The sequence below is a fragment of the Podarcis bocagei genome (genome assembly GCF_964188305.1).
Source record: "Podarcis bocagei genome assembly, chromosome: 1".
Taxonomy (NCBI): domain Eukaryota; kingdom Metazoa; phylum Chordata; class Lepidosauria; order Squamata; family Lacertidae; genus Podarcis; species Podarcis bocagei.
In genome coordinates, this window is record NC_138125.1 from 62,234,622 (window position 1) to 62,337,063 (window position 102,442).

General features: G+C 41.1%; 1 protein-coding gene across 1 annotated transcript; it reads left to right on the top strand.

Annotated features, from left to right (window-relative positions):
• Positions 1-41,183: 41,183 nt before the first annotated feature.
• PRMT3 (protein arginine methyltransferase 3) lies at positions 41,184-101,344 on the top strand. Its single transcript, XM_081165162.1, has 16 exons — positions 41,184-41,329; positions 41,418-41,550; positions 42,718-42,800; positions 43,843-43,892; positions 45,241-45,343; positions 45,661-45,814; positions 49,231-49,360; positions 56,948-57,013; positions 60,976-61,097; positions 62,771-62,870; positions 68,986-69,064; positions 77,925-78,112; positions 82,205-82,291; positions 91,612-91,662; positions 91,840-91,927; positions 100,921-101,344. Exons 1-16 carry the CDS (start codon positions 41,302-41,304, stop codon positions 101,028-101,030), a joined length of 1,572 nt encoding a protein of 523 aa, XP_081021288.1. The 5' UTR covers positions 41,184-41,301; the 3' UTR covers positions 101,031-101,344.
• The last annotated feature ends 1,098 nt before the right edge of the window (positions 101,345-102,442 follow it).

The following is a 102,442-nucleotide window of genomic DNA, read 5'->3' on the forward strand; positions in this document are numbered from 1 at the left end:
CTTGATGGAAAAGATTTCAAATCTCACACTGTAAGCAGTGGCTTTATGCATGTCTTTGGCTTTATGCTCATAGTTTTGAGTCCTTTCAGCCTCAGGCTCTAATCATGTAGTGGAGAATATCTATGGAATTGTAATGGAGAATTCCACAGAATGACTGAGGACACAAATACAAGAAATTATCTTTATCATGGAACATGTAAACTTACCACTGTTCCATCAAATGAATATGCCATAACAAAGATGGAAGAAAGGAACATGCAAATGTACATCAAATTGCAGGAATCTTAAATACAATGCATTTGAATATAAGAAGACTGCAGTCCTAGACAGAGGGCCATCTTGGTAGTGGCGCCCTCCCTGTGGACCACCCTCCCTTCAGATGTCAAGAAAATAAACAACTATCTGACTTTTAGAAGACATCTGAAGGGCATCACTGTATCAGTGATTTTTGATGTTTTAGTATGTTCTGATATGTGCTGTGAGCCGCCCAGAGTGGCTGGGGAAACCTAGCCAGATGGGAGGGGTATAATAATAATAGTAATAGTAATTGTTGTTGAAATGAGCTACAGACAAATCCTAAATCTGTACCACCCACTTCTTCAGACTCAAGTTTCATGATAACATGCTCAATCCTCGATGCTTCAGCCTGAGCCTGCACTGTGGGTCAGTTTGGTCTGTACTGTTCCTCTGTGATGTGAAATAGGCCTGGTGTCTGCAAGCAGCTGCTGGGGCCTCAGTGTCCAGGAAGCAGCTACTGCTACACTGGCATCTACCCTGGGTATCCTTCTCCAAGAAGATTAGGGCCACCATTTTAATTTCAAACAGTCTTTCAGCACACATCAGCATAAGGGGCATTGTAGAAAATTAACATGGCAGCTCAAAATTGCTTGACACTGATCACAGCCCTGCGGTTGCCTGCAGCCACCAGCTAAACCCATGAGAGCCCAGTGATGCAGGACAGGGCCAACCAGAGGGCACTTTACCAAGCTGGTTTCACAAATCTGGAGCTGGTAATGGTGGGAAAGCAGACCTTCACAAACATGTGTCATGCATTGCAATAACTCTAAGAGAACTCAGTATCAGATGCACCAGTTTTGTTTATTGAAAATATCTGATGAAAAAGAAATGCCAATTATTTAAAAAGAGCTTACTTAGGATCACAGCCGTTGTTTTTTAGCAGGATTAGTTGAAAATACTGAACATTGCAAGTGACATTTGTGTGGCAGATGTCTGTAAACTAATGGATGGTTCCCATGTACACCACCATCTCTCATTGCTTGATTACTCGGTGGTTCTCAGTTGAATGAACTAAAGTATTGTTCTTAAGCTGATATGAAATCTGAATTTGATCTGTGACAAGTTTTTAACATACGTCCAGACCCTAGGTGGGCAGTGGCAGTGGGGGTTGGAATAAGGAAAGGGGAGGACGAAGAATACGGTGCTTTCACTCATGGAATAGTTCATATTATTTATTTCATAAAATTTATGCACTGACTGATTGTAAAACAACAACAACATTCAAAGCAGTCCAAGACAGAGGTTGAGAAGAGCGAGAGGGAGAGGTTGCATTAACTAGTATTCAGTTATACTATTTCAATATTGAGTGTCATCTTTAATACAAGCTTTGAGACTATAAATGAAGTGGCAGTGCAAAGCATAAACCCTAGAAGAATAAGCACACCTTTCTTACCAGATGCACCTCCTAAACCCACCCCTTCTGTGTCATATTGGAGGTGCATCAATGGGTGCTGATGCCAAGCCTCCATGACTGTGGGATGCTGATCTCATTAATTCCGGATTTTCACACTCCTGCCTTCGAAGGATCTTCCAGCCACAATGTTGGTAAGGATACATTTTATTTGATTACCTAGATTCAAATCCCCAACCATAGACAGACACTAAGTGACAACCATGTTTCCTACTATTCAAACATGCAAGAGGGTGGGGACATAGGACTGTACTTTTCCTTAGCTCTTGATCCAGAGCCCCACATATATTCCAGTCAGCTTTTAAGTGTTAAAAATAAGAAATCTAGTAACTCAAACAGTGTGTGAATCTGCTACCTTCATTAAAATGAGTACAGCTGTCTTAGTAAATGAGAAAGCTCCAGGTATGCATATGGGGTGGATGGATACTTAGGTCTGTAATGTATTATCAATTGTCATAAATATTTTAATGTTATTAGCTACATTTGTAGCTTGTGGTGTACATGGTTCTCTGCCTCCACACATATAGTGGAAAAGCATAATCCAGCATTTGAGGGAAATCAAATAAGTGTTTTTATCATTCACGCTAGATTTAGGATCATTAGGAAGGAAAATACATTAACAGTTATCTGTGCTGTGCAAGAAGTCAGCACAGTAATATTAAAAGAAACTTTGCTTTTTAATTTATAAAATCTAAAATAATTTGATAAAGATCAAGTGACAACATTTCTCTTGTTTTCTTTCTGTGTAACTACACTGTCATCTTCACTGTGCCTTAGGAAGACTATTTTGTTTTGTTTTACTGAGATATAAACTCTACAATTCCTTTCAAAATTCTTTTCAATCTCCATAAGAATTGCGACTTCTGCAAGTAACATCTGCTCAGAGCAACGAGTCAATATTGTGGAAAAGTTCAAAGAATGAAGATCATTAGTAGTGTCAGCTTTACAAGCAGAAGGTAATGGCGTTAAAGTGAGCAAGGATAATACCCACAAACAGTGGCTTCATTAACCAGTGATTTATCATGATGAAAGACCTGTTTAACCTTTTGATCTCCACATGCTTTCTGATTTTAACAAAAATCCCTATTATTTTGTGTTGTCAAGTGATAATTTGTGGATTGTTAAAGGGTTGTATTGAATTATTCTGAAAGCAATTTATGCACATTTTAATTTGCAATGGGATAATCAGAAAACTATATATTAAAATGTATTCAGTAAGTATTATTGGTTTCATTTTTTAAAAAATCTCATTTTGGCCACTACGACAAGTGAAACTGGTGTCCAATTAAATTTATCAGTCTGATGAAATTATAGGGGGATATGTTGATAGTGTATACTATTGTAATAGTCAGCCTAGCTTTAAGCGCAAACCCTGAGAGCCACAATTAAGTTTTTACCATATAATAGTTCAGCTTTCCTTCTTCCATGCTTAACTATAGTTCAGTTTGATGAGAAGCAACTGCTGCAAGCGTTAGGCCCTAGCACTCCCCCCGGTCCTCTGGTGCAGTCACAAGGAGGAGTTTGAAATATTTCCTTCTGGTTTAGATTAACCACAGCTTGTTGCCTCTAAGAAAAGCTGTGATTCATTTTACGTATGGTTCCTTTGAAACAAGCCAGCTTCAAACTATTGGTTATGAAGCTGAGTTGTTTAAACCAACCATTGGTTAACATTAACCAGAGTTTAGGGTTCAGAGCTGCTGAGCACCAACACCCTGCACATTGACCTATCCCTCCTTCCTGACCCCCCCCCCCATTTCCCCCCATGCTGTGGCAGCATGGGCATAGTGAGGCTTTTCAGGGTCTTACACTTGGCGATGTTTCACTCTGACAAAGGACCATAGGGACCATAGGAACCTTCCAGGGCATGGCATTGTGGGTGAGGTGGCCCTGAAGAGTGCTTGGCTGCTGCTTTGCAACAGCACTAGAAAACGCAATCAAATACTGCTTAACTACCGTTTACTGTTTCACTACAGTTCAACTTTAAGCAATATTTTCCACAGCAAAGTGGCAGTGGCATAGGCACTCTCCAGGGCCAGCCCTTCTAATACACCTTGCTCCGAGGAAGGATCTCAGAGCCTGGTGTGTGTCACCGAGTTCCACTGGAGCGCTCTGTAGAGGCACTACTGACCATTTTGCTGAAGTGGCAAAGCAGTGGTAGTACTCCTAACACTGCCCTTTCCAGCGGCAGACATCACAGTGTGGCTAATAGATAGACCAACTCTGCAGATGGCACTCTAAACCAGGCATAAGCAAACTTGGCTCTCCAGGTATTTTGGGACTACAAATCCCATCATCCCTGACCACTGGTCCTGTTAGCTAGGGATGATGGGAGTTGTAGTCCCAAGAAATCTGGAGGGCCGAGTTCGCCTATGCCTGCTATAAACTGTGTCTAACCAGAATGGCCATGGCCACCCAGGAAGAGTACGGGACTGCCTGAGGCTTGCTGTGACTTGTTCTCGTCACACTAAACTATGATTTAGTGTGGTATCCGAATGTGGCCACTCTTTTCTGTCTTTTCTTTCTCTTCATTTTAAAACAAAATCAAGAAATGATATATGCGAAATGTTAAAAGCAGGGTTTGTCAGAATGCTGGGATTTTCTTTTCTTGAGACTTACCAGTATCAGAAAGTATAGGTCCTAAACCAAATTCCTCATGAATGACAGTACTGTGTGTTCCGGGAATCAGTCATTTGTTTATGATGTCTCTAAATTGCAATCACTGGTAAATAATGTAAGTAAGTATCTACCTAAAAGGGGCTGGCCCCTGAGATTGGCAGACATTATAACATTTCTAAATTAACCAGGTCTGGTATGACTATTTACCTTTGCTCCTTTAGATTTTAAAGTTTTAGCTTCAATTTTTGTCACTTGGTGGTGTTCAGTTTCATTTTGTTTGTTTATGGCAACTGCTCTGGGGGCCCTTGTTATGGCCAACAATCAGTATAAAATTATCTTTATAACAATACCAGATGGTATGATAGAGTAGAGATGTTCACCTGATCTCTGGGACATTGAGTTGCTGCTGTTTATGCTATTGATTGATTGATTGATTTTATTACATTTATACACCACTTTTTCCTCAGTGAAGCTCAGAGTGGTGTATATGGTTCTCTGCTCCATGATTTATCCTGACAACAACTTTGTGAGGTACATTAGGCTGAGAGAGAGTGACTGGCCCAGGACACCCACTGAGCTTCATGGCTGAGTGGGCATTTGAACCTGGTCTATTGGGAGGGATAAGGCCATGGTGCGGTTGGTGTGGTACAAACACATTAGCAGAGCCAGTCCAGTGCTCTTGCCCATGTGTTTGCACCATGTTGCCCTCCCTGTCTCCATGTCCCTCCCCCTCCCAGAAAGCAGACCATCCACCCCATGATGCCATCTGCTACTGCTGTAGAAATAACAAAATGAAAAATGGTATCACAAAAATTAATTCAAAACTGGGAAACTGCAGTCTTGCTCTGGATATAATGCACTGTCCAAACATTCACACCATTCTGAACTGAACAGCCTACACATTCTCTTGTCATGGCTGGCTTTTGGAATCTCTACTTTGCAAACTCACAGGTGATATTTAGGAAGACAAGACACGCACTCCAACCATGGGCATGACGGAACACATTTAATTACTTATGACTAGGTCCCCCCCCCCTTCTAAATAACAGCTAGGTATACATGTGTCCTGGATATAGATCATGGCATGTGAGAAGGGGACTTTAACACTTCCCCACTATTGTTCCAAGAAAAATCCCTTCACCTAAAGGTGCTATTCACCCTGGGAGAGGAACACTACCAGAAGCTTCCCTCCAGGAATGAAGAACAGCTTTAGGTCTTTGGGGGATTTTCAAGACATGGGGAGAATAAGGACCCTCCCCACACACTTGGTTCCAGTCCTGATCAGCTCCCCTTCCCCATGCAACCCAGACACTTGTATTTTCGTATCATCTAACTTGGCCCTGTTTAGGTGCTGTTCTACTGGGCTTCTTGGAGAGATCTTTCCCAACAGCTGGAGGTGCCAGAAATTGAACCTCTAAGCATGTGTTCTATATGATCCCACCAGAAAAGTATCAGCAGTTTTCCAAGCAAAACACTTCCTCCAATTCCTTATCCTTAGCAGTCATTGAAAGAGAATAAATGTTATTAGCATGGGTCTCTTTCTTAATCTTCTCTCAGACTATGCCACAGATGTTTGATTGTTGCCTCATTAAAAAAGAAGAATGAAAGAGAACAGGGTTGTAGCTTAAACAAGAATAATACTTCTGTTTGCCCCTTGTCTGTGATGATATCACTGATGCGCATTGGAATCTGTCTCTCCCATTCATGCCATTCGAAATATTTTAAAATTATATATGTGTGCGTTTGAGCTGACTACTCAAACAGCACTCTGTGCAGTGTGCTGCTTCATGGTGTATTCACAGAGCCTTTTAATATATTTCGTGAACATCAGCAAGGCTACCATCTTCCCTGAATCAACCCTTGATTATTTCATGTACCCTTTCTTTTTCTTTTCTTCTCTGATTTCCCCTTACCAATGCTAGAAAACATATCTTGTTGATTAAAAAACAACAACCAGTGAAGGAGGTTTCCCTTTGCAGCAAGGCTGCTACCATATAATTCTATTGTTTTTTTTCATCATCTTGAAAGGCTCTGCAGAAAAGCACCAGATAATGCTGCAAAGAGATTTTAAATGCATGTTGTTGTTTTTACAGTAATGCAGTATCAGTAAAACAAGGTTATGAAATAAACAGCTATCTACACACACGTTCAATTCACTCAGTCTTGAGGCCAGCTTTTGACGCTGCCTCCTCCTTCTCCTTCGCTCTCCCCCCTCCTCTGCAGCCTAACAAAAGCTTCTCCACAAAAGAAATTCTTCCTGGTCTGTAAAACAGTTGTGTAAAACTTGAACTGTAAAAGCCACAGTTGACTGCGTTAATGCAGAACAGTTGGGAGGGTGGGGAAATCAGTGGCAGGTTGGGGCAGGCTACAGCAGTGGTGTCCCTATTCTGCTGAGGGGCTACTTAGTCACACCACCTGCTCCCCCTATTATTTCAAAGGCAAACCAGTCATGGCAATATGGACAGACGGGTGTTTAGCTTCAATACCATAGACACAGGACACCAGACGGTTCGAGGGGAAGTTAAGAAAAGATAAATTAAGTGATCAATAAAGATAAGGGGAGCAGTAAAGTGGTAGGGACAGATCAGACAAAACAAGGGGGGACGACGTGAGTTTAATAATGCAAACAGTAGCTGAATTCAGCTTTCCAAATCCATATTATATTTAACAGAACTATTTCTTTCTCCCACTGATTACTTCTGTTCTTCTATAATGATAACTGTGAAGCAAGCGTGGAAACAGACAAATGTGTGATTCTTACCAGACTGCTCAGTTGGCAGGCGTAAAGGGGAGAATCGTATGTTTGGAGCCAGCTAGCTTAGCTCCCGAGTCCCAATAAATACAAATGTTTCAGTGTGGAGAAGTGGAGTTGAGGTTTTGATAAAGAAGGGCGTTTGCCTTTAGAGCACCAGTGAACTGCAGAATTTGCAGGCTCCTGAAATTCATCTAATTATGTACACTGCCTATATGTGTGCAATGTCAGACCCTCCAAGTGTCCCTATTTTCCAGGGATGTCCCTGATTTGGAGAAGCTGTCCCAGTTTCTGATTTGAACCCAGAATGTTCCACTTTTTTTAGGACGTCCCTATTTTCATCGGAAAAATGTTAGTGGGTATATGGTAGGATGTCCCTATTTTCATTGGAGAAATGTTGGAAGGTATGGAGTTATTTGACTCCTGAGCCATCTGAAGGCAATCCTGTATAGGAAATGATTTTTTTTAATGTTTAATGTCTTTTTATGTTTTTATATATGTTGGAAGCTGCCCAGAGTGGCTGCGGCAACCCAGTAAAATGTGTGGGGTATAAACAGTAAAATTATCATTATGGAATGGGACGTCCCTATTTTCATCGGAGAAATGTTGGAGGGTGTGCAATATTATGTTTTATAAGTGTAGACCTAAAATTATATGAATTTTTAGGAGTGCAAGTATCTTAGATGTACTTATAGAAAAGGAAGGAGGTGGACTTTATCTCACACAGGCTATGTATACAGAACAAGAGGAACCTTTTTCATTTCAAGGGCAACCTTCGGGTGGCTGCATGCCAATGGTGGTTGGAGCCCAGAAGTAAAAAGTGAGTGCCGCAATATCTGCGACTCGCATGACATTTGTACAGTAGGCTACATCCCAGACACTTAAAAGTCAGAAATTTCTACACACACAGCTCTCTGTCTAGCTAAGTGACAGGCATTATCACACTTCAAGGACACATTCCAGCCAGGCAAAAACAAGGCGGGGATAGAGCAGGCAGGGAAAGGGGTGGGGCCTGTGGAGAGTATAGAGGGCCACATTTAGGCCCCGGGCCTGACGTTCTTTTCCCTTGATGTATAAGGTCTAGACAAGCCTACCCAGATGCTTAGAAAGTTGAAGTAATTTTAACCTGTTTTAGTGTTTTAAATTTTATATGTTTAAAAGTACTGTTGCAAATTGTTCTTGATTTTATTCTTTTATCTACACTGTACTGGATGCTCCCTCAACACTCTATAACAGATTTTGGTCGTGTGTGTGTAGGTGGCTGCAGTGGGACAGCAGAATCTCCCAAAATCCTCTGCTCTCCTCTTACATTAATGAAGGCATCTGCTGGATCAAGAGCCATTACGTGGCACTGGATTTTGCCAAGAAAACCAGGATAGCTGATTTGCTTGGGCTGAAAAGTATCTTTTTATCTAGAGGATCTATACAGAAACAACTACATTTCTGATAATAAAAGAAGATGTAATACTATGCTCTAGATTAAATTGCCATTACTAGGTAGAATGCATATTAATAAAGCAGAGGCTTTGTCTAAAGCCACTTTATATTTCTAAGATCCTGTTAGACAAAACATTAAATGAGTGGCAAAATGTAATTTCTTAATTTGTCTGGAATAACAGAAAAGCAAGGGTGGCATTTAAACAGGCCAGAGTGGATAGAAGAGGGATGGAATTGGAACTGGAATTCCTAGGCTAGAATCTCATTACCGTGTAAGCAAGACAAAATGGGTGTTACAAGAAATTCGTTGTTGTTGTTTATTACCTTCCCTTTACTATGAGGTCCAGCTTAATAAAATCTCACTGAAAACTCTAGGGTTTATTTAAATAAGAGAATGTTTGGATCTTGAATTTGATCTAGTAAGCAGGAGTTCTAAGATCTGCTCCTCACTCACAGAGGAGGAAACCATTGCCAAACAAAGAAACAAAAACACCTGATCCTGAAGGTGGGGGGGGGGGAGGAGGGAAATCAACAAAAAATCTCTACCCCTACCCCATCAAATCAAATACATTCCATGACTAGAAGCAACACTTCCATTCATGGAAGGCTAACTTAGCACCCAAGTCACTGTTTGGGACCAACAGTTAGGGAAAAATTGTAGCTGGGAACACTGCATTGGTTTAAATGCTGATGGTCTTATCCCAGCATATGATGAAATTATTGTGTAAATCACCACATTTTCTCACAACATTTACAACTAGGAGTTGTTTTTTTCATATGCAAAGTGACTAACCATATTGGGCAGAGCACTCCTCTGAAGATCTTTGGAGAAGAGGTGACCAGCTACCTAAGCCTTGTGTCATAAACTACTGACCTCTGTTTCATGTGCACAATTGTAGTTTCTCAGGGAAAATGCTACCCACTGGCTTTTCTGGGGCAGGAGAAGTAGAAGAGGGCTTCCTGTTTCAATGGTACTTTGCCTGAGCAACAAGGTCTTCCTGAGCTCTGGTGTATCTTGGGTCATCTCTCTTGGCTTTTCCTCTCATCCTGCCTTCTGGTTTGTTCTCTGTTTGCTCTTCAGACTTCTGATCCCAGCTCCTGACTCACTCCACTTTTAATGCTCTATCTGATGGTGGCAGGAGACAACTTTTTATTTTCTCTATACTTTAGTTATCCCTGCGCTATCAGGAGTTCAGCCTACAGTCCAGCAGAACCCTGGCAGAGACACATGCCCAACTGGCATGTTCTCTCCCTCCTGTCAATCATTCGGATGCTTCATAACCTTTCTTCAGCCCGAACATCACAGCGACCAATGCCAACAGACACCGGCACACTTAGGGATCCGCAGTCTTCGCAACATGTGTGACAGACCTCCACAACTCAGCATTTTGGCTAATCTACTTTATTTACATATAAACACACACAGAGCACTGCAACATGGATCCCTCTCTCTCTAGCATCAGACAGCAAAAAGAAAAAGAACAAAGGACAATAGTCCCACATCATGGAACACAGTAACACAAACATCCTTCCCACTCTGTGGAGTCAAAACATATAACGTCATGTGAAAGACAACAATCCTATGACTGCAATCACGGATCAGGAATTCTAACAGTCCTCCCTGCCCTGCAAATTGATCACAATTGGGGAAAATTAACTAGGCCTGCTGCATGCTGCAATGGTTTTGCTGAGTCCCAGGGGAATGAGAGGGCTTTGGATCCTGTGGTTCAAGCTCTCCCCATTATGTCACTTTTCATCCCCTACTGACAGTAGAGTAGCAAGGGTGAAAGAGGCTGCGGTCCCACTGTATTGAGGAGGCCTCTGGTGGTAGACCTCCTTCTCCAAGCACAGTCCTCCTTCTCTGACCATGGAAATGGAGTCCTGCAATCTCCTATGGCCCCTAAGCCACCCTTCTTGGAGTCTTAGTCCTCTGAAGGACTAAACTGAATGGAAAAAAAATATTCAAAGGGAAAAGGGAATTTCGTTGGTGTTTTTTCTTATAAGTCACAACCCAACATCTTTGTGAAAAGTAAGCCTTCAAATTAGTGTTTCATTTCTAAACTAAAGACGGCACAGCTCAGGAGGTCTACTGAGGAATCCGTACCCTAATTTTAGATGTACCGAAGGATTGGTTATGGTGACTAATTGGAAAGGCAGTCTGTATGTATTCTAAGTTAATAATCCTATGCACACTTTCCAAGAGAGGAAGTCCTGAACACACTGCGATTTAGCTCCAAATAAAGATGCAAAGGATTGTGTTGTAAAGCACTGGGGGGGGGGGGTTTCTTACTACTTTACATGTCCTAGGGTTAGGGTTTGTCATAGCTGAATAGCTAAGCTCTGGGGAACCCTGTCTCAAAGTAAGCCCAAAGCAAATTGCACTCTTCACACCCATGTGATCTATGAACTGGTCTGTTGATTGTCAAGGCCAATTCCTGCAAGCTATTGACAGCTCTGAACTCAATATTCACTTCATCTGCAGAATTTGGATCAATCCCTACGTGCATTGTTCAGCTTATCAATTTACAGAACCCAATTTAGTAATTGCCTGAATAAATCCTCTAGTGTAATAAATCTGAGAAATTGTCATTCATAGCTCAGCAATAAAACTGTTTGCTTTGATGAGATATTATACAATTCTAACTCTGAGTAAGGCATGGTACATTAGCATTAGTACATCAGCTTAATGGGCATGTAGAGTCATAAAATGAATCAAACAAACAACGGGGGCATTAGAATGTGTTAGGGAATTTGCCACAGTGCAGCCATAACATGATTCATTGAGCAGATTTCTTTTAAAGCTTATTAGCGTCTTGGTAGAACAAGGATTTATACAAGTATTTATTTAACTGCCAAGAGGGTGAGAAGCAGTCTTCCAATGTAGCATAATAATTATCACTACAGTGATATTACAACAGAAACAGACAAACTGAGTGATAACACAGCTTAATCTCACATCGGAGTTTATTGTGTCCTTTGTGAGACGACTTATTAATGTATTGTTGCAGGAATAGCATAGGTCAGTGGCATCAGTCAGCAGCAAGCCTAAAAACGGCTTCCCTGTGGGGTGGAAGGGAATTATATTTTTACACAGCTGCCAATGATAGTGTTTGACTCCCAGCATATTACTACTGAGGAAGGAAAATGTATGGAGAAACTGGCCAATCTGTTCAATGGAATTAGTACCCTACAAGGCAACTATAGTGACATGCTTGGATTTAGGCTTGGATTTTGTGCATGGTAGCAACACAAAAATAAACCAACAAAACACCCCAGACTAGGGGTTCCTAAACTGTGGTTCATGGACCACCAGTAGTCCACAAATATAATTCAGGTGGTCCATTGAGTGTATGTGTAGAACACTTATATTCTGAATTAGATGGAATTCAAATTGTACATAAGAAAAGAAGCAATAAAAATACAATTAAAAAACCACACAGCATCAAGCACAGCACATTACAATTGCTACAAGAGGCAGAAAAATAATTAAGTGGTCTTTCAAGATCCCGGGCCATTTTCACGTGGTCCAATGGGGGAAAAACGTTTGGGAATCACATAGAATGAAGAGCTGGCTAGTTCACACGAGGTATTGTTTGGGGCTCACATGCTGATTTTAGGGTTGCCATATTTCAAAAAGTGAAAATCCAGACACAAAAGTTGTTGAACTTTATTGGCAAAAAAATTGAGGTTTTTGAGCTATTTTTAAGGGAAATTGCCAAAACCTCCGACATGGTTTGTCATACGTCTGGATTAACCCAGATATTTTTGCCCAGACACTGCTTCTGACTGCAGTATTCTGGCTATGCCCAGGAAATTCTGGACATATGGCAACCCTAGATTCATACTGTCCCTACAAGGACAAGGCTACAGTACTGTCTCTATTTATATCTGCAGAGGGCATTGAGAAAATTGTGGAGTCTTCAACATGGCAATCTTCCTCACATAATATGTAGCGATGAGCCAATGGAAAAAAATCTGCATTACAGGATGGGACTAAAGATTCTGAGTGGGTTTTTATGGACAAATCCATATTAATCCTTAAAAATCCACACAGAATCGTTTAACATAAATATTAAGGTGGGGAAACACAAGGTGACCTAGGTTGTGAGTCCAAAGGCTGCTTGTCGTTCTTCTTTTTGTTGGTTTTTAAAATTTCAGCCACCTAAAACAAGCTAGCCAGTAGTACCACTGCACCCCATAAACTTCCCTGGGAGTGACAGGTCTTGATAGTCAAGGAAAATTTTATGTACACTTTATGTATTCTATTTTCAAGACCTCCTTAAGAGTCTCAGGCAAAATCAAACATTAAGCATGGTGTCAAATGGCTGCAGCTTCCGGCACCATCTTGTGAGATGTCTGTGAGAACTTGCCAGAACCTGGAAGCTTCACCCACTTCTCCTTGCTTTGGAAGTCGTGGCAGGTGGGCAGGGCACACACACACCCCTCCACAGGAGAAATGGCAGCAGAGGCAAGTTATTGTGAGAGCACCACAAGATCTCATAAGGTCTCATCAAAAGCCACTGCTGCTCCTCACTTCTCCGGGGGCAGTGACAGTATTGTCTGATACTCCACTGCAGCCCCTACGGACATAGCCTTCCCGTAGTTATTCATGACTGGTACAATCCAGACTTGATCGCTGCTGTAGGCTGTCTGCGGATTTGCCCTTCCAACTATTCAGAAACTTCTGGTAGTTCAGAATATGGCAGTCAGATTATTGAGTGGCAGTGATTGCTGGCTAGGACCAGTGGGAGTTGTCACCCACAACATATGGAGGGCAGCACGTTAGCTAACTCTGTGCTAGCTCCTGTTCTAAACACACATATAACCAGAATAAAAGCCATTGAACTCGGGGGCAAGGGTCCAAACCAAAGTATTGGATACTAAACACACAGCTGAGGGCAAACAACACATTTAAAACACATCCAATGCACATTTACAGCACACAACTTCTCCCCAAAAGTTATGATAACTGTAGTTTTTTAAGGATGCAGGGAATTTGTAACTTTCTGAAGGGGAAACTGTGGTTCCCAGGATTCTTAAGGGGAAATCATGTGCTTTAAATGTCTGTTGGATGTGCTTTAAATGTATGGCGTGGGGGGGGGGGAATGAACAACATTGAAAGTAGGATAAAGTGTATAAAGTTTAAAACATTTTTCTTGCTTTTTCTTGGGGTTTATTTAAACTTATCTTTAGCTATAAAAGGCAGAAAATGAAGTAGTATTCCTAGTGCAATGCAGGCTTTGGGTTTTCTGACTGACCAAGTTTTGCTATCAACATTACTGGAGTTGTATTGTTGATTGTAAGGGGGAAACAATGTTGTAATTTTTCCAATCATTAAGTCTTACAGCTGTACAAATAGCATAGGAATGTGTATTCTTTTCCCTCTTGGCCTTAAAATTATGCATGCCCAGCAAATGCTCGTAACAATTGCTTCTTAAGTCACTGAAATTTAAAACCATTCAGTTTCCCTGTAAAGAGCTCCCGGCGCCTTTTGATGTGAAACTTGGATAAGCTTAAATGTGGAGAACTAATAAAATAATAAAAAGACCCCAGAGGTGTTTATAGATTTCAATTATCTCTTGCTTTTCTATCCCAGGCCTGGACTAGGTCGGAATGTGTTGCTCTCTCAAGTACTACTTGAGTCTAGGCTGCATTTTTATGCTGGCTGGTTTCACATTCTCCTAGGCTGCTTCTTTGTAGCTGAATCGCCTTAGTGGGGTTAGTGTACAGAGGTGCTAAGGACTCCCCTAGACAAAGCAGGCATGCTTCACAAAAGCAAAGGAGCAAAAGGAAACAAAATTGAATCTCTAGCACCCAGCTCCTGAGCAAACAGACAAAACTAATGGATCCCCTCTTGCTCCTCCCATCCAATTACTGTGATCCAGTAGAGAGAATATGGCAACATCAGTTCACACAAATTCTAATGCTCTTAATCCCTTCCATACATATAAACCTCACATTCACCAACATTACTTCATTACCAAGCCACCCAGGCAGACTGAGTGTCGGAATGGACCCACCAGCTGCAAAAACCTGCCTCCTTCAGGTTTTAATCAGCTAATGAGGGATATGCAAATGACAAGCTTATGGGATTATGGCTTGTCTAACAGCAGTCCTCCCCACAGTGATACAGTACTAATACAGGTGTTAGTAAACTGGTTATTCGGCCCCAACTAATTTAGATCCATTCATGCTGCGATTGTGCTTGAGGCCTTGTCATTTGTACCAATGTTTGCAGGCCCAGTGGGAGCTCTGTTAGTACTGTGGTGGGTCCGACATGAACTCCTGGTTGTCAGATATGATGTTAATAAATCCTATTGGTTTGGTATTTATGATGTTTCTTTATGGCCCCCTGCCTCCTTTGCTTTGCCTGAAGCAGTCCATGGGAAATAGCCATGGATCAGTCAAAGGGGAATTTAATTAAATGTTACTTACCATTTATATGGACTTTTCACATACTTCGTTGGGTAAAGGGTGAACCTTAGCAATAACTCATTTAACCTCCATTTTCTCTTGGCCACAAGGAGCCAGTTCTCAGTTGTCTGAGAAGGGGAATATAGTTAAAGTGGCAGCACTAAGGAGAAGAAATGTAGAGCAGCATTGGGTTAAAGAGGAATAACTAATTTAAAAAATGAGCAGCACTTTTGTAATACAACTTGGGCTGTTGATTTCAATTGCAGAGCACAGCTATCATTCATTTTGTTTCCTTAAAAAAGCTGGTGGCTGTTTAAAAAATGACAACACTGGGAAATCATTGTGGAAAACACAAAAAATTAGATGTCAGAGGAAGAAATCTAGAAAGGCATACAATATAGAATGAAAGTATGAACTGTTGTCCTTCAAGTCTCATATATCACAACTTGGACAAAATAGACTGAGGTGAAGGAGGGATGTTTGATGATCAGTAGGCTAACTGCTTAAGTCTGCAACCCTCAGTGTAAGTCCACTGAAACATTAGCCTGTTGAAATATTTGTTCATTTGCTTATTTTTTAAGGATTACTTAAACCCTGCACTTCAACCATAGAGGTCTTTAGAATCTTTTTCTCTCAAGCAATGATGACCTGGACCAGAATCAATCAAATTTGGATTACTAGTGGGATGGCTCCAAAGATTAAGAAAATAGAAATCTGTCCAAAGACTTGCTCCGACCATAACGCTGTGAAGATGGAAATGAAACTTACAACAACTGGTCGATTTAGATGGAGGATGAATGACACCCTGTTTCGAGATGAGGAGATCCACATGAAGGCCCAAAAAACTTTAAAGGACTATTTTGAAATAAACTTAAAGGCCGATGTGGAAAAAAGAGTGATCTGGGACGCAAGTAAAGCTGTGATGCGAGGATTTTTGATTCAACAAAATTCAATAAAAAAGAGAAAGCAGAATGAGAAGAAGGAAAAGATCTTGGAAAAGATAAAAGAAGGAGAGAAAAAATTAAGATCAAAACCAAAGTCCCAGGAAATTTTGAGAGAGATTAAGTTATACCAAACACAATATATGGAATTGATGAATCAAGAGATCGAGTGGAAGATAAAGCAAATGAGACAAAAGACATTTGAATCTGCAGACAAATGTGGTAAGCTTCTGGCTTGGCAATTGAAGAAAAGACAGAAACTAAATACAGTTACAAATCTAGAAGTGGATGGAAAGAATATAACTAAACCCAATGAGATTAGAAACTGTTTCCTGAGTTATTTTAAAAAATTATACTCACAAGGATCACAGAATGAAAAGGGCATAGATGAATTCCTTAAAAAATGTGGATTACAAAAAATCTCTCATCAAAGCAAGGTGGATCTAAACCAGAGAATAACAGAACAAGAGATAGAGGGTGCCATCCAGAACATGCAACTGGGCAAATCTCCAGGACCAGACGGATTGACTTCCAGATATTATAAAGCTTTAAAGGAGTGGCTGATACAACCGTTAAAGGAAGTCTGTAATGAGATCCTAGAAGGGAAAAAGGCACCAGAGTCGTGGAAAGAGGCGTATATTACACTCATACCAAAGACAGAGACTGAAAAGACTCAACTTAAGAACTACCGCCCAATATCACTACTTAATGTGGATTATAAAATTTTTGCAGACATTTTGGCAAAAAGATTGAAAAGAGTTTTGATGGAAAAGATTCATAAGGACCAAGCAGGCTTTCTCCCAAAAAGGCATTTATCAGATAATGTGAGGAATATAATTGACATTTTGGAGTTATTGGAGGTGAATATAAACACTAAAGCAGTTTTGATTTTTGTGGACGCGGAGAAAGCCTTTGACAATATTTCTTGGAGTTTTATGAAAAAGAATCTTCATGGGATGGGGGTAGGCCAAGGATTTGAGAATGGTATGGGTGCGATATATTCTGAACAAAAAGCCAAGCTGATTGTAAATAATGTAGTAACTGAAGAATTTAAGATAGAAAAAGGGACACGACAAGGGTGCCCAATTTCCCCATTGCTTTTTATATCAGTCCTGGAGGTTTTGCTAAACATGATTAGAGATGACCAGCAAGTTAAAGGTGTACAGGACGGGGCAAAACACTATGAGTTAAGAGCGTTCGCAGATGACTTGGTACTTACTTTACAAGAGCCAGATACTAGTACAAAAAGGGTGTTGGAAATAATTCAAGAATTTGGCCAGGTGGCTGGATTTAAATTGAATAAACAAAAGACTAAAGTTTTGGGGAAAAACTTAACAGTTATGGAGAGGGAGAAATTCCAGAATGAAACAGGTTTGACAGTGGCTAAGAAGGTGAAATACCTAGGGGTTTATTTGACATCTAAAAATCTGAATTTGTATAAAGATAATTATGAAAAATGTTGGTTAGAAATTAAAAAAGATTTAGAGATATGGTCAAAGTTGAAATTGTCAATGTTAGGCCGAATTGCAGTTATTAAGATGAATGTATTGCCTAGAATGTTATTTTTATTTCAAACTTTGCAAATCCTTGACAAGATGGATTGTTTCAAGAGGTGGCAGAAAGACATTTCGAAATTTGTCTGGCAGGGCAAAAAGCCCAGAATAAAATTTAAAATATTGACAGACGCAAAAGAAAGAGGGGGATTTGCCCTGCCGGATCTAAAATTGTATTACGAAGCAGCAGTGTTTTGCTGGCTGAAAGAGTGGATGCTCCTCGAGAATACAGACATTTTGGACTTGGAAGGTTTTAATAATGCATTTGGTTGGCATGCATATTTATGGTATGACAAAATTAAGGTGCATAGGGCCTTTAAAAATCATATTGTCAGAAAAGCATTGTTTAATGTTTGGATAAGATATAAAGATTTGTTGGAAAATAAAACCCCTAGATGGTTGTCACCCTTGGAGGCTAAAGCATTGAAAAAGCTCAATATGGAGGCCGGATGGCCAAAGTATTGGGAAATTTTGGAACAAGAAGGAGATAAATTGAAGTTACAGAGTCATGAGAAATTGAAAACCAAGGTACGAGATTGGCTCCATTATTATCAAATAATGGAGGGGTATAAACAAGATAAGAAAATCGGCTTCCAGGTGGAGAAATCAAAATTAGAAACTGAACTACTAGAACCCAATACTAAGAATCTATCAAGAATGTATAGTTTGTTGCTGAAGTGGAACACACAAGATGAAACAGTTAAATCAGCTATGATTAAGTGGGCACAGGACATTGGTCATAACATTATGTTTGCTGACTGGGAACGGTTGTGGAACACCGGAATAAAATTCACGGCATGTAATGCCTTAAAGGAAAATATTATGAAACTGATTTATAGGTGGTACATGACCCCAGTCAAACTAGCAAAGATTTACCATTTGCCTGACAATAAGTGTTGGAAATGTAAAGAATCTGAAGGTACCTTTTATCACCTTTGGTGGACGTGCCCAAAGATTAAGGCCTTCTGGGAAATGATATATAATGAAATGAAAAAGGTACTTAAATGTACTTTCCCTAAGAAACCAGAGGCCTTCCTCTTGGGCATTGTCGGCCAATTGGTGTCAAAGAAAGACAGAACTTTTTTTATGTATGCTACTACAGCAGCAAGAATTCTCATCGCAAAGTATTGGAAGGCACAAGAGCTACCCACTCTGGAAGAATGGCAGATGAAAGTGATGGACTATATGACACTGGCTGAGATGACTGGCAGAATCCGCGACCAGGGGAAGGAGACGACGGAAGAAGATTGGAAGAAATTTAAAATTTATCTTAAGGACTATTATAAACTTGATGAATGTTAAAATGTCAAGGCTTTGAGAATGAAAGGGCTACAGCGATATAAGAATAGATTGAAGGAAAGAATAGTAAGACATATTCTTGACAGAATCATTAGAAGTTGCTTAAAAAATTTGGACATTGGGATGCAGAAAGGGGAGGTATGGGGGAGTCCGAGAAACAAGGTCTATGAAAATAAGGTTATGAAATTATATGTGTTTGTATGTCTTTTTATATGTTTGTATTGTTTTAAAAATGCTGTAAAACCAATAAAAATCTATATAAAAAAAATAGAATCAATAAAAATAAAAAAGCAATTACAAAAAAGACTTTTCCATCATTAAAAATAAAAGTAGCATCAAGAAAACCAGCACAAATTACAGATTAAACAGAATAAGTAAAGAAACAGCAGATATCAAACTAGAAAAGGGTACTCATATTAGTGCAACACTTTTTCATATCTGATATTGGAAACAGCTGATAATCCCCTACAAACAGGCAAAAAACTGAGGTAATTTGCTGGTACATACAATTAATACATGTAACAGTATAGATGACTCTCAGAAGGATTCATGGTTGAAATCTATGGTGAGGAGAGGTAAAAACACAAGGGTATGTGAACAAGCAAATTTGTATATTTTATAAAATAGAATACTTGGTCCCTTCAAATGTTAATCACTTAAAGGCCTCCACCCTATCACAGGGACAGTGAAGCATCACCTCTATCGCTAACTGAGTGGCTCCTAGCTATGTCCCAACCAATGTCCACATATTGAATGTGGACATCTAACAAGAAGAAGCCTATGTATGTGGACCACTATCAGAGACGGAACTCTTTGTTCATAACTGGGAAAATTAGTACTTCACATTATTTTCCAGTGCAGCAAATAATTCCAATGAAAACCATAGAACCTTTGATTCTGCAGTTGCAGGACACCTCAATACATCCAAATGCTGACTTCGAACGCTGTTGCTGATTTTGTTTCATTGAACTCAAGAGGAATTATTTCCAAGTAGGCATGCATAAGATGCACCATCAGGCATCTAACTTGCTTAGGTATAGTTGAGAAGAACAGTTGTTATTGTTGTAGAAAGTAAAAAGTATGTGTTCTAAGCTACAGTTTAAGCAATGAGTTGAAACAGCAGAAAGGGAGAGTTACCTTTAGAAAACCTTGAGGTCCAATCAGACAACTAGCATACTTATTGTATGCCTTTCCCTAACAGAATCCCACATGCTGGTATAAAAGGTCAAAGGTTAACTACTGGCTAACTCTGAGGGCAAGGTATTATTCAAAATTAGCTCCTTAAAACATTTGCTGGAGGACTTATCTGTTAGCCTTGTTTGGAGTCGGTATGTTTGCCAACAGGGAAAGTATTTAGAAAGGGTAGGGGATGGGAGGACTTTGTAGAAGAGCATTCTACAGTCTCTCATCACTGTAACAACTGAAAGGCACCAGTAGTTTGGGATCTTCTTCCTAAAAAACAAACAAACAAAAACCACCACAGCAGTGCAATCCTAGACATGCCAACTCAGAAATGAATTCCATTAGGTTCAATGAAACTTGCTCCCAGGTAAGTTCATATACAGTTGCAGTCTTAAGGAGTAGGATTCCCTGTAAACAAAGTTTTAAAGGAAGTTTTCAGTTCTGCTTAATATTTTATGGGCTTTAATAAAATAAGGGGTGGAAGGCACCTTCCATTAATAAAATGAGGAACTGAGAAGCAAGACCCAGAGCCGACAGGGATGCTGCACCCTGGCTGTGAGGGACCATTGCTGCCCAAGAGTCTGAACAACTAAAGGGATGTCATGTAGGCAGTAGGGTCTTGCCCAATAGCCTTACGCTTGGCTATTAAGCTTGGCTATAGAAGCCAGATCAAGGAAATGGGCTTCCTACCAGTTACCATGAATTGGAATTGGGCACCCCAGCTGGAGTACTTAACTTTACCCTATTAGTCTTTATGTTTCTTGCATACCTGCAAATGGTAACCAGACTACACTAATTAGCTTTTTTGTAAGCTTATTGTGCAATTTATGCTTTAGTATGCTTTATGCAGCTTAGTCCTGTGCTTTATGCTATGAGCTGACTATGCGCATATTGTGCTAATTCCTGCTGTATATGAAAAAAAAGTGTGTGAATAAAGCCGAAGACATTTTGCCGTCTGAGGCAAACTATAGAATGCACCCCACTACCATGCCTCACTCCTTCAAAAAAACAGGGCTTGTCACATGCACCCAAGCACATGGGAAGAAAAGTCAGTGGCATCCTACTATGCATGCACTTACTTGGCTTATTTATTTGTCGTTTAGGACATGGGTAGGCAAACTAAGGCCTGGGGGCCGGATCTGGCCCAATCACCTTTTAAATCCGGCCCACGGACGGTCTGGAAATCAGCGTATTTTTGTTAAATTCCTGCTCCATGATTGCAGTCATGGGATTGTTGTCTTTCACATGATGATATATGTTTTGACTCCACAAAGTGGGAAGTGATGGAGACAGGATGTTTGTGTTACTGTGTTCCGTGAAGTGGGACTATTGTCCTTTGTTCTTTTTCTTTTGCTGTCTGATGCTAGAGAGAGAGGGAACCATGTTGCAGTGCTCCATGTGTGTTTATATGTAAATAAAGTAGATTAGCAAAAATGCTGAGTTGCTGAGGTCTGTCATGCAAGTTGCGAAGACTCTGCGGATCCCTAAGTGTGCCGGTGTCTGTTGGCATCGGTCGCTGTGATGTTCGGGCTGAAGAAAGCTTTTGAAGCTCCCGAAGGATCGACCAGCGGGGAGAGGACATGCCAGTCATGCATGTGTCTCTGCCAGGGTCCTACTCAAGTGTAGGCTGAGATCCTAATAGTTTTTACATGAGTAGAATGTGTCCTTTATTTGAAATGCATCTCTGGGTTATTTGTGGGGCATAAGAATTCATTCTTTTTTTTTTCTTTCAAAATATAGTCTGGACCCCCACAAGGTCTGAGGGACAGTGGACTGACGCCCTGCTGAAAAAGTTTGCTGACCCCTGGTTTAGGAGAATGCACCACCAGCTCCACACACACACACACACCCATAGCCAAAAATGCCCTCTCGGTTTACTGACCTAAATGCAATGCACTACACAATTGTGAGAAAGGGAGGGCAAGCGAGCACAAAAGCAAGACTAAGACACACAAAGCGAAGCTGTTCACCTCCACTCCATACATTCTGAGCAAGAGTAACAGCAAAAAGTGGGGAAACCTGCTTATTTCCCCCTCTTTCTGGAACGTGTCACTTCCTTCACGTCTTTAAACCCCTAAGGAGAACCAAGACTGCAACCACACATTTACCACTAGGTTTCTTTGGATGTAAATCCCTGCCCCCCAGTGAGTGCAGCCAAACTTGGAAGCAAAACTCACTTTCTAAACAAATTCATACAGCACAAATAGCCCTCAGGAACTGCTTAGCCCCACATCTCTAGCCCATTTGCAAAGAGCGCTGCTTTGTTTTCCTGGCAGCAGCAGAGGTGGTGTATGTGTGTGATGGGGCAGAGAACTGGAGAAGAAACATAAAGGGAAGCCCAAGTGGAATCTCTGCAGCACTCCTCCAAGGTACTGTGGAAAATTAAGAATGTTGCCTGATAGGTGCCTACTCCTGCCATTAGGGAAGAGAGGCAGAACCAAGGGCACTTTGTCAAGGGCTCTCTCAGACCTGGAGCCAGCTCTGACTAGGCCTCAAAAACATCCTCTAGTGCAGCATGAGTAGCTACTTTTCAAGGAACAAAGGTGAGAAAGCCAGTGTGTGCACGCATTCACTTGTGTGAGCCTAAATGGGGTCTTTGGACTGGAGCCACAGAGTGCCAGTCAGGAATGCTTTTAACGTAACGTTGTAAGCATATGAAAAGTTTTGGAATTCTAACCTAAGCAGTCAGTGAAGTCTCTGAACAGAGGATAATAGGCAGCTTTTAAAAGGCAAACAGGATTCGAGGACTGACTAAACAGAGATAAATTGATCTGATCTTAACAAATAATTTAAGCTTTTCATCCTTCTTCTATTTGCTATTATATTTTGCTTCCTAGAAAACAATTTCTATGGCACCAAGAGATCCTCTAAAGTACTTATTTCTGAAGAATCAAAACAAAGGTAGAACATAGAAAATTGAGTTTTAAAAAGTACACTTGAGGTTGGGATATACAAACCAACGCGCAAATGTTTCTTACTAGTGAACATTGGGATAGGGTTGTTCATACATAAGTAATATATATTTGGGATCAGTGTTATGTCCTATACTTCACATGAGCAGCACACAGCATAATTAGGAAAGACCTGTCAAATTTTTGATTTATTGATCTTGCTGTCAGCTGCATGACAACAATTCCTTACTCCTGGTCACATATTAAACTGGTGAATAAACGAAACACTAAGGCTGCAATCTTTTGCTCACTTACATGGAAGTAAGTTGTGTTTAATTTAGGGGGATGTACTTCTGTGTAAACATGCTTAGGATTGTGCTGTAAACTTTACTCAGTTTGCTGCTTCCAGAATGTACCTTCTTTTCCCCAAATTTTGAAATAAAATATGCTTAGATTTGCTTTTTAATGTTTTACAGTCATTTTCATGGGTTTAACAACTATAACCAACCATCTTTCAGTCAGGGACAGGAGTGAGAATATAGAATTACACTTGCTCTATTGGGGGGGAGGGGAGAATCCAAAAATCTCTTTCAAAGTGACACATCATTATAAAGAAAAGTATAACTATTCAGCCTAATCCTCAGCATCATCACTCAGAAGGAAATCCCAATTAGTTAAATGAAATTTGCTCTGCAGTAAGTGTGCTTATGATTGCAGCCTTACCTAAAAATGACTCCAAAAAATCCACTAGTTCAGGAGCCTCTTTAATTTGCCAAAATGAATAAATCAGGGTGTTTGCTTTTTACAGAATCCGATCTCTGCCAATCACCATAAAAACACGAATAGGAGGATTTCTAATATTTTTTCAGTAACGAACAATTCTTCAACCTTTATATACACTGCCTTGTCAAAGCCAAATTACTATGTTAAGTAAGCAAATATATATCCATGTAATATTTTATAGTTTATTAATATCCCATGGTCTCTAGTGCACCTTTGGTCGTTATCTGGAGGAAGATGGGTTTGAAATGAAAGGAAATAAATAAAAAATATCCAAATGGAAATACTGTTGCTCCTCAGAACGAACAGTTAAATAACAATTTATGCCATGTGCAGGAGTTGTAAACCGTCTCTCATTTCTCCCCACCTCTCTCCATAAACAAGAAGCTGGAAAATCTCTTCTCCCAATTCCCTTCTCTAAGTCCTAAGCTACTCAAATTGGGCATTTGTGACTACCTTCTAAGAAGATTATCAAGCCAGATGACCTCAAACAGCAGTGGCACCAATTAGCCACCATTCAATATTAATAAACAGTATGATGATAACAAATAAAAAGATTGATTCTTCAGATGCAGGAATCATTTTAATTAATTTAATCCTTGCTGAAAGATCAGCTGTGCACAGTGCTGCTTGCCAGCGGGCGCCATTTGTCCCTACCTCTCCCCATCACCTCAAGCCAGCGAATATGATCAGTAGCCAGCACTTAGGGAACAATAAGAAACAGATTGTACTGTCAGGCTTCATTAAAGATCATCATTAGTATTCCAATTTGGAAACAGTCAATCTATCCCAACCTTTTAGCCATTCTTTGGGGTTGCTTTTGTGGAGTTTGGTTCAGCTGCTGAACGTAAAAGGTGGCGGGGGCGGGGAATACCACCAGCCCGAGATTTAGAGAGAAGGATGGATCTCCTTGATGCCTGTCAGTCAAAAGCTTAAAGGTAAAACTCTGGGGATAGAAATATTATGCAAGTGTTTTTTAAACGATATCATGTGCAGCTGCTTGTCACTGTGAGAGATTGTACGGGCAATGAAATTTTTCTTAAACAAACCCTTAATGATTACGTGTGGGACTGGAATTGACATGGGCGATGCTTTCTTTTATTCCACTGCTGAGTTCTTTCAGGGCTGGAGAGCCTGAGATGGGCTGTGTGTATTTCATTTTGGTCTCGCAGCAATTGGCATTTTGAGCAAACTGTTAGAGGCAAAGAGAGAGAGCACAACTTGTGGTCTGAGGCAGTGCATGAAAAATGGGATGGGAAACCCTGATCCCATCGAAGATCTGTGGAGGGAGCTGAAGGTTTGAGTAGCTACACATCAGCCTCGAAATCTTACTGACTTGGAGAGGATCTGCAAAGAGGAGTGGGACAAAATACCTCCTGAGATGTGTGCAAACCTGGTGGCCACTGACAAGAAACATCTGACCTCTGTAACTGCCAACAAGGGTTTTGCCACCACGTACTAAGTCATCTTTTGCAAAAGGATCAAATACTTCTTTCACTCATTATAATTCACATCAATTTCTGACTTTTGTCTTCTGGGTTTCGGGGGGGGGGGTTCCTGTTGTTATTCTGTCTCTCACAGCTACAATAAACCTACCATTAAAATTATGGACTGGTCATTTCTTCGTCAGAGGGCAAACGGGCAAATTTAGAAGGGGATCAAATACTTTTCTCCCTCACTGTAACTATTCTCAAGTACAACAATAAATATTAGATGAAAGGTAAATACTGGAAGCAAAGATGGTATTTTACTGCAATCTTGAGCTGTGTGCACCCCAAATATCTAAATTAAGGTGGCAATGCTAAACATACTTACTTTGAACACAGACTTCTGAGTAAACATCCATAAGATTGTGCTGTAAGGGTAACACTCTGGGAAGCGAATGAAGGTTTGTTTCCTCCATGATTCACAAATTAGACCAGGGCAAGGTGGAGAAAATGTGTTGGATACAAATGGGACAAGTTAGTTAGATCCCATTGATTTCACTGAAAATTTAGTGCAACAATCTTAGCCTTGATGCAACCCAATATTAGGCATAAACCCACTTTTTATTCTTAAAAAAGAGAAATGTACCGTATATGTATTAGTGGGACTCAGAGAAATACCAGTGGAATAAATTCTGGAAGTGCTATTCTGTGAACTGTTATAGAAGATCTATTGAAAGACTTAGTGCAAGTGTGCATCACAAAATGTTTTGTGAGAGATTGTGCAAGGTCTTATACTAACAGAAGACCACCACTGGATTTTCGTTTTCTTCCCTCGAGCAAGGAACCTGCAGTAATTCAGCAAGAGTCTTTCTGCTCATGGAAGATATGTTCCGCTTACAGGACAGATCTGGAGTCAACCCATATATAGTCCATATGTAAACACACACACAAGTATGCAAAACATACTTGTCATTACCACTTTACAATTTGATTTTAATATTTTCACTGTTGTGCTAACATTATTGTAAGTTGTCTTGGAAATGTTAACAGAATGCATTTTAAATGAATCTGTAATATCAATACAGTGGTGCCTCGCAAGACGAATGCCTCGCAAGACGGAAAACCCGCTAGACGAAAGGGTTTTCCATTTTTGAGCTGCTTCACAAGACGAATTTCCCTATGGGCTTGCTTCGCAAGACGTTTTCGTCCCCCCTTTTTCTAAGCCGCTAAGCCGCTAATAGCCTTTTAGCCGCTAAGCCTTTAATAGCCGCTAAGCCGCTAATAGCGCTAATCCGCTAAGCCGCTAATAGGGTTGCTTCGCAAGACAAAAAAACCGCTATACGAAGAGACTCACGGAACGGATTATTTTTGTCTTGCGAGGCACCACTGTATTATTATTATTATTAAAATATATAAGCAGTTTAAGCAGCTTTCTTCTTATTATTTTTTATCTTTCACTATTTGCATTGATAACTGACTTTGAATATAAGGAGATCATTGCTTAGTTTAAAGGCACTTGTGATGAAAATTAACCTGAGTTGGAAAAGTTGTTCTATATTTGAATTCTGGAAGGAGCTCCAGCTCATAGCTGTCAACATTTCCATTTTTTAAAGGGAAAGTCCCTTATTCCGAATAGGATTCCTCGCAAGAAAAGGGAAAAGTTGACAGCTATGCTCCAGCTGATGATAGCCAGCTGTAGGGCCAAAGCTGGATAAGGCCTCACTGAAATCTGAATTATATCATCTGCAGTAGAAGTAATCTCTCTCTCTGGCTCAATTAAGGAGGTGCATGTCAACACAAATCTGGATTTTGCCTAGCTGCATAGCCTTTGGACCATTACTGTTGGGGAGAACCAAGGGTAGGACCTTCTACTTGCTCATCAATTCCAAGCTCTTCTTGATACAGTGGTACCTTGGTTTAATCCATTCTGGAAGTCCATTCTTAAACCAAAGCGTTCTTAAACCAATGTGTGCTTTGCCATAGCAGCAGGGGACTCAATTTACACTCAACAGGAAGCGGAACATGTTCTGCTTCCAAGGCAAAGTTCACAAACCAAAACACCTGCTTCCGGGTTTGCAGCGTTCTTAATCCAAATTGTTCATAAACTAAGCTGTTCTTTAACCAGCTTACAGTTACGGAAAAGGAGCAATGTGGCAGTGAGCTGCAGCTGGCTGGAAAGCAAAACATGGTGGGAATGTTGGGACTGTACCGTGGGAACAAAGGGACAGTCTATTCACAATGCTGAGCACCGGATTTAGCTCAGAGTGTAATTTGACCTGTACAGGAAGTACAGGAGGTGGAGTTTGTCTCTCTGCTGTTGGAGTTTGAAGAGAGCAGACGCGTTTCTCTGTAATGCTGCAAAGACAGAAATAAAGGCATGTAAATACATTTCTGTCTATCTCTTTCCCCTCCCTGGGGGAACAGGGAGCAAGGAAGAGTGGTGTGTTCTTCTCACGCTTGATGAGGATCACCGATCGTGACCTGGCCTGGATCCTGCTCGGGAATGCAGACAGGGAGGTCAACAGGAGATCAAGCCGGGTGCCTGGAGAGTGGCCAGTTTCTCCTGAAGGCTTGAAAATCTCAACAGGTACCACTGTATTTTAATTCTTCTTTGATTTTCTGACATGGATGGGAATATGTCTGGGTGGTAGGCTCACTGACTTAACAGTGTCAACAATGTAAAGTTTAAATTGCTTTTTTTTTTTAAAAAAAAAAAGCTTTTCAATTCCTTGACACATTTTCCTTCATGAGTTTAGAGGGTTTGAGTCGTCTGTCAACAGTCTGCTTAGGCTAGAGCATTCTGGAATCCTGGTCTGGATAAAGGAATCGATCTGCCATAGACATTACAACAGGGATGTTCAGCTACAAAAGAGGACTGATTTTCTTCCATTGACTTCTGTGAAAAACACGCTTGTTTGCAAATAAACATGACTGGGATCAGACTATGTGGCTAATAAACACAATTAGCCACATTGCCTGAACCTAGGTATGTTTATTGCAATACTTTCTTCTTTCTTCTTTCTTTGGCTATCACTCCTAGCCGAGTAAAATTGTCTTCCATAAACATGGTTTTAACAATGAGTCCGTGACTGTGGAGGCCAATTCTGGACCCACACGTCCTTCCACAGTGGGGACATTGGTTCCCGGGTAGAAGTTGATCATGGTGTGGATTTACCAAGTGTGCCTTCCTCTTAGCACGTTTCTCCCTTGCGTTCTGAGTTCGAGTGTCTTCAATGTCCATGACACCTTTGGTAAAGGCTGTTCTCCAACTGGAGCGCTCAGCCAGTGGTTCCCAGTTGTCAGTGTTATACTACTTTTTTTTTATAGATTTGCCTTGAGACAGTCTTTAAACCTCTTTTGTTGACCACCAGCATTACGCTTTCCATTTTTAAGTTCACAATAGAGCAGTTGCTTTGGAAGATGATAATCAGGCATCCGCACATGACTAGTCCAATGAAGTTGATGTTGAAGAATCATTGCTTCAATACTGGTGATCTTTGCTTCATCCAGTACACTGATATTAGTTTGCCTGACTTCCCAAGTGATGTGTAAGATTTTTTGGAGACACTGTTGATGGAATCTTTCGAGAAGTTATTGCAATTAGCCCCACTGGCTTCAATGGTACTTAAGTTGCAGTCCTATGCACACTTACCTGGGATGCACATAAGTTCCACTGAAGACTCTCTTCCAAGTAAACGTGCATAGAATTGCACTGTTACTTCTTAATATGTTCACATAACTTTGAAGTCAAACTCAGACTACTTCTTCATTACTTGCTATATGAAAAGGGTTTCATTAGGAGGCAGGAATTCTGCACAGCTACTCAGAAAGTTCATTTAAGTAAAAAAAAGGGGGGGATATAAATTTTCCTGTGTGTGAAATTGTGCTTTTCTGCCCTTCTAAGAGACGTTTTAAATTTTTGTTTTTGTAAAAAGCAGCAGGGATGCATTGGGAAGATCAGACAAAAGATCAGCAGAACATTACTGAGCTGAAAAGACAATGTAAAGTTTCAAGTCAGTAATTTCAAGATGCCTTATATGCAATACTTTTTTCTCTTTAGAAAAGGTTTGTCAGTTTCACTCAATGTAACTAAGACTGGTGCCCTAATCCTAAATACGTTTACTCAGAAGTAAGTACCATTGGTTCGGTGGGACTTACTTTTGAGTTGGAGCAATGAAGGCTGTATTCTGAGACTTTTCTGAGAAAGAGTCCTTCCAGTTATAGTTGAAAATATATTTTCTCAGGTTAGGACCGCACTGCCCTCTTGTGCTTCTAATTGGAAATTGCAGGCAAACAATACTAAAGTGGGGTGCTACCGTTTAAGAAACGCGGAACTGCATCTGACTAAATTCTACTCAGAGCTCAGCAGACCCATTAAAATTCAGTAAGTTATGTCCAATAATTTTAGCTGGACTGCTGTGAGTATGCCTAATGTTGGACACAACCCATGGCTTTGGAGCAGAGGGTGGTTCAAGACTGAAGTTCATTGTCGAATCTGTGCTGCTCACGCAAGTATGTTTTTCATGGCATGCACATGATGACATCATCATCAAAACATCAGCTTGTATTTTTTTAAACATATAAATATGCAATAAGTGGGACACAAGTGGCGCTGTGGGTTAAACCACAGAGCCTAGGACTTGCCGATCAGAAGGTCGGCGGTTCGAATCCCCACGATGGGGTGAGCTCCCGTTGCTCGGTCCCAGCTCCTGCCAACCTAGCCGTTTGAAAGCACGTCAAAGTGCAAGTAGATAAATAGGTACCGCTCCGGCGGGAAGGTAAACGGCGTTTCTGTGTGCTGCTCTGGCTCGCTAGAAGCGGCTTAGTCATGCTGGCCACATGACCTGGAAGCTGTCTGCGGACAAATGCCGGCTCCCTCAGCCAATAAAGCGAGATGAGCACCGCAACCCCAAAATCGGTCATGACTGGACCTAATGGTCAGGGGTCCCTTTACCTTTATGCAATAAATAAAAATAATCAATGACACTTCCACAGTCATTGCTGGTGAGGAAGCTGATTTTTTTGGCCATGGATGCTTTAGTTGAGATTCCTGCATTGCAGGGAGTTGGGCTAGATGACCCTCAGGGTCCCTTCCAACTCTAGAATTCTATGATTCTATGGTGGGCTGCTTGTCGTGTATTTAGTAATGTTTTTGTGGGTGGTCTCTATTGCTAAACCCCTACCTGCATTTGCTCCTCACCTGAGCAGAAGATGGCCATTTCCCCCTCCTGGCAGCTCAATAAATATGAGCATATCTATTTCCACCAATTCCTGCATGCTGAAGGCATATCAGAATCTCAGCAAATCAGTTTGGAAGAACTGCGCTCTCAAGATTTCCCCACAGTACATGCAAGAGATTACCTTGAAGGTGGTAATTACAGTACGTAGATCAAGGTGTTTGTGTTTTTTAAAAAATAATAATAATTAGGAAACTTGTGCAAGGCCTTTTTATTACTCTTGTGCCAGTCTTATACAAGTAAATATTCCTATTACACAAGAATTCAGTTTTTTAAAAATAAAAATGGACTTGGATATGTGCATGCATGCCCAGAATGGAAATAGAGAGAGTGAAGGAAGAATGGCCGAGGGAAAGGACAAAAGAACATAATGCAGACACTTTTCATCAAGTTCTGCCCACTGGTGTTTACAGCAAGCAGTAGAAGATCAACAACTATCCATGACTGGACAAAAAAAAGGAATGGGGAGAAGCTAATGTGCCAAATGTGCACACAGAAAAATCAGAGCAGAATGACCCATTTGTGTTTTTAGGCCCCCATCTGGAAGCACCCACACAATGCTAAGATTCTAAGTAGAGAGGTGCTGCGACTGAAGCCATGCCAGGAATCTTAAATATGATGAAACAGACTGTGGCACAGGCTTAGATTCTATTCCAGCTACTCATCTCTAGAGTTGAAACAATTCTGGAATAAAGCCCCAGGTTCCTGAACACTGGAACAAATTAAGTCTTTGGGATATCCATCCTTGTAACAGGAGCACGATCTTTGGAAAGCAATCTATTTCTATTTGGTCGGGTTTTTTGTGGTTGCTGAATGAATCATTCCTAAATTTCAGAGAACTAAAAAGGGTCTTCCTCTTAAATCATGAGCAAGACTCTACAAGAGAAGTATTAGGATCCAAGTAATTCAAGAGCTTTATAGGTTATTTGCAACACCTTGAATTCAGACAGGAAGCACATTGGAAGCCAGTACAGTGGTACCTCGGTTTATGAACTTAATCTGTTCTGGAAGTCCGTTCTTAAACCGAAACAGTTCTTTGGACCGGGGCACGCTTTCCCTAATTGAGGCCTCCTGCTGCTGGTGCTCTTCCACTGTTCAGCTTCTGTTCTTAGGTCAAGGTAAAGTTTGCTAACCGGAACACTACTTCCAGTTTTGTGGAGTTCTTAAACCGACTAATTCGTAAACAGGGCTGTTCTTAAACCGAGGTACCACTGTACAGTTCTTTCAGAGCAGGTTTAGTATGGTACCAACCAGTGACTCCTCTCAAGGACAGAGTAAGGATGGGGAAGAAGTTTGATACACAGGCATTGTCCTGGCCACCCCACTCAGAATGTCTGCCTCTGAAGAAGGATCCCGGCAGCCCTTTTTGAAAAAGGTGACACAAGGAGGGAGGAGGTAGAGAAGCTGCTGGTAGTGCTGACACTGCTAATGTGATGGTGAGGCACATGGCCAATGGAGCTCATTTCGTTGAGGGAGCTGAGCTCGTTTCAATCCAGCGCCTCATGGGCCCGGACCCAATGCAGCTTGTTCCTCCCTCTGCTTTTCAACATCACAGTGTATCACTATATTGTTTGGCTGGTGATACATCGCAATGTTGAAAAGCTGATATTTCCCAGCCCTAGTCCTTTTCAAAATATTATATAAGACTGTGGTCCTATACACATTAATTTGGATCTTAAGCTGCTTCTGTGTGGTGACTAGAATTGGGGGCAACATCCACTACATGAGAATCTTATGTCAAATTCCCAACAAAATGGATCTGGGTGTCATCTGCGTAACGGTGGCACTATGTTACAAAAACAAGTTCAGGTATCTTAATTTCTTATTTTTCCCAACGCAAACACAACTTTTCTGTTAGAGCAATTTTTTAAATGTGAAATCAACATATTAACTTTATTTGACCTATTTACACCTATTGCTATCCATGGAAGTGCAGGTCAATTCTGTGTCCAGGGCAGCTGTCTACCAGCTCCACTTGCTACACTGGCTGAGACCCTACCTGCCCACAGATTGTTTCACCAGAGTGGCGCATGCTCTGGTTATCTCCCGCTTGGACAACTGCAGTGTGCTCTATGTGGGTCTACCTTAGAAGGTGACCCGGAAACTGCAACTAATCCAGAATGAGACAGCTAGAATGGTGACTGGGAGTGGCCGCCTGGACCATATAACACTGGTCCTAAAGGGTATTCATTGGCTCCTAGTATATTTTCAAGCACAATTCAAAGTGCTGGTGCTGACCTTTAAAGCCCTAAATGACCTCAGTTCAGTATACCTGAAGGAACATCACTACCATCACTCAGCCCAGACACTGAGCTCCTCCAAGGGTCTCCTGTTGGTTCCCTCACTGCAAGAAGCAAAGTAACAGGGAACCAAGCAGAGGGCCTTCTCGGTAGTGGCACCCTCCCTGTGGAATGCCCTCCCTTCAGATGTCAAGGAGATAAAGAATTACACAACTTTTAGAAGACATCGAAAGGCAGCCCTGTATTGGAAAGTTTTTAATGTTTGATGCTTTATTATGTTTTATATATTCTGTAAGCCACCCAAAGTGGCTAGGGACACCCAGCCAGATGGGTGGGCTAGAAATAATAAAATTGTTGTTGTCGTCGCTGCTGCTGCTGCTGCTGCTGGTTGGCTTGAAAACCAGTTGTGTCTTGTGCGGCTCTAACTGCTTTGCATTTAACATGTGCCTCAGAGAAAGAATGGAAAGAGCTGGGACTGGCCACAAATTGCAGGGAAGTGTGCCTAAAAGAAGCTGCAAGTGGATAAGTTGCATCTCTACTAGGAGTACTCATAGCACTGGGTAGATACCCATATTCCCATAAGACCACAGACTTGAACAAAGATTATTTGGGCTGCAATTCAAACCTCCCGCTACCCACTGCTAGTGGAGCTTCGTGGAATAGAGGGGTCACCACCACTTCTGCAGTCCTGCTGTGAACAGTGACCAGGGAAGAAAGTTGAGTGCAGTAAGAGTGTAGCACCAACCAGGCCTAATGCTGTCACACAACAGCAGTGACACCAGCTTGAGATCCAAAGGAACCTGGGCTCACTCAGCCCTGCCTCCAGAATGCCCCGTGTTTGGGCTTTCCACTGTCTACCAAGAAGCTCAGTGGGTGGAAGCAGGAGTGTCACACTGATGAGAAGCCAGCCTAGCAGAGAGAGCTATGTGGAAGGACATCTCCACCCAGTTCAACCCCCCTCCAGTCCAGGACAAGGGGGTTTGGATTTCTCTACCTGGCTGCAATCCAAGACTCACTTGTTTCAGAGAAAGCGCCAATGAAGTCAATGGGAGTTACTTCTGAGCAGACAGGATTGCACCACTGGCACAAGTATCTGGCCTAAACTAGTTTTGGATTATATCCTGTTTGGTTATACAGCTTCCTGTTACAATGTACATGAGCTCAGGTTTTATGCACTGCTTAACTTTGCCTTAGTGTTTCTCCTTCTAACATTGAAAAAGAACTATTGTAGTAGCCAGATAATTTGCTGCCCCTGAAAACTGCCCTGAAGTAAGAAACATGAAATTGCCTCATACTACCCAGCTCATCATGTTTCTAAAAGGTTTTGGACCCTTCCAACCCACTCCAAACTCTACCTGGAGACCTTTTGTTTTCAGAGCATCCACCACTGAGCTATGGACCAACCCTGGCCATTGATGATGCCGTTATTCTAAATCTCTTTTTTTACATAATTTACCCTGTGACATTGAAGAGTTCTGGAGTAATCTCTCATGTTCACCTTGTTCCATTTATTGGTTTGTGCATTGGTTAAGTATAGCCAATATTTGAATATAGTTGATGTTTGAGTTCACTGTTTCTAACTATGTATTTTTTACACCTCCACATATAAAACTTGTTTTCAAAATGAATCTATAGTATAACAGACTTGCCATTTGCATTAATGGTAAGGATCATTTTGATGCTTCAGACCCCTTTAAGATAAATATGGAACTTTTCTCCAATTAGAAAGCCTTGCAAATAGAATCCTACTGTGCTGGCACTTGAAAAGATGGCGAGTTTGTATCAAAAGCCCTCCTTGCATTTGTTAAATCTTTGCTCCCATATCATGATATTCTATCTTCAAAGAAGTTACTTTTTCTGGTGCTCATTGGCAAAATGCAGCAATAAAGGGCAGCCTACCTTTCGTATTTGAAGCTTTCCTTTCCAGCTACAATGATCTGGGCATCACATGGTGAGGAAAGAGAACAGAGGAAATAAACCAGCAGAAATTTAGCATCTTAAAAGAACAAATGTTTATAATCAGTTTGAGTGCTCAGTGGATTTGTGAAATTGTTTGGGATTAACAGGCTATTGATAGCTCATAAAACAATATTTAGCTTTGTCTGGGGAACAGCAGTGGAGAAAGGTGTGGGCACCTTGTCAAACGGGACCCATTGAGGAAGGATGATGGGTTAAGTGTGAGGGTCGACGTGGCAGCGTGGGTGCCCATTCTTCAAGGAGAGCTTGTCAGTTGTTAGTAAGACTAATGAAAAGAAGGACGCCAGCATCTGATGGCTGGGGTAGTATTGATGCAAGTTAGCTGACTAATCAGATTGAAAAAGTCCCATGGTATTTATGTCACTTTAATTTGCCTCAAACAATTGAAGACGACAGCACTCTATTAAGGAAGGCTTGATCCAGAACTAAAGCTAAATAAATTAGGGTCTCAGTTTAATCAAATTATCCTTTTACTGGCCTTGGATTAACTCAGAAAGACAGCGTCGGTCTAGGGACTTTTGATTGGCTGGCTAATTTTTAAGAAGCCAATATGAAGAATGAGAGATTTTACACACAACTACTACATATAATACTTCAAACAGTCCCCTCCTTTTTCTTTTAAAAACTGAAAATAATGCATGTGTAAAGAGAATTAGTATTTTTGTAAGGAAGAGAGAGGCTTCAGCTTTTTCTAAAGTATAATTTGCTTGAATTAATTCAATTTAGTTGAATTAAATAAGCTTAAACTATAGCTTTCCCCACTTTTTGTAAGGAGCTGTTACTTTCCCATTAACGCAACAGGAATTCATCAAAGCAATATAAAATGTATCCAGACTGCCACAATCCCAAGACTGTAACAAAAGTCTGGTGAAACTTTCTCTTATCTTTACAGAAGGCTCTTTTACAGTTAAAGTGTAGTATGATTAAGAAAACAAAAAGTAAAGTAACCACAAGAGATCGAAACTAAATGTTGTCGGTGTTTTCATAGTTCCTTTTACTGTAAGTTTTGCTTTAAGATGATCAATTCATTCTGGGTTTTAAGAGCCATGCTTGCTAGATACTACAGTGACAGTGCAATCCTATACATCTCTAGTCAGAACTACGCTCCACTGAGATCCATGGGTCTTGCACTCATTAAAATTTATATAGGGTTGCATTTCAATCCATCATTTATATAGAGTTCTCTACCTGAGATATTCTTTCTATACCCATATGCCTATATAACACACTACAATATTCAGGAGATAGGGAAGAAAAGTCTCAAAGTAGCAATTAAATGTTAGATGTAAATTGCTCCACAGTCAACCCCAGGCAATGGATAGCACCTATAATTAGACATTAAAACTAACTCAAAATGCTAAAACAAGTTAATAATTTCACACCTCCAAACATATATATTACACCATGAATATGAATTTGTAATAATATAGCAAACAACAAAACATTTGGCACAACTAATCAACTGCAAAAGAGAACCCAATCAATCTACACAAATCAACAGGCAGACAATTAACACTTGTCTTCCCAGCACTACAGGACCAGTATCCACTAGGAACTTGATTATCACTGTTGTAACTGGTGCTGCACTCCCGCCCCCAGCAAGTAATGGAAGAAAAATTATTGGCTAGCAGGGGTGAGTGACATTTCAGAATAGGATCCAGGCACCTTCTCTGTTCTTCCTTCAACCTGTCCCTTCCCAAAGAGATGGGAGTGCAATGTACTCAAATGCACACAACTATCGTGATTCTCCCATTTCCTCTCTGTGATTAATATGAACTCTGTGCTGGTTTGAAATGTAGGTAAATTCCTAGAAGGTACCGGTAATTGTGTATAGGGTGTTAGGGGAGGGGTAGTACGTCTAGCAGGGGACATGCCATGCTCCTTCTGAGGTAGTTTGTCCACCTTTGGTCCCCACCCTGCACTCAGCTCTCACCCGTGACTCCTAGAAGCTGTCGGCATGCAACAGCGGCCATCCTGAGAACAGTTTTGACTGGTCAGTTAAACCAAGTGAAAGTAGCTGATGGGTCTCAAACCCTTGGTGCGTTAGGGACTTCCCCTGCATGTGAAGACAGGCTCCAGAGGATTGAGAGGATGAGACCAATAGTGGACCCAACAGTCAAGAAGGCGGTTTCTGCACATGCTGTAGAGAGGAAAGTGAGGGGCAGATGGGACTCGTCAACCTGGGAAGGTAGCCCATCTAAGAGAAGGAAGTTGCTATAAAATTATGGACATTGGGATGCAGAAAGGGGGGGTATGGGGAAGTCCCAGAAAAGAGGTTTATGAAAATATGTTAGGAAATTATACGTGTATGTTTGTCTTTTTAAGTGTTTGTTTGTTCTCTAAAATTTTGTAAAACCAATAAAAATTTTATAAAAAAAAAAAAGAGAGAAGGAAAACTCTGATCCTATACCTCTGCTGCTTTCTGGGATATCTTTGGGAGAAGAAAAGGCTACAGAGTAAACCCTACAAAAATCTGGAGTGAACTCCCTAAGATGGTTGGATGGCGTCTTGAACACCTCCTTTCTGCAACTCCTGAAGCCTAGCTGGTGCCAAACGTATTGCTCTGCTTTCCTTTGGACCATACCAGCGAGGTTGAGAGTGGGATCTTAGCAGCCCAGAACCTCCATATCCACTGCCCAGGCTTGCACCCAGGGAGGTCACTTCAGTACTGCGAACACAGTGGTTTGGCTTCACCCCTGGAGAGGTACTCCATTGTCTCTTGAGACATAAGGATACCATCAGCAACAAACCCTGTGATGACAATGGCAGGATAATCACATTCTTGCATGCTTGCAACACAATCCTCAACTGGACAGGCCACCACTTTCAGCAATAGGGGTCGCTGTTTGGTAGTACCCAATTGGTTAGCTGTCAGATTCTAGAGCCCCCTATTGGTGGCTCTTAGGTAATTCCAAAAATACAGAGTCCGTTAAAAAAACACAGTATTCATCCATAAAGCAGTAACATAAATCTCCATTGCTACATATTGGGTATTTCAGCAGTTGAACATACAGCTTTATGGCCATGCTGCAGTGTAGTGCATATACGACTGTGAATAAAAGGTGGCTGGGCTCATCGTCCCGGGGTTTGGGGTGGGTGACAAAACTGATTTCCCATAAGTGCCCCCCTTTATTTCCATTACAAGTCCTTGAGTCTGTACTCTGAATAGTGACACCAGGGACCTAGAAGGTGCAGGGATTGTCAGTCCAACCCCTGTACAGACTCATCAGGGCTGACCTTAAGGCAATTGGAACAACTGGGCCAAATTGGGCCCTGTGGGCCACTCCTAAGAGACCCCCCACACTAGGGCAATCTAGATGGATTTTATTTATATCTATGAGATTTTGCAGACTTTGGCTGTGAACTGGGGCCCTATAAAAAAAACTAAAGTTGGGCCCCACTTCTTCAAATTGGGCCTCCACTGGCTAGCCCTGAGTCTCACAGTTGCTGGGCCTGAGTTTCCCTGTCCTTGCATGAAGTCTTGGGTTTCCAATTTTGGGAGAGGGGAGACTGCGGCACTGGGGAGATGGCAGGCTGGCAAGGCCCCCTAGATTTAGAGGCCCAAGTTGCCCCCTGCCCTCGCATGAAGTATTGGGTCTGCAATTTTGGGAGAGGGGAGGTTGCCTGCTAGGGAGTGGGCAGGCTGGCGGGCCCCCCTAGATTTAGAGGCCCTAGGATTCAGCCTACTTAGCCTATACATAAATCTGGCACTGGCTATATCCTATACAGGAACAGGGCCGTCTTAACCGCTGGCACTAGGGGTGCACAGCACCAGGGTGCCAGGCTTTGAGGGACACCAGGCCGAGAGTCTGAAGCCGAGCGTTGGATTCTGGGGAAGAGCCACCGACAGTCGAGCGGAGCAGAGCCCGTCGGAGCGTTGCAGGCTCTTCTGCTGCAGGCGGCTCTTCCCCGGACTCTAACGCTCGCCCCCAAACTCACACCAAGCCACAGCAGCAGAAGAGCCCATGGTGCTCCAACAGACTCGGATCCGCTCGGCTGTTGGCTCTTGCCCCAGCTGCATGGCAGCTAACTGTTTTGGTGCCACGTCCAGAGCCCCGTGTAATGTTGTGGTGGGATCCGCTGCACACCGACAGCACCAAAGGCAGCAACAAAACCCAACGAATAGGAGCACACGGATCCTGTCCAGAGATGTTGCCTCCGATGCCGCTTGCATTCCCCATCGTTCTGCACTGGCACCCCACGTTGGACGGTGCTGGGAGTGTGCGCCGACAGCAGAAAAGCTAGCAAAGGAACCCGCAGCTTGGCGCATGCAACAGGATGCGTCGCACAGTGGCCATGATGTTACACGGCGCTACGTGTAATGTGTGCGCAGCCAAAACAATTAACTGCCATGTGGGGGGGGGAGGCAGTGGGCAGACAGCACAGCGACTGTGTGTGCTGCCCGACATTTTGTGTCCCCCCCCCCAGCATGGAACCGCACCCTTCGTACGACCCTGTGCGTGGGGTGCTGGCACCCCTTTTGGTTGGCACTGTGAGTCCCTGTGTCCCACAACCGTTCTAAAGGTAAACAACTATTTTCTTTTTAAAAAGCCAACGACTTTGGGGTCCCCCTCCCCTAAAGAAAGGTCAACAACTCTGGGCAACCTAGGGGCGCCGGATGGATCTTTGCACCCCGGCGCTGCATATGCTTAAGACAGTCCTGTGAATGAGCTCAGTAGAAGGCAGTTCTCTCCTCCTGTTCTAGAGTGTCTCCTTCTTTCCTCTTTACAGACTGTAGTTTCAAGGATGGGACTGGGGCAATGACAAGAAGATCGTCACCTTCACTTGAGTTGACTGTGTGCTATAAGCCTGGTCTCATACTGCTGGGTCTTCCATTTTAGAGTGTACATTCAAGAAGGGGAGGGGAGGGAAAGTGCCCTGGTGCAGGAATTCCTTTCCTCTTCTTAGATGGCATTTTTGAGGGACGGGCAAAGACAGTGCCATCCTGTTTCGTCACCCAATATGAATGGGAAGGTGCCGCCCCAACTCAAGCATCCCTTTTTACATATATAAATTTTTATTTTATTTTACAAATATAGAATTATAACAATCCAAATTACATATCCCTATTTAGAGATTTCTCCAAATCTCTGGACTTCCCACCTTCCCCTCCATGGATCCTACTGTCCACCTTCTCAACTGCATAATATTTCATAGTCTATATTTCATATCTTTCCATATTATCCATAATATTCGCTACATTACAAGTGTTATTAAAATCCTTACAGTGATCTCCTAGATAAATTATAATTTTTTCCCATTCTTCATTGAAGTTTGGTTCTTCTTGGTTTCTGAGCCTTCTGGTCAGTTTTGTCATTTTGGCATAGTCCAGGGGTCTGCGACCCGTGGCTCCGGAGCCGCATGTGGCTCTTTTACACCTTTGCCGCGGCTCCGGGGCGGATACTAGCAAGGGGAGGAGGCGCATTGTGCGCCCCGACACTCCCCACTGTGGCGGGCGCTGTACTGGCTGTGACGTCGCATGGGGGCGGTGCGTGCGTTAGTCATGCACCGTGCAGACGTCACCTTCCCGCCCGCCCGCTACATTGTAAGGGGCATGTACGCTGGTCACTGCATTGAAAGGGGGCATGTACGCTGGTCACTGTTTTGAAGGGGAGTGAAGAACACACACACACACAAAAAGGTAACTTGTTAATTTAACATTTATTTCTATGAGGAGTAATTCTGAGGGGTCAAACAAAGAAATAATTTTTAAAAAGTGACAAAAAAGTTATTTTTATAATGACGAGTTTTGTGGCTCCCAGTTGTTTTTTTCTTCGGAAACGGGTCCAAGTGGCTCTTTTTGTCTTAAAGGTTGCAGACCCCTGGCATAGTCCAACAGCTTGGTTTGCCACGCCTCTCTGGTAGGGACTTTGTCTTCTTTCCATCTCTGGCCTAGTAGCATCCGCATTGCTGTTGTCACATACATGCAAAGTCTTTTCTGTTCCTTTGGAATGTCGGTACCTACAATTCCTAATAAAAGGCTTCTGGGTTTGTTTGTTTTTACAAAAGTTATTTTAAACATTTTCTTTCAATTCATTATGTTTCTAGTTTTGCTGTGCGCCACAAACCAATCATAAAACACCAAAAAAAGTCACACGAACCAGCACTGCAGAGTAACACCGATTAACCATAGCTGTCAACGTTTCCCATTTTTTAAGGGAAATTCCCTTATTTCGAATAGGATTCCGCGCAAGAAAAGGGAAAAGTTGACACCTGTGTTATTAACAGCAACAGAAAACCCTAAGGTATTTGTTTCTGCCACACAGTTTTAAAATGAAGTCGTAGTATATTTATATAGAGTATATAAGGGGTTTTTGGGGGGTCATGTTTACCAGTCGAAAAGCCGACGTCGTTCATTGGACGAGCTCTTTCAAGCCGCTGTTTGCGGTTCAATGTTATTTAACCGCAAGCTAGTTAAAGGCTTGGAGCGGGGAAATTGTTTATTAAACCGCTAAATTTTAGATATTTATGCGTGAGATTGGCCGCCTCAGGCCTTCCTTTCAACGGTCATCTCTCTCGTCGTGGACTTAAACCATGGAAACAACCCCCTCCGCTGACCGCCTGACTTCATAATCCTCAAGAGTTAGGGATGCAGGGCAGTTTATCCGAGCCTCCCCTCAAATCCCACCGCGGGTACAAAAATAAAGCAAACACTCGCGCACTTATCAAGTTTGGCTCACTAGGCCCGCCGTAGACTCCCCCTTTCCTCCCCCCGCTTCGCACACGCCCCGCCTTCTAGGTGCCGGAAGCGCCAACCCGGAAGTTTGGGTGCTCTCTGTAGCCGCACGTGCTCCAGTCCGCCTCGCCGGGAAGAGGGGCGGAGTTCCAAGGACCCTCCCGGCCGACCATGAGCTCCCGGGCAGCTGTGGTGATTGGTAGGTTCCTTCTTTCCTCCGTCCGAAGGTCCCGGCGGGGCTGAACCTCCAAGCCCCGCGGCTCATCCCTCTTCTCGTTTCCTCGCAGGCGAGATGCAGGCAGGGGATGGTCCGGACAGCGAGCCTTGCTCGTCTGACGACGGCGGCGGCAGCGACGGCGCCTGGGAGGAAGACGACGAGTCGAAGGCGCCCGCGCTGGCCTCGTGCCTCTTCTGCGACAGGTTCGGTTCCGTTTGCCTCTTGCCCCCGGGTCGGAGGGGAGTCTCCGCCTCTCCACCCCGACAAGCCTCTCAGCTCTTGCTTTGATCTCAGCAGTGGCTCCAGCAGCTCTACATCTTTTTCTCATTCCCCCTCCCCCGCAGGAGCTTCCAACAACAGTAATTATATAGGTTACGGAGCAAGCTGCCCTTGCTCGGACCATTGGCCCATCCAGCTTTGTCTGCTTTGATCGGCAGTAGTTCTCCAGGGTTTCGTGCAGGAGTCGTTCCCCCAGCCCTGCCTGGAGATCCATTGGGTGGAATCCGGGATCTTGTGCATGCAAAGCAGGTGCTCTGCCAAGAAGTGACATCCCTTGCAAATCCGAATGAATACCTGTAGTTGTTAAACTTGCAAGGAAGAAGTCTTATCAAAGCAAGACGTCGTCTTACAAAACACCTTCAGCTCCCGGAGATATAATAGATGTCAAAGCATCCTGTTGTATTTTTTAAGCCGCCCCCCTTTTTTTAGTAGAGAGGTGCTGGTGCTGTCTAAGTCAATACAAAAGAATCCAAGGAGTGCAAAGATCTAAGTTTTATACTTGTTGCTATAATGTAGATGGGGGGCTGAAGTTGTTGGGGATGATGGGAGTTACACTGCAGTAACATCTGAAGGGGCACAGGTACCTCCATCCCTGATGTAAAGGCAAACTGGTCAGCTTCTCTGTTCACTTTCGTGGTAACTGCCAGCATTATAACTCTAATGACTTCCACAAAGTTGGATGGGTTTGTGCAGGGGAATAGCTGTTTAACAGTAAAAATGGAAATAATGATTACTCTGGGAAGGGTTTGTCAAGCAAGAAAGGAGCACAGGCAGCAGCCACCTGCTGAACTGTATCGTTCTTAAATGCCACTAGTTTCCATCCATCTCTCCTTGTTTTTTTCCTATTAATTTTTGAAGTTTTTACTGCAATACAATAATATGTTTCCAGTTTCTATTCAGCATTTATTATTCACTTTTATACTCCTGGGCTCAATCTACTGATAATTGTCCAAACCACTATCTACGCAGCTAGATTTCCCCCCAGTTTTCGGGAGCTTGTAGTTTGTTTTCTGTTGCTGTCAAAGTCGTATTTAAAAAGCTTAACATAACATTTGGACAATTTCTACAACATTTGAATTGTGTTTTCCAAGATTTTTCAGTTCAGCTGAAGATACTTTTTGCCATTGTACATCAGATCATGGGTTCAATATTGGAAATCTGGCTCATAAACACAGTAAGTTTATTTTGTGTTTTGCTGCAAGTTTACATTTTACAAATTGATGAATGGGTCTTAACCTGTGAAATAAAACCCAGATTTCAGAGCACTGGGAAACGATTTTACATATACAGTGGTACCTCAGGTTAAGTACTTAATTCATTCCTGAGGTCCGTACTTAAGCTGAAACTGTTCTTAACCTGAACCACCACTTTAGCTAATGGGGCCTCCTGCTGCTGCTGCGCCGCCGGAGCACGATTTCTGTTCTCATCCTGAAGCAAAATTCTTAACCTGAAGCACTATTTTTGGGTTAGCGGAGTCTGTAACCTGAAGCGTATGTAACCCGAGGTACCACTGTACTTTAAGTGTCCTTAGTTAAACTGTTTTAAGTGCTTGAATGAATGTCTTACTGTTTTCTGTTTCAGTATGATTGAAATAATTCTATCCAGTGAAGCAGAAAGAGAGAATAAGGGAAGCTGAATAGCATTATTTGAAGCATCTTAATCTAAATAAAAGATTGGTTCATTAGCACTACAGTATAAGTTGCCAAACACAGAAACATGCAAAATCTACCATGTTGGGTGTGACAAGCAAGATTGTTGGTGTTAGACATTCAGCAGATCTTGGAGGCTAAAGATGAGCAGTCTACAGTTCCATGTACACAAATGGGTTTGTCATCAAGTCTATGTGGATTAGCTCTGTATACATACTGGAACTTTTGAGCCTGAGAGAGATGTCTGGATCTGGACTACAAGAAAATTGCTTAATACTATTGTAAATGGTATCTGTGAGCTATGAAATACCTTTTGTGTGGTGGCAAACTGCCTGCTATTACAACAGAAAAACACTCAAATGTATTGTAAGTGTGAGCCAGTAAGAGAGACTTGGCAGTCTTCTATAGGGTGATATTAAAAAAAGTCTAGAGGTCATAATATGGAATAAAATAGTTCAGCAGAAAGAAACAACCATGTTTGAATTCCAGTGGTAAATAGATTAAAATGTTGACCGACTTTTCAGCTTGACCAAACACACTACTTCTGTTTTCCTCTCTCTTTTCTAGGACTCGATTTCTATGGTTACATCAAGCTAGTGAACTTTATTAGGCTGGAAGTAAGTTACCGAGTATTATCTGACTAAAGTTAAGTTATACTATGCTATGTCTCTTCAAGGGGACGCGGGTGGCACTGTGGGTTAAACCACAGAGCCTAGGACTTGCCGATCAGAAGGTCGGCGGTTCGAATCCCCGTGACTGGGTGAGCTCCCGTTGCTCGGTCCCTGCTCCTGCCAACCTAGCAGTTTGAAAGCACGTCAAAGTGCAAGTAGATAAATAGGTACCACTCCGGCGGGAAGGTAAGCGGCGTTTCCTTGCACTGCTCTGTTTCACCAGAAACGGCTTAGTCATGCTGGCCACATGACCCGGAAGCTGTACGCCGGCTCCCTTGGCCAATAAAGCGAGATGAGCGCCGCAACCCCATGGCTAGACCTAATGGTCTGGGGTCCCTTTACCTTTATGTCTCTTCAAAGCCATGCTAGTCAGCATTGGTTTAAAGTTTAGTAATAGGTTTATGAGGAAACGGTGCACTTTTTTCTAAACATGCTATTACTATCCATTGTTTCCATATTTACAATTTGTCTAGTTAAATTTGTATATGTAAAATATATTAAGGCTCCAGATTTGGGTATGGTAAGATGGGCTGTGGGAAGAGAGAAAGGGTCTGTTAAGCTGTAGAATGTACGGCAAATGTGTATCATATATACTGTTTTTTGTCATTTTATGCTACTGGTAGGGCTTGAATACAGTTTTAAGAACCCTCAGGGACAGCAGATTCTGATGTCAGTTTCCACAAATCCCCTTATTCCTGCTGTAGTTCTTCCCTCACCAAAATGGGGGGCACCATTTTGGGATCCACCTCAGGTGGGTGCCAAAATGGATTGTGCTGGTCTAGCGTACAAATAGCAAGAAAGATTCAGCATTTTGGAACACTACAGTTACTTGCCCAAGCTTTCAGTTAATACTTGTTAGAGTTAAGGTTTGATACAAGACTTTTTCATTATTTTCCTTCTGCGGTGACTACAGTGGTGCCCCGCAAGACGAATGCTTCGCAAGACGAAAAACCCGCTAGACAAAAGGGTTTTCCGTTTTTTGATGCGCTTCGCAAGATGAATTTCCCTATGGGCTTGCTTCGCAAAATGGAAAAGTCTTGCGAGTCTTGCGATTTTTTTCGCTTTCCCCCCCTTTTTCTAAGCCGCTAATAGCCTTTTAGCCGCTAAGCCTTTGATAGCCGCTAAGCCGCTAATAGGGTTGCTTCGCAAGACGAAAAAACCGCTAGACGAAGAGACTCGCGGAACGGATTAATTTCGTCTTGCGAGGCACCACTGTATAAGGATATTTTTACAACATTAAGTATAGTTTAAACATGTTAAGAACGTTTTACAGAATATTCATTTTTTATTTCAGAAACCAACTGTAGAGTATTTTAGTTCTATCAATACCCCATTTCCTTGGGAGGAAGAAAAATATCTGAAGCCTGTCCTGGAAGATGACCTCTTACTCCAGTTTGGTAGGGTTCTTTTTAATTTTAAATGTGTATACTTACAGATGATGAAAATGTGCAACTTTATATACTGATGGTTTAAAGGGCGGATATATTCTAGGCCAAGAGAAACCTCTCATATCTTCAGATGAACACAGATGGCATTCTGTGTTTAGATTGAGCACCTTAGAGGAAAGATGGGATATAAATAGACTTACAAAATGTAGTAATAAATATAGCCTTATTGGCGTACAGAACAAGTCATGCAGTTATTTGGATCCCAAACACTCAGTAACTCTTAATATTTGCCCACTGTGTGATAAATTCTCTTGGTTCATTTCCAGATATAGAAGATCTCCTTGACTCCACTGACATCTTTTGTTCTAATGGACTAACTGAGACTTCGTCTCCCATTGAGCGTTTGAAACATGCAGAGCACAAAGCAGAGCTGGCAGAAGCAGCATTGGCCAGAGCCCAAGAAGATCTTCAAAAAATGAGGTATGGCCAGAGAGCCTTTTACTCTAGTATCTATTAGACTGAAGCATCTTTTAGTGCTTAGGCCACTAGAAACTCAGCAGGATGATGCTTCATCTGAATGGATTAGAAAGAGGTTAGTACGTTCCTTATGAAATTCGGATATATGTGTTGACAGAGAAACCGAGTCTCTGGCTAAGTTGTTGAGAAGCAGGCTTCTGCAAACAAATACTGTAGTACAGCTGCCATTCCTATTCCACAGTGTAGGGATGTCACAGACATGACAGTTCCTGCAGTACTCTTTCTATTTTGAAAGTTAAAAATTCTTATAAATGGGGGATTTGGAAGTAACGTTCGGCGCTTACTGTTAGAGAAGAAGAAGAAGAAGAAGAGTGAAATTTAAAATAAAATATAAATAAATAAATGGGGGATTTGCACATCATGTTTCCTGAGGTGTTATGTGGAGGGGAAAGATGCATTTTACTTTATTTTTAGTTTTAAAAAGATCTACCTCTCCTGTTTATCCAAGGGAGAGCCAAGGCAGCCAAGATAAAGTAGAAGAAATGGAGCAACAGGTATAATCCCTAAAAGCCGATTCAGCAAAATTAACACAAGTAGGGAAATACCTTTTTTGTAGAAAAAGACCAGGCCTTCACCCGCTGCCTGAAGCAGTATAGTGATGGGGCCTGATGGATTTCCTTGGCAAGGTGTTCCATAGGGTAGAAGCCACAACAGTCCCTACCTTTAGCTGACCTACCAGCCTTGTCTTCCAAGTTTGAGGGATTTGCAGCGGGACCCCAGATGGCAATTGGAACATGCGGGAAAGAACATACAGTAGAAGGCAGTTCCCAAGTTGTTACGGGGTTTAAATATTTAGACCAGTGCTTTTAACTAAGCCTATAGAAATGGCATGATAGAATCAAAACACCTAGCTCATGCCAGCATTTTGACTTTTGTGATTTTGCAGTAATTGAAGTGTCCAAATGCTTTTTCAAGAATAGCCCCGCATAGACTGTCAGAATTACATGTGTCTAAACTGCCGGTCACTAGAGCATGAACCATGAAGGCAAAGCCTGTTTTGTCTGGAAGGACTGTGCCTGGCACAGCAGCCAAAGCTTGAAAAAGGACACCCTTAGTAAACAACTCCATGTGCAACAAATGTGAGATCTGGATTGAGGAATACCTCCCTATCTTCCAAATATGCATACCTGGTCATTCAGAGAAAAAACTTCATGCAGAATTGGCTGTGAACTCAGTGCTGAGTCACACAGTCAACCTACAAATAGTTCTGTTTTGTCTGCATTAAGTTTCAACTTCTTTGCAGCCTATCCAGTCCTTCAGAGTTACAGCACAATTCAGCCTTGCAGCTCCTTCCCTAGGATCAGATGAAAATGAGAGGGCGAGTTGGGTATATGCTGAGGACTTTGCAACCCAAATCTCTGGATTTGTAACACCAGGCCCACCAGACAGATTCCTTACTCTACTGGCAAACTGGAGTCCAAGTCAAAATGGATCTGAACAATTTTATCTCCAAAGTTCTTCACAAACAGATCCCAGTGGGCTTCCATGGCTTCTTGTAACTTTCTGAGGACCATGATGTGAAAGGCTCTGTTAGATGGCACTGTGCAACATCAGCCAGGCACCATAAACATAGCTCGTCAGTCAGCCAAGGAACTTTTGGGAATCATTGGGGGGGGGGGGAGGCCTTAGGAGCGCCTGCATTAATCCGTGAAGCACAGAAGTGATCAGGCCATCAGCAGAATGGCCAGCTATAATCCCTCAGAGGCATCAGAAATCCCTTTCAATCCATCAGTCTCTAGGGGTTGACCATTTTAATTGGCCTCCCACCTCTGTGGTTAACCGGATTCTAAACCAGCATGTCTGCTTTACACCACTGGAAGAAGCTGTTTAAAAACGTTCTACTTGAAACTCCAAAATTAAGTGTTTTGATGAGGTATTTCCTAGTGAAAGGTGTAGTTGCTGTTCCTACAATCCATGGTTTCAATTCATAATGCACTGATCACAGCTACTCTAGTCTCTTCTTCAACTTATTGCCCCCTTCTCTTGCAAAAAACCTGGAACTTAATGGAGAAATTAATTCTACAAAGTAATTATATTCACCAACACAGAGGAATTGTTGGAGATTTAGAGCTCCACTGGCAGACTTTATACACATATATAGGAAATATCTGATCATTTAGAACACATCCCAGAATCTAATCAGGAAAAGTAGTAGATATTTATTATTTCCACAACCTAAAAAAGTTCTATTAGGCATTGATTTGGAAGTGGTAGCAGATCTTCTCACTGCTTTCAGATTTGTTCAGCAAATAAATTTGGGGGGCAAGGGGAGTATTGCCACATCAGGTTCAGAATGGCTTTACAGAATCTGGACTGCTGCAGTAATGTCTAAACGTATTATAGAAAAATGAACAATGAAAAAGCAAATAAGCATTTAGAGTGATGGACTGTCCATCCCTAAAATGTGGACCTTCTCTCTCTCTACAAAGAGTGAGGTCCATGGATGGTGAATGAGATTCACTTTTACATGCCTTCACGTGGTGGGCATGGAAATGGCCACCATACTGTAATTAGTTCTCCAGTGGTGGTGACAGCAAAAAGGTGTTTTGGAGTAGATCAGGGGGGCATTGGGGACCCCAAGCCCTCCCGTGTTCTTTGGATCCAAAGACCTCGGGCAACATTCTCTTGGGGTGGGGGTATGCCAGTCCAGCCCCCTTGCCATCATCTGTCGTAGCTGCATAAAATCAGCAGGGCTTTGAATTTGGCACTTTTTCTGCCACAGATCCTTTGTCCCCTGCTGCTGTAGGATTGCGCTGTTAAAGTGAGTGAGCTGTTCTTCCAGCTGCATACTACAGTCGCTTTGAAAACATGCTACTTTTTATGGCTGCCTTTTCTTTTCCCATAGCCGATTGCTTGTCCTTGAAAGATCATTTTCTGTTTTATTGCTAATTATTTTCAATTATACGTAATAAGGACATCTTGTACTATACCATTTGGGTAATTGGGGGATCTGTATCCCTGGCTTCTCCGCTTGTTTGCCTGCCTTTTAAGAACACCTTCAAAAGTGCGTCCTCCTTGGTATAGTTGTGGCTTTTAAGGTTAACGATAGCATCTACTTTAAATGGTTTGATGTGGAAGGCTTTTTATCTTGAAGGTATCTTGTGAAAATAGCAAGTCAGGATTCCAAATCATGAGTTCTAGGGAATCTGAAATGTGGAAAAATACTGAGGCTAGCATGCAAAGAGAATTTTGTACGCTGCAGCGTCTTGCACAGCAGCCAGCAGGGGGAGCTTCAGCATGCTTCAGATCCACGATAGCCCCGTGAAACTTGCATGCTTTCTCTCTTCACACACCCTCCCCGCATTCCTTTTTATGGTCTCCTTAACGTGTCTCAAGGGTATGTTCCAAATTGATTACAGACAATTTGCCCAGGATTTCGTGATGAACACAGAAGTCAGAAGTGGCGCCATTGCGGACCTAAAAGAGGATGAGGAAGATGTTTACTTCAGCTCATATGGCCACTACGGGATCCATGAAGAGATGATAAAGGTCAGCAAACCAGTAGATGCATGTCTTTCTCGCCATAAAGATGGAAGCCATGGGGGTTTGTCCATAAGTACACTGCAGCATAGTTAGCTGCATTTTTAACCCTGACTGTACTTCCTGGTTGTTGCTCTGTTCAAAGCAAAGGTAAAAAATAAAATTAAAAACTCACAATGAAAGCATGAAGGGGGGAACACTACGGAAGAATAAGCATCCAGGCTCCAGATGCAAAGGGGCATGCACAGTCTAGCCTTCCTTTACACTGTCCAGAAAGCCAGTCGTAAAGGTTTGTGGATTCCCTGCAGAGGGATGCAGTGCAGCACCAAAACAATTTGGCCAGGAATGAAAACAGTCAACTCTGTTTATCTCCATAATGGAAGATACTTTGGATATAATTACTTTTGGCTCATTTGGATATGGTAGGTCCTTGTGGCTATAAAAGTAGATGGTTGAAACGGAAAGATGAAAGTACTGATGGCCTGAAATGTACTTTGTTCATGAGAACAATCCATAACTTTGTCAGAAATGTTTTTCTTCAAGAGATTAAAAAAAATACCCTGTGTGTGTGTTATGCTACCCCGTTATCAGAATTTTATTTCGTGGGGGTTTTACAATAAGATACAACAACATATCTATTCTCTATAATTGTAATATAGAAAAATCCACGTAGGATTAGGCAGCAGGTGAAACTTGTGGGACGTAATCCCCTGAGACCAGTCAAGTACAACATTCCTTGTTTTCCTAGAGTGGACATAGAATCATAGAATAGAATCATAGAATCATAGAGTTGGAAGAGACCACAAGGGCCATCGAGTCCAACCCCCTGCCAAGCAGGAAACACCATCAGAGCACTCCTGACATATGGTTGTCAAGCCTCTGCTTAAAGACCTCCAAAGAAGGAGACTCCACCACACTCCTTGGCAGCAAATTCCACTGCCGAACAGCTCTTACTGTCAGGAAGTTCTTCCTAATGTTTAGGTGGAATCTTCTTTCTTGTAGTTTGGATCCATTGCTCCGTGTCCGCTTCTCTGGAGCAGCAGAAAACAACCTTTCTCCCTCCTCTATGTGACATCCTTTTATATATTTGAACATGGCTATCATATCACCCCTTAACCTCCTCTTCTCCAGGCTAAACATGCCCAGCTCCCTTAGCCGTTCCTCATAAGGCATCGTTTCCAGGCCTTTGACCATTTTGGTTGCCCTCCTCTGGACACGTTCCAGTTTGTCAGTGTCCTTCTTGAATTGTGGTGCCCAGAACTGGACACAGTACTCCAGGTGAGGTCTGACCAGAGCAGAATACAGTGGCACTATTACTTCCCTTGATCTAGATGCTATACTCCTATTGATGCAGCCCAGAATTGCATTGGCTTTTTTAGCTGCCGCGTCACACTGTTGGCTCATGTCAAGTTTGTGGTCAACCAAGACTCCTAGATCCTTTTCACATGTACTGCTCTCAAGCCAGGTGTCACCCATCTTGTATTTGTGCCTCTCATTTTTTTTGCCCAGGTGCAATACTTTACATTTCTCCCTGTTAAAATTCATCTTGTTTGTTTTGGCCCAGTTCTCTAATCTGTCAAGGTCGTTTTGAAGTGTGATCCTGTCCTCAGGGGTGTTAGCCACCCCTCCCAGTTTGGTGTCATCTGCAAATTTGATCAGGATGCCCTTGAGTCCATCATCCAAGTCGTTGATAAAGATGTTGAATAAGACCGGGCCCATGACAGAACCCTGTGGCACCCCACTAGTCACTTTTCTCCAGGATGAAGAGGAACCATTGATGAGCACTCTTTGGGTTCGGTCAGTCAGCCAGTTACAAATCCACTGAGTCGTAGCATAGTCAAGACCGCATTTTACCAGTTTCTTTACAAGAATATCATGGGGCACCTTGTCAAATGCCTTGCTGAAATCAAGGTAGGCTACATGCACTGCGTTCCCTTCATCTACCAGGCTTGTAATTCTGTCAAAAAACGAGATCAGGTTAGTCTGACATGACTTATTTTTCAGAAATCCATGCTGACTATTGGTGATCACAGCATTCCTTTCTAGGTGCACACAGACTGTTTGCTTAATGATCTGCTCCAGAATCTTCCCTGGTATTGATGTCAGACTGACTGGGCGGTAATTATTTGGGTCCTCTCTTTTCCCCTTTTTGAAAATAGGGACAACATTTGCCCTCCTCCAGTCTGCCGGGACTTCGCCTGTTCTCCAGGAATTCTCAAAGATGACTGCCAGTGGTTCTGAGATCACATCTGCCAGTTCTTTTAATACTCTTGGATGCAGTTCATCTGGCCCTGGAGACTTGAATACATCTAAACTGGCCAAGTATTCTTGTACTATCTCCTTAGTTATTCTGGGCTGTGTTTCCTTTGCTGAATCATTTGCTCCAAATTCTTCAGGTCGGGCATTGTTTTCCTTATCGGAGAAGACTGAGGCAAAGAAGGCATTGAGGAGTTCAGCCCTTTCTGTGTCCCCTGTTTGCATTTCACCATCTTCTCCTCTGAGTGACCCCACTGTTTCTTTGTTCTTCCTTTTGCTACGAACATACCCATAGAAGCCTTTTTTGTTGCTTTTAACCTCTCTAGCAAGCCTGAGTTCATTCTGTGTTTTAGCTCTTCTGACTTTGTGTCTACATGTGCTGGCTATTTGTTTGAATTCCTCTTTGGTGGTTTCCCCCCTTTTCCATTTTTTGACATGCAAGGGAATTTTTCGTGCAGCCAGTCGAAACTTCCTATTCCTCCCGGCCTGGAGCACCCTTCCTTGCATGTGACTAGTGGGTGGCTGTGACCTTTCCAGACCTGGTAAAAGGCCAAGGCATGCTGCCAATCTCTCTCTTCTTTACCATCTTCCTTTTGTCCTGCAAACTTCCTGGACTGCTAACTGCAGTCATTAGGTCAACCCACATATGGGGTAAACCTCTTTGTATATGCTTGTAACTTTAAGCCTACCTTCAGGGATCACACTGTGCTCTGCCTGATCGTGAGTAAATTTTCTTTTTATTGCTTATGAACAAGACTGTGGTGTCTTTTTTCTTTTAGGAGGGATTCAAGGGCTCTTACCAGGAAATTAGAACACATTTCAATCTGGACAAGCCAGATTGAATTGCGTATTGTCTTAAGAAACTCGCGTGAGTTTGCAACTAGGGGAATTCACTCTGCTAAGTAAAGGAACTTGCCTATGCAAGTTAGGAAGGATATTAATAAGCAATATATCCTCTCCTGCCGCCCTGAACATTCCCACAAAACTGAAAGCACTTAACATGCTAGGTTCTGTTAAGTCACTGGAACTCTAGAGTCTGATCTATGTTATTCTTTGCTCTTATACTACTCAGTTGTTACAATGGAAAATATTCCACCTCTTCCTTCTGGGTCTTGTAGATCCCTGCTTACACAGTTCATTTATGTGCAGGGCCTATTGTAGGTTTAGATCTTCAATATATACGAAAAAGATTGGGGTAGTGGAACCTGTCACTCTCTAGGTGCTGTTGAACTCAATCTTCCATCACTCCCAGTCAACATTGCCCATGGTCAGGGGTGATGAGGAGTGCAGAGCAGCAACATCTGGAGGACCCAGGTTCCCGGCTTATTATTATTGTAGATCAGGGAATGCTTGAAGGCAAGTTAGCATGGGATCAACATTCCAGAAGTCTGAGCTGAGGTTGTCATCAGTATCTGGATGACATGCAGCTCTTTTGCATCTGTCAGTTCCAAGACAGTGAAAGAAGCCCTGAGCAGATGTTTCGGGCACCTTGGAGACAGATGGTGGTAAACAAATGTACAAGACAAAGACACCGTGGGTCAAGAAATCTGCTGATCTGGGTGGTAGAACAGAAGTGATCCTGGACAGGCTTGCGGTCCTCCTAAAGGGCTAACTTACATAACCTGGAAGGCTATCGGATAGACCACCTGTACTCACATACCTGCCCAAGCCTTAAGGCTGGCATCAGAGGCCCCAATATCAGATCCATCGGTGAGAGCTGCTAGGCTGTCCCTTCAACTCTGAAATATCCTTCCTGAGAAACATGTTCAGTACCCTTACTTGCAAGTCTTTGGAAGAGCTCTGAAGTCCTACAGTGGTACCTCAGGTTAAGAACTTAATTCATTCCGGAGGTCCGTTCTTAACCGTAAACTGTTCTTAACCTGAGGTACCACTTTAGCTAATGGGGCCTGCTGCTGTGCTGCTGCAGTGCGATTTCTGTTCTCATCCTGAAGCAAAGTTCTTAACCCAAGGTACTATTTCTGGGTTAGCGGAGTCTGTAACCTGAAGTGTCTGTAACCTGAGGTACCACTGTATTTATTACAGTCTGCATATACATAACTTTATGTTGCCATCTTTTAAAAACTGTTCAGTTTGGTGTTGAAGTATTAATCTGTTGGTTTATCTAATGGTTATTTTTGCTACTTCCGTTTTGTTTATTATGTTTTAGTGTTTTGTAATCTTACTGGATTTTTTTAAAAATTGACTATATATAATACCTCAAGAACCGCCTCTCCCCATATAAACCTGCCTAAACTCTGTGTTCATCCTCTGAGGCCGTTCTTCATGTGCCTCCTCCATGTGAGGTCCAATAACACGGGAACTGGCCTTTTCTGCAGTGCTCCCCATTTTTTGAATGCTGTTCCCAGGGAGGTTCGCCTGGTACTTTCATGATATATCGTTATGTGCCAGGCGAAAATGTTCCTCCTTGACCAGGCCTTTGGCTGATTAATATTCTACAGTCTTTTTACATGTGTGTGGGAAGGGGAAGTTATTGTTTTTGTTTTAATTACTTGTGTTTTTATCTTGTGAAAAACCCTGAGATCTTTTGATAAAATGCAGTATATAAATCTAATAAATAATATGTAAACCACCTTACAAAGATGACTTAGCCTGAAAGGCGATTCAAAATATCCATTCTATATAGCCCTTTATAAAGCTTCTGAGGACTGAGCGTAAGACCTTTTTCATGCAAAGCATGTGGTCTGCCATTGAGCTACAGCCTTTCATGTGCAATTAAGGGGTGATTAAGCTCCACATGGTCTCAGATGTGTTAATTTAGATGTGTTAACTCAGTGTTAATTTTTTATATATATCTTGGAGGGGAAAGCAGGATTAAATGTTTATACATGCCTTTTCCATTGTTTGGGAGGGCGGACTTGTTAACACTGGATTTGTCAGACTATCGTTTATATGTTTGAAATGGAAAATATTGCTTATGTTTTAAGCACTTCCCTATTTGTTCTGCACAAGGACCCAGGTTTCCCAGTTTTTTTGCTGTTGCAGCATTGCAAATAGTCTGTTTTTCTACTTGAATTTGGGCTTTAACATATATAATGGATTCCCTGTCTTTCCCCCTCCCGCTTTTTACTGTGTAGGAATATTATTCCTTCACAGAAGTAGAGGGGGCAGTGGTTGATAGAGGGGGGAAAGAGGAGTTAACAGTGCCCCAAAATAAATGACTAGAGGTTTCATGGGCAGCCGTGCATGTAGTGAAGACAGCAGTTGGAAATCTATTGATTAAGTTCAGGTAGCAAAAAGTAGTGAGGGTGGAAGTCTGAGAGATTCACAGTTGACTGCTCTTGTGACAGACAAAGAGAATTTTAATCTTAGGCAGTCTCACGTAATAGAGTGTCCAAGTAGTGGACGCAAATAAGTAAATAGCTCCTAATCCTCAAAAATGAGCATTAAAAGAGACCCAAATGAATCACTTCACTTCAGATGTTTGCAGTAAGCAATACAGAAATGCTCTGTTTTGTTTTGTTTATAACTTGCACCTTCCACCCAAGTTGAATCCTCAAGATGTCTTACAATCAGTGATACGAAACAATAATTAAACAACAATTTGAAATTGGCAAGGACCATAACTAAGTGGCATAGCTTAGTTATGGGACTGTTTGCACACAGTACCTGGCTTCTGCAGGTTGGACTGGGGAAATGTCTTACCCGGTCCTTGGGGAGCTGCTGCCAGGCAGCATAGACTCTTGAACTAGATTGCCTTATACCAGGTCAGGCAACTGGTCAGTTTTCCAGCAATAGTATAAAGTACATAGCATCAAGAACACCACAATGGGCTATAAAATGCACATTCAACCAAGGTTCTTTTTACTTGCTATCTGCATATGCCCAGTGAGATAGATATCATAGGGCAGTAAGTTCCATAAACCTTGCACTGCTGATGGGAAGGACCAGTCCCACGTTTCCATTCTCTGCATTTCACATGGCACAGAGATGCATAGCATGGCCTTTCCTGATGGCTGCAGCTCTTGACAGCACCTGGGTTCATGCAAGAGGTGGTCCTTTTAGATATCTAAAAGGTTGGGAACCTGTGGCTCTCCAGATGTTGCGGAACTACAACTTCCATGAGCTCTAGCAACCCTGGCCAATGGTCAGTGATGATGGGAGTTGTAGTTCAGCAACTTTTGGAAGGACAAGAGTTCTCCACACCTGCCATAGAAGATTTGTAACCTAAAGGTTGCTTGTTTTTTCAATATGTTAAAATCTTTATAAACAACCATTTCATGTTGCATTCTCAAATTCTTATTTATAAATTTACAGAAGCTTACAGATATAGTAGTCTAGCTGTAGTTGTTATTTTGCTTTTACAAACTCAAGCTCTGGAATATTGGTTGCTGCAGAGAATTGTACTTTCAGCGTTTTAGCATTGCATCCAGTGCTGCAGTGTCCAATTTGTATGCAAGCAAAGGTTCTTGCCTTTTTTTAGCTGTTCTCTGCGCACTTTATACTCCCTTCTCTTCTTTTTTTGACCGCTGTCATAAGGAGCTAAAAATAAAAACCTTTGCTTGGCTGATTGGTTCTCTAGCCATTTGCAGGGATAGTAAAGCATATGGCTCGCTGGCAGTCTTTCTCCCTGCCTACGCATATTAAAAGGAGTGATGTTAGTTGGTTGCAGAGACAAGCTACATAGCCAGATCACGTACCGATGTACTACATCAATTCAGGCGCGCGAACTGGAAAAACACCAGTATATCTCTAGTCACGCTGAGTGGGCACTGGAGGCTTTTTCTGAGCTTGGCATTTTGTAGAGTGACTTGCACAGCTTCTGAGATTCACTTGGCTATGTACCTTTCTTGGTTTATATGCATTTGCTGAAAATAAGATTTCTCCTAGAACAGCATGCTTTGCTACCTAGAGCTGACCAGTGGCCTTATTTACAAATAGAAGCCGTATATTACTTTTCTCGTTTAATATGACTTCAATCATTCATACCCCAGGTACTAATATTCAATAAGATTTGTGTTGGACTGCACTCAAGAAGCAATGTGGGGGAAGATATATATGGACCATACATTAAATATTTCCTTACGAGTAAAAGGGACGGGTTATATCTTGGTACAACAAAACTTCAGTATTTCATTTATACCCACTAACTTTGCCAATGTTGTCATAACAGGGTAGACATGAATTTGCTATTTCCTGATTTATTTATTTTTTTAAAAAGGACCGTTAAACATGTCTCTGCTTAGAAAATTCCAAAACTTGGTTTGTTTGTTTTTTATAAATGGAATACGGTAGGGGACATTGGAAAGGTGACAAAAGCATTTTATTCTACTGTAGTAAACTGTATGTGTGCTCTGAACACATCTTTTTTATTTTAAATAGGATAAAGTACGCACAGAAAGCTATCGTGACTTCATATATCAAAACGCTCACATCTTTAGAGATAAGGTAAGTGGGCCAGCTTTAAAGCTCTTAATGTTCTTGCGGTATGGGACTCTCTGCGGTAATAAAAACCTCTTGGATTGCATTCTTTCTAGAATTGGGAGACTGATGCTTTGACAGGGCTTTGATTCAATGTACTTGGGTTCTATTACACAGAGAGTATTATTATACTGCTGGAGGGTGCAGAACACTGATAAGAGAAATTGCTGATCAGCATTGTCATTGTTCAGTGTGCTGTTTTTGAGTGTTCATTAATTATGATGGCATCGTTTTGTTAAACCTTTCCTCGTCTACTGTTCTTTAAGTGGCATCTGAAATAGGCCACATATACACTTATTTACAGTAATTCAAGGTAATTTCTAACCTGTATCTTGCATGATAAAGGCGTCATGGCCATCCCTAAGGAATTGGGTTCTGGAAATAGTTCAGATTCCATTGTTTTCTTACGACTGATACCCACATAAATTAGGCTTTCCTGGGCAGTGTATAAAAATCCATTGTTGCTGTTATCTGTCTTTGCTGGGGACTGTATTCTGCTGTTATATGGTGCTACCAAGGAACAAGGATAAGTGCATGAAAGAGAAGAATGCTCTAAATACGTGGCACAATCTGTTCCCCCTAAACACATACAGCAGGGACCCACTGCTGGGCCTTTTCCATTGTCTCCTTCATTGGCCCTTGGCAGAGCATATATAATGTCAGTGACATGCCCTCAATGAAATGCCTGTCCATATATTCCATACAGACACATATTGGCACTACACTTCTATGCCCCGGTTAAAATACGTTAAAGAACAGATTCCTGGATTCCTGATTTTTTTTTTCTTCCCATAATGCAAGTTAATTTATTTGGGAACATTTCAACAACATATTTATTCTGCGTTCACAGTTTTTGCCTGGCCTTGTTAAGCAACCAGAGTCCTTGGATGGGGAGCAGTTTGTTGTCCTCAGTCTTGTGCTTTGCCTCTTTGAGAAGTCCACTCCTGTCCTCTGCCTCGGAGCTGGAGAGGGAGCAAGGTTCATCCTCATAGTTGTGTGGATTTCTAGTGACAATCTCATGTTTCCTTCTCCAACTGCAAGCATTTTAATTTTGCCAATGTTGTAAAATTGGCAGAAGGAAGTAAGCAGACCAGTTCCAACAGCCACCCATTCTTCTTTATCTGCCACTTCCATAATTTTAAAAAAATATACTGAGTAAGTCTGAATATATTTCAGGTGAATTAAGAAACATAGAAGTAGCAGTGGCAGCTATCTTGGGGCTGACCAAAGGTGTGAATAACAGCTTGCCTACCCATTGGTTTAAGGACTGTCCTTTTGGGGGGGGGAGGGGGTTGAGAGAGGTTTTTTTGATACCTGTCAGAACAAAAACCTGGAACACCAGTTTCTCTGTCAAGACCCTGTTGATGTTTTGTCACTGACCCTACATAAATAATGATTAACATTACCATACAGTGGTGCCTCGCAAGATGAAAAGAATCCGTTCTGTGATTCTCTTCGTCTAGCGGTTTTTTTCGTCTTGCGGAGCAAGCCCATTGAAGGATTAGCGCTATTAGAGGCTTTTAGCGGCTTATCTGCTGATCGGATCAGCTGATAAGCGGCTTAGCGGCTTAGAAAAAGGGGGGAAGGGGGAAAAAACCAGCAGGAACTCGCAATACATTGTCGTCTTGCAAAGCAAGCCCATAGGAGATTCGTTTTGCGAAGCACCTCCAAAACGGAAAACTCTTTCGTCTAGCGAGTTTTCCGTCTTGCGAGGCATTCGTCTTGCGGGGCACCACTGTATTTGAGGGTAGCCTTGCATTCAGAAATGTGAGGCTAAATGTTCAGGGATTTCATGCATTTAATAGGATGAAATTGAATGTAATTTTGAACTTTTCAACAACAAACTTCTCCCCAAAGCCAGTCTTTATATACTTGACTGACAGATGACAAGGTGAAATGGGTTGCTTTACCTTTTACATGGTGATGCATCCAGTTGCAGTATCATTCTCATGATTCTTGATGCAGTGTATCATCAGCTACCATTAGCTGTTGTAAAAAAACATAAAGGATTGAATGAGATACCGTGCTATACAGCGTTACCTCAGGTTAAGAACTTAATTTGTTCCGGAGGTCCGTTCTTAACCTGAAACTGTTCTTAACCTGAGGTACCACTTTAGCTAATGAGGCCTCCCGCTGCCGCTGCGCCACCGGAGCACGATTTCTGTTCTCATCCTGAAGCAAAGTTCTTAACCTGAGGTACTATTTCTGGGTTAGTGGAAGCTGTAACCTCAAGCGTATGTAACCCGAGGTACCACTGTATATTGATACATGTTGCATTTATATTTATAATGGAGTGTGTAAAGAACAAAGCAGTATATAAGCAGGAAGATAAACTAGCCAGACAGTTAAGAGTGCTGCAGTCATAATACCTAACCTAAATATCTAGGTACTTCTTCAGATCTTTAATCTACACTTGGAAGTTCACTGCTGTAAGCAAACTGCTGCTTTATGCCTAACCCAAATGATCTTCCTCTCTGATTTTTTGTGATTATTTAAAAAAACAAAAACAAAACACCTCATCATAGCGTTTGCTATTCAGCTTGGAAATCTCTCTGGTGAAAAAAATCACTGAAGGGTCTATAATGAAAAAAAGCTGACAGGCCTTTAATTACAGACCTGTAAATGGCACCACTGGAATACAGTCAGAGCCCTCCATCAGATGTTGGCAGTCTGAATAATTATCTGGTGGCTGAACACTTGTGTGTCCGGTTATCTGGGCATCTGTCTTGTATTCCCCCCCCCCCCATGCTCGCCAGCTCAACTTGTTTTCAAATGAATATAGGTGGGTGTTCTGTGGGAGGAATTTAGTGTTGCACTCTTCTAATCGTTTCATCAGCGCAAGCATTTCTCCTTTGCCAGTCAGAACAATCCTCCCTCTCCTACATGTTATTCTGGGGGTTCTTCTGGCTCTCCAGAGCATATTTGGGGGAGGCACATGGGAGGGAGTAAACCCCATTGCACTACCAGGAGCCCTTACACTGGTTTCTCCTAATGTGCCAGGTTAGTTGAATTTAGGCCTGTGTATGGACATGCACATACATATGTATTATACACAGTCATGTTAACTCAGTATTGGACCACATATTCTACATAGATGGCTTGAATTTATCATAGGAATGATATGCTTTATTGTACTGTCCCAGTATGTTGGACAAGTAACATTCTTACCTAGCTGCACTGTGGTGCTGGTATTGCTGATTTTGAATGTTTTGGAATTGCAACGAGATTTCAGAGGCACCATAAGTATATTATTTGCCTGGGGGTTGTGTGGGTTCAACCTGTGAGACATTGAGATGTGTTTTTTGAATATTGTTTAATGCCAAGTTGTTCAGATTTCTCAGTATAGCTTGCGACCTGTTTCAATAGCTGCATGTGACCTGTGTGGCAGGAAGTGAAGAACCTGTAGATGTCTGAATGTTGCGAGACTAAAATTCCCATTATCCCTGACTGCTGTCCATGCTGGTTGGGGCTGATGGGAGTTGGGAGTCCACTTGGACGAGTACAGGTTCTCTATATCTGCTATGAGGTGTACAGTGGATGCTCGGGTTGCGAACGTGATCCGGACAGGAGGCACGTTCACAACCCGCAGCTCACGTCTGCGCACGTGCAGGTCACAATTCGGCGCTTCTGCACATGCGCAAAGCACGATTTAGTGCTTCTGCGCGTGCGCCAAAACCCGGAAGTAACCCATTCCGGTACTTCCGGGTTTGACGCGGTGCGCAACCCAAAACTACACAATCTGGAGCGTCTGTAACTCAAGGTATGACTGTATTCTTTGCTCTCCTGAGAATTTAATCCATTGTATTTCTTATTTACTTTTTACTGGAAACTTGCACACTTTCACAAATCGGATTTGGGGCTCCATTATAATGGCTTTGTAGCATCGCCAAGTATTGTCACACTAATTCTTTCTTTCTTTTTTCTGTTAGATTGTCCTGGATGTTGGTTGTGGAACTGGAATCCTTTCCATGTTTGCTGCCAAAGCAGGGGCAAAGAAGGTGATAGGAGTAGACCAGTCTGAAATTATCTATCAAGCTATGGACATTATTAGGTAAGAGAATTTTAGAAACTTGAATTCCCTGCGTTAATATTCTTCACTATGTACGCACCCATTTTTGGGTGCCCATCTGCATTTAAGAGTGTAGCACTTTATATTTTTAAGTAACACTAATTGTCCCCTGTACATTGCTTGGCTTACTGGCAAGGGATGCTGTTGCGTAGTTCACTTTCTGTACTGTCAGCAAAGCCTTTCTTTAAATTCACCACTAAGTCATGGGCGGCAAATTATGGGATCCAGGGACATGGCCCAATGTTTAGGTGCCTCTAGCGCTCACTCTAGTGCCTTTCCTCACTTAATGAGGAAAGGAAAACAACATTTGCACCTAAAGTGGCAAAACAGCTGCCTTTCACAACATTGCAATTAGATTTCAACCCTGTTTTTTATATTGCTTGTATTCTATACCCACTTTGGGATATTGTAAAGACCTTGGCAAATAAGCTCATATATGGACATCTGATTGCATGTATTTCTAGCTCTTAAGGTGCAAGATGTAGAAAGTACTACTATTGCAGTTAAGGCAATTAATTTTTTCAGATCCTGTTCAAATTGGTGGGTTTGAGCACGTTACATGATGTGTGCAATACCTCTATCATGGAACTGCAGTTTTTACAAAGAGCAGTTATCTAGGCTTATCCTTTTTCTGAGGTGCTGCAGGCAGCTGTTGCATTAAGAAACTGCCATTTGGACTAATTTTTTATTCCTTCATTACGGAGTACAGGAAGACCTTGCTACACTTTGTATCTGAGATAATTATGAAAATACCTGTCAGCGCAACAGTTTTGGAGTTGTTTGATTTGCATGCCATGGTAGGGGCAAAAGTGGGATTAAAAGAACTAATCTTATGACAGTGATGAATGATTTCTAGGAGTACCCAGTGAACAGTTGCTCTAAGGTTACATCTGCTGATCGTAAAATTGTTTCATTTGTCTCTAATTCACATTAAAACAATTTGTAAGAGTCTTGTTACAGACTTTCAGAGTAGCTGTCACAGCCACCCATTTTGAATACATAGTATGCATTCAGAAGATCTTATCTTGGCTTAAGTTGAGATATATGAGTGCACCTTCCATGCCCCCATTGAATCACCACACTTTCCCTATTGTGTTCGTGAGTGAACAAGCCCAGAAGTATTCAATCCATACTGGGAAACTATGGTTAATGGCTTCAGAGCAAGCCATGATATGAAGCCATTGTTAAATTGTTTTCATATCCTGGCTTGTTCCAGGGCTGTTGGCCATGATTTTCTTGTTCAAACTGAGGATTTCCTGGAATGTCTGCCTAAGCTGAGAAGTGATTGGCAGTGAAGGTTGGTCAATCCCCATTGATCAGTAATCAGTCACCAGAGGCCAAAGTGCCTTGAGTGCCGCCATGAATGTACTTTAATTTACACGGAGGGCAGAGACTGGGTTCATAGTTTTGCATGTACAGTCCCCCTAGGTGCTGTATCATTGTTCACTTCTGTGATGCCCTGTGTCATTGGCTATGTGTAAAATAAATCATTTTGATATCTCACGTGGTAAAAAGTCCATTGCTAAATTCCTGAGCATCATCACTGCCGTTTTCCCCCCTTATCGTTCTTTTGTGGGTCTGTTAGGGTAATGCTATTGGAGCACTTGTGAATCTTGACCAGAAGGCGTGTAACATTCTCAACGTTGTGCTTGCAGACTCAATGGACTGGGAGATACTATTTCTTTGATCAAAGGAAGAATTGAAGAAGTTGATTTGCCCGTTGACAAAGTGGATGTTGTCATATCCGAGTGGATGGTGAGTGCACAAATATGTTCTCTTAGATTTTATCAGCAATACTTGATCTGATTTTAGTGAACTTTGTCACTGTGCGTTTAAATTATATATATTGTCAGATGTTTTGGCATTATGTCTGGATATGCCAAGGGGAGGGCATTACTGTGGAGGCAGTAATGCTTCTGAATGCCAGGAGGCAAGAGTACTCTTCTGCTCTTCTCCTGCCTGGTCACTGTGAAATTAGGATGCAGGACCAGATAAGCCACTGGCTTCATCCAGCAAAATAGTCTTATGTTCTTAATGAACAGCCAATATTTTAATTGTCTGTTCATATGTGTTCAGCTTGTACTTATACAAATTAGCCTGAGAAGCTGATGCAAATTATGCGTGATTTTGTGTGTGTAAACAATCCAGGAAGTGTGGCTTTGTGGACCCACACACAAATTCATGTTCTAGAGCTTTCTATTAACATGACATGCTGCATTTCCATAACACAATGGGTAATGCAGTGTAAAAGGAACACTAGAAACCAGGACAGAAGCGCTGTGATTGGGGTGAGATCGATACCAAATTGCATCATAGTTGTTTCATATAACTTTCTTGTTTGAACAGCCTGATAATTATAATTGTGATGGCGTATACATCTGGAAAAACTTCTCAGAAATAGAAATAGTTGGTGAGTGTTAGAAAAGAAGTCTTGCTATTTTTATAGATATATTTGGGCATCAGATCAGCTTCTCTAATGGTATTTCAGCATGGAAATTTGAGACTTGCATAAAGCCAAATATCCTTGGAAAAATAGAGAGACTTGTGGTAGCAGGCAATGTTCTGATCCATTTATTTGAGGAAGATGCTCCTTCAAAACAGTGGAATGAAGTGGTGCATCATAATGAAAAGGTCAGAAGTATTTTTTTTGGGGGGGGGGTGGAGAAGATCTACTTGCTTCCTTCTTCAAACTTAAAAGTGAATGAATGAATAATCACTTGCCAGCAAATGTATTTATGTTTCTTGGATGGCTAGCAGCCCTGTGATGATAAATATTGTAGGCTGATTCCATTTTTCATACCATACATAATTTATGGAAGTCTAATAAAAACGTACGTGACCTACTTTAAAACCTAACATCTTTTGAAGACACTGTTGATATACTCCACAGTGTCTTCAAAAGATGTTAGGTTTTAGAGCTTTCCTGAAGAAATTTAGGGAATAAGGCTGCTTTTTGAACATAAGATTCTGTGTCGTAACAACATTAGACTGGAATAGACACCTGCCTATGTATTTGATTATTAACTGTTTCACTTCTGTGCTATTCTAGCTTTTCTGTTTTACTTAAATACTCCCGTCGCGCACTTGTACCTGAATACAAATCCTTTGTTTGCTGGCGAGATCTCAGTGATTGTGTTCAGATGTACTGCTAAATGTTGGTTTAGCGCTATCCTCCTCTCTAGTTCATGCGCTCTCTCTTCCCTCATGGCTGAGAGGAGAAGTTTGGAAGCTTTTGCTATTACTTTTAGCTAACTACAGCCTGTTACCTCCAAACCAGAAAACGTTGTTTAACACTGTGATTGGTCTCATAACCCATGGTTTGAAGCAGGCTTCTTCAGAAATTGACCACAGTTGGTTTTGAACTTTGTTTTCTGGTTTGAAGGAAGCAACAAGCCATAGCTAAGCAAAATCAGAACTTTTCCAAACTGTACTGGCAAGAGTGCAGGAACCTTGAAAGGAAGAAAGACTTGCATAGCACTAAACTATGGTATAGTTTTTTTGTCTATCTTAGTGCTAACAGAGGTATTTTAATTATCTTAAGTTGCTTGTACTGTATGTGAGAATCTATACAACATGAACTTTTTTTGGATGAAATCCTTTCCACAATTATTTGGGAATTAGTCCTGTTGGAAATAGGACTTTTTACACGAAAAGGATTGTACTGTTAAGCAGCTATGTTAGCAAATGAACAATAATGTTAAAAATCTGCTGCTTTTAGAATACACGGCAACAATACTGTTAGGAAAACAGATATGAAATAATTGGGGCTAATATTGTAGCAATAGTTTCAAAGGCTTTATTCGTGCACTAGAATGGCATTTAGGAGTGCTTAGAAGCATGTGTCAGTGTTTACACACAATGCGTATATTTTTGTGCTAGTTGGAAGCTAAGAAATGTGTCTTGGGTATCGTTCATATTGCAGGAGCAGTGGACTATATATCTTAGGTGAGCAGGCTTTGTGAACAAGGCTGCTTTGTATGCAGTCAGAATTGTGCTTCTGTTCCCTCGAGGTACAGAATTTTAAGAGGTAATGCTGTTTTACAGTAATTAGGGTAATTCTACATTCAGTAGTTAACTGAAATGAGAACGGCTGTGCAATATGCTGGTGCTAGTTTTTCAGAACATTCATTTTATCAGTTGAGGGAGATGACTCCATGTGTATGTACACCTGGGAGGAAGCTTTTCAGCACAGGCTTCACATTTCACCCCATGTCTAGATTCCTTAAACATTCCTACTGGAAATAATGAGTGCAGATAGTAGAACAAGCAGAATGCCTTAGGGTAATGGGCTGATTCTAACCCCCCCCCCAAAAAAAAATTTATCATGCTAGTCTTGAAAGGGGAGACTTTACCTTTGGAAGCATGTTGTAGAATCTAGGGCAGTTTGCACCTATGTTTCATGCATCTCTCAGGAGGGCATAGAGTTGGCAGAGTCCAGGACTTTTGTCATATTTGAGGTAGACCTCCTCAAGCAAGTTCTCCCATGGCAAAGGGGTAGGCAGTGCCAGGCAGCAACAGGGATGGGCAGTGGCACTTCTCCATCCTCTTGGTACACCTTCAGTCCAGCCTGACAACGAGAACTCCTGTACAAGACATAAGAACATAACCAAAGGGCTGCTGGATCAGATGAAATGATAGCTATCCAGCATCCTATTTCCCACAAAGTCCAAACAGATGCCAGTGGGAAGCCCACAAGGAGAAGGGCAAATAGGGCTCTATCACTGTGACTCCCAGCAACCAAGCATTCAAAAACTTTATACCTCTGGTCCTGGAGGTCCAAATAGCCACCAACTGCATCTTTGTTTCCTCAGGGTGTATGTGGCCTTTGAGGCAGTTGCTGTCTTTTAAGATGGAGATGACTAACCTATCCCTTCAGCTAATAGCCAGGGCAGATGGGAATTAGTTCAACATCATCTGCATGGGCACAGGACGACCACCCTTGCTTTAAGAGTGGCATATGTTTCCCCCATGGCTTTTGTTATCACTGCAGCATTGTTTCAACTAGGATGGAGGTGGGGAACCTAACGTTGTTGGACTCCAACTCCTATCAGCCCCAACCCAGTATATCAGTGGTCAGGAATTAAGGGAGTTGGTTTCCAGTAACTACCTAGAGGGCCATGGGTTCCCCATCCGTGAACTTGGAACAGATAAGCAGGAGGAGTAGGTTGAAACTAATTGAAACTGATTTTAACTAAACAGTCCTTGGGATGTGGATTTCTTATATAGACAGTGTTAAAATGATGACCTTCAATATATTTCAGCTTCTGATAATGTCGGGTGTAACCAGTTTCTTTTGAGAGATGTGATTTCTTGTAAATTGTTATAGCCTACTTCAATTTTGCCTATTGTGTCTTTTATGACATGAGCTTTCATTTGAAGCAAGAGGCTTTCCTTCCTTGACAAAAAGACCCCCTCCCAATTCTATTTAAAAGTCAAATTGGGCACAGTAACCTTTTTTCCACCAGCCAGGACAGTCTAATTTGATTTAAATTTTCCTGCTTCTTGATGTAGAACAATTTATAACTACAACTACAGGAATACGCCTCAAACAATCCTTTTTATTGCTTACAATAGTGTGCTTCTATAAAGAGAAAATGATTTCCTCCTTTTGGTTCATCTGATTGGATGATATTCTGCTAAGTCATACTTCATAACTTACATCCATAGATTTCATTGGCTCTACTGGAATAGGAATGAGTTGAATATCACCCAGAGTGAACATGTCAGTTGCATGCCATGGTTTTGCTGCTCACCTAAGTCATTAATATTCTGCTCACATATCTGTTCAGTACAGAACCCTTTGCTGTAATTAATTTTGAAGGTGCTAATGCGAGGTTTTTATTTTTTTAAAAATCCTGAACCTTGTCAGTGTAGAAGCAGGAGAGTGCCTGAGTATCATAGGAGAAAATGTCAGGTATAATTCTCTTTCCAGATGGCACCCCTACAGGTGAGGCAGCAGCCTGTGAAATTACATTCTAAATTATACCAGAGATGAGCACCACACATAGAGCAATGCATTCAGAGATTAGTAATAAATGACTTGATTCAATATGAGGGATAGTTTGTTAGTGAGATGCAAGGATGTGATATTTCATGAGAAGTAAAACTTGCAGGACCAAATGCCAGTGAGAGAACACAATGTTTATTGAAAACCAGAATAGCTGTAGGTTGACTCACCTTTTCATACAGCACCTGACAGCATAAAAACATTGTGTTGCAGCCAGTAGTGGTTTTAGGCTAGTGGGTAAAGAAGATCAGTAGGTGATCTGAGAGGCCAAAAATATATGTGGTGGGAGAGCTGGCGGTTCATTACCCCTGCCATAGATTATAACAATAAAAGTCAGAATCAATTAAAAAAAAACACCCCAAAACAAATGAGCAACAAAAGATCTCTCAATGCAATAGTCATAAACAGTCATTTAACCAATTAAAGATCATTTGCGCTTGTGTACATTCTTACTGGGTTGGATAAAGTGATGCACATTTGGTCAAAAATCCTAATTTTGCATATATGCTCACATAGTATGAACTGATGGTGACTCACCAGGAATGAGACCTTGGAAATGAAGAGGATAGCTTCATGAAGATGTAGATCTGGATCATTAGGAAAGGGATTGAAAATAAAATAGCCAAGACCAATGCCATTACACAAACCTATGGTGTAAATAAGTTCTGATCACCTCACCTGAAAATCATAGAATAATAGAATTGGCAGGGATCTGGGGGGGTCATCTAGTCCAACTCCCTGCAATGCAGGAATCTCAACACGCCGTCTCCCATCCAATATAATACCATACCAACCCCTGCTTAGCCTTGCCAATGTGCAATCAGTTTTATTGCTGTACTGTAGAGCTGAAAAGGGTTTAGAAAAGGGCAACCAAAATGATCAAGAAGAAGTTTGAATAACTCCCCTACAACATTCGGGGCTCTTTCGTTTAAAGAAAAAATGTTTGGGGGGGGGTAGGAGACACAGGAGACATGATCAGAGGAATTTAAGATGATGCCTGGCATAGAGAAAGTAGATAGGGATAACTTTTTCTTTCTCTCCCATGATCCTAGAACTCTGGGACATTCAATAATGCTGATTATCTGAATATTCAGTGTGTAGTTAAACTATGGAGTTTGCTTCCACGAGAGGCAGTGGTTGCCCAATGGCTTTAAAAGAGGATTAGACAAATTCATGCCTACTAATGGCTGTGTTCTGTCTCCACTTTTAGAGCCGCTATGCCTCTGAATGCTAGCTCAGTTGTCGGGAATAACTTGTGGGAAGAGCACCGTTGCACACAGGTCCTGCTTCCAGGCTTCCCACAGGCGATCTGGTTGGCCACTGTAAGAACAGAATGCTGGACTGGATGAGCCTTTGGCCTCATCCAGCCGGGCTGTTCTTACACTAGCTGAGGGCTAGTGTTTCCTCTATGTAGCAGGTAATACTTTCTGACAGCATAAACATCGTGCACACTCACAGTCCTCTGACTTGCCACTTTGGGGGGAACAAGAGGAACATATACTGAGCCTCTGTTCTGCAAAGGCAGGGAGTCTCTTCAGAGACCTACAATTTTATTGCAATTTGGAGTGTGGATGGGGAAACCTACACTAATGGCAATAGTAGTGGGAATTTATTTCACAACACTGTGTATTGCACAGCACTAACTGTTAAAGTGCTTCTGGAAGTAATTGTTAAATTACAGCAGGCATCTGCAATAGAGTGGAGAACAGAATAACTTTCAAAGGATCCTCCAGTACTTGTGCTTTGAAAAACAAATTTTAAACTGAAAAATGTATTCAAACATGGAACCTGATTAAATTGATATGTAGCACTATCTCCTTTTCATTGTGGTCCTTTTTTCTCTCCTTCCTCTCATTTTCCCAGGGCTATTTCCTTCTCTTTGAGTCAATGCTGGATTCTGTCATTTATGCAAGGGACAAGTACCTGGCAAAAGGAGGCTCAGGTTAGTTCTAGAATTCTAATAAATAATCAAGCTCTGGGGAAACCTAAAAGATTTAGATTCTGCTATGCATGACTAAGAAAGTTCTTACCTGCGATGAAAAATGTTTCCATTAGTGGAAGCTCCAAGGCATTCATCTCATAGTATGGGTAATACAAAAGCATTAATGGGATACTTGGGCCTTAAACGAAATAGCGTTTTCAAGACCACTTTGACTTCTTCAAGATATTGAAGTATAAACCTTGAAAGTTTATCTTTAAAAATCAGTAAATAGCACGGCAATAAGGTATTCAGAAACGTGAGCATCGAAATAGCTGCATTTATCTAACTCAGCGGGGTAGCTGACTAATCTGGCTAATTTCTAAAGGTTCATTAATATACTGGCTATTCTGAGCATGTAATGTTAAACCCTGGTTTAGCACTCCTCCCATACATTTGGGAGGAAGAGTTTGGCAGTGTTTGTTTCACTTTTACTGAAGCTTGGCTTGTGATTGTCTGAAGCAGTATACCTCTGAATACCAGTTGTGGGTAGGGAGAGCTCTGTTGCACAGAGTGCTGGACTAGAAGAAACTTTGGCCTGATCCAGCCTGGTTTTATTTCAAAAACCAACTCTAGTAACTTCAAACCACGGTTTATGAAGCTGCCATGTTAAATTTGCCAGAGTTCATTCTAAACTAGGATCCCTGGTTCAAGCATAACAAGTGAAACTAAACTCATACAAAGCCTAGTCTTCCGAACACGTGAGAGAGAGTGTCAGGAGTATAATGTATGCAATCTCTATACTTAGGTTGTGCTCATAGCAGCTCATCCACAGGACACTAAACTGTGCTTTTGGCATTGCATGTAGATGCAGCTACTGTATGACTACAGAAGCCCACTTTGCCCTTGAAAGGATGACACCATTTACCATGTTGACTAGTTGCCTGGGCTAAGAAAGAATTAGAGGAGTACTAGGGATCTCATGCCTGGTAATCTGCTTTGGTTATCTTTTCCATTCATAAAACAATCTTGTGTGCCTTAAAAGTGCCACATAATACTCTTGCTGCTCTTGCTGTGAGAGGCTAACACTGTGACCCCTCTGGAAGTTCACTTGTTTGAATAAAGACCCGATTTTCCTTCTGTGGTGTATTCAAGGATGTGGGAACCAGAGAAGATTGTATGATGTGGTGTTGCTGTTTTATGTATCTCTTTAATTCTGGGTTTGTGTTTACCTTTTCATGCCACCCTGGAAATGGAAAGATGAATTAATACATACGTATGCAGGGTTTTTGTTCTAAATTGCACATTGCTACAGAATCACCTGCCATAGTCATATAATAAATTTGATAAATTATAGAAACCTAGGCATGCCTTTCCATAGCAATAGTAGTCTATGGGTGTTCTAATATATTTCTTCCCTTCTAATTTTTAGAGTCCCATGCATTCATCACATTTTATTTTACACTAGTCCTTTTTCAGTGCCTAATACGCAGGCTTTTATGAAATTGAAATCTGAGTATATTTTAGATTTTGTTCTTTTTTCCTGTACACTTCTCTAGAACTCCAAAAAACTGTTTGTTGGAAAACCAGTCTCTGTATTAATGATAAAAAGTGATCAACATTGGCAGTGCTTGTTTCATACTGCAAAACCACTGGCTAGCTTTCTCTTCCTAGTTTATCTATAGAAACAGTTCTAAACAAGCTGAAATTCTGACCTGTGAGTTTCTCCTTTGAAATACCTACATTCTCTACTGCTGTTTCAGCTGTTCTTCTCCATGACTAGGTCAAGGACTCAGGCAGAATTTTATGCCCTTTCAAGTTGGAGCAAACACCTGTTTGTGTTGTTTCTTGGTGGGAAATTGGTTTCGTATTAGAGACCTAATAAGCACTTAGATGGGACGCGGGTGGCGCTGTGGTCTAATCCACTGAGCCTCTTGGGCTTGCCGTTCAGAAGGTCGGTGATTCAAATCCCTGTGACCAGGTGAGCTCCTGTTGCTCGGTCCCTGCTCCTTCCAACCTAGCAGTTCAAAAGCACGTCAAAGTGCAAGTAGATAAATAGGTACCGCTCCGGTGGGAAGGTAAACGGCATTTCCGTGCGCTGCTCTGGTTCTCCAGAAGCGGCTTAGTCATGCTGGCCACATGACCCGGAAGCTGTACGCCGGCTCCCTCAGCCAATAAAGCGAGATGAGCGCCACAACCCCAGAGTCGGCCACGACTGGACCTAATGGTCTGGGGTCCCTTTACCTTTTTAAGCACTTGGATATAGTTTGGCCCAAACCAAAACCCGCTTCATATGTATTTTCATTCCTTCTTCCTGCTTACAGAGTTAGATTGTGGAACATCTAATTCTGACTTTCTGCAATAGGAATTGTTGAGTCATCTGTGCTCACTGATCCACCTATTAGCAATATGCACAGCTGGATGGCTTAATTAAAAATGGTGCTTAGCCAGGGGAAATATTTTCAAGGCAGACTGCAGCATTTAAAGCATCCTCGGAATTTGGACCTTTGCCCATCTTGTAGAATCATAGAATCATAGAGTTGGAAGAGACAACAAGGGCCATCGAGTCCAACCCCCATTATAAAGCTGCCAAATATTGCTGCTTCATGTTTTATATTTGGCATGTCTCTGTCCAAAATAATAAAAGAGTTGCTCTTTTACTCTACTGTCAAACCATGGGAAATATTAGTGGGGAAAGCACTGTGTCTGTAACTAAGCGCAGAGGGGAAATAGTAATTTGAGTTGCTTGAGAGAAACATGGATGGTACAACAGGTTGAGGTTCAATAAAATTGAATTATTTCTACAGCCTGCTTGCTTTTCCTCTTGGGTGAATATATAGTTTGAATATATAGTTTTGCAGAACCTGAAGAAAACAATCCTTACTCAAGTTGCAAATGGTACAGCTGTGCATTTTTAAGTTTTTCCACCTCCAGTTCTTCGCACTAAGCACTAAGCCAGTGCAGCCAGGAAATTAACATATTGTCTAAGACAGGATTAGGCAACTGGCAGCTTAAGAAGCAAATCTGGCATTTTGTAGTAGTGGTGTCATTTCACAGCCCCAATGGGCTGTTCCTGTTTGTCTGTCAGTGGAGCCGTAGGAGGAGGAGGTGGTAGACATCAAGTTGCATTCACAGAGGACTTAGATTGAGTGGGTGCTGCTGTTCTATGTGTCCTCTCTCTGTTCTACTTTTCAAGCAAGCAAGTGATAAGTATAGCTTTAGGGAGGGGAATATTGCTGGGCCAGCATAATGAAGGTTATCTCTGTCCCCTTCTTCGTAGTTAGCTGCCAATGCAGTGTAGAATGATGTAAATTGGTTGGTAAGAACTATTTTCCCTCTTCTAATGAGCTGAAAAACTGTTGGTTTTTCTGTTCAGTAGAAATCTAAGAATAGTGGAATGGATGAGAATTTACTACCATGGATTCACTTGACATAGGAGCTGTCTCTTTTGAGTATAGTCTGGGTATCACTGATTGTCTGGCAGGTTATTTGTGAGCTGTTGTTGATATAGGTTAATTAGAAATGATATTGCCGATGTCTCAGTATTTGATGCAACAAATTTTATGACTGCATTTTTGGATTATACAAATGCTTGTGATGCATAGTGTGATATGAGTCAACAGAATTTCTATACAGGGAATTAATAGATTTAATAGAATTTGTTAGAGATGTCAAAAAACAGGAAAGAAGGCCTGTTGGTTTATAGTAAAGCAGGACTTCCAAGAAATCCATTATCCTAAGTTACTAAGAAAGCGGTTGACTGGTTTTAGGAAGTCACTTGAGTTGAAGTAGTTTTCTATAGCGAAGAGGGAAATGGTAGCAGATCTTTGGGAAAGGATAAGTAAATACACTATGGATTGATAATGTAATAGATGCGTAATATCCCAGTACTTTTGAACCAGTGGCTTGAACTGAATACTAATGTTGACATAAAAAAATCAAATGACATTCAGGTATGGCTAGAAAACAGTTATTCGCTGCCAGACCTTCTATTTTATTATGTGGCGGTTTGTTTGTGTTGGCTAAGGAAATGGATTGTATTGAAAAATGGTCACATTTTAGATCTGGAAGGCCATGATATTAAATTCAGCAGGCATGCATGTCTTTGGTATGGGAAAGCTAAAATCTATAAGAGTTATGTGAACCATATTATTAGGAGGAATTTGTACAGAGTGGGGAAAATATTAAAACCTGTTAGAAGGAAAAACACTCCTATGGTTATTGCCAACTGAAGCAATTACAATCAAGAGCATCAACATGGATAGACAGTGGGCATCCTATAGATACTTGCTAGATTTCACAGGGAATGAACCCAGATTGAAACCTATGGAAGAACTAAGGAGCCATGTTACTGATTGGTTACGGTAGTATCAACTTCATATGTTTAAATTAGATAAGAAAAAATTTTTTAGACCAAAGCTCACAATTTGAAAGAGTTATTGCAGAATTAGGAAAAACTATTCTCTAAAATGTACAAACTTTTATTGGAATGGGAAACAAAAGATGAGCTGGTTAAAGCCTCAATGACCCACTGGGCAATTGATAAAGGGTATAATATAGAACTAAACCTCTGGGAGAATCTTTGGCAGAAAGAGTTGAAATTCACAACATGCTATATGTTGAAAGAGAACTACAAGAAAATGATTCATAGATGGTATCCAACCACAAGTAGACTAGCTAATATGTATAAATTGGAATCAGATTTGTGTTGGAAATGTAAAGAAATAGAAGGAACTTTTTTTCATATGTGGTGGGCATGCAAAATAAGAATATTGGGAAATGATATATAATGAGATCGGGGAAAATGTTTAAAACAAGGTTTTCCCCAAAACCAGAGACATTCTTGTTAGGAATGGTGCAGACAGAGGTGCCCAGGTCTCAGAAAAACTTAGTTATATATGCAGCAATGGCGGCTCAGATCCTTTTAGTCCCAAAATGGAAGGTGAGGGAGGTTCCTAGTAAGAAAGATTGGCAACTTTAGATGTTAGAATATGCAGAGTTATCAATTCTAACAAGTGAAATAAGGGAGCAAGAAGAACAGATATTTAAAGAGGAGTGGAATTTTTTGCTGACTATGTAGAAAATAAGTACACAGTTGAAAACGTTCACAGTATTACAGTAAATCCAACAGTATAATATATTGCAGTGGGATATAAGATTGGAGAACTTAATTAGATGGATATACCATATATGCAGGAACGGTGGGTAAATTAAAAGAACCTTGGAAGGAGAGGGAGGGAAGTCATTGAATGTGGGGTTATAATGAAAGATCTTCATTTTGAAATGCATAATCTGAAAATGTAATAAAAATTATTTTGGAAAGAAAACAGTTCTTCACTTTGGGGACAGAAAAGATTGATGAGTGAAAATAGTTGTTAAGCGCTTAATATTTATACTCCTTTCTCACTCCCAGTAAAATACATTAATAGTTCTCTAGCCTGATAGTCCAGTTCATTTAGCAGTATTTTAAACAGAGCTCTTACACCTTCAGGCACTTGTATCTGATGCTCTAATGCCAACTAGTTTAGAAGGTTAATGGAGGCTTTATAGATGGTTTCATTTGTTCCTCTATAAATCAGCCAGCAGGTGGGGTTGAAACAGCAGAACGTCCACAGTAGATGCAATTTACTTTTGCATCATGTGTAGCAACAGACCGATAATTCTGTCAGACACCATTGAGATAAAAATATGCTACATTAATTTTACGGTGGAACTTTTTCAAGAGTTAGACTAGAGGTCCAGTAACCTCCTTGCCTGATGGAAGGAAAGATGGAGATTTATAAGGAATATGCTTTGATATAGTCTAGTGCAGGTTATTATAATCCATGGGATTTGACACGACAACAGTGTATGTGTGTGTGTGTAACCTGATTAATGGGAGTGGTACTGGCATTGCTTCTTTTTATTTTTGTTATTGTTAGTTATTAATGACCTTCCATATATCTAGGGCATGTACAAAATATAATAAAAACTAAAAGCAAGGAAAACACAAAAAGGTGTATCACACAAAAAAGGCTTTTCTTCATTGCCCTTTAATTTCTATTCTCCAAGACATAAGCATAGGCTTCCTTCAAACTGAAAAGAAAGGAAGAAATGCCTAGAAAGTTCTCAAATGGTAAATGTGTCCAAAATGGTGAAAGTTCTGCCAAAACAGAATATGTTGGGGCTGGGGAACATGATACTCAAAATTAACTGGCTGTCAGATATACATGCATTTATCAACTTTCCTTGTTCAATACAATGCCACTAGCTTAACTGTATAGCTCATTTAGCAGAATTTTAAATAGGACACTTCCTCCTTTGGGCAGTTGTAGCTCATGAGCTATTTTGCCAACTAGTTTAAAACAGTTGTTCACAGTACCTTTCATCATAGTGTTTCATATATTCCAGAGAAGTTAAAAGTTTACATTGCACCTTTGAGGTAAAATAGATACTGCAACCTTAGTGTACAAGCTGTGCTGGCTGAAGAATATTTAGGTTTCATTTATGCTTGGAAGGTACAGCAGATGTGTGCAACTTTATTAAGGCCGCAGAACAAAGAAAGAAAAGTATCAATACTTCCCACCTGTGTTTCTGTGATCATCTTTTCGTTACCGCTTTAACTTAGCCAAGTGCTAATCATTTATTCCAGCCATAGTTTCATTTGACTTAACTTTGTTGTCACAGTTTGGGCTAAGGGTTGGCTGCTGTGTCATCTTCTACCTCAAGCTTTCCAAAAGCCTGATCCCTAAAATAGGGGCTTCCAGGCTGGAGCTAAAAGTATTTTATGAGAAAGGTGATTGGTTATATTTGCTTTTCCACCTTCAAATGATAATCATTTACAACTATGCCTCTAGCCCTGCAGTTACTACGATCTTACCCTTTTAATGTCCTTACATTTGTGAGGCATTGCTGAGGGATAAAAGATTTCCCATCTTGCTTTGCTCCCCGTGTGAGCTGTTACTAATGACAAATGATTTGGGGGCAGTGAGTCGAGAAGGACACAGATGACAAACCTATGAATTTCTAAAGTGCGCTTCTCTAAGAGATGTCTGATCAGCAGTTTAATATTACGTGTGGTGAGAAATAATTCAATCAGATTAAAAACTAAGTAATGGAATATGTATGAAATAAAAGGTTCTTGCATAGGAGTGGTTTTACTTTTGTAAGTAGCATGGGGTTTAAAGAAATCAAAATGACCCATCACGGAAGTGGGTTATTCAAAATATGTTGGCTCCCTTTCCTATTGTGATTTTAGATGGGTAAGGTAAATAATAATTTTAATACTTCTTGGGCTGGAACTTTTCTGCTAAAGACAATTTTTTAAAAAGCAAGCTTTTCATGGAAGCTTTGTAAAACCATAATGAGCATCTAAATAATGGCCTGAATGCCATAAGCCACAAGCAAAGAAAGCTCCATGCCTTCTGCTGAACTGAATTCTGAAAGTTGGCTGTCAAGCAAGGCGTGAGTTGATGAATGGGTGGACCTAGTGGTAGTGTTAAAGCAGGATCACCAACCTCTTATGAAATGGGGCATACTGGACTGCACTTAAAAGGGTGGAATTGGGAAAAGGTGAGATATCTCCCATGTTGTGCTAATACAACTGCCTCAGCTCACATAAATAAATGGAAAAATCTACAGTTTCTATTGGATGTTAATTTCATAGTGTTACGTTTTTCTTCACTTTATGCTTGCAAAGTACTTACTTTAAAAGAGTGCTTCTTGGATTTAATTTAATAAGCTGCACAATTCAAAACAAGAAGGGCTGATGTAAGTTTTCTGTGGCTAATGTGCTTCTTGGTCAGGAGCATTAAGGGCACAGGCCAGATCACAGCTTCTGAGCATGCTTATTGTGTTCTGATTTGTACCCTTAACACTCTGTTTGGTTTTGTGACCCAGGGACGTGTTGGCCGCAGTGGGCATGTATTGGAGCAGAGTTTGGTTGCTTTCCTTTTGAACAACTGCTATTTAAGTAGCCTTCCATCTGAATAAAATTGTTTAGTGTAGCTCCTGAACAAGAAACACAAAGAAATTCTGGTGCATATGTTTAATTGGTGCTTGCATACCTTTTGGTCCACTCCACTTGCCTGTTGCATTTTAATTTTTGTAACTAGCCTTCACTTTCATGTCTCTCTTAAAGCTGGATATACAAAGAACAACAGAATTAAACTCATCCTAGGTCGGGTTTTTACACATACAAAGCAGCACATCATCTGATAGGCCTCATTTGTTTGGTCATTATGTTATCTAAAATATGAATGTTATAAAAGGGTGGTATATTTGTTAGACATTGCCCTGCATTTTGGATGATATAGGCATTTTTCATTGCTAGGAAGCTTACAATATAAATCAGATAAAATGCATCACTCCATTACCTTCCTCTGCTAATGTGGTAGCACATTTCTGGTGCTACTTAGCGAGTTTCCCTGTGTTCCCCTGCTTACCAAATACAGCACCGTCATTTTGGAAAGAGATTCTTGACTTAACAGTGCTTTGTCTACTGTAGCACAGAGCTACTGCTGATAGTCCAGGAACAAGCCTAATATATAGCAAGGGAAGATCTAAAAAAAAATAATCAGCAATATTGACTGAAACAAGCAGTCACTGTATACTCCATGTGCCCATTTGTGTGACAGCTCTCATGTATGCAGAGCCATTGATCTGTCTCAGGTTCTGCTTATACTTACCCCAGTTGTTGCCATGCCTTTGTTTCTACCAAGACAACAACAATGAATCCCATGAAATGGATTTTTTAAAAATAGGTTTTTCCTCAAAACAGTAGATTTGTCTGTTTTTGCTTGTGGTAAATTTCCTCGTATATTTCAAATTAAAGTCAAATCTAATATAAAAGGGAGCTTGTACCATTGTTTGTTGTCAATAAATTATTTGCAACGTCTCTTTGCAGTGTATCCTGACATCTGCACCATCAGCCTGGTGGCTGTCAGTGACCTCAAGAAGCATGCAGACAGATTAGCTTTCTGGGATGATGTGTATGGCTTCAACATGTCCTGCATGAAGAAGGCTGTCATTCCAGAAGCTGTTGTGGAAGTGTTAGATTCAGGCACGCTTATATCTGAAGCTTGTGTCATCAAGGTACTGTAACAAATAATCTAAATTTCTAGAAAGGAATGTATAATTATTAACCCAGTGCAGTATGTAAGCTTTTCTTACATAGAATATGTTTTGTTTCCCCCTGGCCGTTCAGTGTTAATAAAATATGGAGTCCGTGATACTAATATTTTGGAATTTGTGCACATCTTTATGGATTTTGAAGCCTTCTTGTAGTAGTTTTTCTCTCTTCTTTCCCACCACAAAACTAATAAAGGCAGAAATAAAATAAGGAGGTGTAATGGCTCCCTGCCCATTGTTCATTCAACATCTATACGTCAAAAGTGATGTGCAGTTCTCTGTTGGTTCCATCTGGAACCTGTTAAATGTCTCAAGAGGCTGTCTTTAAAACTTAACTCCAATTTCTGTTTGTCTCCCCATCTTTTATTTTCTCCACCTGGTTATGCTCTGTCTCTGGTATGCTTAATTATAGGCTTTGGAGCTGCATTAATTATATTGTAATTAATTATGCTATAATTATTAGTTACATTGTTTGCTAAAATCCTTGAATATTTGCATATTCAGTGTTATGAACGAAGTCTGAGTGCTAAAGAGTATTTTCATTTCATTTATTACACCTTTCCTCAAAGGACTTCAGAGTGACATACATAATTTTTCCTCACAATACCCTGAGAGTTGGACTGGGCTGAGAGACAATGACTGAGTGACCTGAACCCTGGTCTTCAGGTCCTAGTGCAACACTAACAAGTACACTACACCATTAATGGTAGAAAAAACGAGATGATTGGTTAAGAAGTATATTGCTTTCCATGTAAACATATATTGTAGCACCTCTGTAGATAAATATTAGAGAAAATCACACAAACATTGCTGCATGTACCACTTAGGTGTGCTTAACTGAAGCAATTGGGGAAAGTTCCTTTCTAATCCCCTCCCCTTTCTAACTATTATCTGAAAAGGCAATCTTATATTTTCATAAGAACAGCATTGTTGCTGTGTGAAATTGAATGCATTCAATTCTCTGATAATGTACAACCCTAGACTAACAGCCTCAAGTTTCCCCCTCCTATCTAGAGCACAATAGGCTACATTCCTCTTAAAAAGAGAGAATATTTATTACACAAAATTATTCAACCACAATTTTAATTTGTAACACCTCCCTCTAAATGTTGTACAGTGGTACCTTGGTTCTCAAACTTAATCCATTCTGGAAGTCCGTTCCAAAACCAAGGTGCACTTTCCCACAGAAAGTAATGCAAAATGGATTAATCCGTTCCAGACTTTTAAAAACAACCCCTAAAACAGCAATTTAACATGAATTTTGCTATCTAACGACACAATTGATCCATAAAATGAAAGCAGTAAACAATGTACTACAGTCACACAATCAATCAGTCAATCAGTAGCTGAACTGGGTTCCACACGGTCACAAAAACGAAACAAAAAAGCTGCAAAAACAAAAATGCAAAATAAATAGGAAAAACAGACAACGTAATACTCAAAACGTAATACTCAATACCTCAGCGTAATACTCAAAACGGAAGTGTGGCACTCAAAACAGAGCACATTCAGCTTCTGAAAAAGGTTCGCAAACCGGAACACTTACTTCCGGGTTTGCAGTGTTTGGGTTCCAAGTTGTTTGAGTATCAAGGTGTTTGAGAACCAAGGTACCACTGTATAGTAGCCCTCATTGCCTTAGATTTGTTCCTGGAGAAAATTAGGGATCCTGTAGTTCAGGCTCCCTATGCATCTTTAACAGATTTAAAAGAGTGACAAGCCTGTTTAGGTTATGACTACTTTGAGATGCTGTTGTTGCTTAACAACCTACTTTTACATTGCAGGCTGGAAAATAATTGCTTGAGTGGAATTGATAGATAAAACTTCCAAATAAGTCTTTAAATGTTGACTATCCATTTTTCTGTATAACATGTAGTAAAATTAATGAATTCACCAAGAATGTCATCCTGAGTAAACAACCAAAATCAATAATTGTTCCATAAAGCTGATGATTTTCAGATATTGAGGAAATTATAAAAATGTACCTAGTTAATCATATGATGACTAAGAATGTATATGTTTCACCTCTGAATCTGGCATTTATTACCCTGAGTAATGGTTTTGTCATACTCCACTCAGCCTCATGAAAATCTGACAGCTTCTGTGTCAGATTTTGACTTTTGTGTATTTTAAAGGGATTTCTTTTCTGTAAGACGAGCAGTTACTAATAGTCCTATTCAGTAACCTCTTTGTTTAGAAAAATCACATCCCAGTTTCAAGAATTTCTCATAAGGCCTCAAAAATAATATAAAGTTGAGCGAACATATAGCAGTAATGTATTAAATGTTCCAGAGTAACACAGAAAATCATGCAAAATAGGCATAGATGTAATAGTGTGAACCAGCAACTGATAAAACATACAGCTAGCCCAAAATTACTAAGGTAGTCAATAGTAGGAAACAAGCCCATATATGAGCCTTTCTTTTAAAAAATATGCAAGCCTTCAGACATTTCCAAGAACTCTGTAGTGTTGTGACCTGACAGTCCAGTTGGCAATGAATTCCATAGCCATGGGGCTGCCACGGAGAATGCTCTCAGCTTTGTAGCCACTGGATTTCACCACTCCTGATAGTGGACAAACAAGAATGGCTGAGCAACAGAAGGTGTTTAAATGTCCCTCATTGGCTGACATAGCTCTGCAGTATTCCTTTGTTTGCCATTTCCAAGGTTAGTAAAATGATGGAGTTGCCTTTCATATCCCTACCATTATCCAGGATATGGAACATACATTATATTTGCATATTATTCAGTTGGCCAAGAAGGGTTAAAGAAATTGCAGACAAATGCACCAATTTTGATTTTTAACAAAAGAAGGTGTGTGTGTGTGTGTGTGTGTGTGTGTGTGAGAGAGAGAGAGAGAGAGAGAGAGAGAGAGAGATATGTCCAGTCATAAAAGGACTTGTGAGTCCTGCTGGGAGCCCAGTTGCTGTTCACGAGTCTTTTTCAAATAAAACAAGTATCCAAATAAAAGGATGGGTATCCAACAAATAGGGGACGCGGGTGGCGCTGTGGGTTAAACCACAGAGCCTAGGACTTGCTGATCAGAAGGTCGGCGGTTCGAATCCCCGTGACTGGGTGAGCTGCCATTGCTCAGTCCCTGCTCCTGTCAACCTAGCAGTTCGAAAGCACATCAAAGTGCAAGTAGATAAATAGGTACCGCTCCGGTGGGAAGGTAAATGGCATTTCCGTGCGCTGCTCTGGTTTGCCAGAAGCGGCTTAGTCATGCTGGCCACATGACCCAGAAGCTGTACAGCGGCTCCCTCGGCCAATAAAGCACCACAACCCCAGAGTCGGCCACGACTGGACCTAATGGTCAGGGGTCCCTAGCCAACAAATATGTGTGAAAACACTATGTGGGAATTTGTAGGGATTAAAGCTAGACTGCTGTAGTAAATCTGAGGATTGTGCCTCACCTTGATTTGATTTTCATGTGCCCTATTATTAGGACTCTGATGATGCCATATATAAGACTCATCAAGCCATGAAATATGCTAATCCACCTTCAGCTTAGAATTGCTTTACATGTGATATATCTTCAATAACTATCAGTTTTATCTAGGAACTTGTATGTACTTGACATAGAGAGCTCATTTTTCTGCCGCTTCACATATAAGCCCATTTTTTTCTGAATGGAAGCATTATCCCTATGAGAAACATATCTGTAAAAGAAAGCATCCTGACAATTTTAACTTTCTGGTCGTAGGCTGAAGAACATAGAGTCTAACTGCATCCTAGTGAGACTTCAGAGTCCTACCCCCAGTTCATCTTCTGCAAACAGCATTGCAAGCTTTTGAACCTTAAGAGTTTCATTTATCATGTGCTTTTAGAAGACTGCAGTTATAAAGCCAGTGGGAGTCCTGAGCTTGCACTTAGAGGCTAAACTTTCCAGTTTTTTGCCATATACACCTGGTAGGCAACTAGTTTCCATGTAGGTTGCTTTTGAGAATAAGCTTTATTTCAGGTCTATTATGCAGAGATGATTAAAACAGTCTCCATAGATTCCACTCAGATACTAGGATCCTGCTTTGTTCTCACACAAGACTTTGCACTTTCTTGCAGCGGATAGATTGCCATGTTGCATCGGTTTCAGAACTGAATTTTTCATCAGACTTCACTCTGAGAGTAACAAAGACTTCAGTGTGTACGGTAAATATTTTATTTCAGCATTTCTTGGGGTTTGGTTGCCGTGCTTTTGAAACCTTCGGTCAAAGCCTTCATTTGCAAACTAGCTAGCTATCGACCATGGCTATGGGATTAAATGTTGGCATTACCTGGTAGCCTTTGGTGTGTTACAATCTTGTCAAGCTGTATAATGTGTTCCTTACACCAGCAGCTATGCCATTCCTCTTAAGTCCTCTCTCTTCGGGGCCAGCCATGTAGAACGTTATTCCCCCTTTATTCCTGATGTAGATCTTCACTCAGCCCTTCTGTGCTGGTAGAAGAGGGGCACCAATTTGTGGTCGCCTCAGGTACCAAAGTGTCTTGGGTTGTCCCTGTTTCTCTTTCATCTTCCTTTTTTATTTTACATTCTAATACTTTTTTACTCTTTTTCCTGCGTAAGCTTGTTTCACCATTCCTTCCTTTCCACTTGTCACAAGTTTATCTGCTATCTCCTTTTAACAATTTATCCTCCACCCACCTTCTGAACTCTTTGTGACCCCTTTCATATGGAGTTTCTCCCTTTCTCACTATGAATTGTAATTTTTACACCCACTTTTCCAGTAAAGCGATTTCTGCATGTTGCCTTCACATATATCATTGCTTGTATCTTCCTGTTTATTTGTGTGGGTTTGGGATATGGGTTGTAACTTCATTTTCGAACCAAAGCATGTATTTGTTGCTTTTTATATACACTTGCGTTCTCCAGCCTTAAAAATAAAGTGATACAGGTGAAATGTTTGGTTTGGAAGTTTCTAGTTTTGGATCAGAGATTTGTGGTGTTGCGCAAAAAAACAAAACACTTTGTCAAGTATTGCGTACTTCATCATGTAAGATTATTGACATCTTATGACCAGAATTTCCACTCCTTTTGTGATGGAGTATAGCAGTTTAGTTAGAGGCTGACAGTCCATCCATCACATCAGGCTGCCTAACCTTGCAGTAAATGAACAATAAATCCATTATATGTATTGGAGATTTTGAAGATGCTTTAAAAGTGTATTTCTTCGGCTGGACAAATATTCACCCTTGATTTTCTGTATGTAGAATTTTAGTTTGGGTTAAGATACAAGAATAAAGGTTTAATGTCATAACATTTTTGGTCTTAAAACTAATGTGGCTGTTTTTCCCCTTTGAAGAAAGATGGGTTAGAGTCTCAGTTCAGAGTCAAACTACATCAACAGAAGTATAGTGTCCAGATCAAGCGAAGTAATAGTTCCACTCTATTATGCCTTGCTCAGTCCACACTTGGAATACTGTGTCTAGTTTTTTGGTTTCTTGGTTTCTATGGAAGCCGCCCAGAGTGGCTGGGGAAACCCAGCCAGATGGGCGGGGTACAAATAATAAATTATTATTATTATTATTATAGTTACTGTCACCACAATGTGTGTTTTCTATTTGATTTAGTCCAGAAACTTAAGGGAAGAGGAAGTTGAGTGTTGTTCTTCAAGGCAATATTTCTATTTTTAGAACCATTTGGGGAGAGTTCCAATCAATCCATGTTGCAACTATAAATTCCTTAGCTTTACATCGGGATATTTATGGGTCAGGCACAGTCTACAACATTGGAAAGTAGACTTTGGCATATATCCAGAGATTCATGTTCAGCCACTCTTAGAACTTTAATATACAGTCACTGACCCAGGTTTGCAGGTCACTGTGAAATTCCTACCCATCTTGGAACAGGCAGCTATTAACATTTTAACACTCCCTCCCTCTTCATAAATCTGCCTGTTCTCCTCTACCCCCTGCTTTCTCATGACCCAAACACCTGCCATGTGCAATGGAGCTCTGTGCCATTCCCCAATCCTTATATGTCAACTTCCCATCTCTATCATAGATACAAGCAAAGTGTAAGGTGTGTGTTTAGGCAAAGTGGGTTGTGAAGCCTGTGAATATTTTTACTCAAAATAACCATTTCAGATTTCCGTAAATAATTGTATTTTGGCTGTTCGAGCCATACAACCATTTTATTCTTCAGTGTCTTTTTGGCAATTCATTTCGGACCAAGCTGACCATGTGTTTGCATGTCCTCACCATAGGCCCATTTGAAATTTCACATATATAAGGAAACGTGCAGCCCATCCCATTTCACCACCTGAGGTGAAACGGGAATGTGCCTCTCCCTGCCCCCCTGCCACACCACGCCTCACATGAGAGGAGGAGCATTCCTCAGTGCTTTAATACTCATCTTCTTTGCCCCAGGGCAGAGAAGATGAGCGGCACTGTCATGCGCTGGAATGCTCCCAGCAAGAGGAAGCATTCTGCAAGCAGTTGAACAGGCAGGGCACCGCCTCTTGTGCTTCCACCACTTTACCCAACCTCATGGGCTCTGTAAGCAAAGAGCAGAAATAGAAGCGCATCATGTGCATGGATATCTGCCCCCCCCCATAGGTACTCTTAAAATGTCTGATAATCAGCTTTAATATATTGCTACATTCACAGAGCTTTTGGGATTAAGCAGGCTAAAAAACTAAATTAAATTGCCCAAGTTTACTGGATTGAAATCACAGTATACATACTAAAATTAATGCGCTTGATAGATGGTTTCCTCCCTAGCACAAAACAGGTATTGTGAGAAGCTTTTAGTTAATATCAGTTATTAAGTTCAGTTAGGGACGCGGGTGGCACTGTGGGTAAAACCTCAGCGCCTACGACTTGCCAATCGTCAGGTCGGCGGTTCAAATCCCCGCGGCGGGGTGCGCTCCCGTCGTTCGGTCCCAGTGCCTGCCAACCTAGCAGTTCGACAGCACCCCCGGGTGCAAGTAGATAAATAGGGAGCGCCTACTAGCGGGAAGGTAAACGCCGTTTCCATGTGCTGTGCTGGCTCGTCAGATGCAGCTTCGTCACGCTGGCCACGTGACCCGGAAGTGTCTTCGGACAGCACTGGCCCCCGGCCTCTTAAGTGAGATGGGCGCACAACCCCAGAGTCGGACACGACTGGCCCGTACGGGCAGGGGTACCTTTACCTTTATTAAGTTCAGTATCAATTGCTGTTGATAGGTTCTTGGTGGTGTTAGCGGTGATCTAAAATGTTACTTATTAAGTTTTGCTATATGGCTAAGGCTTCAGTCCTCCACCCACTTACCTGGCAGTAAGCCCTGTTGAATATGATGAGACTTACTTCTGAGTGAACATGTAGGGTTCACCCTAAAAACATGGAATCTGTCTTTGAGGGCCCTTTAAAGACTGCTGAGAGTTCTGCCACATGATTGGCTCGTTTCAGGGTTGGGAGTAGTAAGGATAGGCAATGCAAATTTTAACCCTGCTTTCTCTTCTGATTCAAACTCAGGTTGTTCCACACATAACTTCCGGCTCACCCACAGAGGAGGTGGTAGATTGGATAACTCCACAGATATGCAGGAACTTATTTGCTTGTAATTTTAAAAGCTAAGGACTGCCATGCTCATTGCTGTCTTGGATGCATTAAATGTTGTTGTGTTAGCTAGAGGGAAACGGTGGTGGTGGTTTGAAGAAAACAGGATTAAGCATATATTGACCTTGTTCACCCCGACAACTTAACGTTATCCTGGAGGTGGAGTGTTGACGTCAGGGGTGCATGGCACATACTTATGTTGGCCCCTTTTACACCGAAACTCTCATATACTCTCCAGTGGGAGGGAAAATACCCTCCTACCTCCATCTGTATTGTTGAAATTGTGCAAGCCAGGCAGCTACTAATAGACCCAAATCTCAGGTATCACCACTATAGGTCAATTAGGTTATAGCAATAGACTGCTGAGATTTAGAGCTAGGTGAGCAGAAATCTAGTTATCTGGCTGCAAAGTTCAGCAATTCACTACTATGCGAGGGTGGAGAGAATTTCTCCGCCATTTATTTCCCCTCCATGATCTTTGCAGACCCCAACGTGGAAGTGATGAATTGAAAGAGGAACTGTTTTCATCAAGGAATAAAAGCTAACGCTTTTCCATATGAGAAGCAGTTATACAAGGCTGAAGATGATTTAATTTTCAGACAGTATCAAACTTTGAATAGTATGGTACAAAGACTACTTGAATAATACCTAATATGCTCAGTTATTCTACTTTTGAGATTGAATGAGGCTTTGTACAGGGTACAATAAACGAAGTAAATTTTCTTCAGTACCCCCCTCCCCCTTTGAAGAGTAAGAATCATTCAGTAATCTTGAGGTACTGAGATGTTTTCATTTAAGAAATATCATTTTAAAAACAAAAGTGGTATTTCTGCACCAAGAACATAGTGATTGTCTGTCTCCCTCTCCCTCTCTGCTGCATGGCTTACAAGCATTTCATCTCCATGCTTGGATAAACTCCATCAAAAGCACATTATCCTCCTACTTCTGTGGCCAGCTGCCTAATTGTATCTGCTCTAGCTGCATGCTGTTGGAACACGATACTGACGAGGAACAAAAATGATAAATTACTCCCTGCAGCTGATAGCGATGATGGTAACTTTTAATTTCCTCTCTCCTAAGTGAATTGGTCAAATTGCTTTTAACTGGTTTCACAGGGGTTTGTATAAATCAGACAGGGATTTACAATTGGGAACAGAAGTGTTTTCCTAGAGAAGCGGCGCAGGTAAATGAAGAAGCAGATTTGAGATTTGCTCAAATCTGCGCTTTGCTTTGTTCTTAAAAAAATAAAAATGAGCCTGAAATACAGGATAACGAATGAGTAAACTGTGGGTGTTTGACCATCTTCAACAGACACTGATTTTTTTTTAGAGAGAGAGAGAGAGACTGCTTATTTTGTGGTTTCTGTGAATAAAATTGTGCCCCGCTGTGGCAACAGAACAAATAATTAAGGCACAGAGCTGCAATATATTTGATTTGTGTGAGAAATCATGCACACACACAGAGAGAGACACCTTGTACTTGCAGTTCCCAGATTGGTTACATTATGGCTACTGATGTCTGATTATTTACATGTTCCCAGTAATATATTTGGGAGAATTTCTACATTAAGGCAAACTAGCCTGGCTTATATTTCAATGTCAGCTTGGTCTGTGAATTGATTTCACAGGTCTGCATACAGGCTTAATGATCACATTTGCAGCTCTGGTGCTCCTCCTTTTCCCCTCTGCATAGCTGACTTGGTTTATGAGCAGGAGAAATTTGGTGTGGGGTTGTTGTTGTTTTTTTTTGGTGAATTTCTACATCTCATTAACCTCTTTGCTCTTTTTTGCTTGCCTACTTTTCAAAACAACCGCCTTCCCCTCAACATGCAGAGCAGTTCTGTCTGTTGATGAGATGTTGAGAACAGAAGGCAGAATAATTACTCTACTGCGGTGTATCTTTAACAAAAAGCATCCTTTCGCAGTGCTCAATAGGCCAGATCTTCAGTTATATACGGCCAATCCCATTGTGTTTGCTTTCAATTTCCTACTGGTTACTGTTCAGAGAATAGTGTTTGAATGACTCTAGTGGAGATGCTGGAGTCTATTGTGATTATTTCTCTGGGGGCCTATATATCTGTTGTCAGACGAAGTGCTGTGGTGGGGAAGGAGGTAAAAGCAAGCATAAGTCACTTGCATGTAAAACAAAATAATACCTGAAGTAACTGTTTCTAAGAGCCAACGCCATTTTCAGTTTTATTGCCGTTTTTATCTTTATATTCTATTTTCTACGCTGACCTTTCTGCTTTAACTTAAAAAAAAATATTTTGTATCTTGTCTCAAAGCTGTTCGTATAATGTTGGATAAAAGGTCAAATAAATAAAAATGATTGCTCTGCTAAATTACGAAGCTACCTAATCTCTCAAATGTATATAGCAAGTCTCAATTAGAATGGTTCTGCAGAAGATGAACTGTGGGGAAGTACACTGGTCTTTCGTTCCGACAGCCAGTCTGTAATATTAAGAGATAAAAGATATATGCAACTTTTAAGAAGGAAGACAGAAAACTAAAGTGGGAGGAATGGCGTAACATTAGTTGTTCAAGCAAGCCTTCCCCTTTAATAAAACCCCACCGAAAGATATTTGTGTCTCCGACTGTGGCTTTGACATACATCAGACAGTTCCACAACCGGGAAAGAAACAGAATATAAAATACCATAGAATCCAGCAATTTGCACAGAAAGAGGAAACTTGAATAGCAGACATTCAACCAAGTTTTACTCAGAGTAGACCTGTTGAAATTAGTGGGCCTAACTTAATCATGTTCATTATTTTCAGTGTGTCTACTCTAAGTAAAATATAGTTGAAGAACTCTCAATGTGTTTTAAAATTGCCCACTCATGTCTATCACTTAAAGAAATGAAAAGAAAATATGTGGAGATGGATAGGATGACATGTAAAATTAGATATACAAAAGATCAGAGATTTGTTGAAAATTGGGAAAGTTTCACGAAATATCTGAAAAGTTTAATCGATGAACAGACAACACTAGTAGGTTTCCAAGAAGCTCTGTAAGAGAAAAGGGTAAAGCTAAAAGAAAATGGATGGATGAGAATGACTTTGGCTTTACGAGTTTCGATTAAGTTTGCTATGTACTTTGCCTTTTGAAACTAATAAAAATTACGCATGAAAAAAAAAAAATTGCCCACTCATGTGGTAGGAAAATTAAAACACAGGAGTGTATGCAGCGTTTCATGAACAGAAGACAGCTTGCACAATGTATATTTTCCCCTAGAGTCCCCTCCCAGCCTTTCCAGAGACTTGGGAAGACCTAAGAAACATTGCTGACGGTGATGTGCAAAGTGCAAGACCTCTGTGCCAGATTTGGGGGAATTCCCTTGCCCCCCTGCAGCCCTATGGAACACAGCCCACAATGTGGGGTGACTCTCTGGAGAGGCTTTTTAGGGGTGGCGGGGAGAGGGAAAGATCTGTTGCATGATGTGATATAAGGCAGCTTCCCAGCTTCCTGTATGACAGTAGAGAGCACTTTGCTAATAATGCAAAGGAGGGGAATGTGTTTGTTCCATTGCCTTGGGTGATGAGGAAAGAAACCCAAATAGTTAAAAAGCATAACTTGCTTATTCAGTATTTCTCCATTCACACGATGCCCCTGCTGGATGGAGAAAAGGGAGGAGTCTGCAGCCCCCTGAAAAACTGCAGTGCAAGGCTTTGAGATGGGTGGGGTAGGGAGATGGAAAGGGAAGGGGAAAACAGGTGAAAATTGTCTCCCTACCCTTTCTCCAGTGGGAGGCTCTGCTGAATCTGGGCCTCTTTCACTTCATGGGAGGGACACACTGTGGCTTCAGCCTGTGGAATATAGAAGCATTGCAGTTGCTTCGTCAGGATTTAGCATTCTGTTAGGTAAGGTTACTGGCTAAAGTCCTATGAAGTAGGAGTCCCCTTGTGCTCTGAAATAGGTGCATCATTTTAGTGCTTTGGATTGGGTAGTGCTAGAACATGACTGAACACTAGAACCATTCCAGATTGTTGTATTCACTTATTGGTGTATTCTTGAAGGACCTTGTCACCGCTTGGTGCTTATCAATACCAATTGCAATTTAAAACTTCCCAGTTACTGAGGAAAACTTGTGAACGATGCTTCATTCTTGGTGGCGGTGGGGTGTTTGACAGATGTCCTTCACAAGCAGCCTTTCATCCATGTTCTTGTACAGAGAGTGCTGCCCACATGCAGATACAGATTTCTGTTTGAAAGTTGCATCAGTCAGCAGTAGGCAGTGGAGAAAGGAACCATGAGGTGCTCACTAGCCATGGTTACTTGAGGGAACATTTTAGAGTTTGTATCTATTTTAGAGTTTATATCTACTGAATCCATGCTTATTGACTGGGGTGGGGTTGAGAGCATAATTAGGCTTTGTGGTGTTTAGCAATATGTAGGCCGCTTTCCATTGTTCTTGCAACTGGAAGGTGGTCTTAAATGGACTTGTATGTAGCATTTCCCTCTTGTGGTTTAGGCATGTAGCAAAAACTAGGGAGTGTGCTGTCACAAGAGGTAGTGAGGCCTTTAGAAGAGGATTAGACCAATTCCTGGAAGATAAGGCCATCAGTGACTACTAACCCTGATGGCTGTGTTCCACTTCCACTGTTGAAGGCGGTATGCCTCTGAAAGCCAGTTGCTGGGATCACAAGTGACGAGAGCTCTGTTGCACTCAAGTTCTGCTTGGGGACTTCCCATGGGCGTCTGGTTGTTGGACTAGAAGGGCCTTTGGCCTGACCTTATCCATAGAATCATAGAATCATAGAATCATAGAATCATAGAGTTGGAAGAGACCACAAGGGCCATCGAGTCCAACCCCCTGCCAAGCAGGAAACACCATCAGAGCACTCCTGACATATGGTTGTCAAGCCTCTGCTTAAAGACCTCCAAAGAAGGAGACTCCACCACACTCCTTGGCAGCAAATTCCACTGTCGAACAGCTCTTACTGTCAGGAAGTTCTTCCTAATGTTTAGGTGGAATCTTCTTTCTTGTAGTTTGGATCCATTGCTCCGTGTCCGCTTCTCTGGAGCAGCAGAAAACAACCTTTCTCCCTCCTCTATGTGACATCCTTTTATATATTTGAACATGGCTATCATATCACCCCTTAACCTCCTCTTCTCCAGGCTAAACATGCCCAGCTCCCTTAGCCGTTCCTCATAAGGCATCGTTTCCAGGCCTTTGACCATTTTGGTTGCCCTCCTCTGGACACGTTCCAGTTTGTCAGTGTCCTTCTTGAATTGTGGTGCCCAGAACTGGACACAGTACTCCAGGTGAGGTCTGACCAGAGCAGAATACAGTGGCACTATTACTTCCCTTGATCTAGATGCTATACTCCTATTGATGAGGCCCAGAATTGCATTGGCTTTTTTAGCTGCCACGTCACACTGTTGGCTCATGTCAAGTTTGTGGTCAACCAAGACTCCTAGAAGACTCCAGAAGCTCTTCTTACTTCCTTCTGATGATCTGATGCATTTTCTGCAACACAGTTTGATGCACCAGAGGCAAGGGCTCTCTTAAAGTAACCAGACAAATGAATGCATTTTTTGGACAGTTTTGGTTGGCTTTGGTAGTCTTTTCATTTCTACTTTGATTCTGAGCAGTGTATTTGCAGTAGCTCCCCATTCTCCATACCCGGGAAACACAACAATATTGCTTCTATTACAGTAATGAAAATGGAAGGACAAACCTTAACTGAATAAAGGCCACAGCTTTAACCCTTGATACTTGCTGGCCTTAAACAACATGCTAAGGAGCCGTTGTATTTGCTGAATGACATCAAGGTGGTTGAGTTTTCAGTTTGTTTTGAATGTCCGTGCCCAAGCAAGAACTTGGTATTACTCAATATATTATTTCCAGCAATTATATTGATGATATCAAGAAACACTTCAAGGATAATGAATGTGAAGATTGCTGACGTTTGTTTATTTCTAAATTGCAGGCAGTTGCTGGATATTTTGATATATATTTTGAGAAGAATTGCAGTAAAACAGTGAGTACATGTTCAAAATTAATTTAAAGATATATATTTTGTCAGCTTTTTGCCTTAAGGTGTTTTGGAATAAGTCTGTTTTGCTGTTGCAAGCATTTAATGTATGTGTGCTAGATTAATGTAGCATGATATTAAGTCTTGTATGTCATCACAGATTTTTGAACTCTGTCACTGCAGGTATTGTTCTCAACTAGTCCCTGCTGTACCAAAACACACTGGAAGCAAACAGCATTTTTTTTGGAGAACCCAATTTCTGTGGAAGAAGGTACAGTATTTTTTTTTCTAGCTTAATATAATTCCTATAATACTAGATTCTTCTTGACACGCTTTCAGATTTGTTTCAAATGCTGATAGTAAACACTTGGGAATTTCCTGCACAACATCCAATAATAATTTCCCTCCTGCCTTATACTATATGTGAAAGTTCTTGCTTTTAGTTCACCAAAATAATGTGACTAGAGGCTTACAAGGACTTTGCCTCATGCAGTATTGCATTATGAATGCTCTTTCACTAGATAGATGAATACACATACTCTGCACATAGGCAAGTAGAACAAAAGAAAGAGGACTAGGTAAAAATATTTCTCCCTCATATATTAGCTTTCTACATGCAGGGACTTTTTACATGACAGCAATCAAAACTGCAACCCCTGTCATCTAGCCAGGAGTTGTAAGAGTCCAAGAAAGATTTTGGTACCTTATTTCCCCAGTGAGTAGTGATGTTTACATACCATTTCATAATGACTTGTTCGCATTACATGTGCAGAGCAACATGCTTAAATCAAATTTGACCAGAATATCGACTTGGCCATATTACTTAACTTGTTTCTTGGTTGAGCATACACTTCATGTACAAGTAGTGTATATTTACAGAGTCTACCCACATTCACACACAAGGAAGAGTGTGTTGGGCCATAACCTCCCAAGGGAGAGAAGGAAAATGCATTCATATGCAGTGGTTTCAGGGGTGGTGAAATATACAATATGCACACACAGTTGTTCTCCATGTGTAGCTTCTGCAGTGGAACTATGCTTCTGGCCACGCCCCTGATGGTACTGGTTGCACGGCTGGGAAAGCAGCGTAGGAGCAGCTGTTCATATGTAGACTTGTCTATTTTATTAAATTTCCCCTCCCTCCCTGCAGAGAGCACTGCAACCAAATGTGGCATGACCAGTGCAGTATTCAGGGTCAGGAGCGGGCCAGCGGTAGACATCCACTGCCCACTTGTCCACATGTAGAAGCCGTGCATGAAGAAAGAACTAATAAGGCCACTGTAGCCTCTTAGTGAAGCAGGCCTTAGTTGCTTTTGATCTATGTGTAGTCCAGGGGTAGACAATATGGTACCCTCCAGATGTACCTGGACCACAGCTCCCATGATACCTGACCATTTGCCATGCTGGTTGGGGCAAATGGGAGTCTGAATCCAACAACACCTGGAGGGTACCTGATCTAACCTGAAGAACACAAGACTCCCTTTGAGTGTAGTCTCTTGGTCTCCTGAAATGGAGCAAACAGTCCAGGAAGATGCACTTTCATGTATTGAGGCAGGCATACATGGAACTTTCTTTGCCCAGTGCCACAACTCCAAATGTGTGCTTGAGTTGGATGTGGCGGTGTTAGGCTCCTAACTAGCTTTTTTCCACAGGTCATTTTAGCTGACCTTTCTTGCTTGTTCTACATTAATAAATGTGCAGTGGCATTTGTCAGAACACGCTTAACATTAAAAAATAGGTGTCTAATCTACTATAAGAACTCTGTTAACTAAGGTCCAGTGACTTTAAGAACAATCTTAGACCCTGAGCATATGGACCTAATAAGTGCATGATCTTTCTATACCAGTGATCACAGTAAATCTGGTTATCAGTATTTCCTTGTCATGTGTTCCAGAATCCATACATAATTTACTCTCCACCAGAACTTCTGCTTTTGTTTAACCCTTCAGGGTGGAGTTAAAAAGGGAGTGAAGGGGAAAATGGGGGTCCAAAGAGGGTTGCAAAAAAAGTGGGTGTAGGAGAAAAGGGATTGAAGATGAAAGCAGCCATTTCCTCAAAGTCTAATTTCTTCTGATTTTCACCTAAAAACATTCCCAAAACCTCACTAGCCAAACTTCCCTGATAACCTCCCCTTTTCCTTCTGCAAACAAGCAACTTCATTCATTTTTGCACTGTGATACCACTTTCACTCTTCAACCCAATGTCCTTACCCAATTAACCCAAAGCCTCTCTTTTTCACATCCTAGTTTTCCTCTTGGTTCCTAGGAATGCTTCTAAGAACAATTTGTGTACTGGTTTTAGCGTTCCTAAGCTCAAACTGGTGTTAGTGTGCTGTTTATAGATTTTAATACTTTTCAATAAACGTGCTAATTTCCTTTTGAGACAGTAAGCTAGTCTCAAATATTATAAAAAAATAATTCTGATTTATCTCTCTGATTTATCTCTCTGGTCCCTCTTGGGGTGCCAAACATGGGGATATGTCCAAATCTCAATGTCAAAAGCTCCCTCATATTGCAGGCTTGCATGTAAGCAGCATACTTCATTACCAGCCCATTCATCAGTAAAGTGTATATGTCTTTATAATTTAAAAACAGTGGGTGGCATTCATTAATTTCAGTGGGTCTACTCAGAACTTAGAACTTAGTTGAACACAACCCATAGGGAAGAAGAGTGTCAAGGCTACTTCACATATGACTTTTGCAGTAGTTGCCCATTTGACAGAATAAATCAGGTGACATATACATTAAAAATGTCCATCCGTGTGTACATATTTTCTCCTACCTAGAATATTAGACTACCAAGGCTGAACTGGTCTTCAGAAAAGTGTTTTCCTCTGACGAGTTTTGGCTGCACTGCTCTGCTGTGTACAACCTTTTAAATTGCTGTGGAAAACAACAAACATTTTATTTTCACTGCAAGGCATTATCAAGAACATAAAATGCAACCATGTGCTGTTTTATTGCTAATGGGTTTTGTGTGGTTTTTCCCCCTCTTTCTTTGGTTCAAGTTAATGGTTTTTCTCCCGTTCAGAGTAAGTCAGTGCAAAATCCTTTTTTTTTTAGATTTCAAGAAAAGTTATATTAAACATTAGGTTGAGATCGCAGCCTGGTAAGTCAGAGATGCTCTCAAGCATATCCTTTCTATTTTGGCAAGAAATAAAAAACTTTTAAGAGCTGGAAGACTTCTAATTTGTGGTAGGCTTCAAAGCTAAAGACAGTTCTTGCATAAAAACACCATTGAGCATTCATGAGGTAGCCTTGTGAAATCCATGGGGCATATCTATGTCAGTCAAGAATGTACTTCAAAAAATGCCCTTCAAAGTGGATAGCTCCCCTTGTCTATAACATATTAAGGCTGCCCTTTCTTCTGTCATTTAGCTATGCAGCAAGGTATTACGAACAAATGGAGCATGGTGACAGCATTCTGTTGTACCTCACTGTGAATCGCCATCATATTCTGGAACATCACTCATTCATATCAGTTCCTACCACTCTAGTTAGAAAAATCTTACTTTGCAAATCTTGCTTTGCATTATGCAGACCAAATCTTGGCTGCTTTAATGAAGTTCAGTGGGACTTGCATCCTTTCTGGACAAAACTCCCCCCCCCCCCTTTAAGGTCATGGCTTCCATAATGTGCAAGAGATGCCTTTTTAACTTAACATACACCCCAGCAAAGATAATATGTAATGTACAATACTAGAAGCTTCTCCTTTGCTTGTCAGCTCCCCTACCATTCCTCTATTAACCCCCTTCCCATCCCATGCCACCAAGTTTCTCAACCCCATTTCTGGAGCCACTTCTCTCTTCTAGTCTGCAGCCCCACTTTGCACCCATTTTCACCTTCATCCTCATGTCCTTGCCACTGCCTCCCCCACCTTTTGTACCACTCCACCTTACTTACTAACCACCCCCTAGAAACCTCCTATATCCTCTTCCTTCTCCTCCTGCACATTGCACCTATTAAGCATACTTTTCACCTCCTATTTTGGGGTGAGACAACCATTTGTTTATTTTTCTTCACTGGTCCTCATACATTTTGAAGTTCAAATCGGTTATAGTTTGTTTTTTGCAGTATTTGGATGTGCCCTTTTTCATTTGATTCTGCTTCACTGATAAGCTCCTTTGAAGATTTCTATAGCAGCTGTACTTAGAAGGGACGCGGGTGGCGCTGTGGGTTAAACCACAGAACCTAGGACTTGCCGATCAGAAGGTCGGCGGTTCGAATCCCCGCAAAAGGGTGAGCTCCCGTTGCTCAGTCCCTGCTCCTGCCAACCTAGCAGTTCAAAAGCACGTCAAAGTGCAAGTCGATAAATAGGTACCACTCCGGCAGGAAGGTAAATGGCGTTTCCGTGCACTGCTCTGGTTCACCAGAAGCGGCTTAGTCATGCTGCCTAATGACCCGGAAGCTGTACGCCGGCTCCCTCGGCCAATAAAGCGAGATGAGCGCCGCCACCCCAGAGTCGGTCACGACTGGACCTAATGGTCAGGGGTCCCTTTACCTTTACCTTTACTGTTGTCCCATTGGTTTTTTGCTACTGTGTGCTTCACGTTGGGGCCGTTTCCATGATCCCTTGGATTTCACAGGCCATAACATTTGAAAAGGCTACTATAACCAATCTTTTCTGCTCAAGGCAGAGGAGCTCCTCTGGATCCCCAATGGCATTTTCTAGCCTTTTGTTGTTGGGTACAGTGAAATGTAGTCATGCCAATCTATTTTCTCCATTTGAGTACTGTTTCTGTACTTGCATGATAATCCCACAAACTGTCTGTCTTGTCTGAGAGCTGTAATTGAGTCCTAATTGTTGTAATTGGAGATGGTCTTCTCTTTCCCCCTTTGTTTGCACTGGGAATGGTTGAATCATCTTGTGCATCCCCAGAGAGTCTGTTAATTGGGTGTCTAATAAATATTATAAACAAATAATATCACATCATATGAATAGTTTGTCCCATAAGTATGTTATAGTGTCACTGAGTAGCCCTTCGGTTTAAGCAAGAGACTCAACAATACATGAGCAGAAATGCTAAAACATGCTCAGCCATAGAGCAGTGCCTTTTTAAGAGGAAAAAAAACCTACTAATTTTGTATGGTGCAGAAACAGCACACTTCTTGTTCCGTTCCTGTTTGCTGTACTTTTTACTATGCAAAGCCAACTTAAGTGTTCTCCAAGGGAAGAATGACAGTACTGCAGTAGAAAGATAATGCATTCAGTCTTGATCAAACCATGACATGACTTGTGCCTTCCTTGCATCTTATTGAGCATAGGTGATGCAGCTCAGTCTCTGGAAGCGTTTTCTGCAGGGCATAAGAGCAGTAGAGCTGTTGAAAGCACATCAGTCATTTTATATCTATATGGCATTGATTAATTGGTCTGATCTTCCTCTCTGTTATGATTACACAGCCATTGCTTTAGTTTAGCAACAGAAATGGCTGGGCACAAAAGATTTAACGTGGCCTGTTGGGACGAGGAAAAGGAGAAGATCTTCCTCATGACAATGAATTAAACTGATTGTCTGGGTTGCTTAATGCAATTAACATGGTTATAAATAACTGGGGGCTGCCTTTAATGAAAGCTGTGGTGGGTTGTTATAGAAATGTTGCCTCTTACAGCTTGCCTCAAGGTATGCATCACTAGAGCTGCTTAAATAGCAAATTTAATTCATTTTTATGCAATTAAACTTAGACTGTGTGTTCTGATAAAACCCCCCAGGGGGTAGAATTATAACTACAGTAGGATCTGGCTGTCCACCTTTTTAGGGACATTTTGGCTGGCTTTTGTGTGCTGCTGTCAGACATAGGATATTTTTGTGAGCAGATTGGCGCATATTGGGCATATTAATTCTGTACATGTGTGTGTGTGTTTTAGACCAGCCTCTTTTATGTATACACCAAATGATTGTGAAATCTTGTCTATACTGTCAAAATTATTTTGAGTTAGATTTTGCATCATTCAAATTAATTTTTTATGAACTAGTACACCTTCAGTTCTCAGCTATCATTAGTTTTTTGCTGCCTTTGGGGTGTGGGGGATAGAAAGGGTTGGTTTTTTTAGGGCCTCAATTCTTCTGCTGCTCTTTTCTTTTGGAATTGTTTTTTTAAAAAAGGCCTCAGTTCTTCACTGTTGCATAACTGGTCATACACAACAATGAATAAGATTAATCCCATCAGCTCAATGGGTTCAGATGTGCCTTGCATTCCGACGCATGTATGGTCTTGCTGTTCTTGAATTCTTATGATGACTTCACAAAAGGCCCCTGTCAGCAATATTAACTAGCACAGAGATTTAATTCTGTATTTATGCAGTTATTGAATGTGCTTCTCAGAGCTTCTGACAAAGGAAACAATGGTGCTCCATAGAGCTAAAAAGGTCAGATTAGTTATATTCTTGAATTTATGAAGACTCCAAGTACAAAGAGTGCCTGCTACTCAAGATAATACTATAATAAAGCAATCCTGCAACTTTAAAGGCAATTATTTTAAAAGGCGGGGGGGGGGGCTGGAAAACATCACATGTGGTACCAAATAGGCTTTTCCCCTTCTTCTTACTTTTTCTCATCAAACCAATCTCTAGTCCTGTTCACATGACATTAATAGAAGATCTTTACTTAGGAGCTGATATTTTAATACATGAAAGAGTCACCCGGTTCCAGAATAGGGATAGCTCTTCTAAGGGGATACTCCCACCCATTACATGTATGCATATTTTTGTTTTACACTAACAATTCAGATCAAACCATGATTTACGTAGGCTTTCTCCAGTCACTCAAAAATGGAGAGCACATACCGTATGTTTTTATGCCAAATGTACATTACCTATTTTCATAACAAATTACTGGACTATTTGTGAACAGAATTAAAAAATCAAACCATGTCTGCTGCGTTAGTTAATCTGGCATAAATTATGAAACTATTGATTATACTTTGCCAACATGCTGATTTTTTCATGCATTTGTCCCTTATGAAGACGCATGAGGCATCTGGATGGGATATTTTAAGGTCTGCTTATTTAAAATAGCCATCAGTAATCATTTCCCCTGCAGTGATTTTAGTAAAGGTTCACCTTTCCCAAGGATTCATGCATTCATGCAGTTTTGAACTACATACAAATAGCAATGTTATAAAGGTAACTGAGTATGCATGAATGTATTCACGAAATCTCCAGGCTCAATTTGCAAAATTATGTTTTGTGACATAAGGAGACACAAAGATTCATTTCTCTACCTTCTCTCTCAGAAGATGGAAAGAGTTATGAGAAAGGGTTGGATTGGCTGCAGAAGGAAAAAAACAGGATTTCCTATGGACCAAATGTTTTGGAGTAAAAGTTCTAGAATACGTTCTTTTATTGCATTTATATTTCAAATTTAAAAACGCAATTAAAAAAAAAGATACAAGGAGGGGTGTTGCTTTATATAAAGGGAACAAATCGAACTGCTACACTATTAGAAGAAAAATAAATAGGACAAATAAATTAGTCATTTCTGACAGTCTTCAGTGCCTGAGCACAGATAAGACTTTGCTAATTTTTCTGTACAAGGAGAGGCATAAAATATGCAGGAAGTTGCACTTCCTCGTTTGAAGAGTGAATAGGAAAGCCACTTTGGGGGAACGCCAGTATGTGCCTTAATTCAGGCTGCTTTAAGCTTAGTGCCACCATTCCATAGAATATATCTATACAGTCCCATACATATGTCATTTCAGAATTAATTTCTGCTGAGTTGAATGGAGCTTGCTCCCAGTTAAGTTACAGCCCAAGGCTCCAAAATTCTCTTAATGCTATCATGTTCATCAGATAAAACCTTTCATTTCATTGCTCATCTAGACTTCTGTCATACATGTTGTAGAATTAATTTGTTTGGTTATAAAAACAAGTTTCCCTCATCCCTTGAAGGTACAGTGGCTCTCCATTTTGTACAGTCTGCTATAGTTCCTCTTAACGCCAAGTAAACACTTGCTCTTACATAAAATGTGCTGGTGCTGTCTTCAAAATTTATACTAAACTTCTTCTCTTTCTTTTTTATACTAGCAGCTTTATGTTCATCCCCTAAATTAATAAAACAATTGAAAACCTCTAAAGATACATAAAAGGTGGTAATGATGATTTTGCTCACTGCTGAAGCACATTTGTCTCTGGGGTGGAATATAAGCAACTGCTTAATAGCAAATTAAACACACTTCGAAGGATTGGGACAAACAAATTCAGCTGAAACATCCAGGGATAATATTTAAATAAGCAGGATCTTTTTGGTACATTGCCAAAATATCTGCACTAAACACCTACCGAAGAGCTGGCAAATCTTAAACAAAAACAGTCAACAATTTACTTTGTAATATAATACATTTGGTTCTTTCTTAAATACAGGCAGTTCTTCAAAATACCCTTTAGCCAAATCCTATAAAGTCCATTTCTAAGTACTCATGCAATACAAAGCATAGGACAGACTACTGCAAACAGATGGATTTGCCTATCTAATGCTGTGATGTTTTGGCTGTGGTTTGGTTTTTTTGTTTTGTTTTTTAAAGCATGGTTGCATGGTTGTTAAAATCTTCAGTTTGTTAAAGTACCTGTGCCTCCATCTCCCATTAGATAACCTGACAGAGACTTCACAGAAGGTTATCAAGCGTGATTGCTTTTTGTTTCCTTGACAAAGGTTTTAGGATGGTTGCTAGGTGCCAATTTGGATATCATGCGTTTATGTTTAAAGGTCAAAGGCAGCACAAAAGTATGAAGCCACTTAGCTGCCTTCTTACCTGCTATCTCTGCCCATCCCTTAGCCCCGTCTCTGTTTTAAAATCATTAGAAAGCTGTCAAACAAAATATGTCATAGTTTCCAACAACTGAAGGGATATCAAAGCAATGGTGTTGCATTAAGTAGATTCCCTAAACCTATCTCTGAGCAGGAGAGAACCAACTTTATGGTTTTATGTGAGTGTGTGCAGAATTTTCATTAGGGAAATCTTTTGGAAGTGGTGGGTATCAGTCTGGTAATCAAAAGGCAGAAGGACTTTTCCAGTGCTGTAGTGTTTTAAGGGTGACTCTTTTCTTCCTACTGTTGCATTAATAGGATGGTGAAGTTTTCAAAAATATGCTACCCAGATATTCAAAAACATGCCACCCAAATGTGATCTCAATTGTCATGACTTACCATATTATAACAAGTTCCTTCAATGAAGCAGGTGCCACTGTGCATGCAAATTTAGTAACACTGTGTGTAACCATTTCCTTGGTAAACTAATAAAGTTGCTTCATTTGTGCATTGTTTTGTAGGTGAAGAACTGAAAGGAAAGATAACAGTCCACAAAAACAGAAAAGATCCACGTTCCCTCATCATAACACTTTCACTGAAAAATGTGAAGCAGACATACAGTCTTCAGTGAGGACTACTCCACAGCTGGCTTTGAAATGTATAAAATGAATAAAAACAGTGGTTGTTTGGATCAACAACTTCGAAATACGTTTTTCTGGAAATGATAGTGCTAGAAAGTGTGTACCCATAGACTGTTGGTTCTTCTCTGCAGGCCATTTCATACAATCCAAAGCAGTTAGAAGAAGAAACCATGAGGGAATTAAGTTTATTTCAAGTCTGCCATCGTGGACGTAAGCAGCGCAACTTTAAAAAATACTTTTGACCTGTTAATGAAATCATACTAAGTTGTACTCAGAGTAGATTCAATGAAATAAATGATTTCAATGGGTCTACTCTGAACATGGCATTGTTGGATACCGTTCTTGGATAATTATGTATTTAGAATAAAAAATTCCTTCCAGTAGCACCTTAAAGACCAACTAAGTTAGTTCTTGGTATGAGCTTTCGTGTGCATGCACACTTCTTCAGATACATTTAGAAACATAGTCAAGGTTCTTGACAAGGAATCTTGTGGAATTTACTTATTGCAATTCCCCCCCCCCCAGTTTTGACCTCCTTTAGATGGGCAAAACATTATTTTTCCTCAAGTATTTTTATATTACAACTGAAAAAATAAAGTTTTTTGTATTGACACTATAAATTTATTATGTGTCTTGACTATGAGATTTTTGTATTGAGCCACCTGTTGAGACTTTGAGGTATCAGTCTTGTCAATTCTTTGTTTTGCTAACTTGTCACACTTTATATTATATGCCCTTCTACATACAGAATAAAATCCCATCACCCATTAAGACTGTCATACTTTAAATCTGTAAACTGTAACAAGACAAATGTGCATGACATGCTATTGCCTTTCTGCCGACACTCCAACTGATTCAGAATACCGCAATTGCCATTCGTAATCAGTACTGCTGCTTACGGTACATTGATTTGAGTTAAAGACCAGTCTTGAGTTAAAGACCATTCTTTGGCTACCTGAAATAAAGAATAGCAAAAATGGGCACATAGTTTTTTTTAAAAAGTCATGTGCAATCTGCTGCAATACCATGAAAGATAGGTGAGCATTCTGTAACTCTTTAGAAAAATACTCTTTTCCTCTTCACTACTAGATGTTTGAGGCTATGTGCGTGTCTTTACAACAAATGGTGCAGAGGGCAAGATGGCAGCATGAAACAGGCACCTAAATAGGTTCTTGGTATGAGCTTTCGTGTGCATGCACACTTCTTCAGATACACACGAAAGCTCATACCAAGAACTAACTTAGTTGGTCTTTAAGGTGCTACTGGAAGGAATTTTTTTATTTTGACTATGGCAGACCAACACGGCTACCTATCTACTACTGGTACCTAAATAGGTTTAGTGTGAATTTATCTAATGCATTTCCTGCCCTCCAGCATGCAGTCAGAAGGAATGACTGCCCCT

Excerpts from the sequence above, each read along its gene's own strand:
- PRMT3 (XM_081165162.1), top strand. The coding sequence starts at position 41,302 with ATGAGCTCCCGGGCAGCTGTGGTGATTG. Across the intron at positions 61,098-62,770 it reads CAAGCTATGGACATTATTAG|ACTCAATGGACTGGGAGATA; the intron begins GTAAGAGAATTT and ends TTGTGCTTGCAG. Across the intron at positions 69,065-77,924 it reads CCTGGCAAAAGGAGGCTCAG|TGTATCCTGACATCTGCACC; the intron begins GTTAGTTCTAGA and ends GTCTCTTTGCAG.